Genomic DNA, 144179 nt, shown 5'->3' with positions numbered 1-144179 from the left:
TTCTCCAGTTGTCTCTCTTTCTCTCTCACTTGCTGGGTCATTTCATCCAGTTGAGTGTCTTTCTCATGAAAATGTTTGATGTTCTCATTCAGTTGTTTGGTTGTTTTCTCCAGTCTGCTCTCAGTGTTCTTCAGTCCATTACTCATCTCCTCCAGAGTTAAATCTTTCTCTTTTATCTTCTCTTCAAATTCCTTCAACGTCTGCTTCATCTCTTCTAGTTCTATTTCTTTTCTCAACTTCAACTCTGAGAAGAAAAATGATTGGTTTTATTCATACAAATTAGAAATGCTCCTTAAAAAATTAGTTGTTGGTTCAATTTCTTATTCATTCATTTCATGATTAATTAGTTTTTCATTGTATGACGAGAAATTCTACCAATGTTTATTTTATTTGATAATTCCTTGCTATTGATAAACTGATTCACTACCAGTAAATCATTCCATGAATTATTGCTTCATGATATTTCTCATTTACTCTGTGATTGATTGTTTTCTTCATTAATGTGAACTTAAACATTCGGCCTGGCAAAAGTATTCAGATCACTTACTAAATCTCTAAATGACAAGTGGTATATTGACTGAATGTCTCATATTTCTGTTTGAAATTTCATTTAAATACAGTGGGGAGAACAAGTATTTGATAACCTGCAAAATCGGCAGTGTTTCCCACTTTTTTGTATTTTTGTGAGATGTGAGATACTCTTCAACTGATATTCTAGTAAAGAAAAGTAGAACTTAATATTTGGTACAGAAACCTTGGTTTGCAATTACAGAGATCATACGTTTCCTGTAGTTCTTGACCAGGTTTGCACACACTGCAGCAGGGATTTTGGCCAACTCCCCCATACAGACCTTCCCCAGATCCTTCTGGTTTCGGGGCTGTCGCTGGGCAATACGGACTTTCAGCTCCCTCCAAATATTTTCTATTGGGTTCAGGTCTGGACACTGGCTAGGCCACTCCAGAACCTTGAGATGCTTCTTACGGAGCCACTCCTTAGTTTGACCTGGCTGTGTGTTTCGGGTCGTTGTCATGCTGGAAGACCCAGCCACGACCCATCTTCAATGCTCTTACTGAGGGAAGGAGGTTGTTGGCCAAGATCTCACGATACATGGCCCCATCCATCCTCCCCTCAATACGGTGCAGTCGTCCTGTCCCCTTTGCAGAAAAGCATCCCCAAAGAATGTTTCCACCTCCATGCTTCACGGTTGGGATGGTGTTCTTGGGGTTGTACTCATCCTTCTTCTTCCTCCAAACACGGCGAGTGGAGTTTAGACCAAAAAGCTCTATTTTTGTCTCATCAGACGACATGACCTTCTCCCATTCCTCCTCTGGATCATCTGCAAACTTCAGACGGGCCTGGACACCCGCTAGCTTGAGCAGGGGAACCTTGCGTGCGCTGCAGGATTTTTAATCTTTTATACAGGTAACGAGTTCAAACAGGTGCAATTAATACAGGTAATGAGTGGAGAACAGGAGGGCTTCTTTAAGAAAACAAACAGGTCTGTGAAAGCCAGAATTCTTACTGGTTGGTAGGTGATCAAATACTTATGTCATGCCATAAATGCAAATTAATTTTTTAAAAATCATACAATGTGATTTTCTGGATATTTGTCTCTCACAGTTGAAGTGTATCTATGATAAAAATGACAGACCTCAACATGCTTTGTAAGTAGGAAAACCTGCAAAATCGGCAGTGTATCAAATACTTGTTCTCCCCACTGTATGTGTACAAATTAATTTAAACAATTTGAACTGTATTGATTAACTGATTATTACTCCTCTATTCCAACACTACCTCTTCCTCTAATCCAAAACTCTCCTTCTCCTCCCTCTCTCTTCTATTCTAACGAATGAAGACAACATATCATTCATGAAGTCTTAGGGAGTTTTTCCACACTACTGTTGTTTGCTATTTTGGGTTTAAGGTCGGGTGTCTCTGTAAAGCCCTTTGTGACAACTGCTGTTGTAAAAAGGGCTTTATAAATAAATGTGTTTGATTGATTGTCAGAGGGAGGTTTAGATGAGGACCTGAATCTTCAGAAGTTAATGGCTGTCCTACAACTTTCTTCAGACAAAGCATCAGGGATTGATTCATTTTCAGCAGAATGTTATACACATCTCTGGGATTTGTTTGGGAAAAATCTAATGGAGGTGTTCAAAACATCTTTCCAGGATCATGTTTTGCCTGTTACCTGTCAAATTGGGAATGAGGCTCTTGTTATGAATTGACCAGGAAATATTGATCATCCTTTTCTCTCATCCCTCTCTCCTTGTTTCCTCCTCTCATCTCCCTCTGTCTTCCATCTCTCATCCCTCTCTCCTCCTTCCCTCCTCTCTCCTCTATTCTCCGTCTTCTCTTTATCTCTATTTCCTCTCCTCCTCTGCTCTTCACCTCCTCACTCTCACTCCTCTCCTATATTTTGCCTCTCTTTTCCTTCACAAATGTTTCCTCTTCTCTCTCGCTCCTTTCTCTTTCTTCTGGACTTTCTCATCCTCCCCTCTCATCATTTGCCAGCTGCTGTAAAGTTATAAACAGGCTTTTGACAGAAGAATAGGGGAGGTGTACAGGGAGAGTAGACAGCAAATAGACACACCTGATGACAACACCCCGTTCCCAAGAGGAGGTGGGGTTGGGTGAGGTAACTGGGAAGGTGGGATGTGTTGTATAGGGGATGTGTTGAGGAGGTGGGGTTGGGTGAGGTAACTGGGAAGGTGGGATGTGTTGTATTGGGGATGTGTTGAGGAGGTGGGGTTGGGTAGGTGACTGGGAAGGTGGGATGTGTTGTATTGGGGATGTGTTGAGGAGGTGGGGTTGGGTGAGGTGATTGGGAAGGTGTTGTATAGGGGATGTGTTGAGGAGGTGGGGTTGGGTGAGGTGATTGGGAAGGTGTTGTATAGGGGATGTTTTGAGGAGGTGGGGTTGGGTGAGGTGATTGGGAAGGTGTTGTATAGGGGATGTGTTGAGGAGGTGGGGTTGGGTGAAGTGACTGGGAAGATGGGATGTGTTGTATAGGGGATGTGTTGAATAGGGGATGTGTTGTGGCTTTAAATAAAGAGAAGTTGTAGAATAGAAAGGACACCCCTTCAAGGGCAAATTCAGTGTTTGTGATAAAATAAAGCCAGAATTAATTTGGATATTGAATACTTCTCTGCTTTGAAGGACGGTTCCATATTTGAGGAGAAGTGGGGTTACAGAGCAGGATGTATTGTAGAGGATGTGTCTGTTGTGTAGAGGAGGTGTCTGTTGTGTTGTAGAGGAGGTGTCTGTTAACATGTTTTCATTATTTCATTTGATTCATTTTGTGGAAATAGAAGGACATAATGTATTAGTTATTATCATTATCAATATTAACTCACCAAAAAAGGATCCTGATCAATAATCCAACATGGAAACTATGAAAAATCATAATATGATGTCCATCCCCATAACCCCTGAACCAGCCCTACTCCCTGTCTGTCCATCCCCATACCCCTGAACCAGCCCTACTCCCTGTCTGTCCATCCCCATACCCCTGAACCAGTCCTACTCCCTGTCTGTCCATCCCCATACCCCTGAACCAGCCCTACTCCCTGTCTGTCCATCCCCATACCCCTGAACCAGCCCTACTCCCTGTCTGTCCAGTTAAAGTAAATTATGTGAAGTAATAGTCACCTTCTGGTCATTAAGATCCAGGAAGTTTTCTTGAATTTCTTCTAATAAATTAATTTGTTTATTTTCCCTTATGGGACAAAACTGAGAAATTATGGGAAATACATTTATTATTATATCCGTATTTATTCTTCTGTTAAGTCTTTGTACTCTGTATGTTTGAAACATTACGTATATTAAAATACTTGTTTTTCCTTGTAAGCAACTCATGAGGTCTTATTGTCATGATACCAGTCTGTGTTGGTCTTTGTACTTGTACTCTTATTGTCATGACACCAGTCTGTGTTGGTCTTTGTAATTGTACTCTTATTGTCATGACACCAGTCTGTGTTGGTCTTTGTACTTGTACTCTTATTGTCATGACACCAGTCTGTGTTGGTCTTTGTACTTGTACTCTTATTGTCATGACACCAGTCTGTGTTGGTCTTTGTACTTGTACTCTTATTGTCATGACACCAGTCTGTGTTGGTCTTTGTACTTGTACTCTTATTGTCATGACACCAGTCTGTGTTGGTCTTTGTACTTGTACTCTTATTGTCATGACACCAGTCTGTGTTGGTCTTTGTACTTGTACTCTTATTGTCATGACACCAGTCTGTGTTGGTCTTTGTACTTGTACTCTTATTGTCATGACACCAGTCTGTGTTGGTCTTTGTACTTGTATTCTTATTGTCATGACACTTGTTCCCGTATTTACAATTAAACCTGGAATAATGAACTGTTATTCTAATGACTGAAGAGTTTTTACTTGATTAATTGTCAACACATTATCCATCTTCCACACCGTCTCTCTCCTCCTCTCCTCTACTCCCCATCTCCTCTATCTCTCTGTCCTCCTCAGTTCTCCTCCTCTACTACCTCTTCCTCCTCTTCCTTCCTCCACTCTTATTACTCCTTTCTTCCTTCTCTTCTCCCCCTTTTTCTCCTTCTCTCCTCTATTTCATTTTCTCCTCCATTTCCCTCTCTCCTCCTCCAATCCACTAACCTCCTCCTCCACTCCTTCCTCCTCCTCCTTCACTCCTATTTGTCCTCACCTACTCCCATTTTCTCTGCTCTATTTTTCTCCTCTTCTCCTCTACTCTACATCCCTTCTCTTTCTCTCCTCTCTTTACTGATCTCCTCCAACACTCCTCTATTCCTCCTCTCTCCTCCAGTCCTCTTTACCTCCACTCCTATAATCCCTCTCTCTCTTCTTCTCTGTTCTTCATCCTTCTGTCTTTTATTCATTGTCTTCATATTCTCTTAACTTCCACTCTTATTTGATCTGTAGTAGATTTTATATATTTAAATAATCAATGTGTATTATTGTGTATTATAATGCAGTATTGCTGAATCCTTGGTGCTGATTGGCTAGATTTCTTTATAGAACTAATGTAATGATGCCTGGGTTGCGTCTATAGCAACCAGAACATGATTAAATATGAAGTAAGACAGGTAATTTCTATATAGTAAATATGTGTTCATGTTGTTATTTGTGTTCTGTGGTGTAAACTAGGAAACACTGTGTCTTTTACTAGTAATATAAATGGTCTCTATCACTTATCTAACAAAATACTAAAAACTATAATTTATAATACTAAACATTCTTCTGTGTTTATTAATTTACACAAAATGATTTATTATATCAGGCTGAATGACATCAGTCATGTTTCCTAAACCAATCATCTCCTCCAGACTCTCTCATACTTACCAAGTTCACCTGCTGATGTCTCCCTCTTCAGGTTGTCCTCCAGGGTCTTATGTTGTAAATAGAATAGTTCTGGCCCTGTGGTGTAAAACTGAGAGGTGAGTTCTGAGTGGTTGACTACATCACAGGACAAACAGGACCAATCAGATTCCTCCATTTCCTAAATCCTCTGTCATGTGGATAGTGTGTGAACCAATAGGATGTGGTTAGTATCATTAATAGGATGATTGACTGTCTGTCTGCATGTGGTGATGTAATAGCTCTGTTATTGATGATTTATTCTGTTTGTTCTCCTGGGAAATTGACATCCTGATCCCCCATTAAGTATAATGTTTTGACCAATATACACCAATCAGCCATAATATTATGACCACTGACAGGTGAAGTGAATAACACTGATAATCTCGTTATCATGGCACCTGTTAGTGGGTGGGATATATTAGGCAGCATGTGAACATTCTTTCCTCAAAGTTGATTTGTTAGAAGCAGGAAAAATGGGCAAGCGTAAGGATCTGAGACTTTGACAAGGGCCATTTGTGATGACTAGATGACTGAGTCAGAGCATCTCTGAAATTGGAGTCCTTGTGGGGTGTTCCTGGTCTGCAGTGGTCAGGACTTATCAAAAATGGTCCAAGGGAGGAAAAGAGTTGAACTGGTGACAGGGTCATGGGTAGTGTTGGACCAATACAAATTATTTAGGCCGATATTTTGGAATTAAAATGGTCGATAACCAATTTAAATGCCGATATTCACCATTCTTTAAATTTGAAGAAAATGTACGTCAGAAGAATTCCACAAACAACACAGACACAAAACTTACATTAAATTAATCTGCAAATGAATCTGCAGAGATCTGCTTCAGTCTATTTTGGTTGAAAAGCAGTAACCTTTAGTATTCAACTAAACTAAGTATCTAAGATTTTTCAAATAATTTTCCCTTCCCTGAGAATTTTTTTTTTGTTTTGTTCAATTGAAATAAGGAAACACAAGTAGATTTAACAAGAAACATTTTCAAATAAGGAACCTCTTTAAATAAAACAGGTCTTAATAATAACATAAAATGAATGTGCACGTGGCACATTCAAGGATCACACAGCAGCATATTTCTTTTGATGACAGATGAGGCCTTTCTGTTAGTGGTGGCTGGCAGCAGTTTTTAGATCTGAACACCAGCGGCGCATTTTGATCAACTACATGACAGGGATTATCGGTTTGGCTGATTTCAATGGGCCGATAACAACTAAATAATTAAAAGGCAAAAAATAAATTGGCATCAATATTCAGTCAGGACGATAATCGGTCTAAAACTAGTCATGTGCGGTCAAGGCTCATTGATGCACGTGGGGAGTGAAGGCTGGCCTGTGTGGTACGATACATTAGATGAGATGCTGTGACTCAAATTGCTGACAAAGTTGATGCTGGTACTGATAGAAAAGGTGTCAGAACACAGTGCATCACAGTTTGTTGCATATGGGGCTGCATAGTGGCAGACCAGTCAGGGTGCCCATGCTGACCCCTGTCCACTACCGAAAGGATCTACAATGGGCACGTGAGCATCAGAACTGGACCACGGAGCAATGGAAGAAGGTGGCCTGGTCTGATGAATCACATTTTCTTTTACATCACTGTGTGTCACTTACATGGAGAACACATGGCACCAGGATGCATTATGGGTAGAAGGCTAGCCAACAGAAGCAGTGTGATGCTTTGGCCAGTGTTCTGCTGGGAAAACTTGGGTCCTACCATTCATGTGGATGTTACTTTGACACGTACCATCTACCCAAGCTTTGTTGGAGACCATGTCACCCTTTCATGACAACGGTATTCCCTAATGGCACTGGCCTCTTTCAGCAGGATAATGCACCCTGCCACAAAGCAAAAATGGTTCAGGAATGGTTTGAAGAACACAACAACCAGTTCAAGGTGTTGACTTGGCCTCAAATTCCCCAGATCTCAATCCAATCAAGCATCTGTGGGATGTGCTGGACCAACAGGTCCGATCCATTGAGGCTCCACCTAGCAACTTACAGGACTTAAAGGACCTGCTGCTAACGTCTTGGTGCCAGGTACCACAGCAAACCTTCAGAGGTCTAGTGGAGTCCAGGCCTCGACAGGTCAGGGCTGTTTTGGTGGCAAAAGGGGGACCTACACAATATTAGGCAGGTGGTAATAATGTTATGTCTGATCAGTGTACATATTGGGTTCTATGTGTTTATGTCAGATATACAGTATTGTGAGAAGAGGTGGAGCTATGTAAACCCAGGAGGATGTAAATAAACAACAAGACAAAAAACTATTAACTCACCCCGTAACATACTTCCTGATACCCCATGGACAGCCAATATGAAAAAGAATGTATAGGTTAAAATCACTACCTTCAAAGCATCAACTTACAATTCAAAACTACAGTATTAGTATTACTAACTAAAACAAGAGTATTTTTATTATGACATATTGGGTTCTATGTGTTTATGTCAGATATACAGTATTGTGAGAAGAGGTGGAGCTATGTAAACCCAGGAGGATGTAAATAAAAACAGACAGACAAATTAATTTAAACTCACTCGATGAAGAAATTTCTGATCCCCTCCAGGCTGGCAACCCAATATGAAACAGAATGTTAAAATCACTACCTTCAAACCATCATCTTACAATTCAAAACTACAGTATTAGTATTACTAACTAAAACAAGAGTATTTTTATTATGACATATTGGGTTCTATGTTTTTATGTCAGATATACAGTATTGTGAGAAGAGGTGGAGCTATGTAAACCCAGGAGGATGTAAATAAAAACAGACAGACAAATTAATTTAAACTCACCAACTAACATATCTCCTGATTCCCCAAGGATGGCAACCCAATATGAAACAGAATTCATAGGTTAAAATCATAATCTTCAAACCATCATCTTACAATTCAAAACTACAGTATTAGTATTACTAACTAAAACAAGAGTATTTTTATTATGACATATTGGGTTCTATGTGTTTATGTCAGATATACAGTATTGTGATAAGAGGTGGATCTATGTAAACCCAGGAGGATGTAAATAAACAACAACAGACAAATAAATATTAAATCACCCAAAAACTTATGTTCTGATCCTCCATTACCAAGGATGGAAACACAATATGAAACAGAATGTTAAAATCATTATCTTACAATTCAAATCTACAGTATTGGTATTACTAATACTAACTAAAACTACAGTATTGGTATTACTAATACTAACTAAAACTACAGTATTGGTATTACTAATACTAACTAAAACTACAGTATTGGTATTACTAATACTAACTAAAACTACAGTATTTTTATTATGACATAGTATTGTGAGAAGAGGTGGAGCTATCTGATCCCAGGAGGATGTCAATAAACAAACCCAGACAATTAAATATTAACTCATGTAAACAATTATATAATCTTTATCAAGGATGGACAGACGATATGAAACAGAATGTATTAGTTATTATCATTGACCAGTAATGTTGGAATGGTTATAATGATTAATGACATCTAGATCAAAGATCAGAGTGGTTGTAATATGTATTATAACTAGTTCATATTCAGTATTAATATGGTCTATTAATGTATAACTCCTACTATGTCCTCCTACCTACATGATAAAGTATATGTGTGTTGTAGAGGGAAAGACACTGGTTGGTGTTGTTGTTTAGGTGTTTATAATCATGGACTGGAGTTACAGACCACTTACCTCTTCTGACCCTTAAACCCACTACAGCCTCCTCCTTCTGTTCTCCATGGATGACCTGACAGATGTAGTCTTCAGAATCTGACTCCTTGATGTTTTTCATCCTCAGAGACACATTTCCTCTCTCCATCTCCTGGGTGATCAGACTCAGTCTGCCCTCATAGCCTCTCCTCTCTGTCACCTGACCATTCTTATACAGGTAAATACACTCTGTCTCCTTAAACCACCTGATTGTCATGGTAACAGCACTGGTCTCAGGGGAGAGGTGACAGGGGAGGGTGACATCATCACCAACAACACCCACAATGTTTCTCTCAGTGGTGATGAGTTTAAACTGATCTGTTCAGAGAGGAAACACAAACTCAGTTACAACTCCTCATCAAACACATTTCATCCAGAAACACAGTTACACATCAAGACATACTGAACCACAAACTCATTTCACTTTCAGTAGTTGAGTTTTAATTTTTTATTTGTCCAGATATGTGATAGAAAAGTTAATAATGGATTCTAACATGGTGACTTACTATGATCTCTGGACTCTGCCATTTTCCCTGTAAAATAAAAACATCCATATTTACATTATTACACATATTCACTTCTTTAATGAGACTGTGTTTCTTTCTGAACCACATGGATATAATAACTCTTTCAAAAATACAACAATGTTTCCAAAAAAGTTGGGACGCTGTGTAAAATGGAAAGAAAAACAGAATGCCACACAAACACACACACGCACACACGCACACACTCTCCATAACACACACACACACACACACACACACACACACACACACACACACCCACACACACACACACCTATGGCAGGTGAAAAGGGACTTTATTAAGCTATTGAAACGACCTAATGTGCATACCACCGCGTATGCGACCGTGTATACTATGGCAGGTGAAAAGGGACTTTATTAAGCTATTGAAACGACCTAATGTGCATACCACCGCGTATGCGACCGTGTATACGTCTATACGCGTATGCGACCGTGTATACGTGTATGCACCCATGTATACGCGTTTCTATACCCGTATACACGACGCGTCAGTATACGCGCTCAGACGACTGCTTCAGTCGACTGACAAAAACGACTGAACGCACGTGTGTACGCGTGTAGATATTATCCTGTACAGTAGAGGGCGCAGAAACCCGGGGATCACTAGTCTGTACGAACAGGAAGTTGTGAAACACCTCCGACGAAGAGAAGAGGAACGGGTTAGTTTTTCGGCTAAATACAGGTGAGTTAAGATATTATTTTCATCTAGCTAAAACCACCAGGCATGTGGAGGTGCTTGGTTATGCAATACAGCTAGTTACCAGTGAGTTTTGTTGCCTCGGTTTGCGAGCTACATTGTAATAATTGTTTTCACTCTCGAACATTTCATCAATGTAAAATGTGTCGGCCATTGGCTTTAGCCTATACGTCCTCCCTTCCCAAATCGAAGTTCATGTCCATTGCTCAATCAAACCATTGTAGCCCTATAACTGCAACATCTTTTTTAGGCTTATAATTTTTATTTGACCATGTTTATTACTGTCTTAGCTATGCTGCTTTCGCTGTATGAGTTTTAATAAGCGAGACTGGGTGGCTAGTTAAAACCACGGACAACGAATTCAAATCGCAGACATTAACATGTTTTTCATTAGTATATTTACAATTTTGCATCTCTCCTACAGGTTTCCCATGAAGAATCTATTTTATTGGACCCCTTTCTGTAAACAGGACTTCTTTCTCTTATATTTTTCTTCACAGAAAACTGATAGGCTTACCTATAATGTGTAGCCTATATCATTTATTTTTCAGTATTGTAGATATCATTTAAATGTGCATTGTAAATATGGAAATAATTGCTTTAACGACATCTGGTAATTATTCAATAAATGTACTATATACATATTCAAATGTTTCAGTTTTGTCTTTTGAATTTTCATGGGATTCCTAACATGTGAATTGCAGATTTACATTGTGATTACACAGTGCAGATCGGGAGTGTCATATTTCTCTAGAGAGTAGTATAAAGACAATGTACTCCCTACCTTATTTTCATTTTTCTTATTTTGGCCATTTTCAGTTATAAAATCAATAGCTTTATTTAAATAATAACAGCCAGCCATGGACGGGTAGTCTTATAACACCCGCCATATAATAAGGTTGTTAGGTACTAAAAAAGGTACTAAAAAAACATTATATTAAGAAATTGTATTTCAACAGAGTATTACATAGCACATTTTATTTCAGTTATACTGTGCTTTGTAGGGAGTGTATACGCTGACTTCAAATTATATTTTCCCATTCGTAACCAAAGTGAATGCATATTTAACCGTTAAAAGTAAAGGCAATATAAAAGCATAGGGAGGGTGTTTATAGTTGGATTATTTTTTGTGGAGTCGTGACTATTCTATCACAAATGTAGGCTATAATTTGGAACAGAGACCACTGCAAGCCTAATGTTTGACAGTATTCTATCGTGCTAGTACTAAATCGATGTAATATAGGCCTAGCTGTAAACACAATTAAACAACGTGACATTCGTTAAAGAACGTAATAAAAACAAAGCTAATAGCTTGCTGAGACTATTTAAATATGGGCCTAGTTGTAATATTCCTTTAGTTTGTCGTTGTGTGTCATGGTAATGCAACGAACTTATTTACCAGCACTTTCATACTGACAAGACAAAAGTTGGAGCCGCCAATTATTTTAAGCGTACAAGTTTGTAGACATTTTATAAAGCCGTTACCATCACAAATCGATAGGCTACCTTAATTATTGTTTATCAGGGAATGAAAGCATGACAACATACTATTTGATTTTAAACGACCACGAATACTGTGTTTTACATTGTATGTATAGGTATAGCCTACTTCGTAGCCGGTTTGCTATGACAAATAAATTAACATGAAATCATGTTTTTATGTAGCTGATATCACATGCCCGCTCCACCAAATTCAGCAACATATTTTACAGTCAGAATATATCTAAATTAATAGAACGGAAAACTATGTATCTACCAAATGGATCCACAGTTCTAGCAAAAGATCTTATTTGAAACGCCGACAATTTAATCAATTCTGAGCGATTTTTGACAAAGCGTAGACTCATGTTCTTATTTACCAGACACCACTTCCATACCATAATAATTCCCCGTTTATAAGCTGCACCGTGTATAAACCGCACCATTAATTGTATATCTTTGTATACAAACCCCAGTATTAACTGCATCTATAGCCTACATAAACCGCATTTGCCTGTAGAATTATGGCTAATACTTAATTCAGGGGTGTTATTTCAGCAAAAGCGGAGGCATGGCAATGTGACATGACATCTAGGACAGAGAGTGGAGGTCTAATAATCATTAGTCATTTGTTTAAACTTAACAGAAAATAAAGAAATGCATTGACTTACATGCCAACCTATTGTAGGTGTTCAAGACCTGCGTGAAGTTAGTCCCCAACCCAAAATAGGCTCAATCGTTTGTGCTGGTTTGTGCTGTTAACATTTTCGTTTGTGCTGCTTTCATTTTTTAGAATATTTAAGAATACTTTTTAGATCAAATTCACTCAAAATAGGCTAAATTGTTTGTGCTCCGTTAGTGCTGATAAAGGTTTGTTTTTGCGACTGCCTTTCTTAACGATAATGACAGATATTGTGGAAAGGGAGTAAAGCCAGTGCGCTATCCCAACCTGGCTATCCAATAGAAATCTAGCTTATCAAAAACTGTAGCAGCACAGACAAAAGCAGCTGAACAAAATGCCTGAATGAGTGCATATTATGGTTGTAATAATATACGCATAATATGACCATACAGTAAAAAACTTTCAATTTCAATAAGTGTTCCCCAAAGTCCAAGTTGACTCTCAAAAAGATCGATCCTTTCTATGGAGCACCCGCGGTCACACAGTTCACAGGTCCCAAAGCAGTAGTTTCATCTCTTGTTCATGCTCGTTAATTGCAAACTAGCCACCACTGATTTTTCTTTCCGCCTCTATTCATTTTGATAAGTTTAGCTATGTAGAACGTAACGTGGTCACAAACACACACATGCAAACACTCCAAACGTGCAACATGAATAGGCTATATACATTATATCATCATATTGCATGCACATGTGAGAAAACGATGAGCATGAGGAAACGATGAGCCCATCCATTTTTGCAAATCAATTTGAAGGCAATACAAGTTAAAAAAAAAAATATTTTTTATAAAAAACAGATTCAAAGTATGGCAGCTGCCCTACCTTGCCCAACCCAGTTGATACCTGGGCATGCACTGTACATTAATGTACTTCACTTTTCCTGTTACATTTTAATTGTATGCATAATTGCAGGCTATATAAGAGGCTTGCCAATTAATTGTACAACAAAGGAGATTCTCAATGACTATATCATGAAAACAGTACCTATATAGCCGTGTTTGTTTAGGAAGAAGGGTATGCATACGCGTATACACTACATACACGTATACATAGACGTATACATGTATACACGGTTGTATACGCGTATAGACGTATACGCGGTCGCATACGCGGTGGTATACACGTTCAGTCGTCCAACACAGTCGCACTGTTCAGTCACCTATACGCGTAGCGTCAGTATACGCGCTCAGACGACTGCTTCAGTCGACTGACATAAACGACTGAACGCACGTGTATACATGTATGTATTTATTCACTAATCCTGGCGAGGGCGCTGGTCTCTCGTGGATTTTTATTCTAAAGAAGGCTGAACCGTATACCGGAAGGTGCTTTTTGCAAGTTTAGTGCGTGTTTATACAGTATTTTATTCAGTGTAGCCAACAGTTAAGGAAAATCTGTGTTTTAAATCATTGAAATCGAATCCGTTTTTTTCTGTTTTAATATACTTCAAGTGAACAACCCTGTGTTGACAAGGGCAGAGAAATATATGCATGTGATGCCTGATGTCTTGTCAAAAATCGCTCAGCGATTCGCTTGCTACAAGAACTCTAGATCAAATAGCCACTTGATGGCTAAAAGTAGTTTCCCGTTCTAGACAAATTCTGACAGTAAAATATGTTGCTGAATTTGGTTGAGCAGGATATTTGATAGAAGCTAAACTAAAACATGATTTTATTTGAAGGAAATATATTTCAAACGTTTGTTGTATAGGCTAGCATATATTTCTTATTTCGTTTATTGTTCAAAACTTGTTTTCACCATACCAGAGTCAATGCACATTTAACAGTTAGAATTGAATGGAAAATGAAAGAATATGGAGGGTGTTAATAGGTACCAAATGGTTATGGAATTACTATTTGTGGAGCCGTGATTATTCTAGCACAAAGTTAGGCTAGATTTTGAAACCCAGACCTAAGCAATTCTGAGTAATGTTTGACATAGTATCCTATGTACTGTTAATCTATTAAATCGATTTGAGATAGCTCGGCCAGAAACCTATACTGACATGAAGGATGACTGGAGCCGCGATTCATTTTGACAGTAGGCCTATATCAGCACAATTTTGGGACTTATTTAATACAGCCAGTCACAATCCCCAATAAATAAATGAAATATCTTTATCCAGGCCATGAAAAAATTACAACTTGCTATATGTCTGATTTTACACGAACAACATGCTTTGCATTTTATTTATTAGCGCTTCTTGCCAAGTTTGCGCTATGGCATATTTATGATGTTTTTTTCAGTACCTTCTTAAACGTAGTAGCCTATACATGAGTAATTAGATTGACGCGGGTGTTGGTAAGACTACATGGTCATAGCTGAATAGAATTCTACTTTTGGTATTTAAATAAAGTTATTGATTTAATGAAACTGAAAATGGAAAATTGTACTACTCTCTAGGGAAATATGATACTCCCGATCTGTACTGTGTAATCACAATGTAAAACTGCAATGCACATGTTAGGGATTCCATGAAAAGACTCAAAAGACAAGAGAGAACTAAAATATTTGAACATGTATGTAGTACATTTATTGAATAATAATCAGAAGTCGTTAAAGCATTTATTTACATAATGAATATTACCTGGCAAGCCAATTAGCTCAATGAATACAATCGATCGCTATTTGTAAAGAATATCTTATTTTATTTTTGAATGTTTTAAAATATATTCTGTAATATGTGTGTTTCTTATGGTAGGACTGAGATTTGCCAAATACCGCCGTTTATAAACTGAGGCTTATACACAGATTTTGCATTTTCAATCACAGCAGTAAATACATGGCTTACCCTACACTTTTGAAACACTTTCCACCGGGGAACATTTTCACAGATGATTGCTTGTACGTAGAGGTCTCAGAAACTCATGTAGCAAATATGATACAATTGGGGTTACAGGGTTTTCAAAAACATATTTTATTCTTCCACAAATTAATCTTGGTAGCCCCTATGACAGATCTTTTAATATTGATGTACAATACATCCGTCAATTGGGTATGGCAAGGTAGTGCAGCTGCCATACTTTGAATCTGTTTTTTTTCTCAAATAAAAATGAGAAACGAATATAACTTCTATTGCCTTTAAATTGATTGCAAATATTGATGGGCTCATCGTTTCCTCATACTCATCGTTTTCTCACATGTGCATGCAGTACGATTATTTAATGTACATAGCTTATCAGTATTGCACGTTTGGAGTGTTTGAATGTGTGTGTTTGTGACCACGTTACTTTCTACATAGCTAAACATATCAAAATGTTTAGAGGTGAGAAGAAAAACCAGTGGTAGATAGTTTGCAATTAACGAGCATCGAACAAGAGATTAAACGACTGCTTTGGGACCAGTGAACAGTGTGATCGCTGGTGCTCCATAGAAAGGATAGATATTTTTGAGAGTCAACTTGGACTTTAGGGAGCTCTTATTTAAAAAAATAATAATTCTTACTGTATGGTATATATTATTACATGCATAATATGCACTCATTCTAGCCTATTTATCTTTGAACAAGAAAATAGACCGCTGATTCAAAAAAACTCGTCAGTGAAAATGAGTGTCAGTGAGTTAACTTATTCTTTCCTCCATGTTTGTCGACATGTAATTGTGTCATTGGTTATGGAAGCATTTTGCCCAGCTGCTTCTGTTTGTGCTGCAACAGTTTTTGGTATATAACCTACATTTATACTGGATAGCGCACTTGCTTTACTCACTTTCCACAATAGCTCTGTCATTATCGGTAAGAAAGGCAGTCGCAAAAACAAACTTTTATCGGCACAAACAGAGCACAAATTATTTAGACTATTTTAAGTGAATTTGACCTATAAAGTAATCTTAAATATTCTTTAAAAAAAAAAGAAAATTCTGAAGACACGGCAAAACTGAAAATATTAAAATATGCATAGAGTACATTTATTGAATAATAAGCAGTAGTCGTTAAAGCATTTATTTCCATATTTAGAATGTACATTTAAATTATATCTACAATACTGAAAAAGAAAGTATATAGGCTACAAATTACAAGGCAGGCCGGTCAGTTTTCTGTAAAAAAAATGTAAGAGAAATAAGTCCCGTTTACAGACATGGGTGAAATAAAATAGATTATTCATGGGAAACCTGTAAGAGAGATGCAAAATCGTAAATATACTAATAAAAAACATGTTAATGTTTGCGATTTCAACTCGTTGTCTGTGGTTTTAACTAGCCACCCAGTATCGCTTGTGTTAAAACTAATACAGAGAAAACAGCATAGACATAGCTGAGACAATAAAAAAAAAAGGTCAACTAAAAATGTAGCCTAAAAAAGATGTTGCGGTTATATAGATTGAGCAAAGGACATGAACTTCGGTTTGGGAAGGAAGGAGGTACAGGCTATAGCCGATGGTTTACGGCCACATTGATGAAATGTTCGAGAGTGAAAAATTATTTACAATGTCGCTAGCAAACAGAGGCAACAAAACTCACTCTAACTAGCTATATTGCATAACCAAGCAATATATTGCATATATTGCATAACTCAACATGCCTGGTGGTTATATTGCATAACCAAGCAATATATTGCATATATTGCATAACTCAACATGCCTGGTGGTTTTCGCTAGATGAATGACTACCGTGACTCACCTGTAGAAAAACGAACCTATGCCTCTCTTCGTCGGAGGTGTTTACCCGGGTGATCCCCGGGTTTCTGCGCCCTCTACTGTACGGGATAAAATCTACACGCGTACACACGTGCGTTCAGTCGTTTTTGTCAGTCGACTGTGCGCGTATACTGACGCGTCGTGTATACGGGTATAGGAACGCGTATACATGGGTGCATACACGTATACACGTATACACGGTTGCATACGCGTATAGACGTATACACGGTCGCATACGCGGTGGTATGCACATTAGGTCGTTTCAATAGCTTAATAAAGTCCCTTTTCACCTGCCATAGTGTGTGTGTGTGTGTGTGTGTGTGTGTACACGCACGTGTTTGTGTGCATCCCTGCAGAGCACAAACAAAATAAATAATTTATGTTAAATCAGATTTATGTTCCCATATTGTAGGTAACAATGATGATCTTATTATTACTGGGTTTGTATGTAGGATGTTCCACCACTATAAATGTGAATAACTTGTGTAAACTAATGCCCATGTGCTTTTCATTAGAAATGCCCCAGCCTACAGACCCTGTCTACAGACCCTGTCTACAGACCCTGTCTACAGACCCTGCCTACAGACCCTGCCTACAGACCCTGTCTACAGACCCTGCCTACAGACCCTGTCTACAGACCCTGTCTACAGACCCTGCCTACAGACCCTGCCTACAGACCCTGTCTACAGACCCTGTCTACAGACCCTGCTGACTGGCCTTCTCCTCTGACAAAATTGCAAACAAGTTCAGGCAGGTAAAAGTCCACATGGAAGTAGACTGAGAATCATCAAGGTGGGCAATAAGGGTCTAAACACAGGTAAGTCTATACAGGAAGTAGTCACATGCTTGATAGTGTTGAAAAACCAACAACACCTCACAATGGAGAAAAGCAAACATAGAACTAATATAGAGGGGAGCAAATGAGACACAGGTCTAAACAATAATGACAAAAGGATAGGCTACGTTCAAAAACAAAGGAAGAAAACCAAACAAGTTACATTCAAGAACAAACGCATAACCAAAACCGACAAAAACAGAACCTCACACCAAATTCATCATCATTATTTCCCAGCATACTCTTTTGCAGGTACATCTTATTTTATTGTTTATTTTACAGATGTTTTGGTTTGTACTTAATATTGATTGATAAATTAACCTAATGCCACAAGCTGTTTAAGTCAATGGAGTTCCCACCCATTACTGTATGTGTTACCGACATACCTGGTTGTTGCATTTGTGCTTAGAATAGTATTCCTATACTACTGACATTGATGCCCACAGTAATCCTTTTAATAGCAGAAAATTATCTAGATGTCAGCCTGCACTGACAAACAGAAAATCATATATCTATGTTTTCTATTCCATTTTGTTAATGTGCTATCGTTTTTATTATTCTCCCCTATTGGTCGAAGGCTCCCTAGTTGTCGGGGGCACTAAGAGACCGCTTATGTCGCTTATGCCTGGAGCTGCCCTGAGGTAGGTTATACATGTTCAGTATTCTACTCCCTGTATGTAGGTTATACATGTTCAGTATTCTACTCCCTGTATGTAGGTTATACATGTTCAGTATTCTACTCCCTGTATGTAGGTTATACATGTTCATTATTCTACTCCCTGTATGTAGGTTATACATGTTCATTATTCTACTCCCTGTATGTAGGTTATACATGGTCAGTATTCTACTCCCTGTATGTAGGTTATACATGTTCAGTATTCTACTCCCTGTATGTAGGTTATACATGTTCAGTATTCTACTCCCTGTATGTAGGTTATACATGTTCAGTATTCTACTCCCTGTATCTATGATATGTCAACAGTAAGTGTCATGTTAATTACACCTGCCTAAGAGCTTGCTAGCAGTGACACACAAGAAGCCAGTCAACCAAGTAGTGAAGTATTGTATTGTATCATATTTATGTAAACATAAATATATAAACTCAATAATTTTATGTTCATCTTCTCATCTTCATGAAAAGTTTATATTGATATTTACTTGTTGGGAAAAAAACGTTAATGTGAATAGTTATAATACTCACCACCTTCACTGGTCTTCACGTCCTCTACTTCAATTTAAAAGTTATGGATGAATATCCAAAATAAGGTCCCACTAATAATAAAAAAAAAACGTTATGTTACCCATGAAGATACTTCTAAACAATGTTAAACCAAACACTACGCAACTTCAGTCTGTACAGGAAGTTTCACTTTCATTTACACTTGAGTTGGAGGCCGAGATGGTTCAGGTTCATCATCCATGAACTTTAAAAACTGGACAGACAACCCGGAATTACTTAACACTTTTCAGGAACTCAGCCTTGCAATCACATGACTTTTACGGTATGTTGTTTCTATGAGCGAAGAACAGTTTTTCTAACTCGTAGGAGGAGACCAAGATGGCGTCGTGAGAAGACGGTTTTGCTGTAGTTCTTAAAAACTTTTGCTCAAATCCCGGTTTTACTTTTAATCTGGTCATGTTCAGGAATAATTTCGAATATCCGCATTTTAATAATCTTTTTTTCTTTGTAAATGTTTTATTAAGTTCTGCAGACGCACTTTTCCCCCTCAAGTTATGGTTCGTTATCAACGTGCTAGCATGTGCTTTTGCTTCAACTGATGCACTTGAAAATATGGAAGAAAAAGAAGAAACTCATCTTGCAATGCACAGTTATGCAAGGAGATCTCTAAGCACTGATATGGAGAGAGTTGATGGACATATTAAAAAGATAATGCTTTGTATTGGTTATTTGAAAACAGTAAATTAAATGTTATGGTTATTATTTTCTGAACTGAAATGTGAACACTTAAGTACCGGGTGGGTATTATTTTTTTTTGTGTGGTTGTTTGCACTTTGAGGAGAGTGAGTTGAACGAGTGGTTCATTTAACTACGTATCTTGATTTATTTTCTCTTTCATATTGTTCGTTGTTTATATCATTGTCATTAGTATCGTTTAACGCCAGAGGGCTCAGGGATAGTGTCAAAAGGAAAGCTCTGTTTTTGTTTGCTAAAAAACACAAGTCCGTTTTTTGTTTTCTTCAGGAGTGTCATTCTACTAAAGATGATCACAAATGGTAGAAATCTTAGTGGGGTAATGATATTTGGAGTTCACATGGCACTGAACATTCTGCTGGAGTAAGCATTTTGAGAAACACGTTTAATGGGGATATATTGGGTTCAGATTCAGATAGTTTGGGCCGCTTTCATTTATTAGTGATTTCACTTAACCAACAAACATTCTGGGAAATATATATAGGTACAATACTTCTCAGGATAATAAATGTTTCTATGAAAAGTTAGATGAGAAACTCACACATTGGTAGAATAAATTCCCTAGTGCTTTTTTAGGAGGAGACTTTAATGTATCATTAAATAATTATTTGGATAGATATCCGCCAAAGGGGACTGCGTGTCTTAGCCCTGCATTGTAAGGGTTAATAAATACATTTGAATTGGTGGACATTTGGAGAGAAAGACCCTAACAATTTGGAATTTACCTGGGCCAACAAAAGTGGGTCTAGTCAATCTCAAATTGATTATTGGCTCATTTCAAAATTCATGTCCAATTTTGATTTAAATGTTGGCATTCATTAAACCCCTTTGACTGACCGTAAAACTATCTTTATTAATACCCCTTTAGCAGCAGATTATGCACCAGGCCATAGTAAAGCCTCTTTGTGGAAACTTAACAGTTCACTTTTAGAGTTACCAGATGTAAATGATAAAATAAAAAGATGAATTGCTCAATTTTGGAAAGTAGCCACAATTCAAAATTCTTTTTGTACCAATTGGGAGCTTCTAAAATTTGAAATTGGAGTTTATTTAAGGATAGTTGGGGCAATCTTGGCCAAAAAGAGAAGAGTTCTTGAGGACAGCCTGGTCATGAAATGATCTCAAACCTGTAACTTTAGTTGTTTATCTTTGGAGGAGAAATCTGAACTTGCTGCTTTGCAAACTGAATTAGATAATTTATATTTATCGAAGGCTAGGGGTGCTTATATTAGATCCAGGGAAAGATGGCTCGAAGAAGGTGAACTCAATTCTGCTTATTTCTTATAGTTTGAAAAACAAAATTTTACCCTTTCAACAATTGAGAAATTATGTGTTGATGGCAAAATGATACAAGATCCAAAGGGTATAGCCAATTTCAGTGCCAATTTCTATAAAAATCTTTATAGTTCAAAATGTACAGAGCAGATATCGAATTTGTTTCTGGATTCAGTTAATAATGTTAAATCTATTTCTGACAGTGATAGGATGTGTTTTGATGGAACTGTAACTCATGAGGAAGTACAAAGCGCAATCAAGAGCTTGAAAAACAATAAATCCCCAGGAGGTGATGGACTCACAGCTGAGCTGTACAAATTATTTGCCAATTAACTTTCTCCTTTTTTAACAAATGTTTTTAAAGAGAGTATTGATAAAGAAGCTTTACCTCCTATGTTAACCCAGGGTATCATCACTCTAATTCCTAAACCAAAGAAAGATCTTACCAGTTTGGACAATTGGTGGCCCATCACACTCCTTAACAACGATAATAACATTTTTGCCATAATATTTGCTAAAAGGCTTAAAGATTGTTTGGATAGCGTTATAGATGAAACTCAGTCTGGCTTTATGAGAGACCGACACATAATGAATAACATTAGATTCGTTTTAGATTTATTTGATTATAGCAACCTAGTGGAGCATAATAGTTTTATTTTCCTGGATTTTTATAAAGCTTTTGACTCAGTAGAGCATCATTTTATTTTTAAATCGGTGCAAAAGTTTGGTTTTGATGAGTATTTCTGTAAGGCTGTAAGAACTCTTTATTACAATTGTAATAGTACGATCAAATTAAAATACGGTACTTCTCCTAGGTTTTACTTGTCATGCGGTATTAGAAAAGGTTGTCCAATATCCCCTTTTTTTCCAAGTTTCCCAGATATTTGCATCTTATGTTTCTAATTGTGGTCTTCGTGGTATCTCTATTGCCAACAAACAGATACTCATCAGTCAGTTGGCTGATGATACCACTCTTTTTGCATGATGCTAATCAAGTTCCGTCATCACTAGAATATATCCAACAATTTTCAGGCTTAGTTTTGAACCTTTCAAAATGTGAACTGATGTCCATCAAAGAATGTAATTTGTCACAAATTTGTAATATTCAAATTAGAGATCAGGTATCATATTTGGGTATTATTATAACAAAAAATGAACTAGAAAGATGCTCTGTTAATTTTAATCCACTAATTGAGAGTACACAGAAAAAACGTTATATGTGGCTGCAGCGAGATCTGTCATTAAAGGGAAGAATTTTACTAGCCAAAGCTGAGGGCATGTCAAGGCTTACATACGCTGCTCTTTCTTTGAGTGTTGACATCGCCATTCTTAAAAAAATTGACACCATGCTCCTCAACTTTGTCTGGTAGAATAAAACTCATTTTGTCAGAAAATCGGTACTTATGAACACCATTGAGAAGGGGGGGTTAAACTTTCTTGATTTTACTACTTTAAACCACACCTTTAAAATTAATTGGATAAAAAACTTTATCAATAAGCCTGCATCTATCTGGAATTTGATCCCTAATGTTATTTTTTCCAAACTAGGGGGTTTAAAATTCTTATTAGCCTGTAATTATAGCATAATAAAAATCCCAGTTAAATTATCCCTTTTTCATAGGCAAATGTTATTAGCTTGGTCCCTCATATTTAAACACAATTTTACTCCTCACTCTAATGTAATTTGGAATAATAAGGACCTACTGTATAAACATAAATCTCTTTTCTTTGATAATTGGGTTAGTAATGGAATTGTTTTTGTATCTCAACTTTTCAATCAAAATGGTTCAATTTGTGTTTTTGGTAAAGCATGGAATTCCTGTTACTGATAATTTGCCATCGTGGCTGATGCAGTGCCACATGGAGTTATCATGCTTTGTAAAGGATTTTCTTTTTCATCTGTTTGTCACTCAGTAGATCTGTGTCAGACATTTGTAGGTAAACAATGCCTTCATCTAAATCCAAAAACAATAAGAAAATTCGAGTCTTGTTTCAGGAGGAGTCTGTTTCTGTGCCATATGTAATTTCTTATTGGAATGGTTTTGTAAGTGATATTCCGTGGAAAAAGGTTTGGACATTACCTCACAAATACCTGATAACTAACGAGAGAAATCACCTTTAAACTAATTCATAGGTTGTACCCAGATAAGTGCTTCCTCAAAAGACTTAAGAATGACATTGATACCCTCTGTTCTTTCTGTTCAGAGAAACCTGAGACCACTTTACATTTATTTTGGACCTGCTCTTTCACAGTTACATTTTGGTGTGACATTTGTGATATTATCAATTTTTATGTAAATCCTAATTTTGATTTTACATATAGAAATGTAATTTTTGATTTTGATATTTATTTCATATACCTTATTTTTCTGTTAGCAAAATTTCACATTCACAAATCTAAATTTTCTAAATGCACTCCTCTTTTTTTGAGATTTAAACGTGAATTGAAAATGTACTTTTAGTCTATTGAGTTCTCTAAAAATGTAAAAGCTATAAGAACAGTGGCTGTGTTTAAGGACTTGGCACTTATTCTGGATTGAAAGACTGAAGGAACTTAGTCTGGACTGAGGGAATCTGGAGGTTGTAATGATAATGACAATGGTTGTTGTTAATGTTTTTTTGTTCTGTTTGTTTTTTTGTTATCATCTACAAGCATTTAATAAAAAAAAAAAAAAAATATATATATATATAACTTTCATTTACACTTTATTCATTGGGGTGGGACTTCCGGTTTGGCGGGTGGGACTTCCTGTGTAACATATGCTGTGGGTTCGACAACTAGTGTGACGTATGCTGGGGTTGGTGCTTCCTGTGTGTTGTATGTTATGGGGCAAAAGTGTGTAACTTCCGGAAATTCCCCAGACATTCAATTATTTATTTTTTTTCAAAGTTGTACACATATATACACTTTCCTCAGTCTTTAAATATTCTTAAAGATAAAGTTACATGGAAGCTTAAATTCTAATGACAAATAATTTGAGACATCTTCACATAGAGAGTAGATATTATCACTGGAATCTTTCAGAAGTTTCAAAGAAGCAAAGTATTCCCTCAGTTCAATTTTAAACACCACTAGGGAAGGATTTTTGTTTTGCCATTTACATTTAAGGTTTTTACCTATAATTGTTATGATATTGTAAATTCTAGAGAGTTCTTTCGGAAGATTTTCATTACCAAAAAGAATTTGTTCTAACTTTAATTGTGTGATTCTCTCCATTTTTGTTCCCAGCCAATTCATGACACCTGGCCAGAATATTTTTATCACTGGACAAGAGAAAAACAAATGTTCAATAGTTTCATCTTCCTTGGAACAGAACACACATGGCTCCACTTCAAAACCAAACCTCTTTTTAAGCATTGCTGCTGCTGGGTAATATCCATTTAAAATTCTGAATTGCATTTCTTTGATTTTAGGAGGTATAGGTCATTTCATGAATTTGATGTACTTTTTTGTTATTTTGCTATCATAATGCCTTATTTTTATATTTTGGTCAAAATCATGAAATAGTTTACCTTTGAAAATTCTGCTAATACAATTATTGTTGCATGTTTTGCTATTTAGGGGAATTTGGTTTAAGTGTAGTTTAGGCACATTTATTTGACTTTTGGAAAAATGTAAATAGTTTTGTATCATATTCAATAGGGCTATTGGTATTTTTCTTTACATACCTTGTTATTTTCCCTTATAGAACTTTGTATATTACACTTTGTTTTAAAATCCGTAAACCTAAGAAAATCACCTTGATCATCATATATATCTGTGATGAAAATGATTCCCTTATCAAACCAATTTCTGAAAAAAAGTGTTTTTCTACTTATTGTTACCACTCTGTTGTTCCACAAGGTGGAGCCATGTGGTGTAAATTGTGAGTAAATACCATCTTCCAGTACTGAAGATCTTGTTTATGGTATTCAGACAGTCAAAATCACACTTTAAAAGAAATTCTAAGCCTCCCACTTTATCAAAAATATTTTTGGGAATATGATACCATAAAGAAGCAGGTTTATCTAAAAAGGCTTTTACCCAGTTAACTCTAAAAACTCCAACCATAGATTCAAAATGAATTGTTCTTAACCCCCCTTTATTATAATCCTTTACAAGTTGTGATTTTTTAACATAGTGAGTTTTATTACGCCAGATGAATTGGTAAATTATAGTATTAGCTTTTCTTATGTTATGTGGACTAATATAAAGAGAATAGCTTGGGTAAACTAATTTTGAAATCCCTTCTGATTTTGACAATACGTTACGTCCTAAAATAGTTAAGTCTCTTGCTAACCAATGATTTAAGTTTCTCTTTATTTCTTCAAATTTCTCTGTGATATTTCTGGATTCTCTTATTGCCACATTTTTTGATAGATGAATGCCTAAGTATTTTACATCATTTTTAACTGGAATCATCTCCAAGTTAGTCTCAATGCAATTATACAAAGGTAGTATTTCACATTTTTTAAGATTAAGGCAAAGGCCTGATGCCCTGAAAAAAAACAGAAATCACATTTAAAGCCTTCTGAATAATTGATTTGTTCTTTAGAAATATCACTGTATCATCAGCAAATTGGCTTATTTTCAATTCGGTGTCACAAACTTTTTATCCCTTTAAGGTCTTTATTATTTGCTACAAAATAGGCCAAAAGCTGCGTACAGATAATAAATAATTTTGGTGAAATAGGGCACCCTTGTCTTATTCCACAAAAGACTTTGATTCTTGGAGTGATGTCTGATTGAAGTGAAATATAACTATCTATTTGGTAATAAAACATTCTTATAACCTTACAAAAGTTATTCCCAAACCCAAAAAGTTGAAGCGATTTTCAGTAAAAAATCATGTTCGATGGAATCAAATGCCTTGAAAAAATCAATAAACAATATTAGGCTTTCTGTATTAATAAGGCTCTGGTAATCCAACATGTCCATAATTAGTCTCACATTGTTATGAATATGTCTTCCTTTAATAAAGGCTGACTGAAAATCATCTATTAACTTGTTCAAGAAATATTTTTACTCTGTTAGCATATACCAAAGCTAGTAATTTATAATCATTGCGAAGTAGAGTAATAGGTCTCCAATTATCTAACAATAATAAGTCTTTATTGGGTTTGGGCAACAAAGTTATCAGACCAGTTTTCATCGTTGGGGATAACTGACCATTTTTTATGCAATCGAGATACGCGTTAAATAATAAAATATTAATATCAGAAGGTTTCTTCCTGCTGTATAGGAGGAGGTTTCTTTTGCATGTTAATTGTTGGGTTTTAATCCTATCTCTCTAAATAAGACAGGTGAAAAGTCAGAGTGAGTGTGAGTGAATGTAGGACAGAAGGCTGTCTTGACCTATTCTTCAGAGAGACAAGGTGTGGGAATTACAACAGCATGGAGTTTTAAACCTTGATGGTTATTGTATTCAATCATATTGTCCTAACCTGACTGCAGCATACAATTTCATAAAACAAAAACATAGAAATACATTGTTATTAAATCAGCATTATTTAAACTTTATTTATCTCAACAGTTATATGGCAAAACCTTAAAAAAATAAGCCAGACATTTGAGTTTATTTTGCATGAACAATGCTGATTCGGTGACAGCATAAGATATTTCAGGTAAACAAAATGTTTGAAAGTACATTTTCTCAAAATGTACAACGAGCATTAACGCAAAATTGCTTTCTACACATTAGTTGAGCAGGCAACAGTGTTTAAAAACTGTAGTATTTGTGAGTTGGTAAATACCTGTTTGTGTGTGTGTATCTGCGCATGCGTGAGTGTACATGGATGAGAGACCTCCGGGTAAGATTTGTTATAATCTTCTAATGATTTGAAGCATGTCGTGAATTTCGATTTTTGGATGCTGTATTGCGGACCTATATTATATGTGTTAAATGTTGTTTTGAAGGGTTGGCTTGCAATCAGATAAATGTTGACTAGTGTAGGTAAGCAGATGAGTTTGTCATTAATAGATGAACTGAAATGGTGTGATTTTGCAGTAAAGATGCAATAACTAACGAGAACGGCATTTCTACCGGACTGAGAGTATCATTCAGTGTATTTGGTTGTATAACATAAACAAATCCCAGAACTAACTAGCTTAGCTTTACTCAAACACAACTTTAATTCATGTAAACAGTGTAGTTCTAACGTGATGAACCAAATGACTTTTGGAGGCATTACGCTTGTGTTGTCTTTATTAAGCCCATGGAGGCCACTGCCTCCTTTTTGGACCTACAGAGTTTGGCAAGTAGTCTTTTAACATTAGTAATCATCAGCTTTAAATACCTGTATGCACTAGGTCTTCTGTTAACCCAACATGTATTTATTTCAGACCAAGTAATCAGCATCAGTGTCAGTTGGACTGCACGTTTGAGATTTTACGCAACATCCTGAACATACACTTTTCGTGTAAGTCTGAACATTTACAGACATTTTCAGCGTTGTACTAAAATGTTATTAACATTATGACAATCCACATACAGCTGAGCCTTTGTACTGTATATATCAACCAACAGGGAGGAGAGGGGGGGTGTTGGAGACGACTACAACACAATAACGGCTTCAAACCCCCCCACTTTGTTGCTGTACAGCGTCAGGGTTTTTTGTTTCATTGTTGCCCCATATACAATTCTTGAAAGCTGAAGGTAATACATATTTTGCAGTCAACTCATTAAAACTGTGATGTATGTAAATGTATTTTTGAGTTAGAATATTATTGTAAGTGGATCATAATTTACATGTTAAACTAGAGAAATGGTGAGAGAGTGCTAACAACAGACACTGAACAACCATCACTACACATGTCCAACAGACAATAACACAAGTGCACACTGTGATAACCCCATAGATAATACACACAATACAATGAAAAGACCCCACATGTCATCACCAGGGTCACCCCATCAAGATAAACATCAGGAACAAAACCCAGAATCTGTTAATAATCAAATTACACATGAGCAAGTCAATACATTGTTGCACAGCAATACAGGCATCATATGCTCGCATTATGGAAGGTTTGGATACTTTGATAGTTAGAGCTTTAGACTTTGTACAAGAAGCATCCAATCGTCTCCAGGTGGAGTCGTTTGGTAAATATCTGATCTCCTCGGTACATGCCACCATGAGAGCTGATGAAGATAATGAACACGTTTGGGGGGTCACATGAAAGTATTATGCTGAGTAATGAAGTGCTTTTGGTTGATGAATCACTAGAGGTAATGGTACAAATGTTCACCCCCCGTGAGGATGGAGGAACACCACGTTAGGCTCAAACACTCTTGATAGATCAGATTATCACATAAAAAGTCATCCATATGTGGAGGTGAGTAATAAGTGTAGGTGCTTTTCAGTTTGTATGATGGGTATTTTGAACTCACAGTACTCATGCTGAGGCTGTGGCTACTGGTTGTGAGCAACGTACAGGTGCTGGTTTAGCGTCAGATGATTGTGTGACATTCACAGATACTGTCTGGTTTGAACAACTGACAAGGTGTAAAAGAGTTGTCTTTCAACGAACATGGGATGGGCGTTTTACTAACTTTCAAAACAGTGAGAACCAACATCATGGAACTGTCTTTATGTATTTGTTTGACAACCATTTCTATGGCATCATGAACCTGAAAGGTTTTCTAGAGGTTTCATATGTCTGTGAGTGGTGTTATACAGGTTTTAACATCCATGGTGATCATTGTTGTAATGACAGCTGTAGTGTTTGTCTTCATACAGCCTGTCATAACCAGCCTCCGAACACCAGCCGTCTTCTGGTCAGTCCACAGATGATCTAGAGGACTGAGGTCTGGGCTCTGACTGGACCATACCAGGACCAGATACCAGGACCTTTATTTAATTGAAAAATATTGAATAGAATGTGGGGTGGGGGACTTGATCCTAGATCTTAGCTCTGAGACTGTCCTGTCTTGTCCTGTCTGTGAGTTGACGTCCTGTTTTTACCACAATAGGAATCACATTGCCTAAATTATGTTTTTAATCAAACACACCCACCTACACACGCACTTCTTCACACACGCACACACCCACTCCCTCACACACACACACACTCCAATCTCATTTGTAACTGAATGAGTGGGAATTGGATTTGAAGACTTCTTAATATCTATTCTCTTCTACTTTCTGTCAGCTGATGTAAAGTGTGTCTGTGCTGACAAGTTTGTCCTTGTGAGGAATTATTCTGTAAATTGCTTATAATCACACGTGTTATGAATATATCATTATGCATGTTTAATTAATCACTTTATGAAATATTATTAATGTGAACTCCAGACACACCGGCAGCGACTTCCCACATTATATATTCTACCCACACACTCGGCTGGACAGTGAGCTCTCAACCATGATATGTACATCTTGACCCAGGGGTCACCATGAGTGGCCTCCCTAATATAGTATCCTCCTGTACACAGACAGTTACGACCCTAAAAGGTATGACTATGTTGAGTTCATTGGAAGGATGACCCAAAAGTGAACCATAAGGTTGACATGAGTAAGCGAGTCTTAATTAAGAACACTCATGAAGAAACAGAGAACATGGGAGAGGGCCCCACCTCAGGGGACTCTCTAAAGATGGTCAGATGGCGTTCTGGGTAAAAGTTTTTGTATAAAAGCCATGGTCCCGGACTTAGAATTGGGGGTGTATCTGCAGAAGGACCTGGCTTTAATGTCTGTCATTCTTGCTTTTTGTTTTAGTCATTGTGGACTTGGGATTTCCACGACATCCTCAGTCTTTGGTCCATTAATGAGTCTGGGGCATCAGCACTGCCTTGGTCAATAGAACTGTGATAACAAATAGTTATTATCTTGCATGACTGCAAATATGACTTGTCTGTCACAGTGGAAGTTGACAGAAACCACATTCTGGTGCCCCCTGGTGGTGGACTGGTGTAAATCACTTCCTTGCAGTACTGCTGCATCCATCTGACCCGGTTCTGACCCGGTATTTGGGTCCAGCAGAGGGGGCAGCAACAGTGTCTCAGATCAACCTGGGTACCAGTTCTGGACCAGACCTATGCATCTTAAGATCCTCTATAGTTCGGGCTCAATTGTAGTTTGCTGTGAAGAACAGGTCATAATTTTAGCTGGTGAAACAGTGGGGAGAACAAGTATTTGATACACTGCCGATTTTGCAGGTTTTCCCACTTACAAAGCATGTAGATCATAGGATTATCATAGGTACTCTTTAACTGTGAGTGATGGAATCTAAAACAAAAATCCAGAAAATCGCCACTCCAGGACCTTGAGATGCTTCTTACGGAGCCACTCCTTAGTTGCCCTGGATGTGTGTTTCGGGTTGTTGTCATGCTGGAAGACCCAGCCATGACCCATCTTCAATGCTCTTACTGAAGGAAGGAGGTTGCAGTCGTCCTGTCCCCTTTGCAGAAAAGCATCCCCAAAGAATGTGTTTTCCACCTCCATGCTTCACGGTTGGGATGGAGTTCTTGGGGTTGTATTCATCCTTCTTCTTCCTCCAAACACGGCGAGTGGAGTTTAGACCAAAAAGCTCTATTTTTGTCTCAACAGACCACATGACCTTCTCCCATTCCTCTTCTGGATCTTCCAGATGGTCACTGGCAAACTTCAGATGGGCCCGGACATGCACTGGCTTGAGCAGGGGGACCTTGCGTGCGCTGTAGAATTTTAATCCATGATGGCGTAGTGTGTTACTAATGGTTTTCTTTGAGACTGTGGTCCCAGCTCTCTTCAGGTCATTGACCAGGTCCTGCCGTGTAGTTCTGGGCTGATCCCTCACCTTCCTCATGATCATTGATGCCCCACGAGGTGAAATCTTGCATGGAGCCCCAGACTGAGGGAGATTTACCGTCATCTTGAACTTCTTCCATTTTCTAATAACTGCGCCAACAGTTGTTGCCTTCTCACCAAGCTCCTTGCCTATTGTCCTGTAGCCTATACCAGCCTTGTGCAGGTCTACAATTTTATCCCTAATGTCCTTACACAGTTCTCTAGTCTTGGCCATTGTGGAGAGGTTGGAGTCTGTTTGATTGAGTGTGTGGACAGGTGTCTTTTATACAGGTAACGAATTCAAACAGGTGCAGTTAATACAGGTAATGAGTGGAGAACAGGAGGGCTTCTTAAAGAAAAACTAACAGGTCTTTGAGAGCCAGAATTGTTACTGGTTGGTAGGTGATCAAATACTTATGTCATGCCATAAAATGCAAATTAATTATTTAAAAATCATACAATGTGATTTTATGGATTTTTGTTTTAGATTCCGTCTCTCAAAGTTGAAGTGTACCTATGATAAAAATTTTCAAAACGCTTCATAAATGGAGACGGAGGCAGGTGCAGAATTTCGAGGCGTTTCCTTTTTAATAAGCAAACAAAAGCCAAGAACACAAAACGGAGAGATGAAATACTCAAAGTTTCAGGAGTTAAGGTATACATAAAACATGACAAGCAGACAAGCACAATGACCAACAGCGACTGGGAGAAAATGGACAAACTAAATACACAGACAAACGAGGAGAACAGAAACAGGTGGGGGCTAAACACAGGTGAAATGAATTTACCAATTAACTGAAACAAGAACAGGAAAGACCATACAAGGACAAGACAAGGACAAACAGAAAACACGAAGTGGAACGGTCCCCTCAGGCAGGGACCGTTACAAAATTACAGACCTCTGCATGCTTTGCAAATAGGAAAACCTGCAAAATCGGCAGTGAATCATATACTTGTTCTCCCCACTGTATTTACAGTTTCTCCATTCAATATTTTTAGAGGATGATTTTTGGGGAGCAGAGTTTCTCAGTTTTACATTCATTGAGTTACATAACTTTCATTCATCACAACAACCAGGAGACAGAGAATATATAAACCCTTCTGGCAGACTGAATCCCCAGTTGGCTAATGCTCTTTGAAGTGAATCAGTGCTCTTTTTTATTGAGTTTTAAGAGTTTTTTAAAATGGATTAACATTCCACACCAACATTAAAAACTATACAGAAAGTATTAAAATAGTTTAAATAAGTAAGTACAAATTATAAGAATAGTCAGATTAACCAACACCAGTCACAGACATTGTGGGGCAGTAAGAACATCTGAATACATGAACTAGTAGTTTTGACTCCAAATCCCAGGTGAAAACATATATATGTTAACATTCACACCCTAAACTTGTTACCTAGGAAGAAGATACAACAATTATGTGGACAAAATCTGAAGTCTACATGTCAGTGTCTCACATAGAGTTGTTCGTCTCTTAATCCTTTATGCTTCTCCTTCAGCAATCTCTCCCCTAACCTCCTTCATCCATCTGCTGAACAACTCACTGCCCATTTGAATCTTACATTGTAGAGTCTCTATTTTTCTGTCTTTCGCCTCTGTGTTGTTCTTCATCTGTCTGCTGAACTGTCTCTGCATTGTTGTCTTTGAGGTTGTAATGTTCTTGTGTAACTCAGGTAGAATGATCTTCATTCTCAACTGGATGACATGATCCAACAAGTGAGAGAGAGACGAAGAGGAAATTGGAGAACTCTGTCAAAGAGTTGGAGAAGACTAAGAGACAACTGGAGAACTCTGTCAAAGAGGTGGAGAAGACTAAGAGACAACTGGAGAACTCTGTCAAAGAGGAGGAAAAGACTAAGAGACAACTGGAGAACTCTGTCAAAGAGGTGGAGAAGACAAAGAGACAACTGGAGAACTCTGTCAAAGAGGAGGAAAAGACTAAGAGACAACTGGAGAACTCTGTCAAAGAGGTGGAGAAGACTAAGAGACAACTGGAGAACACTGTCAAAGAGGTGAAGACTAAGAGACAACTGGAGAACTCTGTCAAAGAGGAGGAAAAGACTAAGAGACAACTGGAGAACTCTGTCAAAGAGGTGGAGAAGACTAAGAGACAACTGGAGAACTCTGTCAAAGAGGTGGAGAAGACTAAGAGACAACTGGAGAACTCTGTCAAAGAGGTGGAGAAGACTAAGAGACAACTGGAGAACTCTGTCAAAGAGGTGGAGAAGACTAAGAGACAACTGGAGAACACTGTCAATGAGGAGGGGAATACTAAGAGACAACTGAAGACACTGGAAAAAGCAGAACAAGAACATTCAAGTAGAGAACGTCAGAGTCCTACTGCAGGAAAAAGACCTTCAACTAGAGGACAGGAACCACAGACTGGGAGAGAAGGACAAACTACTGGAAGACAGAGAAGGAGAACTAAAGGAGTGGAGGCAGGAACAAGAAGAGAAAGAAACTACTAGAGAAGAGAGAGAAACAATTAAAGGAAAAAGAAGAACAAGTAGAAATTGTCAACAATGAAAATGATAAACTGGGTGAGATTATTAAAACCTTTAATACATTTACTGAACTTTCCTCAAAGGTAAGATAATTATTCAGACTAGCCAGGATAGACAGTACACTACAATACCGAAAATCACTCACATCTGCTTGATCCGCTTATTTCTCCAACCTGATTGAGGGGAACTAAAACAATCCAAAATGTAACTTCGATACAGTTGCAAAGTTAACAAAAAAGCAAAGCTCAACAAGTGAAGTGTTGTGGAAATTTCTTATACAATGTATTCTGATTGTATAAAGGAGTGAGTCCCACGGTTTAGATAGGTACAGGAATGTGTGGGACCTGGTATTTGCATAGGGGGCATCTATTGTCTGTCCAGATGCAGATCAATGGGTTTTAGGACAGGATAGGAGAAGATACAGCAAGGGGGCAGTAAGGTCAGTTGGCCCCTTTGGGTAAACACTACAGTAAACATGGCAGGAAGGATAAAGTGGGGGAAGATAGCATTTGACGTGTGTGATAGAACAAAGGGAAAGGTGTTTGATTGACATGAAACAGATGGCAGCATCTTACCACACCCCTTCTTCCTATGTAATAAATACTGTCGAAATGATGTTTTTATTTAGAAACTATCCACCGTTACTTTGTAACCTGTATACTTTCTCCTTGCAAGCAAGATTAAAACCGTTTATTGCGCAATTGATTTCTCCTGTCTTACCTACCATTTTCATAGAACTTTGGAATTTTAGAAATTGCCATCACAGAAGTTAGTCTTCACTTTAACTGTAAAGAATACATGAACTACTTTGATGAAAAGATCATCAGCATTAGAAAACAAATAACTGACTCCTCCTTAAATAGTTATGGTCCTCAAAATCTCAGTTGTCCTGAAAATGTCCTGAACCTCCCTGACCAGGTGTCAATAGGGACACTTTAATTTTTTGATAACATATCGCTCGACACATTCACTAAATTTATAATGAGTTTTAAACCCACAAACTGTCAGCTAGACCCAATTCTAACAAAATTACTTAAGGAGCTATTTCCTGTGCTAGGTCTGCCAATGTTGAACATAATACATTGCTCCCTTTCCTCCAGATGTGTACCAAACTCACAAAAAATTGCGGAAAATAAGCCTCTTAAAAAAATTGCATCTGGATCCCAACATATTAAACAATTATAGGCCAATATCGAACCTCCCGTTCCTCTCAAAAGCCTTAGAAAAATGTGTTTCCTAACAACTGAATGCCTTCCTGAAGACAAATAACATTTATGAAATGCTCCAGTCCGGTTTCAGACCCCATCATAGTACTGAAACTGCACTTGTGAAGGTAACAAATTACCTTCTAATGGCCTCAGACAAAGGTTCCACATTCTTCCTGTTGCTTCTTGATCTTTGTGCTGCTTTTGACACTATTGATCACTTCCTTCTCATAGAGAGACTGGAAACCCATATTGGGCTCAGTGGACATGTTCTAGCCTGGTTTAAATCTTATTTATCTAAGATATATTTTTTAGTGTGGATGGCATATCCTCTGACAAGTCAAAGGTATGCTTTGGTGTTCCTCAAGGCTCGGTTCTGGGCCCATTATTGTTCTCGCTATATATGCTGCCTCTGGGCGATGTAATTCGAAATCACAATGTAGATGTTCACTGTTGCTGATGCTGATGACACAGTTATATATTTCAATGAAGCATGGAGAAGCCCCAAAATTAGCTACTTTGGAAGCATGCGTTTCAGATATTAGGAAGTGGATGACAGTGAACTTCTTGCTCTTAAACTCAAGAAAAACAGAAATGCTCGTTTTAGGACCCAAGAAACAAAGAGCGTTGTTAGCAGATCTCACTGTGAACCTCGACGGCCGCATGGTCGTATCCCAAAAAACTGTAAAAAACCTTGGCGTTATCAGAAACTTTCTATCAAAAACTGATGCAGAAAAATGTATCCATGCTTTTGTTACTTCTAGACTAGATTACTGCAATGCTCTTCTTTCCGGTTACCCTGACAAATCAATAAATAAACTTCAATTAGTGCTGCACACGGCTGCTACAATCCTAACTAGAACAAAAACATTTTAACACATTATTCCTGTCCTAGCGTCCTTACACTGGCTGCCTGTTAGGGTTAGGGCTGATTTTAAGGTTTTACTCTTAACCTATAAATCAATATATGGACTTGCTCCTACTTACCTTGCTGAAATTATACAGTCATACATACCTACACGTAACCTATGATCGCAAGATGCAGGCCCTTTAATTGTACCTAGAATTTCTAAATAAGCAGCTGGCGCCAGGGCCTTTTCTCATAGAGCTCCACTACTGTGGAATGATCTGCCAATTAAGGTTAGAAATGCTAACACAGTGCAAACATTCAAGTGTCTACTAAAAACTCATCTCTACAGCACGGTTTATAATTAGGTGTAGCCTGGCCCGGGGGCGTGAAGGTGACCAGTAGGCTTGATACTGTCCACCCTTGCTGTCTTGCCAGGTGGGCTCTCGTCGCCACTGGGATGCCCTCCCTCCAATGCCTTTCGGGGGAAGAGTCACTGGCTTGTTGTTGTCTCTCTGTTGCACACTTGTGCAATTGCGCTGTACTCTGCTGGCAATACTCTTCCCTCATTCAGGGTGGTTGCGGTTGGTGGGTTTCCCTTTGGTTGATGCTTGGCAATGTGGGTGGATTGATTTCCTGCCTATTGGGCCCTGTCCGGGGCCTCCCTCGGGTAGGGCCACAGTGTCACTGGACCCCCCCTCTCAGTTCCAAGGTGTTGCGCTACTATACTATTGTGCTGGGGGATTGGGTCAGTTCTCCTTCCCCACTAAGTTCTCCTTCACTATAAATTGTTGTTGATATGAGGAATACATTTTCTGAATTTTCCCAGTCTCCTCCTGTTTGAAACTTTAGGAGGACATGAGGTCCTGGTCCACACCTGCGGAGTACCTGGTTTGGGGGCCCATTGCTGTCCCTGTCCTTGTCCACTTGGTCATACTTCTGACTAGGGGTGTAACGATTCATTTTAACAACGATTCGATTCGTATCACGATTCGTGGTTGTCGATACGATTCAAGGCCGATATTGGTTCATTTAGAACGATACGATCCGAAACGATTCAGTGACTTGAAATCGATTCAGTAACTTTTTAGCCAAAAATTCAACCAGTGTGACTGAAATAAATACCTGGATACTGGACAGTGCAGGTGAAGTTTCCTAGATTCCTGTTGTTCCTTGTAAGGTAATCAGGTATCAATTAATTATGGATATAAACAAACAAGTAAACAACAACTAATGGCAAATGCATTCACATTTTATTTGAATAAAGTGCAACCAACACGGTCAGTGTTGTTTGAAATCCCATGGCGCCTTAGTAGGTGGTTGGAGAGATTTGTCGTGATTTGTACTTTACTTGACCGTTACATATCCTACAAACAGCGAGCGACTTATTTAGAACATCCCAGTCTTTGCAAAAGCCAAAATGTTTCCACACACTGGACCGCACTGGTGGCTTGATAATTTCTCGCTCGTCGGCTTCTCCTCTGCCATCTGCCATGCTATGTTTTGTTGTCTTTGCGCTGCTGCTGGCGCGGGTTTGATGACGTCATGGATAGGCAGACTGTATCGAGTAACATTTATCGCCTTAATCATTAAAAGTGCTGAGAAAAAACATTCATATAAAGTCTGACGTGGTTATTTCCTAGTATCGATACAATCGATTGATTACATTTTAAAACAATGTTAGATTGATATATGTCGTCCGGAAGGCCAACTTGCTGAGCACAGATCAATGTAGTTGGATCATAGGAATATAAATCGATACATCGATGTAGTAGATGGATCGTTATGCCCCTACTTCTGACCTAGTCTACATTTAAATAGTCTCTGGATTTAGCCCACCTGCATTTATTAATTATTCCAATTGGACTCTTAATATCTTCACGAGGTGCAAACCATTCATAAGCCTCAAGAATAGAAAGTTACAGTTACAAGTTACCTGTCCACAGTTGTAATCAGTAATGTAATTTTAAGATTACTCAAATGGTACCGTAATGTAATTACTTTGAATTACTTTCATATTAAGAGGCATTAGAAAAAAATAGGGATATCGCATAACCAGTTGAACACCCTTTGCGGGGATCAATCAATGTTAGAGTTTCCATAGCTGGCCAAAAATTGAATTATCATTTTAACTTATGGGTTTTGTACAGTGCCTTTGGAAAGTGTTTCTAAACCATTACTACTTCAATATGATTGACCTACATCTCTACATAACACGCTAAAGGTCTGTCAGATATTCAGTCATTCCAATTAATCCAATAACCTTTGATCTTCCAGAATACGGCTGTTTATCTTAACATAACCTAAAATCGAAGGATGTGTTAACCTTTTCTGTTATTTGTTTTATTTATGTTTTATTGCTTCAAAACCTTGTTGAAAAATAAATGGCAATTTCTCAAAAAGGGTATTGACATTATTACTGTATATAAAAATCAAGATATCCGCAGCTTTTCGTGCGTACACTAAATTTATAGTAGTCTTATGTTTTGCTCCAGAACCACCAACATTGTCAAAATGTTGCAGAAACCCCAGGCACGCGAACGCACACAAATACATTTTACCTGCACGAACTTAAAAGGAATATTAGGACCACCAGCAATTGATTTTCAAATTGCAAATGTTAGAAATAAACTGTGATTATACACCTGCACTCTTACCTTAACGTCAGCAGCCAATGAAAACCAATGGATGCAATATTCTGAGAAACAAGCAGAGTCACACGTCCTACCTGTATGGACCGAGTTGAGGTGGTTGAGTCAAATGCATGTCATCATCCTTCAGCAGAGTGCTTCCCAACTGTTACGGTGCGGTGAGGATCATGTACACCTCCAGTTCCCATCACTCCACAAACACATCCCGGACTTGTCTTCGTGTCACATGTCTTCAACTATTCACACCAGGTCCCAATCACCTCGTTAGTGTTTAAATGTTTCCCCTCTGCTACCCACGTTTGTCCATCATTGGTGGTACTCTCTGTAACCGGTGAGTGTTTCCGGTTTGCTTGTTAAGGATTCAGCCCCTTTGTTTTCTTTGAGTTTGTCTTTGTGTATGCTCGTGTTTGGTTTTCATTAAAATCCCTACACCGAGTGTATTCGCCTGCGCCTGGTTCCTCCACTACCTCCACCGCTACACCAACACAACATACAACACTTTAAGTCATATGTAACACGCGGCCTGTCGCCTATCATTGTTCTGAGAAAGATGTGTCGAGTAGATAACTGTTTTTACCAATTAAACTAGCGCTTTATCAGTCACTAAACTGTAGGGATGCGCAGTTCGCGAACGATTCATTCGTCTTGCTTCATACCCGGTCATCCAGCTCAGTTCTCCGATCAACTTGAGTGATTCGACAAGAAAAATAGATCAAGTGTAGGCATTACTGTCTCAAATAAACGAAATGACTTGAAATAATCAACGTTTTTTAATGAACGACTCGACAAGATCTGAGTCAGTATAAAAAGTCGAACTTCCCATAACCACTAAACTGGTCATGCGCGTCCACCTTCGTGTGCATGATGATCACACACAAATTGAAGAGCTCAATTGTTAATTTAGTTCAAATAACGATATTTTTAAACATGACATAAAAAAATCTAGTGTGCAACGTGCCGTAATTATTTCACGTACCTATACTTTTTCAAATGAAGTAATACAAAAAAATAACTATTTTTTTCAAAAGTATCTGTAATACAATTACAATATTTTAGTTGGTAACGTAACTGATTACAGTTACTGTTTTTTGTAATCCTACATGTAATTACATGAATTCTTGTAATCCCTTACTCTCCAACTCTGGTGATGTATATGCATTCCAGACTTCTAGCTGTCATTGTCTGGAAAGGATATTTTAACAAGTATTAAAAATAAACATTTTCTTCATGAATATGTTAATTCGTTCAATTACATTTGAGCCCCTGTAATAAGGAGACTGTGTATGAAAATGGTTGCAATTCCTAAACGTTTCATATACAATATTTTAGTTCAACCCCTTGAATTAAAGTTGAAAATCTGCACTTCAATTTCATCTAGTTTGTTTCATTTCAAAACCATTGGGATGGTGTACAGAGAGAAAATCATGAAAATGTTGTCAGTGTCCAAATATTTCCAGACCTAACTGTAGAGGGGAAGTAGATAGTAAAAATGTTACACATAGTCAGTAGACAATCTGTAGAACATCTTCAGGCACACTTTTGGGACTCTTAAAAATAAAGGGTTAATAATGTTCTCAGGTGGTGCTTATCATTGTTTTATATTTTTACTTCAGCAAAAGTGTTTGTTGTCATTGACAGTCCCATTAGAGTCACTGTGGGAGTCATCCAGATAAACAACAATAGTTTTCTTAGGGGGTTGTTGTTATTGACAGTCCCATCAGAGTCACTGTGGGAGTCATCCAGATAAACAACAATAGTTTTCTTAGGGGGTTGTTGTTATTGACAGTCCCATCAGAGTCACTGTGGGAGTCATCCAGATAAAAAACAATAGTTTTTTTAGGGGGTTTGTTGTTATTGACAATCCCATCAGAGTCACTGTGGGAGTCATCCAGATAAACAACAATAGTTTTCTTAGGGGGTTTGTTGTTATTGACAATCCCATCACAGTCACTGTGGGAATCATCCAGATAAACAACAATAGTTTTCTTCGGGGGTTGTTGTTATTGACAGTCCCATTAGAGTCACTGTGGGAGTCATCCAGATAAACAACAATAGTTTTCTTAAGGGGTTTGTTGTTATTGACAGTCCCATCAGAGTCACTGTGGGAGTCATCCAGGCAATCAACACACACTGGGAAGTACAACCTTTATTCAACTCATTCATTACACACACACACACACATACATACACATATATATATGACCAATAAAACCTGTATTAAAACGTACATAAGTACATTTCAGACCAGTCTTTCACATACATTTTTTACAGTTTCAACATGAATCATAACTTTACAACCTTACATCAGCATATCTGATAACATATTTAAGAGATACAGTGTGAATAATTTAACCACTCTGGTCTCTAACTCCTCTGTGAAGGAGTCGTCTCATTCTCTCTATCGCTTCTTTCACCTGTGTGAAGTTGCCCCCCCACCAACGCACAACGTCCTCAAACTATGCTCGTTCGTTTGTGCTCCGTTTGTGCTGGTTTGTGCTGTAAAAAGTTTTGTTTGTGCTGCTTCGGTTTTTTAGATATTAAAATAATATTTCCTGGTCAATCTGAGGTCACTCAGCCCCCCCACATGCTCCAAATTCACCCAAAATTGTCTTGTTCGTTTGTGCATCGTTTGTGCTGGTTTGTGCCATTACAATTTTTGTTTTTTTCTGCGTTGGTTTTTAAAATATCAGAAATTAAATCAAATTAATTTTAATATTTATTAGACCTATAGGCTACAAATAAGGCTGACTAAATAAAATAGATAAATCAATGGTCACAAGATCAAAAATAGTTATAGACAGCTCTGTATTTTTGTGTGAAGTTAATCAGTAGCCTATAGCCTATGAGCATTTTATTTCGGTTTTGTCTATTCAATCTCTAAAATGTTAGATGCTAATAAAGATGATTTAATAGTGTCACGCTGTTAGGTATGGAGACGGAGGCAAATGCAGAAGTCCATAGGGTTTCCCCTTTTTATTAAACAAACGAATGAATAACGTAAACTGAGTGCCGGGCACTACAAAAAGTCCAATGGCGCAGGCACAACAGGCACAACAGGCACAACAGGCACAACAGGCACAACAGGCACAACAGGCACAACAGGCACAACAGGCACAACAGGCACAACAGGCACAACAGGCACAACAGGCACAACAGGCACAACAGGCACAACAGGCACAACAGGCACAACAGGCACAACAGGCACAACAGGCACAACAGGCACAACAGGCACAACAGGCACACAAGGACAAGGAGAAAAGGGCTGAACTAAATACACTGAGAAAACGAGGAAAACAGAAACAGGTGGGGGCTAAAACACAGGTGAACTGAATACAACGTTGAACAGAAACAAGAACAGGAAAGACCATACAAGGACAAGACAAGGAAACACAGAAAACACGAAGCGGAATGGCCCCTTCAGGAAGGGACCATTACACATACAAGGACAAGACAAGGAAACACAGAAGACACGAAGCGGAATAGCCCCTTAAGGAAGGGACCATCACAAATAGAATCTAATAGATTTAATAGAATCATGCAACTTCTTATCAGTGTTTTTTGTATTCCTGTAGTGTTTAATAAAAACGTCATGTTGTTTGGATATTAGGCCTATGTCACTTTTTTTTCTGCCACTCTCTCTGAGCAAAATGGATTTATGCGCATGTGCCAACAATTTGTAGTTTAAATGTAACTTCAGCATTTTGGGCAAGAAAACAGCTAAACTATCCTCGAGGCAAGTACACTTTTAAAGTAGAATTGACCAAGACGTTCTGTCATCACATTATTTGTTGACTAAACAATTATCTTCACTTCAGTGTCTCCTGATTGTATTTTATTTTAATTTCTTAAATTTTTTTTGTTGAACATTTTGTATGTCATAAACTCTTGTTTTCCTACTCCTGTTAGGAGAAGTAGTGTGCTATTTTATGGAAGTTTGCACTCAAGTCTATTATTTTGTGTGGTATCTTTTGAAGACAGTTTGTAACTTGTCAGTATTAAGTGTTTTTAAGTTTTTAAAGGTATTTTTTTTTGTGGTTAATGAAATGTTCGATAGTACATAATTAAATTTGAAAAGTTTAATCATTTTGACTTAATTGAGTCATGAGTTTCCACATACATAATAATAATAATAATAATAGTAGTAGTAGTATTTCAATTATATATACACACAGAAACATAAATACACATACAGTAGCCTACCAGTGAAAAGTTTTAAAAAGTGTTTCTCAAAGTTTTATGTTCTCTTATGCTCACTAAGGCTATATTTATTTTATCAAAAATACAGTAATCTTGTGAAATATTATTCCAATAATACTGCAGTTTTATATGTGAATATATAGTGAAGTGTAATTTATTCCTGTAATCAAAGCTGATTTTTAACATCATTAGTTCAGTGTCACATGATCCTTCAGAAAACATTCTAAAATAGCTAGCCTACTGATGTTATCAATTTGATGCTCAAGAAACATTATACATTTTGAAAAGAGTTGTTATTTTCTTCTTCTGAAAACCAATATATACAACAATTCAAAGATTTTGGTTAAGTAATGTAGCCTATATAAAAAAAATATATATATTATTTAGCAAGGACGTAATAAATTAATAAAAGGTTGATCAAGATTGATCAAAATTAAGAACCTTTCTTACCTGAGCACCAATAATAATTGAGCAAACAATCAACATTTTACTATGATTTCTAATGAATCATGTGAAATTGAAAACTGGAGTAGGTCTAATGAATAAATGACATTGTATTTATACATATAATATAATATATAACCAAAAATAGCTACAAAATAGCAAATAGCTTGTGATAATATTTCACAATATCAGTATGTTCAATAAAAAATAAAAAGCCTAGTGAGCTTAAGAGACATATAGGCAATGGCCTTTACAATACACACGTGTATAAACACAGCAAACCGATTATGGTGCGTGTATTTGTGACCATTTTTAAATAATTAACAAAACACAGCATACAGTAAGTAAAAACACTTACCTTGAAGTTTATGTTGCATCCACACATCCTGTGATCCGCATCAGTTCGTTAAAAGTTGAAAACGCACAGGATAACAGTAACCTATAAGTGAATATTGTGATTTGGTTTGCCGATTCTTTAGGTCTTACCTTGTTACTTCAACTCGCCTACTGTTAAAAAAAAGTGGGCTGGTGCACCGTCTATAGTTCTCTCTCATTCAGTGTCTTTCCCATTCAGTTAGTTGTGCACAAACGGAGCACAAACGAACGAGAATTTCGAGCGTGTGGGGGCTGGTGACGTCATCGTCTATGATTCAATGTCTAATATTTTAAAACCCAACGCAGCACAAACAAAACTTTTACCGGCACAAACCAGCACAAACGTAGCACAAACGATCGAGACTATTTTGGGTGAATTTGGAGAATGTGGGGGGGCTGGTTGACCTCAGATTGACCTACAAATATTATTTTAATATCTAAAATACAGAAGCAGCACAAACGAAACTTTTTACAACACAAACCAGCACAAATGTAGCACAAATGAACGAGACTATTTTGGGTGAATTTGGAGCATGTGGAGGGGCTGGTGACGTCATCGTCTATAATTCAATGTCGAATATTATAAAACCCAACGCAGCACAAATGAAACCTTTACCGGCACAAACCAGCCCAAACGAAGCACAAACGATCGAGACTATTTTGGGTGAATTTGGAGAATGTGGGGGGGCTGGTTGACCTCAGATTGACCTACAAATATTATTTTAATATCTAAAATACAGAAGCAGCACAAACAAAACTTTTTACAACACAAACCCGCACAAACGTAGCACGAATGAACGAGACTATTTTGGGTGAATTTGGAGCATGTGGGGGGGCTGGTTGACCTCAGATTGACCTTAAAATATTATGTTAATATCTAAAAAACCGAAGCAGCACAAACAAAACTTTTTACAGCACAAACCAGCACAAACGGAGCACAAACAAACGAGCATAGTTTGAGGATGTTTTGCGTTGGTGGGGGGGCCAAATTCACGCAGGTGCTTCTTTCTAGTCCTCCCTCTTTCCGTCTCTGTACTCCTCATCAAACTAAAGTAGACCTCTAAAACATTGAATCTTTTAGTTTGTCCGTCTCTGCTTTCATCTGTCTATCCTTCTATATTTGTCTACTTGTCTCCTCCATCTTTCTGTTCTTATCATTCATCTGTCTGCTGAACTGAGGGGTGTGATAAGCTCTGTCCTAACATTCAGACCTCCATCACATCTCCCTTTATTTTTCTTCTGTCTATTTCCCCATCTTTCTGGTCTTTATCCACTCCAACTTCCTGTATCTGTGAGCTGCTCTTCAGACTACATACAAAGACCTCATCTAAACATTTTCCACTGAGTTCTTTCAGTTTTTCTACCAGTCTCTCTATCTCACCATCCTTCTCCTTCATCTGTCTGTTCTTCTCCTTCATCCCTCTATCTTTCTCCTCCATCTGTCTGCTGAACTCTGCCTTCATCTTTGTCTGTGAGATCATGATGTTCCTCTGTAACTCAGGTAGGATTATCTTCATCAGGTTTCTCTCTGCTTCAACTCTGGCCTCTTCTTCATGTTTATCCTTGATCTCCTCAATCTCCTGCTTGTGTTTCTCCTCCATCTCTTTCTTCTCATTTTCTCTCATCTCTTTTACTCTCTCCAACTTTCTCTCCATCTCTTTCCTTCTATCAGATTCTCTCGTTAACTCTCTCTCCATCTCTCTCTTCTTCTCCTCATCCTTCTCTTCTTTCACTTGTCTCTCTAATTCAGTGGTTCTATCATTGAGTGTTCTGATATCTCCCTGATGTTCCTGGATCACTCCCTCTATCTTCTTTAGAGACTCCTGTAACTCCTTATCAAGTCTCTCTTTAATCTCTGTCTCCACCCTCTGTTTCCTCTCCTCCATCTCCTTCTGGATCTTTTTCTCCATCTCTCTGATCTGGGCCACTGCCTCCTGGTAGGTCTGACTGCAGTAGAAGCTCTCTTTGTTTCCTGACACCATCTCCTCTATCTTCTCCAGTAGCTCTGGGACCTGATTGTCATGGGTCCTGTCCTTAATGTTGAGGACATGGTATCTGCTCCCACACTTCTCTACAAGCTGCTGGAGGTCCTGACTACCTGCTTGGAGAAACCCCTCAATGCTCTGCTCTTCCAAGCTGTCATCATGGGTGAATAGAATCACAGTGTGTCCCCAACACCCCTCCCCAAACATCTCCTCCATTCTCTCCAGCACCCCTCTCTCCTCCTCCTTGGAGGGCTCCACTGGTATGACCAGGAGGAAGGCGTGGGGTCCCGGGGCAGACAGACGGACACAGAGCCCCACATCCTGTCTGATCTCCTCCAGAGAGAGTCCAGGACAGAACCAGTCTGGAGTGTCCACCAGCACCAGGTGTCTCCCACACACCTCCCCATCTCTCCTCACACTCCTCTGGGTCACTGCAGAGGGGCTGGCCTGGACCCCAAACTCCTCTCTGCCCAGGATGGTGTTTCCTGCTGCCCTCCTCCCAGCACCAGTCCTCCCCAGCAGCACCAGTCTCAGCTCAGACCCACTGGGAGACACTGGGGAGTCTGGACTGCTGCTCTCTCCTCCCACTGTAACACAACACACATCACTGGTCAACACACTGACTCTCTGGAGGATGGACCACTTTAACACACAGAAAACTACATCCACAACTCACTAGTAGGAGGTATTTGTTCCATAATGTTTGTCCTCCTCAGTGTAACTCTGGTGTCTGTATCTGAGGTCTCTCCTCCCACTGTAACACAACACAGGACTCAGTTCAACATACATTTTTCAGAGACACATTCTGAGAAATCATGTTTGATGTTGTTTGTTGATAATTTATGTAACAGTTTTAGTTAATGTTGATGTGTTGTTATAAAATATTAGAGAAAGACACTGTGGAATAACTGAATACGGTTTATATATGAGCCCACAAGTCAAATTACACATTCACATTCACATTTGGAGTAATCATACTTGATGCTATTTCACTTCAGACAACCAATTACAGTACAACATATACATTCACATTTGGAAATAAATACAGTGAGCAAAAACAATATTGACTGTCTGGTTGGGAGGCCTCTAGGTATCTCTATGTTGCCTGGTGGTGATGGTCAGGGCCTCTTGGCATCTCTGCCATGTGGATTTTGGTTAGTCATGGCCATTCGAGGCATTTCTTTTTCAAAATAAAAGCCATCATTGAAATATATAAGGTAATATAGTTAACAATCTAGTATGTACATTTTATGTTTAATGTCTGTTCCAATGTTATTCTTGTCTGTTCTTTTCCACAGACTGGATTGTTAACTATATTGATGTGATGTGGAGTACCATTCATTCACATTAATAATTGCATGACAATTTGTAATATTCGTCTTATTATTTTATGATATTTATTATTAATGACGTTTATTGTTATTTAGAAGAAGAATGTTGTTATTATTATTATTTCTATTATTATTATTATTATTATTATTATTTAAAAGAAGAAGAATGTGATTTTGGTGGAGAGTGCCTGCCTCAAGTGGAGGAGTTTAAGTATCTAGGGGTCTTGTTCACGACTGAGGGAAGGATGGAACGGGAGATTGACAGACGGATCGGTGCAGCTTCTGCAGTAATGCAGCCGATGTATCGGTCTGTCGTGGTGAAGATTTACCAGTCAATCTACGTTCCTACTCTCACCTATGGTCATGAGCTTTGGGTCATGACCGAAAGGACAAGATCCCGGATACAGGCGGCCGAAATGAGCTTTCTCCGCAGGGTGGCCGGGCGATCCCTTAGAGATAGGGTGAGAAGCTCGGTCACCCGGGAGGAGCTCAGAGTAGAGCCGCTGCTCCTCCACATCGAGAGGGGTCAGCTGAGGTGGCTTGGGCATCTGTTTCGGATGCCTCCGGAACGCTTTCCTGGGAAGGTGTTCTGGTCCCGTCCCACCGGGAGGAGACCCCGGGGAAGACCTAGGACTCGCTGGAGGGACTATGTCTCCCGGCTGGCCTGGGAACGCCTCGGTGTCCCCCCGGAAGAGCTAGAGGAAGTGTCTGGGGAGAGGGAAGTCTGGGCATCCCTGCTTAGACTGCTGCCCCCGCGACCCGGCCCGGATAAGCGAAAGATGATGGATGGATGGAAGAATGTGATTTTTATTATTTTGTCAGTCTGAATTATATTTTGGTCATTAAAAGCCTTTTATTACTGAACCCAGTCCGTGCGCCACTGCCGGGCCTAACCCTGAAACGTCATGTAAAGGGCACAGGCTCGCATCTGAAGGAATACATATAAATCAAATGCTTTGGTAAAGTCACACAAATTAAACATTGAAGTCCATGTTGCACAAAAATAAACACTGAAGTTTGTAATTATTATGTTGTTGTTTTTTTTACAGTGGGTCATAATATATCATATCTTTTAGTTTGTCAGTGCGTTAGGATTTTTTTCTGCACATTTTCAAAACGTGCATACACCACCTCCTGAGCTGGCATAGGATTTGAGAGTGCTGTACGCCAACGTCCATATTGATAAATCTCAAAGTCTCCGTGGTTTTGGGTGTACGCCAGGTGTACGCTGGAAATTTGTTGTACGCACTTTTGATAAAAGCAGTACATATTTCTGTGGGGTTCGCGGCCACCAGCCCTTTCCTCAGATGTTATCAGTGCATTCGAAGTAATGGTAAGAATGAATTAATAACAAAGACCATTGAAAATGCTAAGTTCAATAAAACAGGAATTTGTTGACGAAGAAACGCTGACATTTTGTATTGAAGAAAATCATATTACCCACAACAGGAAGAATTTGGTCTTTGGTCATTTCTGCACTGGGGGTATTGCATTCTGGTTTGAAAATAACTTGGTCAAATGAAGGTTCAGAGGTCATGATCACATGATTATGTCCCTTTGAAGCTGTAAAGTGTCAACATCTTCATTCACCCCTAACTTCCTTCCTTCATGTTTCCTGTCTATTACCGGTATTCATACCCTCTGTAGTGTGTGTGTGTGTGTGTGTGAAAATGTCCAAATTGGGCCCAATTAGCCATTTTTCCTCCCCGATGTCATGTGACCCGTTAGTGTTACAAGGTCTCAGGTGTGAATGGGGAGCAGGTGTGTTTAATTTTGCTTTATCGCTCTCACACTCCCTCATACTGGTCACTGGAAGTTCATCATGGCACAGTCAAGCATGATGGTGGGAGTGTCATGGTCTGGGGCTGCATGAGTGCTGCCGGCACTGGGGGGCTACAGTTCATTGAGGGAACCTTGAATGCCAACATGTACCATGATCAATCAATCAATCAAATGTATTTACAAAGCCCAACAGCAGTTGTCACAAAGTGCTTTAAAGAGACACCCGGCCTTAAACCCCAAGGAGCATAAACAGTAGTGTTGGATGACATGGCAGTATCCCAACATGATAAAGACCCCAAACACACCTCTAAGATGACCACTGCCTTGCCATAGAAGCTGAGGGTATAGAAGCATGTCTCCAGACGCAAACCCTATTGAGCATCTGTGGGGCATCCTCAAATGAAAGGTGGAGGAGTGCAAGGTCTCTAACATCCACTAGCTCTGTGATGTCGTCATGGAGGAGTGGAAGAGGACTCCAATGGCAACCTGTGAAGCTCTGGTGAACTCCATGCCCAAAAGGGTTAAGGCAGTGCTGGAAAATAATGGTGCCACACAAAATATTGACACTTTGTGCCCAATTTGGAAATTTTCACATAGGGGTCTACTCACTTTTGTTGCCAGTGGTTTAGACTTTAATTGTTGTGTTATTTTGAGGGGACAGAACATTTACACTGTTATACAAGCTGTACACTGACTACTTTACATTGTAGCAAAGTGTCATTTCTTCAGTGTTGTCACATGAAAAGATATAATGAAATATTTACAGAAATGTGAGGGGTGTACTAACTTTTGTGAGATACTGTAGTGTTGAAGCTTGTTTCACCATGGACAAGTCACATGAACACTCATGGACAAGCCATTATGACATGGACAAGTCACAAAGTGTTGGTCATGTCATAATGGTCCAATCCCAAAGTCCCCCCTAAACCCTAAACCCTCACAGACTTAACTGACACCTGGTAAGTGATTGACTACAAGAGGCTGCAAGGGCTCTAAATGCTATGAATAGTAAAGGGACATACCATTGGGACTTCATCATGTTACCTTGACAACGCTGAGACATGTTGAACACTATTGTGGGTTTGGAACTTTTTATTTTACGTTTTTACTTTCTTTGCGGTAACTTAAGACCGACTGCCTGATTTATATGTCTTGCAGGCTCTTGCCCCACAGAGTGGACAAGAGGTAATTGTCAATAACAATCTATATTTGTCAATAATCATTTTACTGTTTTTGGTCAAAACAGCATTGTTAAGCAAAACCTAAAATACATAGTTGAATAAACTAGGTGTGTTATAAAGTGATTACATTACCCTGATTTCATGTATTCTATGTGCCATCTTATATCCTTGTCTATGTAGTGTAGTTTACAGTTCTTCTCTTATAAAGCGGGTTTGCCGGGATTTTCTTCTTGCAGCCAAGTTTCCCCTCTTAACCCCCGAGTTTCCTGTCACAACGCTATGAACTGTGGGCAATTCCCTCAGGCAAAGTCAGCAGAAATGCAGACTAACGAAAAGGGTGAATAAAGGGCACAAAATGTCTGTGAAAGAGCCCTTGCGCACTTGACGATTTGACAGTTGGACAGCCCTAAGGTCTCACAGACAGTGGGACAGCCCTAAGCCCTGACAGACAGTGGGACAGCCCTAAGCCCTGACAGACAGTGGGACAGCCCTAAGTCCTGACAGACAGTGGGACAGCCCTAAGTCCTCACAGACAGTGGGACAGCCCTAAGTCCTGACAGACAGTGGGACAGCCCTAAGTCCTGACAGACAGTGGGACAGCCCTAAGGTCTCACAGACAGTGGGACAGCCCTAAGTCCTCACAGACAGTGGGACAGCCCTAAGTCCTGACAGACAGTGGGACAGCCCCAAGTCCTGACAGACAGTGGGACAGCCCTAAGCCCTCACAGACAGTGGGACAGCCCTAAGCCCTGACAGACAGTGGGACAGCCCTAAACCCTCACAGACAGTGGGACAGCCCTAAACCCTCACAGACAGTGGGACAGCCCTAAGTCCTCACAGACAGTCGGACAGCCCTAAGTCCTGACAGACAGTGGGACAGCCCTAAACCCTCACAGACAGTGGGACAGCCCTAAGTCTGTGGGTCTGTGAGTGTGGACATTGGGATTGGGCCACTGTTTCGATCAGGTTTGGATCACCTGATGAATAACCTTTGCCAGTCCCTGATATGAAAGCCAGTGAAATGGCCAGATTCCAAGAGTTGTTTGATGTTGGAGAGAAAGAATGACATTATTATCAGAAATATTCAATTGATTTGGAGAAATGTTATTTGTTTATAATACGTAATGTGATTATGCATAGGGACAACTTTGGAGTTATTTGGAGACTGGCGCTTGTATCTGTTATTGCTTTTGGAGGATTTCTGGATCTAGGTATGTTTGTATTATGTTGTCATGGGCTTTCGTTGTATTATGCTGATGAGCTAAATATGTTATAGGCTATCAGTTACAGACGTTGTATCAGATGTGATGTGCCATTTAACAATGCCACTGTTTTTGCCTAGAAAATTAGTTTTTATAGAAATTTAACACCAATCACTTTATTTTCCAAGCCTGATCTGTTACAGCAGATTGAGTTTGGTCCTATTGGGTCTCCTTTCATATTTTAACTATTATTGTTTCTTGAATAAAGACTTTTGTATTTTATGAGAACTCCACCTCTTTTCTGAGGTAGGGTAGCCTACCATTTAAGCCCAAAATATGTCCACTGTTTTATCTAAGTTTCTGTTCAAATGGTTGGCAGTGTTGTTGCATGTCGTCTGTTTTGTCGTTAAATGTGCATTTGGTTTTGCATTTCCTGTAAGTTTATGTCTGAGTAAAACACTCTTGTTGCTTCAATCTAATTCATTCAGTACAGACACTATAGACTGTATTTGTGTATTTGATAATACAATTTGGTGAGTGTGTCTGTGTGTGTGTGTGTGTGTGTGGGGGGGGGGGGCTCCCTGACTGTCCCGTATTTCACCCTGTTGAATCTGGTCACCCCAAACCCTAAAATGTATTATATTTATTAACAAGACATTACACTGTCCATTTTCAGTAGCTGAATGTGTATAAACGAAGTATATATATAACAAGATGCCTAACCAGAGATTCAAACCTGTAACCTCTATATGCCAAAATATTTTTCAGATGCTATTGTCAGCCATTTTGGATCTAAGCCACCAAGCCACTGAAGCTTAAAGAACATATAGAGATATTCACATTTTGATGTTCCTGCGTAGACCTTTTTAGGCATAACAGGTTGCAGAGGGCCTGGACACAGACCTTAGCCATTGTAGTTTGGCAATGTGTATAATGAATATATAAATAACATTAAAAAACAATACAATTCCAGCCAATGAGTCCACAACTCCTGTTCTCACATAGACTTTTCAAACATAATGTGGCCTTCAGTTACAAATATACACACATTCACACACACATTCCCCATTATATACACACATTCACACACATTCCCCATTATATACACACATTCACACACACATTCCCCATTATATACACACATTCACACACACATTCCCCATTATATACACACATTCACACACACATTCCCCATTATATATACACATTCACACACACATTACCCATTATATACACACATTCACACACACATTCCCCATTATATACACACATTCACACACACATTCCCCATTATATACACACATTCACACACACATTCCCCATTATATACACACATTCACACACACATTACCCATTATATACACACATTCACACACACATTCCCCATTGTTCTCTATTACACTATACTAATACCCTTTCCAGTAAGAAGAAACAGTTTATGCTAAGAAACCATTTTAATAATTAATTTGTCTTCTTCTCAAATTACCTAATCTTCTGTATGACTCTCAAAAAAACATCTAACCAACACTAAATTATTCTCCTGTATAACTCTCAAATGACTGTTCTATGACTACTATCAAATAACAAGCTCTATTTATAACTCTCAAATGACTGTTCTATGACTACTATCAAATAACAAGCTCTATTTATGACTCTCAAATGACTGTTCTATGACTACTATCAAATAACAAGCTCTATTTATAACTCTCAAATGACTGTTCTATGACTACAATCAAATAACAAGCTCTATTTTATGACTCTCTTCCCTAACTTGCTCTTTCACACATGTTAATTTCCATTCGCATGCGTGTCTCAAACTCGTACTTACAGCTCTAGAAGTGACCGGATTTCATTAATCATTAACACAGTTTCAAAACAGCCATTCCCGAAAACGTAACAGGTTGGAACTCAAAGGTAATTTGAAACAGGTATCTAAAATGTGGTACACAATAGCATTCAGCTAGACAAAACTGACATTCTTATGTAGTAAACAGGGGAACAATACTGACATTTTTTCAACTTGGAAAGTGTCTGACCACCAACCAAATGCTCTCCTGCCTTTGTTGCTGCTTTGAACGAGTAATTCAAATGGTAATTAATGTGTGTATCATTCTTTTGCAAGAATGCCTTTTTGAAAAAGGATTGTTAGGCTTTGATTGCAGAGTTTCATTTTGACAGAAAAGTGAGACTATTATCTCTAAGTGTCTAATTTGGCTTGTGTGTGGAGTTGTGTCTTATTGTGTATAGAGTTGTGTCTTATTGTGTGTAGAGTTGTGTCTTATTGTGTATAGAGTTGTGTCTTATTGTGTGTAGAGTTGTGTCTTATTGTGTGTAGAGTTGTGTCTTATTGTGTGTAGAGTTGTGTCTTATTGTCTGTAGAGTTTTGACACAGAGCCAAATCCTGATCAGGAAAACTGTATATAACAAACATTTCCAGTGTTGACTGCCATGGTTTAAAAGCATCTAAACATTTTGACCAGTAAAGCTCACATGATGACAAAAACCTTTCATTTTGGGGGCACTGGTCAATTTCCTGACACAATAACTAGGGTTTGAAGCATGAATTAAATGTTTTGGGTGAGTTACTATATTTTGCAGACAAGCCTCAGTTGTGATGTTCAATGAAACAGTTGTGACGATTGTACTTACAGTTTAGAGAATGTTAAAACTGTAAAAAAAAATAAGCCAAAGCAATAGAGAAAAACGAATATTGATAACTCACTCATTGGAGGATCATCCATGCTGCGTCTCCTCCTGACTGGGATTCTGGATCCTGTATCTGAAGTGTCTCCATGTTCTACATCACAACAAATACAGTTACATCCATTTATAATGGAAACATACATGATCACATATAGACACTTTAGGAACAGTTCTGGGTTGAATTGAAGGTCTCTTCTATTGTATCAAAGTCTATCAAGTTAATAACTCCCCATCTAACTCACCAGTCATCTGAGGTCTCTCTTCTGTTGTATCATATATAAATTACTGTATCTAACTCACCAGTCATCTGAGGTCTCTCTTCTGTTGTATCATATATAAGTTACTGTATCTAACTCACCAATCATCTGAGGTCTCTCTTCTGTTGTATCATATATAAGTTACTGTATCTAACTCACCAGTCATCTGAGGTCTCTCTTCTGTTGTATCATATATAAGTTACTGTATCTAACTCACCAGTCATCTGAGGTCTCTCTTCTGTTGTATCATATATAAGTTACTGTATCTAACTCACCAGTCATCTGGGTTGAGGTCTCTCTTAGTCTCTCCATCTCAGTCTTCACTTCACATATCTGTTGAGCTGAAATGAGGAAACACTCGATTTGCATTCTGTTTTAAAGACTTAAGCCAGAGATGTGATGCAATTGGACAAAATAAGTGATGTAAAACCAGAACCCAGTAGTGACTATAACAACCTAGAATTGTTCAAAGTACGTTAAATGTATTAATGGTGTTAATAATCTCACCCAGTTTAGCATTTTCATTGTTGACATCCTCCACTTGTTTGTCTCTTTCTTTTAACTGTTTTTCTCTCTTCTCCAGTAGTTTATCTTTCTCTTCTAGTTCCTGCCTCCTCTCATTTAGTTCACCTTCTCTCTCTTCCAGTTGTTTGTCCTTCTCTCCCAGTCTGTGGTTCCTGTCCTCTAGTTGAAGGTCTTTTTCCTGCAGTAGGACTCTGAAGTTCTCTACTTGGATGTTCTTGTCCTGCATGTCCTTTCCCTGTGTCTCCAGTTGTCTCTTAGTCTTCTCCACCTCTTTGACAGAGTTCTCCAGTTGTCTCTTAGTCTTCTCCAGCTCTCTGAATGTATTCTCTAGTTGTCTCTCTTTGTCTTCAAGTTTCAATTTTACAGACTTCAACTCTGAGGAGAACAATTATTAGTTTTACTGATATACATTTTTGATGCTCATTCATCCATGATTTGTTGATTCAATCTGTCATTCATTCATTCATTTAATTATTCATTTATTTTATCATGGTTTGGGGACCTCCCCTCCTCCATTATCTGACTTTCTATTCTCTCCATCATCGCTTTCTTTTCCTCCTCTCATCACTTTCTCACCCACTCCATCACTCCTTTTTTCTATTCTCCCTTCTGTTCTCTCCTAATAGCTTCACTCCTAAATCTCTCATCCTTCATTCTCCTCTGTAACTCTATGATTGGCCCTAAATAGTCAGCTGTTCCTGCAGGATTTCCTGGAATGGTTCTTGGTTGGGAATGTCAGATATACTGTAACTAGAAGAAGACAGTGTCAATTTATTTTTCAGTTAAATATTGTGGGTCAAAATGTCAGACCTGAATTGTCTTGATTTCAGCCTTTACATGAAAAAGCAGTGTGTTCAAATATTAGAGATGTTGCTGATTTTGGGGAAATGGAAAGGAGAAAAAGATGAATTTACAAGTCTGAAGCAACTGAGTCAGGTGGGGTAGACTCATATTCAGGAGATTCATCATCAGTATTCAGGATACACAACAACCAGTTATGTCCACTGTATCTTAATTGGAGCAGCAGTTTGGTGACATTGAGTCCACCCTTATTAACCAACATGACCCTGGACTACAAGCCTAAACTACATTATGGTGGCAACTATTCCTTGTATGTACATTCAGCAAGAATTAGTGGCATCATCCATAGATTTGAGATGGAATATGAACTCAAACCATAGAAATGTAAAATCAGAACGACTGTCATGATACCAGTGTGTGTTGGTCTTTGTACTTATACTCTTATTGTAATGACACCAGTCTGTGTTGGTCTTTGTACTTGTACTCTTATTGTCATGACACCAGTCTGTGGTGGTCTTTGTACTTGTACTCTTATTGTCATGACACCAGTCTGTGTTGGTCTTTGTACTTGTACTCTTATTGTCATGACACCAGTCTGTGTTGGTCTTTGTACTTGTACTCTTATTGTCATGATACCAGTCTGTGTTGGTCTTTGTACTTGTACTCTTATTGTCATGACACCAGTCTGTGTTGGTCTTTGTACTTGTACTCTTATTGTCATGACACCAGTCTGTGTTGGTCTTTGTACTTGTACTCTTATTGTCATGACACCAGTCTGTGTTGGTCTTTGTACTTGTACTCTTATTGTCATGACACCAGTCTGTGTTGGTCTTTGTACTTGTACTCTTGTTGTCATGATACTTGTTCCTGTATTTACAATTAAACCTGAAATAATGAACTGTTATTCTAATGACTGAAGAGTTTTTACTTGATTAATTGTGAACACATTATCCATCTTCCACACCGTCTCTCTCCTCCTCTCCTCTACTCCCCATCTCCTCTATCTCTCTCTCCTCCTCAATTCTCCTCCTCTACTGCCTCTTCCTCCTTCCTCCACTCTTATTACTCCTTTCTTCCTTCTCTTCTCCCCCTTTTTTCTCCCCCTTTTCTCCTCCATTTCCATCTCTCCTCTTCCTTCACTCCTATTTGCTCTATTTTTCTCCTCTTCTCCTCTATTCTGCTTCCCTTCTCTTTCTCTCCTCTCTTTACTGATCTCCTCCAACACTCCTCTATTCCTCCTCCAGTCCTCTTTACTTCCACTCCTATAATCCACCTCTCTCTTCTTCTCTGTTCTTCATCCTTCTGTCTTTTATTCATTGTTTTCATATTCTCTTAACTTCCACTCTTATTTGATCTGTAGTGGATTTTATATATTTAAATAATCTATGTGTATTATTGTGTATTATAATGCATTATTGCTGAATCCTTGGTGCTGATTGGCTAGATTTCTTTATAGAACTAATGTTTTGATGACTGGTTTGTGTCTATAGCAACCAGAACATGATTAAATATGAAGTAAAACAGGTCATTTCTACTAGTAAATATGTGTTCATGTTGTTATTTGTGTTCTGTGGTGTAAACTAGGATACACTGTGTCTTTCACCAGTAATATAAATGGTCTTTATCACTTATCTATCAAAATACTAAAAAACATTTATAATACTAAACATTCATCTCTGTTTATTAATTTACACAAAACTATTTATTATATCAGGCTGAATGACATCAGTCATGTTTCCTAAACCAATCATCTCCTCCAGACTCTCTCATACTTACCAAGTTCACCTGCTGATGTCTCCCTCTTCAGCTTGTCCTCCTGGGTCTCATGTTTTAAATAGTATAGATCTGACCCTGTGGTGTAAAACTGAGAGGTGAGTTCTGAGTGGTTGACTACATCACATGACTACAGGACATACAGGACCAATCAGATTCCTCAATTTCCTCAATCCTCTGTCATGTGGAGAGTGTGTGAACCAATAGGATGTGGTTAGTGTCATTAATAGGATGATTGACTTTCTGTCTGCATGTTGTGATGTAATAGCTCTGTTATTGATGATTTCTTCTGTTTGTTCTCCTGGGAAATTGACATCCTGATCCCCCATTAAGTACAATGTTTTGACCAAGATACACCGATCAGCCATAACATTGTGACCACTGACAGGTGAAGTGAATAACACTGATACACCGATCAGCCATAACATTATGACCACTGACAGGTGAAGTGAATAACACTGATACACCGATCAGCCATAACATTGTGACCACTGACAGGTGAAGTGAATAACACTGATACACCCATCAGCCATAACATTATGACCACTGACAGGTGAAGTGAATAACACTGATACACCCATCAGCCATAACATTATGACCACTGACAGGTGAAGTGAATAACACTGATACACCGATCAGCCATAACATTGTGACCACTGACAGGTGAAGTGAATAACACTGATACACCCATCAGCCATAACATTGTGATCACTGACAGGTGAAGTGAATAACACTGATAATCTCATTATCATGGCACCTGTTAGTGGGTGGGATATGTTAGGCAGTAAGTGAACATTCTGTCATCAAGGTTGATGTGTTAGAAGCAAGAAAAATGGGCAAACATAAGGATCTGAGACTTTGACAAGGGCCATTTGTGATGACTAGGCGACTGAGTCAGAGCATCTCTGAAACTGGAGCCGTTGTGGGATGTTCCCGGTCCGCAGTGGTCAGAACTTATCAAAAGTGGTCCAAGGGAGGAATAATAACATAAAATGAATGTGCTCGTGGCACATTGTTGTCAGAGCTGGTGAATGAAGTCTTTGTTTTTGTTTAATTTACAGCTGTAGTTTGATTTGCGTCACAGTTTAATATCCAAAGACTCAAATAGGAAAATACTTCACCTTGCTTGATTGTTCTTAGGACTACTGAAAAATTCAAGGATCACACAGCAGCATATTCCTTTTGATGACAGATGAGGCCTTTCTGTTAGCGATGGCTGGCAGCAGTTTTTAGATCTGCGCACCAGCGGGGCCTTTTGAACAACTACATGAAAAAGATTATCTGTTTGGCTGATATCAATGGGGCCATAACAGCTAAATGAGTGAAAGATTTCAGCCAGGCCCGATAATCGGTCTGAAACTAGTCATTGGCAATCAAGACTCATAGATGCACGTGGGGAGTGAAGGCTGGCCTGTGTTGTCCAATCCAACAGATGATATACTGTAGCTCAAATTGCTGACAAAGTTGATGCTGGTACTGATAGAAAGGTGTCAGAACGCAGTCCATCCCAGTTTGTTGTGAATGGGGCTGCATAGCGGCAGACCAGTCAGGGTGCCCATGCTGACCCCTGTCCACTGATGAAAGTGCCAACAATAGGCACATGAGCATCAGAACTGGACCACGGAGCAAAGGAAGAAGGTGGTCTGGTCTGATGAATCATGTTTTGTTTTACATTCTGGAGAACACATGGCACCAGGATGCACTGTGGGTAAAAGGCAAGCTGGCAGAGGCAGTGTGATGCTTTGGGCAATGTTCTGCTGGGAACCCTTGGATCCTGCCATTCTGTGGATGTTAATTTGATACGTATCACCTACCCAAGCATTGTTGCAGACCATGTGCACCCTTTCATGACAACGGTATTCCCTGATGGCATTGGCCTCTTTCAGCAGGATAATGCATCCTGCCACAAAGCAAAAATGGTTCAGGAATGGTTTGAGGAACACAACAACGAGTTCAAGGTGTTGACTTAGCCTCCAAATCCCCCAGATCTCAATCCAATCAAGCATTTGTGGGATGTGCTGGACAAACAGGTCCGATCCATGGAGGCTCCACCACGCAACTTACAGGACTTAAAGGATCTGCTTCTAACATCTTGGTACCAGATACCACAGCATACTTTGAGAGGTCTAGTGGAGTCCATGCCTAGACAGGTCAGAGCTGTTTTGGCGGCAAAAGGGGGACCTACACAATATTAGGCAGGTGGTCATAATGTTATAGCTGATCAGTGTACATATTGGGTTCTATGTTTTTATGTCAGATATACAGTATTGTGAGAAGAGGTGGAGCTATGTTAACACAGGAGGATGTAAATAAACAACAACAGGCAAATGAATTTAAACTCACCCAAAACCATATATTCTGATCCCCCCAAGGCTGGACACCCAATATGAAACAGAATTCATAGGTTAAAATAATTTTCTTCAAATCATCATCTTACAATTCAAAACTACAGTATTCGTATTACAAACTAAAATAGTATTTTTCATATGACATATTGGGTTGTATGTTTTATGTCAGATATACAGTATTGTTAGAAGAGGTGGAGCTATGTAGACACAGGAGGATGTAAATAAACAAGAACTGACAAATAAATATTAAATCACCCAAAAACGTATGTTCTGATCCCCCATTGCCAAGGATGGACACACAATATGAAACAGAATGTTAAAATCATTATCTTCAAACCATCATCTTACAATTCAAATCTACAGTCTTGGTATTACTAATACTAACTAAAACTACAGTATTGGTATTACTAATACTAACTAAATCTACAGTATTTTATTACGACACATATAGTATTGTGAGAAGAGGTGGAGCTATCTGAACCCAGGAGGATGTCAATAAACAACCACAGACAATTAAATATTAACTCACGTAAACAATTATGTAATCTTTATGAAGGATGGACAGACGATATGAAACAGAATGTATTAGTTATTATAATAATCAATATTAATTCACCATACAATTATCCTGATCCATAATCCAACATGGAATCCATGAATAATCATAATATGAAACAGAATATATTAGTTATTATTATTACCTTCAAATTACCAACTGTCACAATATCCAATCAAATACCACAGTGATGTGTTGTCATCAGAGAGGTATTAGTGTTTATCACATTTATCACTAATGACAATCAAGAGACCTGACCAGTAATGTTGGAATGGTTATAATGATTTATGACATCTAGATCAAAGATCAGAGTGGTTGTAATATGTATTATAACTAGTTCATATTCAGTATTAATACGGTCTATTAATGTGTAACTCCTACTATGTCCTCCTACCTACATGATAAAGTATATGTGTGTTGTAGAGGGAAAGACACTGGTTGGGGTTGTTGTTTAGGTGTTTATAATCATGGACTGGAGTTATAGACCACTTACCTTCTCTGACCCCTAAACCCACTACAGCCTCCTCCTCCTGTTCTCCATGGATGACCTGACAGATGTAGGTTCCTCTATCTGTCTCCTTGATGTTCTTCATCCTCAGAGACACATTTCCTCTCAAAATCTCCCGGGTGATCAGACTCAGTCTGCCCTCATAGCCTCTCCTCTCTGTCACCTGACCATTCTTATACAGGTAAATACACTCTGTCTCCTTAAACCACCTGATTGTCATGGTAACAGCACTGGTTTTAGGGGAGAGGTGACAGGGGAGGATGACATCTTCACCAACAACACCCTGATTGATTCTCATAGGGTTTATAAGTTTAAACTGATCTGTTCAGAAAGGAAACACAAAGTTAGATACAACTCCTCATCAAACACATTTCATCCAAAACACAGTTCCACATCAAGACATACTGAACCACAAACTCATTTCACTTTCAGTAGTGGTTTTCATGTTGTTGGTTTAATTTGTCCAGATATGTGATAGAAATGTTATTAATGGATTCTAACATGGTGACTTACTATGATCTCTGGACTCGGCCATTTTCCCTGTAAAATAAAAACATCCATATTTACATCATTACACATATTCACTTCTTTAATGAGGTTGTGTTTCTTTCTGAACCACATGGATATAATAACTCTTTTAAAAATACAACACTGTTTCCCAAAAAGTTGGGACACTGTGTAAAATGTAAAGAATAACAGAATGCCATGATGTGCTATTTATTTAAACCCTATATTTAATAGAACATAGTACAAAGACAACATATCAGATGTTGAAATTTAGAAATGTTATTGTTTCTTGAAAAATACATGCTCACTTTGAATTTGATGCCCACTTTGAATTTGATGCCCACTTTGAAATCGATGACAGCAACACGTTTCAAGAAAGCTGGGACAGGGGCAACAAAAGACCAATTACAGACCTCTACATGCTTTGTAAATAGGAAAACCTCCAAAATCGGCAGTGTATCAAATACTTGTTCTCCCCACTGTATATATATATAGTTAAGTATTTTACTCAATCATCTCTTAAAAACAAACAAGAAACACAGTATGCACTGCAGGACATTATTGTCCAACAAAAATAGCCAAACAACTAAATAAATGACATGAAATAACAGTGTCACAGTGAGGATCAGTGTCACGGTGAGGATCAGTGTCACGGTGAGGATCAGTGTCATGGTGAGGATCAGTGTCACGGTGAGGATCAGTGTCACGGTGAGGATCAGTGTCACGGTGAGGATCAGTGTCACGGTGCGGTGAGGATCAGTGTCACGGTGAGGATCAGTGTCACGGTGAGGATCAGTGTCACGGTGCGGTGAGGATCAGTGTCACGGTGAGGATCAGTGTCACGGTGAGGATCAGTGTCACGGTGCGGTGAGGATCAGTGTCACGGTGAGGATCAGTGTCACGGTGAGGATCAGTGTCACGGTGAGGATCAGTGTCACGGTGAGGATCAGTGTCACGGTGTGGATCAGCACGGTGTGGATCAGTGTCACGGTGCGGTGAGGATCAGTGTCACGGTGAGGATCAGTGTCACGGTGAGGATCAGTGTCACGGTGAGGATCAGTGTCACGGTGCGGTGAGGATCAGTGTCACGGTGAGGATCAGTGTCATGTTGCAGTGAGGATCAGTGTCATGTTGCGGTGAGGATCAGTGTCACGGTGAGGATCAGTGTCATGTTGCAGTGAGGATCAGTGTCATGTTGCGGTGAGGATCAGTGTCACGGTGAGGATCAGTGTCACGGTGAGGATCAGTGTCACGGTGAGGATCAGTGTCATTTTTTTAATCTTTTAAAAAATATATTTAATAGGTCTGACATTTAAGTTCTTGGTTCTAATGCTGTAGCATTTGTTTCTGTGTTTGTATCTAGTTAACTATTGGTTAGTTAAAAGAGTGTGGAATCGGTTTAGAGTTGTAGTATTTGCTGAGACTTTACCCAGCAACTACCTTGGTGTTTTGTAATTTGTAGAATTGGTGTTAATCAATTAAACATTAAACTGTCTCTAGCCCAACCCTATCACTGAGGCTTCAGTCTCCTATAATCCATGATCACCTCCCTGATAATATTAATGGAGGGGATGCAAGGACCTCCACCTATATAATTTCTCTTCAATGTTGGAGGTCAACTCCTGTCCCAACTCATACAATATTGGAGCCTGGAAGTCAAAGTGATTCAGAAGTAAATGACTCTATTAAACTGGATTATCATGTGGAGGAGAAAATGAAGAGAACAGAAGTAATTTAAACATGAAGATATTGGTGGGGGAAATTCTATTTACAACAAAGTTTGAAGGCCTCTGAAATGTCAACACTATACAACATATTCGATGTTAAAATGTTTAAAATATTCATTTTCTCTTTTATCTGCATGTTCAATTATAAAAAATGTAAATTTACCACAATTAGAACTCTTACCTTTAATGGTTTTCACGTCCTCCAAAAAATCTTCAAATCCATAACCATGTCCCACCAACCATTAGAATAATTTGGTTCCCAAGTTATTAAACATTGTATCTGAGGTCTGTTTAGTATATTTAGATAATCTACACAACTTCCTTGACTTATGTACAAACTTACAGGTAAACAGCTCTTTTCCTCCTCCTGTGTCTGTAACTCTACTTACCTTAGTTATTACTCATAAACATTCATTAACAGGTTAAACAGGTTAACTCCTCCTTTTCTGCTTTATTTCTCCTCATGTGTCGGTGCAGTGATTCAACATGTCTTCATACTTTCTCATAAACATTTTGAAACAGGATAAACAGGTTTATCTACAGAACTGAAGTCTGGGCTCTGACAGGGGCATTCCTGTCAGTTCCTGTCTGGGGGCATCTAGACATCTCTATGCAACTGGGGACCACAGTCAGGACCTGATCCAGAGGGGCCTCTATGCATCTCTATGTTAGTTTTCTGTTCTCCCCTATTAGAGACAGCTTTGTCTTGTTGTCTCTAATTGGAGACCCTATTTAAGTTGTTCTGTTTACCTTTCAGTTTGTTGGTTATTGTTTTGAGTTAGCTGACTGTGTTGCTGCTCTTCAGTGGCAGTTTTGTACATCTCCTTTGTTTGTTTTTTGAAAGAAGAACAACAAAAAGATGTACTTGAGCTCGGTGCCTCGTGTTCTACCTCAGAACCGTGACAGAATGATCGACCACTACAGGACCACGTGGAGCTGGACAATGGAGGAACTCCTCAGAGGCAAGGAGCTGGTCTCTGAGGAGGAGTACCTCTGTGGTCTAGCCCAGGATCCAGGGTGGCGGCAATGCCAGTGTTCCAACCAACATGCCCAGAAGACCCCCATATGTTTTTCAGGGGGGGCTATGGATGCCGGAGGGGCGAGAAGTGGAGCCTCTCCCCTCCCTCTGCAGCCCTGTGGGCAGGAGCACCTGGGGGAGGATGACAAGGTGTTCCTGTCTCCCAACCCGTGGGGGCTCTTTGAGGAGCCCCTGCAGAACAAGGACCAGGGTAAGGAGGAGGAAGGAGGCACACTTCGGCCTCCAACCCCAGAGGATCAGCGGCCACGAGAGGGCTTCTTTGCTTGACCTCTGGAGGAGCAGGCCAGGTGGTGGAGGTTGTGGCTGGAGGTTGTGGCTGGAGGTCGTGGCTGGAGGGCGTGGCTGGAGGGCGTGGCTGGCACTGAGGCCTCCCAACCAGGGAGTCACTACAGCCATGGAGGAGGACGAAGTGGCCTTCGAGCGCAGTAAACAGATGTGGAGGGCACGTCTGAGGCCCTGATTTAGGGACCCTTCGGAGACCAATGAGGAAATATCCAGCCAGGCTTCCTGTCTTTGTGTCCTTCCCCATACCCCTGAACCAGCCCTACTCCCTGTCTGTCCATCCCCATCCCTCTGAACCAGCCCTACTCCATGTCTGTCCATCCCCATACCCTTGAACCAGCCCTACTCCCTGTCTGTCTATCCCCATACCCCTGAACCAGCCCTACTCCCTGTCTGTCCATCCCCATACCCCTGAACCAGCCCTACTCCCAGTCTGTCCATCCCCATACCCCTGGACCAGTCCTACTCCCTGTCTGTCCATCCCCATACCCCTGAACCAGCCCTACTCCCTGTCTGTCCATCCCCATACCCCTGAACCAGTCCTACTCCATCTCTACCCAGTTAAAGTAAATTATGTGAAGTAATATTCACCTTCTGATCATTAAGATCCAGGAAGTTTTCTTGAATTACTTCTAATAAATTAATTTGTTCATTGTCACTTATTGGACAAAACTGAGAAATTGTGGGAAATACATTTATTATTATATCCTTATTTATTATTCTGTTAAGTCTTTGTACTCTGTTTACTTGAAACATTAGATATACTAAAAGACTTGTTTTTCCTTGTAAGCAACTCATGATGTCGCTATCTGTGATCATGGCAGTAATGAATGGAATGTCGGCTGAGTAATGCTAATAATAATAATGCTCCTAGTCTCCATCTATGTGTGGAAGACATGGCCTTGAGTCTAACAGAAACCACTAGAAGTCTCCATCTATGTGTGGAAGACAGGGCCTTGAGTCTAACAGAAACCACTAGAAGTCTCCATCTATGTGTGGAAGACAGGGCCTTGAGTCTAACAGAAACCACTAGAAGTCTCCATCTATGTGTGGAAGACAGGGCCTTGAGTCTAACAGAAACCACTAGAAGTCTCCATCTATGTGTGGAAGACAGGGCCTTGAGTCTAACAGAAACCACTAGAAGTCTCCATCTATGTGTGGAAGACAGGGCCTTGAGTCTAACAGAAACCACTAGAAGTCTCCATCTATGTGTGGAAGACAGGACCTTGACTGTATTAGACTGGTGTACCAGTTCCCTCTGGTATATAGGGGCTCCCGTGGGAGGCCTACCAAGTATTAGACTGGTGTACCAGTTTTTCTGACACTTCAGTGTCTCTCCTGGATCCTTGTCAATGTTCATCCTTGCATTCCCTTGGTTACATCATAGTGGCAACTATTCCTTGTATGTACATCCAGCAAGAATAAGTGATGTCATCTGTACAGTTGTAACAGAAACCGTAGAAATGTAAAAATCAGAACAACTGTCATGACACCAGTCTGTGTTGGTCTCTGTACTTGTACTCTTATTGTCATGACACCAGTCTGTGTTGGTCTTTGTACTTGTACTCTTATTGTAATGACACCAGTCTGTGTTGGTCTTTGTACTTGTACTCTTATTGTCATGACACCAGTCTGTGTTGGTCTTTGTACTTGTACTCTTATTGTCATGACACCAGTCTGTGTTGGTCTTTGTACTTGTACTCTTATTGTCATGACACCAGTCTGTGTTGGTCTTTGTACTTGTACTCTTATTGTCATGACACCAGTCTGTGTTGGTCTTTGTACTTGTACTCTTATTGTCATGACACCAGTCTGTGTTGGTCTTTGTACTTGTACTCTTATTGTCATGACACCAGTCTGTGTTGGTCTTTGTACTTGTACTCTTATTGTCATGACACCAGTCTGTGTTGGTCTTTGTACTTGTACTCTTATTGTCATGACACCAGTCTGTGTTGGTCTTTGTACTTGTACTCTTATTGTCATGACACCAGTCTGTGTTGGTCTTTGTACTTGTACTCTTATTGTCATGACACCAGTCTGTGTTGGTCTTTGTACTTGTACTCTTGTTGTCATGATACCAGTCTGTGTTGGTCTTTGTACTTGTACTCTTATTGTCATGATACCAGTCTGTGTTGGTCTTTGTACTTGTACTCTTATTGTCATGACACCAGTCTGTGTTGGTCTTTGTACATTGTCCTTATTCATTGCCTTCATATTCTCTTAACTTCCACTCTTATTTGATCTGTAGTAGATTTTATATATTAAAATAATCTATGTGTATTATTGTGTATTATAATGCAGTATTGCTGTATCCTTGGTGCTGATTGGCTAGATTTCTTTATAGAACTAATGTAATGATGACTGGGTTTGTGTCTACAGCAACCAGAACATGATTAAATATGAAGTAAAACAGGTCATTTCTACTAGTAAATATGTGTTCATGTTGTTATTTGTGTTCTGTGGTGTAAACTAGAATACACTGTGTCTTTATTTCACCAGTAATATAAATGGTCATTATCACTTATCTAACAAAATGCTAAAAACCATTTATAATACTAAACATTCATCTGAGTTTATTAATTTACACAAAACTATTTATTATATCAGGCTGAATGACATCAGTCATGTTTCCTAAACCAATCCTCTCCTACTTACCAAATTCACCAGCAGATGTCTCCCTCTTCATCTTGACCAACCGGGTGTCATGTTGTAAATAGTCTTCATCTGGCCCTGTGGTGTAAAACTGAGAGGTGAGTTCTGAGTGGTTGACTACATCACATGACTACAGGACATACAGGACCAATCAGATTCCTCCATTTCCTCAATCCTCTGTCATGTGGAGAGTGTGTGAACCAATAGGATGTGGTTAGTGTCATAAATAGGATGACTGACTCTCTGTCTGCATGTGGTGATGTAATAGCTCTGTTATTGAGGATTTCTTCTGTTTGATCTCCTGGGAAATTGACATCCTGATCCCCCATTAAGTACAATGTTTTGACCAATATACACCGATCAGCCATAACATTATGACCACTGACAGGTGAAGTGAATAACACTGATAATCTCATTATCATGGCATCTGTCAGTGGGTGGGATATATTAGGCAGCAAGTGAACATTCTGTCCTCAAAGTTGATGTGTTAGAAGCAAGAAAAATGGGCAAGCGTAAGGATCTGAGACTTTGAAAAGGGCCATTTGTGATGACTAGACGACTGAGTCAGAGCATCTCCGAAACTGCAGCCCTTGTGGGGTGTTCCTGGTCTGTAGTGGTCAGGACTTATCAAAAGTGGTCCAAGGGAGGAAAAGAGTTGAACTGGTGACAGGGTCATGGGTAGTGTTGGACCAATACAATTTATTTAAGGCCGATATTTTGGAATTAAAATGGTCGATAACCAATTTAAATGCCGATATTCACCATCTTTAAATTTGAATAAAATGTAAGTCAGAAAAATTCCACAAACAACACAGACACAAAACTGACTTTAAATGAATCTTCAACTGGATCTGCAGAGATCTGCTTCAGTCTATGTTGGTTGAAAAGCAGTAACCTTTAATATTCCACTAAACTAAGTATCAAAACCACAATGAAATTTAAAATAATTTTCCCTTCCCTGAGCAGTTTCTTTTTGTTTTGTTCAATTGAAATAAGGAAACACAAGTAGATTTAACAAGTAACATTTTCAAATAAGGAACCTCTTTAAATAAAACAGGTTGTCTTTAATAATAACATAAAATGAATGTGTACGTGGCACATTCAAGGATCACACAGCAGCATATTTATTTTGATGACAGATGAGGCCTTTCTGTTAGCGGTGGCTGGCAGCAGTTTTTAGATCTGAACACCAGCGGGGCATTTTGATCAACTACATGACAGGGATTATCGGTTTGGCTGATATCAATGGGCCGATAACAACAAAATTAGTAAAAGGCAAAAATTCAATTGGCATCAATATTCAGCCATGCCGATATTTTTATCATGACATATTGGGTTCTATGTTTTTATGTCAGATATACAGTATTGTGAGAAGAGGTGGAGCTATGTAAACCCAGGAGGATGTAAATAAACAACAACAGACAAATAAATATTAAATCATCCAAAAACTTATGTTCTGATCCTCCATTACCAAGGATGGAAAAACAATATGAAACAGAATGTTAAAATCATTATCTTCAAACCATCATCTTACAATTCAAATCTACAGTATTAGTATTACTAATACTAACTAAAACTACAGTATTGGTAATCTAATACTAACTAAATCTAAAGTATTGGTATTACTAATACTAACTAAAACTACAGTATTGGTATTACTAATACTAACTAAAACTACAGTATTGGTAATCTAATACTAACTAAATCCACAGTATTGGTATTACTAATACGAACTAAAACTACAGTATTGGTATTACTAATACTAACTAAAACTACAGTATTGGTATTACTAATACTAACTAAAACGACAGTATTGGTAATCTAATACTAACTAAATCTACAATATTGGTATTACTAATACTAACTAAGCATAGCATAGCATCTTCTTCCGCTTATCCGGGGCCGGGTCGCGGGGGCAGCAGTCTAAGCAGGGATGCCCAGACTTCCCTCTCCCCAGACACTTCCTCTAGCTCTTCCGGGGGGACACCGAGGCGTTCCCAGGCCAGCCGGGAGACATAGTCCCTCCAGCGTGTCCTAGGTCTTCCCCGGGGTCTCCTCCCGGTGGGACGGGACCGGAACACCTTCCCAGGAAGGCGTTCCGGAGGCATCCGAAAAAGATGCCCAAGCCACCTCAGCTGACCCCTCTCGATGTGGAGGAGCAGCGGCTCTACTCTGAGCTCCTCCCGGGTGACCGAGCTTCTCACCCTATCTCTAAGGGATCGCCCGGCCACCCTGCGGAGAAAGCTCATTTCGGCCGCCTGTATCCGCTTCACACTCGGCTGCAAACCGTCCCAGCGCATGCTGAAGGTCCTGGTTAGAAGGGGCCAACACGACAACATCATCTGCAAAAAGCAGAGACGAAATTGTGTGGTCCCCAAACCTGACACCCTCCGGCCCCTGGCTGCGCCTTGAAATTCTGTCCATAAAAATTACGAACAGAACCGGTGACAAAGGGCAGCCCTGCCGGAGTCCAACATGCACTGGGAACAAGTCTGACTTACTGCCGGCAATGCGGACCAAGCTCCTGCTTCGGTTGTACAGGGACCTGACAGCCCTTAGCAAAGGACCCAGGACCCCATATTCCCCAAGCACCCTCCACAAGATGCTGCGAGGGACACAGTCGAATGCCTTCTCCAAATCCACAAAACACATGTGGATTGGTTGGGCAAACTCCCATGAACCCTCCAACACCCCGTAGAGGGTATAGAGCTGGTCCAGTGTTCCACGGCCCGGACGAAAACCACACTGTTCCTCCTGAATCCGAGGTTCTACTATCGGCCGTATTCTCCTCTCCAGAACCCTGGCATAGACTTTCCCGGGGAGGCTGAGAAGTGTGATCCCCCTATAGTTGGAACACACCCTCCGGTCCCCCTTCTTTTTTTTTTTTTTTAATACTAACTAAAACTACAGTATTGGTATTACTAATACTAACTAAAACTACAGTATTGGTATTACTAATACTAACTAAAACTACAGTATTAGTAATCTAATACTAACTAAATCTACAATATTGGTATTACTAATACTAACTAAAACTACAGTATTGGTATTACTAATACTAACTAAAACTACAGTATTTTTATTATGACACATATAGTATTGTGAGAAGAGGTGGAGCTATCTGAACCCAGGAGGATGTCAATAAACAACCACAGACAATTGAATATTAACTCATGTAAACAATTATGTAATCTTTATCAAGGATGGACAGACGATATGAAACAAAATGTATTAGTTATTATCATTATCAATATTAACTCACCATGCCAGGATTCTGATCCATAATCCAACATGGATTCCATGAATAATCATAATATGAAACAGAATATATTAGTTATTATTATTACCTTCAAATCATCATCTGTCACATTATCCAATCAAATACCACAGTGATGTGATGTATTCAGAGAGGTATTAGTTTCATCACAGTCATCACTAATGACAATCAAGAGAAATGACCAGTAATGTTGGAATGGTTATAATGATTTATGACATCTAGATCAAAGATCAGAGTGGTTGTAATATGTATTATAACTATTTCATATTCAGTATAAATATGGTCTATTAATGTATAACTCCTGCTATGACCTCCTACCTACATGATAAAGTATATGTGTGTTGTACAGAGAAAGACACTGGTTGGTGTTGTTGTTTAGGTGTTTACAATCATGGACTGTAATTATAGACAACTTACCTAAACTGACCCTTAAACCCACTAAAGCCTCTTCCTTCTGTTCTCCATGGATGACCTGACAGATATACCTTCCTCCATCTGTCTCCTTTATGTTTTTCATCCTCAGAAACACGTTTCCTCTCTCCATCTCCTGTGTGATCAGACTCAGTCTGCCCTCATAGCCTCTCCTCTCTGTCACCTGACCATTCTTATACAGGTAAATACACTCTGTCTCCTTAAACCACATGATTATCATGGTAACAGCACTGGTCTCAGGGGAGAGGTGACAGGAGAGGGTGACATCTTCACCAACATCACCCTGATTGATTCTCTCAGGGGTGATGAGTTTAAACTGATCTGTTCAGAGAGGAAACACAAACTCATTTACAACTCCTCATCACACACATTTCATCCAGAAACACAGTTACACATCAAGACATACTGAACCACAAACTCATTTCACTTTCAGTAATTGAGTTTTTATTTTTTATTTGTCCAGATATGTGATAGAAAAGTTAATAATGGATTCTAACATGGTGACTTACTATGATCTCTGGACTCTGCCATTTTCCCTGTAAAATAAAAACATCCATATTTACATCATTACACATATTCACTTCTTTAATGAGACTGTGTTTCTTTCTGAACCACATGGATATAATAACTCTTTCAAAAATACAACTCTGTTTCCAAAAAAGTTGGGACGCTGTGTAAAATGGAAAGAAAAACAGAATGCCATGATGTGTGTCTTGTCTGGTATCCTTCTCTTTCTCCCTCTTCTGGCCACACTCACACTTATGCACACACACACAAACACACACACACACACACTCTCCATTACACACACACACAACCACACGCACCTTCACTCGCCCTCAGCTGTTCCTAGTTGCAACCAGCGATCGCGCTAATTCTCCCACACCTGTTCTTTCTTCCCCCTGATTGTGTTTGCTACTTCTGTCTTCCCCTTTTCCCTGCTTCTTTGCCAGAGTATTCCGTGAGTTATCCGTGCAAGAGGCTCTCTCTCCTACCTGATGTTCCCGTCTTGTCTGAGTCCTGTCTGGATCTGGTCTGTACATGTACTACGCTGTTTGTGCTGAATTACTGCTTACTCTACACTCTGCCTAGTTTGCCTGCTGCTGATGACCTGCCTGAGCGATCTCTCCTCTGTATACCGTATCCTCTCTGGGAGACCCGAGACTTGACACCACCAGACCTGGTCTTTCCTCTCTGTTTCTTGAAGATCGTTTTAGTTTGTCTAACGCCCGTATGGATGGCAGTTTCATTAATAATTTTCAAGAAAAGGATTTCTGTTCATCTGGACTATTTCTCTTTCATTATTAAAGACATTGCATTATTGCATTTGACTGTTGGGTCCTTTCTCACCTTCTATAACAGATGTGCAAATTATTTATACCCTATATTCAATAGAATATATTACAAAGACAACATATCACATGTTGAAATTTAGAAATGTTATTGTTTCTTGAAAAATACATGCCCACTTTGTATTTGACGCCAGCAATACGTTTCAAGAAAGCTGGGACAGGGGCAACAAAAGACCAAGGCTCATTGATGCACGTGGGGAGCGACGGCTGTGGTCCGATCCAACAGACGAGTTACTGTGGCTCAAAATGCTGAAAAAATTCATGCTGGTAATGATAAAAAGGTGTCAGAACACACTTTGCATCGCAGTTTGGGCACGTGAGCATCAGAACTGGACCACGGAACAATGGAAGAAGGTGGCCTGGTCTGATGAATAATATTTTCTTTAACATCACGTTGATGGCTGTGTGTCACTTATCTGGAGAACACATGGCACCAGGATGCACTATGCGTAGAAGGCAAGCTGGCAGAGGCAGTGTGATGCTTTGGACAATATTCTGCTGGGAAACCTTGGGTCCTGCCATGCATTTGGATGTTACTTTGACACGTACCACCTACCCAAGCATTGTTGCAGACCATGTGTAACATTTTATGACAACGGTATTCCCTGATGGCATTGGCCTATTTCAGCAGGATAATGCACCCTGCCACAAAGCAACAATTGTTCAGGAATGGTTTGAAGAACACAACAACGAGTTCAAGGTGTTGACTTGGCCTCCAAATTCCCCAGATCTCAAACCAATCTCGACAGGTCAGGGCTGTTTTGGGGGCAAAAGGGGGACCTACACAGTATTAGGCAGGTGGTCATAATGTTATGCCTGATCGGTGTATGTAAACAAGATACATAAACAAGATCCAGAAACACTGCCACCTTCTATGGGCCTGAGTTCATTTAAGATGGACTGAGGTGAAGTGGAAAGCTGTCATCTGATCTGACCAATCAAAATGTCAAATTGTTTTTGGGAATCATTGATGCCGCGTCCTCAGTGAAAACACTTATCGCGTTATGAAACGAAAAATATGACAAAGGAGACCCTGAACTGTGGAACAGCTGAAATCCTAAATCAAGCTAGAATGGGAAAACATTTCACTTTCAAAACTACAGCAACTGTTTTTTCCTATAATTTCCTATACATTTGTTCCCAGTTCAGACCTAAACAACCAGGTGAAGGTAAAAACTAACCAAATACTGACCTAATTAATCCATCAAGTACAAGGTTAGAGCAAAAACCTGCAGACACTCGGCCCTCTGTGGAACCAGTTTGACCCCTCTGGCTTACAGAGTGTTGTTAAAAGAAGAGGTGATGCAATTTGTATTTCGAAGACACTGAAACATTCATGGATGAAATAGACAAAAGAGCACATAGTGATAATTTTGAGCTTCTCTGTTAATTATTTTTGTTGATGAGGATACCTATTAGCTGTCTTTAAACCATCAGCTAATGCTGGTTTCCACAAAAAAAAAAAAACAAGATCCAGAAAACACAATGTAGTTTGATGAGACAAAGAGACAAGAAACATCAGTTGTTTAGCAAGAGTAAACTGGACAGTGTTTTGGAAGTGTTCACCTGGCCATAAAACATGATAGGATGAAACCAATGCCTACAGAATCTGGGCAAATCTGAATACACAGTACATAAAGAAACTGTTTAGTTTTGTCAGTGTTGGAATGTAATGTTTTGAATATTTGATGGGGTGATTAAATGTTAAATTGTCTAAGTGGCATATCAATAAAAAAAATGGACTACATTAATTGACTTTCAGTAATGTCTGTTGTATTCTTTTGGACCTCTTCTACTTGTAATTTATGTTATTTAATCAACTTTTAGGATAAGAGTTCAATTAGACTTCAGACAATCAATTCCATGTAACACTTATATTCCTCCCAACAATGTTTTAAGTCCATAACCACGTCATTACTCTAGAATTAAACATAACCACATCATTACTCTAGAATTAAACATAACCACGTCATTACTCTAGAATTAAACATAACCACGTCATAACTCTAGAATTATACATAACCACGTCATTACTCTAGAATTAAACATAACCACGTCATTACTCTAGAATTAAACATAACCACGCCATTACTCTAGAATTAAACATAACCACGCCATTACTCTAGAATTAAACATAACCACGTCATTACTCTAGAATTAAACATAACCACGTCATTACTCTAGAATTAAACATGTGCTTGTTCCAGGCACACTCAGAAAAATTTAATTAATCGCAATTAAAGTATTATAATACACACACACATATTTATATATATTTATACACACCTCTCCACCTCTCCTTCTCCCTCCCCTCCACCTCTCCTTCTCTCCCTCCCCTCCTTCTCTCCTTCTCCCTCCCCTCCACCTCTCCTTCTCTCCTTCTCCCTCCCCTCCACCTCTCCTTCTCTCCTTCTCCCTCTCCTTCTCTCCTTCTCCCTCTCCTTCTCTCCTTCTCCCTCCCCTCCACCTCTCCTTCTCCCTCCCCTCCCCCTCTCCTTCTCTCCTTCTCCCTCTCCTCCTCCTCTCATTCTTTCTCTCCCATAATCTCTAGGTTGTGAGTCTGATCCTCACATGGGACCTGGTTTTTACTGCATTTCATTGTTCTTGTTCTTGTTCAATGACTATAAAGTTAAACAATTCTAAAGTAGATAGCTACGTGCCTCAATGGTTTCAGGTGCCACAGGAAGATTAAATTAAAAGAGGTAGGCTACAATAAACACAAAATATAACCTTTTCAACAACTTTGTGTTTCTTGCTGTTTGTATAATTAAACTAAAATGATCCAATGTGCAAACTTCTATGGTTAGCTATGCCCAGCTAATTTAGCAAATGTTAGACGTTAACCAAGTAAGGACACATGTGATTAATAACTCAGATATACATGTTTTGTGCTAGCCACCCAAGGCCACAGTGTGAGTAAAGTGCTTGTGTGCATCATGCAAAAATGACTCACAACAGGTAGAACTAATACTAGGTATTCTGGGTGTTTTTGTATTAGTGACATGCATACCCAGGCTGTAGTAATAAACCTGAAACCTACATATGAATGAAGTCATTACCTCATCAAATCATGAAAGGTTTTTCACATGTGATAGTCAAAGTAAAAGTAGATCGATGCAAATAGTATTGGGGTGGGATTAGTTTGATTTGCACTCGGGTAGTTGCATGATCAGAAAAATACTGGACCTCTAATTCAAAAGGATTGCTGTGAAACAGATGAATGGAATCACTGAATGTCAAGTCAACCCCTTTCCCTGACCTGGAGAATCAGTATCCTATTAAAATGGTTATGATATGGATTTATTTAATCACTGGAGTTATATGCAGTTAAGAGTTACTGGCACATGTATTTTTGAATCAGTGAGGGGCAAGGAAAACAACAGTGTATAATGTTCAAGCAATTTTTGGTATGGTATGGATTGTAGAACGACTCTTCACTGCAACTTAAACGATGTGAGGCCCAAAAGGCATGGCACCTCGTCCCCTCCCTCAGGGAATGATAGTGATGAGCAATAGAGGCTTTCTGAAACCTTTCAGACTTGCTTTGAAAAACTGTTATTTACTCAAATGTTTAAACCCAGGGCACAATAGTGACACCTACTGGTCTGAAATAAATATAACATTTTTAAATGTTAATATTGTTATTTTTTTCCATCGTGTTGGATAAGACTATCTGGCGGAAATGGTTATGAAAGCTCATTGATAAGGGGATTTATAATGCAGAATTCATATACCTGATTCCTCTTGCACATCTATCCCACAATTGGGACAAAACACAGTGCCAAAGGAGAGGCAGAATACTAAGAGCCTAAGCAACATGCCCCAAAAAGAGGAACCAGAGGGAAAAACAAGTCCCGATGGGCAAGGCTACCAGGCCACCCATCTCCCAAGAAAAAAGGACCAAAGGCACCAGGCCACAAGAAGTGACATGAAGTCGTCAGACTGATGTTTGACCGGGTAACAACATGGACCAGTGACCTTAGATCATGAAGCTCTACCAGGTGTCGGAACAGGCCCCTGGACCAGTCATTTTAGATCATGAGGCTCTACCAGGTGTCGGAACAGGCCCATGGACCAGTTACTATCCCCCACTGTTACCTGTCAGCAGGTATAGACAACACTGTAGTACACCCTGACCTGTTACTATCCCCCACTGTTACCTGTCAGCAGGTATAGACAACACTGTAGTACACCCTGACCTGTAACTATCCCCCACTGTTACCTGTCTGCAGGTATAGACAACACTGTAATACACCCTGACCTGTTACTATCCCCCACTGTCACCTGTCAGCAGGTATAGACAACACTGTAGTACACCCTGACCTGTTACTATCCCCCCTGTTACCTGTCAGCAGGTATAGTCAACACTATAGTACACCCTGACCTGTTACTATCCCCCCTGTTACCTGTCAGCAAGTATAAACAACACTGTAATACACCCTGACCTGTTACTATCCCCCACTGTTACCTGTCAGCAGGTATAAACAACACTATAGTACACCCTGACCTGTTACTATCCCCCACTGTTACCTGTCAGCAGGTATAAACAACACTGTAATACACCCTGACCTGTTACTATCCCCCAATGTTACCTATCAGCAGGTATAGACAACACTGTAATACACCCTGACCTGTTACTATCCCCCACAGTTACCTGTCAGCAGGTATAAACAACACTATAGTACACCCTGACCTGTTACTATCCCCCCTGTTACCTGTCAGCAGGTATAGACAACACTGTAATACACCCTGACCTGTAACTATCCCCCACTGTTACCTGTCAGCAGGTATAAACAACACTGTAATACACCCTGACCTGTTACTATCCCCCACTGTTACCTGTAAGCAGGTATAGACAACACTGTAATACACCCTGACCTGTTACTATCCCCCACTGTTACCTGTCAGCAGGTATAAACAACACTGTAATACACCCTGACCTGTTACTATCCCCCACTGTTACCTCTCAGCAGGTATAGACAACACTGTATTACACCCTGACCTGTTACTATCCCCCACTGTTACCTGTCAGCAGGTATAGACAACACTGTAATACACCCTGACCTGTTACTATCCCCCACTGTTACCTGTAAGCAGGTATAGACAACACTGTAATACACCCTGACCTGTTACTATCCCCCACTGTTACCTGTCAGCAGGTATAAACAACACTGTAATACACCCTGACCTGTTACTATCCCCCACTGTTACCTGTCAGCAGGTATAGACAACACTGTAATACACCCTGACCTGTTACTATCCCCCACTGTTACCTGTCAGCAGGTATAGACAACACTGTAATACACCCTGACCTGTTACTATCCCCCACTGTTACCTGTCAGCAGGTATAAACAACACTGTAATACACCCTGACTTGTTACTATCCCCCACTGTTACCTGTCGGCAGGTATAGACAACACTGTAGTACACCCTGACCTGTTACTATCCCCCACTGTTACCTGTCGGCAGGTATAGACAACACTGTAGTAACCCTGACCTGTTACTATCACCCACTGTTACCTGTCAGCAGGTATAGACAACACTGTAATACACCCTGACCTGTTACTATCCCCCACTGTTACCTGTCAGCAGGTATAGACAACACTGTAGTACACCCTGAACTGTTACTATCCCCCACTGTTACCTGTCAGCAGGTATAGACAACACTGTAGTACACCCTGACCTGTTTGCTTTGTTCAAGAAATGCTGGGTTCAATAGAAAATATTTGCTCACAGTTCTGATTCCTTTATGTGCCATGATCCATATTACTACGTTTCCCACTAGCGACACAGTAACCATGACATTATATGTGGAAGCAATGAAAAAGTGGAAAAGTGGGTACAAGACCATTAAAATGGGTTAAGGTTAGGGTATGTCTACAGGTAAGACCATTAAAATGGGTTAAGGTTAGGGTTAGGGTATGTCTAAAGGTAAGACCATTAAAATGGGTTAAGGTTAGGGTTAGGGTAAGTCTACAGGTAAGACCATTAAAATGGGTTAAGGTTAGGGTTAGGGTAAGTCTACAGGTAAGACCATTAAAATGGGTTAAGGTTAGGGTTAGGGTATGTCTACAGGTAAGACCATTAAAATGGGTTAAGGTTAGGGTTAGGGTTAGTCTACAAGTAAGACCAATAAAATGGGTTAAGGTTAGGGTAAGTCTACAGGTAAGACCATTAAAATGGGTTAAGGTTAGGGTTAGGGTAAGTCTACAGGTAAGACCATTAAAATGGGTTAAGGTTAGGGTTAGGGTAAGTCTACAGGTAAGACCATTAAAATGGGTTAAGGTTAGGGTTAGGGTAAGTCTACAGGTAAGACCATTAAAATGGGTTAAGGTTAGGGTTAGGGTAAGTCTACAGGTAAGACCATTAAAATGGGTTAAGGTTAGGGTTAGGGTAAGCCTACAGGTAAGACCATTAAAATGGGTTAAGGTTAGGGTTAGGGTAAGTCTACAGGTTCAAGTTCAAGTTCAAGGAGTCTTTATTATCCCCGAGGGGCAATTCGTTTTGCAGCAAAATAAAGTGCAACATAAACGACACATAAGCCATACATACAACAGACACTATCGAAGGAGAACACAAGTAAATACATACTACACAAAGGTCCACATCTCACATTGAATTATTAACAAAACCTATAGCAGCAGGAACAAAATAGTTTTTGTGTCTGTTTGTCCTGCATTTAGGTAGACAGAATCTGCGGCCAGACGGCAACAACATGAAGCAGCTGTTCAGAGGGTGGCTTATATCAGCCAGGACTGACTGGGCCTTCTTCAGGGTCCTTGTCTCGTATAGAGATTTTAAGTCAGTCAGAGAGTTCAGGGACATTTTTCCACACACTTTAGTAATGTATTGCAGCCTGTTTTTGTTTTTAAGAGTGAGGGACCCAAACCAGCTCACAAAGGCAAAGGAAAGAATAGTTTCAATAAAACAACAATAAAACATCCTCATAAAAGTCTTATCGACATTAAAATTGTGAAGTTTACGATAAAAAAACATACGCTGGTGTGCTTTTTTACAGACAGCGTCAACCTGAGGTTCGAAGGTGAGTTTGTCGTCTATTATAATACCGAGGTATTTGTATTTCTTCACCACTTCGATAGCTTGATCATTAATAAGGGTCGGAGAGAGGGTGGGGGGATTCTTCCTAAAATCGATGTTCATAAAAGACGACTTGCACCACGCTGTAAAATCATTTAAAGTAGCACCATACTCGGGGTCGTTATGAGTCAGCAGTGACACTATTACCGAGTCATCGGCAAACTTAACGATGTGACGCTGGCGTGCTGGCTTTGGCATGCATTTGTATATAAAATAAATAAGATAGCGGAGAGGACGCAGCCCTGGGGGGAACCAGTGGAGGAAAAGAGAACATCGGATAAGATGCTATTCACTCTCACGCGTTGTGACCTGTCAGTTAAAAAGTCCATCAGCCAACAAATAAGACTAAGATCAATATTAAAAGTATTCTTTAAGATCCCTGCCAAAATATGTGGTTGAATGCAGTTAAAAGCTGAAGAAAAATCTATAAAAAGCAGCCGCACAAAGCTCTTTGCACCCTCAAGATGGGTATATATCAAGTTAAAAAGAGTACATGCTGCATCTTCCACTCCCCAAGCGGGTCTAGTAGATCCTGTACAGAGTTCAATAGTTCATCTTTCACGATCTTCTCTAACGTCTTCATAACGAGGGACGTGAGTGCCACAGGCCTAAAGTCATTAAAAGACTCTGGAGTCTTATTTTTTGGCACCGGAACAATAATTGAGTCTTTCCAAAGATTAGGAACGGTGTGGAGATGTAAGGACATTTTAAAAATAAAACACAAAAATGTCTGCCAGCTGTTCAGCACAGTTCTTCAGTATACGGCCTCCAATGCCGTCAGGGCCAGGACTTTTCCTGTCCTTAAGACCTCTGAAGAGTGTCAGGACCTTATTTCTGTCAACCTGGACATTACTCTGCCCAGGGGCAACCTTATGAAAGACTGACAACTCCTCAGTAAAGTCATAAATATTAAAACGAGTATAGAAAGTGTTCAATTCATTTGAGAGGGCAAGGTCTGACATGCCATTGAGGGAAATCAGACCTTTCTTAGACTGCATCCCCATCATAGCTTTCACACCCTCCCATGCAGGATGTGAGTTGCTTGTACTCAACATTTCCTCAACTTTGTCCTTATAGTTAAGTTTTGCAAGCTTAAGTTCCTTTTTAGCTTGTTTTTGAAATACTCTATATTGAGTCATGTTACCTTGGTTGTAGCTAATATTTCGTTGATTAACTATGCTTTTAACAGATTTGGAGACCCAAGGTTTGTTATTTGGATATATGGAAATGAGTTTTCTGGGAATGACTAACTCCTCACAGAATGTAATGTATGCAGAAACAGTCTCTGTAAGCTCATCAATGTCCTTACATTCGTTTTTAAATAGATCCCAATCAGTACAGCAGTAGCATTCCTGTAGACACTGGATTGAGTCCTCTGACCAAACAGGAATCAACTTTCGTTCCGGCTTGTTTCTCTTCAGTACCGCTTTGTAGTACGGAACCAAATAAACAGAGTTGTGATCGGACATGCCAAGTGGAGCTCTGCTGTACGATTTATAAGCACCTTTGACGGATCCATAACAGAGGTCCAGCTTTTTGGTCCGTCGTGTTGCACAGGTGACATATTGTTAAAAATTACATAGGGACTTCCCTGGTTTACAGTTATTAAAATCGCCCATGACGAAGTTTGGTGCTTCAGGTGAAATCCCCTGAAGCCGCTGCACACACTTCACCATCGCCCGAGTCGCTAGGTCAGCATTAGCCTTCGGGTGAATATAAACAAGTGTTAAAAATATTTGTGGGAATTCCCTGGGCAGATAAAAGGGGCGTAGAGAAACAGATAAAAGTTCGATATCAGGAGTACACAGTTTTTCTCTGACAATCACCGTATTGCACCATTTCTTGTTTATATAAAGACATAAGCCTCCACCAAGTGATTTTCCCGTCACTGTGGAGTCTCTGTCAAGACGAACAGGTTCCCCAAAACAATCCAACTCAAAATCAGAGAGTGGATCCTGATCTTTGAGCCACGTCTCTGTCAAGGCGAGGAGAGGCGGATCTGTATTCTGGGAGGAACTTTACTTTTGCCTGAAGCTCATCCACTTTATTTCGAAGGGACGGTTAGGGTTAGGGTGAGTCTACAGGTAAGACCATTAAAGTGGGTTAGGGTTAGGGTTAGGGTTAGTCTACAGGTAAGACCATTAAAATGGGTTAAGGTTAGGGTTAGGGTAAGTCTACAGGTAAGACCAATAAAATGGGTTAAGGTTAGGGTTAGGGTAAGTCTACAGGTAAGACCATTAAAATGGGTTAAGGTTAGGGTTAAGGTAAGTCTACAGGTAAGACCATTAAAATGAGAGCCTTTAAACTGTGATGATTTCGTCAATACTAAATTAGTTAAATACTAAATTAACCATGCGAATGGATGATAACAGCCTTCTGAGCCTACCAGTAGGCAAGCAAGCCCCTTCTGACCCATATCTATGAGGCTGATAACCACTAATAACACCCACTCAATCCAATGAAAACATTCGAACCGCCTGTTTGCTTCCAGTTCTCCCCAGCAGGATTCTTCAGGTGTGTGTGTGTGTGTGTGTGTGTGTGTGTGTGTGTGTGTGTGTGTGTGTGTGTGTGTGTGTGTGTGTGTACACACACGTGTTTATGTGTGCATCCCTGCATAGCACAAACAAAATAAATAATTTATGTTAAATCAGATTTATGTTTCCGTATTGTATTTAACAATGATGATCTTATTATTACTGGGTTTGTATGTGGGATGTTCCACCACTTTAAATGCTGTGAATAACATGTAAACTAATGCCCATGTGCTCTCCATTTGAAATGCCTATGGCAGCATCCCAACCAAACCATCTCTACAGACACTGCCTACAGACCCCTGCCTACAGACCCTGTCTACAGACCCTGTATACAGACCCTGCCTACAGACCCCTGCCTACAGACCCTGTCTACAGACCCTGCCTACAGACCCTGTCTACAGACCCTGCCTACAGACCCTGTCTACAGACCCTGTCTACAGACCCTGCTGACTGGCCTTCTCCTCTGACAAAATTGCAAACAAGTTCAGGCAGGTAAAAGTCCACATGGAAGTAGACTGAGAATCATCAAGGTGGGCAATAAGGGTCTAAACACAGAAAAGTCTATACAGGAAGTAGTCACATGCTTGATAGTGTTAAAAAACCAACAACACCTCACAATAGAGAAAAGCAAACATAGAACTAATATAGAGGGGAGCAAATGAGACACAGGTGTAAACAATAATGACAAAAGGATAGGCAACGTTCAAAAACAAAAGGAAGAAAACCAAACAAGTTACATTCAAGAACAAACGCATAACCAAAACCGACAAAAACAGAACCTCACACCAAATTCATCATCATTATTCCCAGCATACTCTTTTGCATGTATATATTTTTTAATTGTTTATTTTACAGATGTTTGTGTTTGTACTTAATATTGATTGATAAATTAACCTAATGCCACAAGCAGTTTAAGTAAATGGAGTTCCCACCCATTACTGTATGTGTTACTGACATACCTGGTTGTTGCATTTGTGCTTAGAATATAATTCCTATACTATTGAAATTGATGCCCACAGTAATCCTTTTAATAGCAGAAAATTATCTAGATGTCAGGCTGCACTGACAAACGGAAAATCTAATATCTATGTTTTCTATTCCATTTTGTTAATGTGCTATCGTTTATAATGTTCTCACCTATTGGTCGAAGGCTCCTTAGTTGTCGAGGTCACTAAGAGACCGCTTATGTCGCTTATGCCTGGAGCTGCCCTGAGATAGGTTATACATGTTCAGTATTCTACTCCCTGTATGTAGGTTATACATGTTCATTATTCTACTCCCTGTATGTAGGTTATACATGTTCATTATTCTACTCCCTGTATGTAGGTTATACATGTTCAGTATTCTACTCCCTGTATGTAGGTTATACATGTTCAGTATTCTACTCCCTGTATGTAGGTTATACATGTTCATTATTCTACTCCCTGTATGTAGGTTATACATGTTCAGTATTCTACTCCCTGTATGTAGGTTATACATGTTCAGTATTCTACTCCCTGTATGTAGGTTATACATGTTCAGTGTTCTACTCCCTGTATGTAGGTTATACATGTTCATTATTCTACTCCCTGTATGTAGGTTATACATGTTCAGTATTCTACTCCCTGTATGTAGGTTATACATGTTCAGTATACTACTCCCTGTATGTAGGTTATACATGTTCATTATTCTACTCCCTGTATGTAGGTTATACATGTTCATTATTCTACTCCCTGTATGTAGGTTATACATGTTCATTATTCTACTCCCTGTATGTAGGTTATACATGTTCAGTATTCTACTCCCTGTATGTAGGTTATACATGTTCAGTATTCTACTCCCTGTATGTAGGTTATACATGTTCATTATTCTACTCCCTGTATGTAGGTTATACATGTTCATTATTCTACTCCCTGTATGTAGGTTATACATGTTCAGTATTCTACTCCCTGTATGTAGGTTATACATGTTCATTATTCTACTCCCTGTATGTAGGTTATACATGTTCAGTATTCTACTCCCTGTATGTAGGTTATACATGTTCAGTATTCTACTCCCTGTATGTAGGTTATACATGTTCATTATTCAACTCCCTGTATGTAGGTTATACATGTTCAGTATTCTACTCCCTGTATGTAGGTTATACATGTTCAGTATTCTACTCCCTGTATGTAGGTTATACATGTTCAATATTCTACTCCCTGTATGTAGGATGTCGACAGTAAGTGTCATGTTAATTACACCTGCCTAAGAGCTTGCTAGCAGTGAAACACAAGAAGCCCGTCAACCAAGTAGTGAAGTATTGTATTGTATCATATTTATGTAAACATACATATATGAACTACATTTTATGTTCATGCTTTTATGTCACATCAAATAATCAAGTTTCTTCATGAAAAGTTGATATTGATATTTACTTGTTGGCAAAAAAAAGTGAATGTGAATAATTATAATACTCACCACCTTCACTGGTCTTCACGTCCTCTACTTCAATTTAAAAGTTATGGATGAATATCAAAATAAGGTCCCACTATTAATTAAAAAACTTAATGTTACCCATGAAGATACTTCTAAACAATGTTAAACCAAACACTACGCAACTTCAGTCTGTACAGGAAGTTTCACTTCCACTTTGTTCATTAACTTTACAACCAATTATCATGTGTGTCAGATCCAAAGTCCCATGCCGGGTCCAGTTAATATATAACTAGTCCGTGATATAAACGTCAGTGGGTCGAGTTAATATACACTGTTAAAACATTTTTTATGGAACATGTTTTAATCATCACAGTATAACACTAAGACAATTAAACTTCAGGGATATCAATCTGTCCACTTAAGAAGCATAAGATTGTAATGAGTGCATAAAAGTGAGAGTAGTTAATTTAGGGTTAATTCTGTCACTTTTGTTGACTGATTGACATGTGGGTGAGACTTCCGAATTGGGGGTGGGACTTCCTATGTAACCTATGGTGTGGGTGGGACATCTGGTGTGAGGTATGCTGGGGGTGGTGCTTCCTGTGTGATGTATGTTATGGGGGCAACAGGGTGTAACTTCCGGTAATGCATGTACTGGGGATTACAATTTGTATGGGGGGGTGTATGTTAGTAATTTATGGTCGCTTTGATTCTTAACAATAGGGCGCCAGAGGTCAGGAATGTTCAATTCCCCAGACATTCAATGTTACGATAAGTAACGATAAAATCTGCCAATTGTATTGGTCTATAAAATAAACAATGTTAGTCCTTAGTACAACCATAGTATATTTTGGTTGATATGTACCGTGTTTTATTGTGGTGGTGATGTTGGTGTTCTGAAGTAACAAACTAAACAAGGGTCGACCAGACATTATGGCTAGGTTGAATATATCCTGGTTGGAGTCAAAGCGTTGTTAAAAATAAACATGAATTGGCTATTTCAGGTAAACAAAACGTTTGAAAGTTCATCTTCTCAAAATGTACAACGAGCATTAACGCAAAATTGCTTTCTACACATTAGTTGAACAGGCAACGGTGATTAAAACTGTAGTATTTGTGAGTTCGTAAATATTTGTTTGCGTGTGTGTATCTGCGCATGCGTGAGTGCATGGATGCTTGACTTCTGGGTAAGATTTGTTATAATCTTCTAATGATTTGAAGCATGTCGTAAATTTTGGATGCTGTATTGCGGACCTATATTATGTGTGTTAATGGCTTGCAATAAGATAAATGTTGACTAGTGTAGGTAAGCAGATGAGTTTGTCATTATTAGAAGAACTGAAATGATGTGATGTTGCAGTAAAGATGCAATAACTAATGAGAACAGCATTTCTTCCGGACTGATAGTATCATTCAGTGTATTTGGTTGTCAAACATCCCCGAACTAACTAGCTTAGCTTTACTCAATCACAACTTTCATTCATGTAAACAGTGTAGTTCAAACATGATGAACCAATGACAAAGTTAAGAGGTGTAAACCTTTGGAGGCATTACACTTGTGTTGTCTATATTAAGTCCATGGAGGCCACTGCCTTGTCTGGAAAACACCTTTTTGGACCTACAGAGTTTGGCAAGTAGTCTTTTAACATTAATAATCATCAGCTTTTAAATACTAGATCTTCTGTTAACCCAACATGTATTTATTTCAGACCAAGTAATCAGCATCAGTGTCAGTTGGACTTGATAGATATTGGGCATGAAAAGTAGCTGAATTACACAATGTATGAGAGTATTAATGATCTCTGTACGAAGGATACTAGGTAGGAAATGTGATGACCCATTTCTGATGGTTTCCACACATCCTGTCCATACCTCCTGATAGGAGTTTTCCATCTGACTGTCATAGACCCTATGAATAGACCCATGGACCGTAGGTTGGCACATACCATTGTGAGGAAACCTGTCTGTACCTGATGATATGCATGTATTTTAGTTCTATTCTCTTGTTAGAGCAGTGGTTCGTTATCTTGTGCTATATGAGGTACCGTATCACGAGCAGTTGGTATCTACTACTGAGGGGCCCCACACAACCTGATAAGCTGTGGAGCCAAGAAACTTAAGAGGGGACATTATTAGGCCAAGTGAGGTTCGGATATAGAATACACGTATGTGATTGGAAGACAGCCAGATATTGGAGGGGATGTGCTGGGGCATAAATACTGTGTCCACTTTGTAATCATTGGAGAGAGATAGAAATGAGAAATGGAAGGTCAACATCGTAGCCTCATGCTGACTTCCGGTTGCATTAATTCTGTTCATGGATCACAAATGGACAGAATCTAACAGACTGCACGCTTGAGATTTTACGCAATATCCTGAACAGATACTTTTTGTGTAAGTCTGAACATTTACAGACATTTTCAGCGTTGTACTAAAAAGTTATTAACATTACGACAATCCACATACAGCTGAACCTTTATACTGTATATATCAACCAACAGTGAGGAGCGGGGGGGTGTTGGAGATGACTACAACACAATAACGGCTTCAGACCCCCCCACTTTGTTGCTGTACAGCGTCAGGGTTTGTTGTTTCATTGTTGCCCCAGATACAATGCTTGAAAGCTGAAGGTAGTACATATTTTGCAGTCAACTCATCAAAACTGTGATGTATGTAAATGTATGTTTGAGTTAGAATATTATTGTAAGTGGATCATAATTAACATGTTAAACTAGAGAAATGGTGAGAGAGTGCTAACAACAGACACTGAACAACCATCAACCACTACACATGTCCAACAGACAATAACACAGGTGCACACTGTGATACCCCATAGATAATACACACAATACAGTGAAAAGACACCACATGTCATCACCAGGGTCACCCCATCATGATAAACATCAGGAACAAAACCCAGAATCTGTTAATCATCAAATTACACATGAGCAAGTCAATACATTGTTGCACAGCAATACAGACATCTATGCTGGCATTATGGAAGGTTTGGATACTTTGATAGTTAGAGCTTTAGACTTTGTACAAGGAGCTGAAGAGCTTTTGGTTGCTGAATCACTAGAGGTAATGGTACAAATGTTCACCACGTTAGGCTCAAACACTCTTGATAGATCAGATTATCACATAAAAAGTCATCCATATGTGGAGTTGAATAATAATTGTAGCTGCTTTTCAGTTTGTTTGATGGGTATTTTGAACCCACAGTACTCATGCTGAGGCTGTGGCTACTGGTCATGAGAAACATACAGGTGCTGGTTTAGCGTCAGATGATTGTGTGACATCACAGATACTGTCCGGTTTGAACAACTGACAAGGTGTAAAACAGTTGTCTTTCATCGAACACGGGATGGGCATTTTACTAAGTTTCAAAACAACGAGAACCAACATCATAGAACTGTTTTTATGTATTTGCATGACAACCATTTCTATGGCATCATGAACCTGAGAGGTTTTCTAGGGGTTTCATATGTCTGTGAGTGATGTTATTCAAGTTTTAACATCCATGGTGATCATAGTTGTATAGACAGCTGTTTGTCTTCATACAGCCTGTCATAACCAGCCTCGGAACACAAATGTTAAATGGATGACATGTTCTACATTGTTGTTTTAACCTTTTATTGGGTATAAATATGATATCACCTGATTTCAGTACATAGAAATGATTTTCAGTACATACTTTGGTTATATTATTAATGCTCAATTTTTCAAACATTCGTTTGCTTTGGAACAGTGTACAGACACACACACACCCACCCAACAACACACCCACACACCAAAACACACACATGCGCACACACACACTCACAGCACATACACACACACACACAGTCCAATCTTGTTTGTAATAGAATGAATGGGAATTGCATTTGAAGACTTCTTCATATTTAATCTCAGCTGATGCAAAGTGTGTCAGTCTTTGGTCCGGTAATGAGTCTGGGGCATCAGCACTGCTGTGGTCAATAGAACTGTTATAACACATTGATATTGTCTTGTATGAATGCAAATATGACTTGAATGTCACAGTGGAAGTTGACAAAAACCACTCTGGTGCCCCCTGGTGGTGGAGTGCTGTAAGTCACTTCCTTGCAGTACTGCTGCATCCACCTGACCCAGATCTGACCCGGTATTTGGGTCCAGCAGAGGGGGCAGCAACAGTGTCTCAGATCAACCTGGGTACCAGTTCTGGACCAGACCTATGCATCTTAAGATCCTCTATAGTTTTGTCACAATGTATGTTGCTGTGAAGAACATGTCATCATTTTAACCAGTGATATTTATCGTTCCTCCATAAAACATTTTTAGGGGATGATTTTGGGGAGCACAATTTCTCAGTTTCAGACATTTTTGAAGTTATACAACTTTTATTCACCATAACAACCTGGGAACAGAGAATATACTTTTTGGTAGGAGGACTGCCCAGTCAATGTCCTGGCTCTCCAGGAAGTTCAAACATGCATCTGTTGGCAACAGTGTGATAAGAGTTTATCCTTGGGGTTTTCTGCAGATTTGTTTGGTGATCGACCTGAAATGTTTTACCGTTCTGATTTAAACTGTTTTCTATGGTAGACTATGAAGAAATGTTTATCTGAAAACACGATAAGTAAGGTTTTTACTGGTCACTTGTTGAATCATGTTTCGTGGATGAAATAAAGCACATTGAAGTAAATCTCAGCGGAGTTGTAGCCTTTCAGCTTGATGAATTAACTTAAACTTTAATGAGGTTCCTTATGTCAACCACGCTGGACATTCTGTGATTTATGACAAAGTTGAACATGGAAAAGACCTTGGTAAAAGTGTATTTATCGCCAGTCACAGATGAAGAGCCCTGATTGGCTGTTGAACAGAAAGGCGTGGTGTGCAATAATGATTTTTTGAGAAATGTTTCTTTGTCACGATCACTCAACGTCCAGACAAACTGATACACTCCAATGTTTTGGCAACTTTCTCATTAAATGTGTTTGAAACATTAATATCAATTATTCTGAGTCCATGGTGACCATGCGATGTGTGGTAGGATGTTAATGGAATATTCTCCTAACCCAAAGAAATGCTGTTTTCATAAAAACATGGGATGCTGCAACAATGTTCATGTAACATCACATCAAACATATCTGAAACATTAATATTTTGAGCCCAGTCACCACGATCTGGTTTAGTGCTGTTTAATATTAAGGTAATGTTCTCCAAACTCTGATCCTAAAATATACTATATAGGTTTGGGAAATATTTATACTATATAGATACTCTGCTGCCCAAACTAACAGAAAGTTGGACACTCAGAGGTCAGAAAAACAGTTCAAGTAAGATATGAAAAACATTCTCACACCCTGAAATTATTCCCTGGTGTAGGAGCTTAATTGAGCTTTGAATTAATTTCATGTTTCTTTCTGGTGAATAGTAGTGTATGTGTGTGTGTGTTCTGGATGAATGTGTGAGTGTTTATATATATATGGCAACAGGTCTGTCTACTGCCACCTAAAGGACGGTTGGGAGGCTGAATGTGGAGCCCAAGGGGAATGGCCTTAAAGACAGGAAGTATCGGAGGGGGCTGAGAGGGCAAACAGTCTTTTGACCGTGTGGTGGTGTGCTCTATGGTGTCATGACGTGACAAGCCGTTTGCTACCATATGAGAATAGACTACTTTAATTTAATTGTTTATGTTATTTACTTCAAGATTATTTAACATTCTTCATCATTAACAATAAATGGTCATTGGACCGACTGAATCAACTTTCTTCTACCCATCTTTACAACCAACTGCACGCGTCAAGCTATATCCAGCTCCACCAACATTAGTAGCAATTGGGAATAAAGGTCTGATTGAAAAAGGCTATTACACCTGGAAAAAAGATACAACAATAATGTGGACAAGATCAGGACAAAGGCTACATGTTAGTATCAGGTGTAAACAGGGCATTAGTCTCCACATCTCTTCATCCTCCTCTATCATTCTGCTTCAACCATCTGTCTGATAAATTCCTCCATCAATCTGTTGAACTGTGTTGAACTGTAAGCGAGCTTCACTGCCCTTTTGAAATGCCGCTTTTAGTCTGTCTGTCTTTCTCTTTTATCTGTCTATCCTTCTCTATCTGTGTATCCGTCTTCTTTATCTGTTTTCTGAACTCTGTCTTCATCTTTGTGCTAAACATCATGAGGTTCCTCTGTAACTCAGGCAGGAGTATCTTCATCAGGTTTCTCTCTGCTTCAACTCTGGCTTCTCCTTCATATTTCTCCATGATCTCCTCAATCTCTTGCTTGTGTTTCTCCTCCATCTCCTTCTTCTCATTTTCTTTCTCCTCTTTAAATACATCCAGGTCTCTCATTATCTGCTCTCTTCTTTCAAGCTCTATATTTAAGAATGCCAAGAGTGTGCAAAGCAGTAATAGAGAAACTAGAATATAAGACGTGTTCAGTTATTTCACACTTTTTTGTTAAGTACATAATTCCACATGTGTTCATTCATAGTTTCGATGCCTTCAGTGAGAATCTACAATGTAAATACTCATGAAAATAAAGGAAACGCATTGAATGAGAAGGTGTGTCCAAACCTTTGGCCTGTACTGTATGTGTAAAGATTATATTATAATGTCATGAATAGGAAATTACAGAGCCCTTGGCTGCTAAACACAGGACCTTATCAGGCGTGACTGACACCTGCATGTTCCATTGTGGCACCCCAGTCTTATCTCTGGGTGGGACGGCTAAGGGCTGCCTGAGGAGAAGACTGTTAATACTTATTATCCTGACAACACAGTCTGTCATGTGTTACAGTTTTTTTCAAATGCATACACACTATTCTCTGAATAATCCCCAAATGTCCCTAAATGTAACCTGTTAACACAAATCCCATTATAAAAAGTCTCCATAATATTACATAATAATGAAATTCTGGCCTAAAAACTACACACACCACCCTCAAAATCAAATAATCGGGTCAGATTATACGCACACAGACATCGTATCTGTTGCTCACACTGAGCATGAAGAAAACACTGTGTAGCAACATTTTATTATTTCATTAAAATGGAAGACTCATGTAGGAAAACAAAAAGAATCCACCAACACAGCTAGCAAAGAACTTGATTTTACATTTGACCCTGGCCAGCCAAAAATATAAAAATATATTTATACATAGCATATATACATTTTATATCATCAAGCAACAAAAAGGTACAGAATTGTACAGTACACATGAATGGAGTGAAAAGAAAACCTCAGGCCCTGTCCTGCCTGTCCTGTTGAGTTGGCCACATGTTTTATACCACATCACAACTGACGTGTTCTCTGGACAAGCAGCGGGGGAAAAGCGCCTATGATGGGGGCTCCATTCTTGGCATGCCTCTGCATGCCTCTGTGTTATCACCACAGACCTCCTCCATTACCTGGAGAAGACGCACTTACTGATGAGGGTTCCCATCAAATACCTTCCATCGCCAAGCTGAGAAAAAATCCTCAGTCGGATTGAGGGTGAATGTGGTGGAAGGAGAATAATTTGGCTCTGGGGGTGGTTGGTGAGCCACGGGCCCTATGTTGTCTTTCCAAGGGTGGGAAAAAAGGTCATACACAGCATCAAGGAACACCAGAAGGACTGCAGTTAGTGTCTGTGTATAAATAGTCAATGAGATTGTTAGCTCTCACGTGGATGCACTGAGCAGGCTAGATACTGAGCCATGGGGAGCAGAAAAGACCTGTCAAAAGACCTGCATAACAAAGTAACAGAACTTTATAAAGATGGAAAAGGATCTAAAAAGATATCCAAAGCCTTGCAAATACCAGTCAGTACTGTTCAATCACTTATTAAGAAGTGTAAAATTTGGGGATCTCTAGATACCAAGCCAAGGTCAGGTAGACCAAGAAAGATTTCAGCCAAAACTGCCAGAAGAATTGTTTGGGATACAAAGAAAAACCCACAGGTAACCTCAGGAGAAAAAGACGGTGTGGTCATTTCAAGGAGCACAATCCAACGATACGTGAACAAAAATGAGCTGCATGGTCGAGTTGCCAGAAAGAAGTCTTTACTGGACCAATGCCACAAAAAAGCCTGGTTACATATGCCCGACAACCCCTTGACACGCCTCACAGCTTCTGTCACACTGTAATTTGGAGTGATGAGACCAAAAGAGAGCATTATGGTCAGAACCATAAGAGCTATGTTTGGAGAGGGGTCAACAAGGCCTATAGTGAACAGAATACCACCCCCACTGTGAAGCATGATGGGGGCTCACTGATGTTTTGGGGGTGTGTGAGCTCTAAAGGCACGAGGGAACTAGTGAATATTGATGGCAAGATGAATGCTGCATGTTATCAGCAAATACTGGCAGACAATTTGCATTCTTCTGGACAAAAACTGCGCAAGGGACACTCATGGGACTTTCCAGCATGACAATACAAATGTTCGCCAGTGGTCTCATCCTACTTAAAAAAATGACCAATGATACTGAACAGCAAAGAATAAAGACAATAAGATAAAGACTAAGAACCAAATCATTGCATAATTCTTTATCTGTTCATCCTTCTCCTCTATCTGTCTATCCTTCTCCTCTATCTGTCTATCCTTCTCTTCTATCTCTCTATCCTTCTCCTCTATATGTCTATCCTTCTTCTCCAGTACTGAATGAGCTTCACTGACCTCTTTTAAGTTCTGTCTCAGTCTCTCTATTTCTACATCCCTCCCCTTCATCTGTCTCTCCTTCTCCTTCATCTCTCTATCCTTCTCCCCCATCTGTCTACTGAACTCTGTCTTCATCTTTGTCTGTGAGATCATGATGTTCCTCTGTAACTCAGGTAGGATTATCTTCATCAGGTTTCTCTCTGCTTCAACTCTGGCCTCTTCTTCATGTTTCTCCTTGATCTCCTCAATCTCCTGCTTGTGTTTCTCCTCCATCTCTTTCTTCTCATTTTCTCTCTTCTCTTTTACTCTCTCCAACTTTCTCTCCATCTCTTTCCTCCTATCAGATTCTCTCGTTAACTCTCTCTCCATCTCTCTCTTCTTCTCCTCATCCTTCTCTTCTTTCACTTGTCTCTCTAATTCAGTGGTTCTATCATTGAGTGTTCTGATATCTCCCTCATGTTCCTTGATCACTCCCTCGATCTTCTTTAGAGACTCCTGTAACTCCTTATCAAGTCTCTCTTTCATCTCTGTTTCCACCCTCTGTTTCCTCTCCTCCATCTCCTTCTGGATCTTTCTTTCCATCTCTCTGAGCTGGGCCTCTGCCTCCTGGTATGTCTGACTGCAGTAGAAACTCTCTCTGATTCCTGACACCATCTCCTCTATCTTCTCCAGTAGCTCTGGGACCTGAGTGTCATGGGTCCTGTCCTTAATGTTGAGGACATGGTATCTGCTCCCACACTTCTCTACAAGCTGCTGGAGGTCCTGATTCCCTGCTTGGAGAAACTCCTCAATGCTCTGCTCTTTCAGGCTGTCATCATGGGTGAATAGAACCACAGTGTGTCCCCAACACCCCTCCCCAAACATCTCCTCCATTCTCTCCAGCACCCCTCTCTCCTCCTCCTTGGAGGGCTCCACTGGTATGACCAGGAGGAAGGCGTGGGGTCCCGGGGAAGACAGACGGACACAGAGACCCACATCCTGTCTGATCACCTCCAGAGAGAGTCCAGGACAGGACCAGTCTGGAGTGTCCACCAGCACCAGGTGTCTCCCACACACCTCCCCCTGTCTCCTCACACTCCTCTGGGTCACTGCAGAGGGGCTGGCCTGGGCCCCAAACTCCTCTCTGCCCAGGATGGTGTTTCCTGCTGCCCTCCTCCCAGCATCAGTCCTCCCCAGCAGCACCAGTCTCAGCTCAGACCCACTGGGAGACACTGGGGAGTCTGGATTGCTGCTCTCTCCTCCAACTGTAACACAACACACATCACTGGTCAACACACTGACTCTCTGGAGGATGGACCACTTTAACCAAGAGAAAACTACATCCACAACTCACTGTTAGGAGATATTATTTCCATGCTGTTTCTCCTCCTGTGTGTAACTCTGGTGTCTGTATCTGAGGTCTCTCCTCCCACTGTAATACAACACAGGACACAGTTCAACACATTAACTCATCAGAGACACATTTGGAGAAATCAAGTTTGAGGTTGATTACAATTAATGTTACAGTTTGAGTTAATGTTAATGCATTGTTATAACATTTTAAAGAAAGACAACTGGGAAAACTGAATGTTTAAATAAATGTTTAGGTTTGAGCCTACAAGTCAAATTAAAACACTGAGTGATCAGTTTCACATCTGGACCGTTTCATATTTGATCGTATTTTACTTCAGACAACCAGATAGAGTACATCTTACACATTCATAATAGGAAGTTAAGTGAGCAAAAACAATGTTCACTGTAAGTTATTAGATACACATTTGTAATGCATATTTAATAACAGTAAAACCTGCAAAGTATACAATAAAGTAAGTCACTATCAGTAGTTAGTTCTTATATTGATATGATCAACTCACTGAATGGAGGATCTTCCATGCTGCGTCTCTTCCTGACTGGAAATCTGGATCCTGTATCTGAAATGTCTCCATGTTCTACATCACATCAAATACAGTTACATCCATTTATAATGGAAACATACAGGATCACATTACAGTTTTTTACAATCGCTATGACAGTTTTTTCAATACATTTAACAAGTTTCCTAAACTCTTAACACGGCTAGCACAACATCCATCTTTGTAGGCTATACAATTAACACATTTCTTGTTGCTTTGACACAAAATGCATACATTGCATTGCATTGCATTGCATCATCTTCCGCTTATCCGGGGCCGGGTCGCGGGGGCAGCAGTCTAAGCAGGGATGCCCAGACTTCCCTCTCCCCAGACACTTCCTCCAGCTCTTCCGGGGGGACACCGAGGCGTTCCCAGGCCAGCCGGGAGACATAGTCCCTCCAGCGTGTCCTAGGTCTTCCCCGGGGTCTCTTCCCAGGAAGGCGTTCCGGAGGCACCCGAAACAGATGCCCAAGCCACCTCAGCTGACCCCTCTCGATGTGGAGGAGCAGCGGCTCTACTCTGAGCTCCTCCCGGGTGACCGAGCTTCTCACCCTATCTCTAAGGGATCGCCCAGCCACCCTGCGGAGAAAGCTCATTTTGGCCGCCTGTATCCGGGATCTTGTCCTTTCGGTCATGACCCAAAGCTCATGACCATAGGTGAGAGTAGGAACGTAGATTGACCGGTAAATCGAGAGCTTCGCCTTGCGGCTCAGCTCTTTCTTCACCACGACAGACCGATACATCGACCGCATTACTGCAGAAGCTGCACCGATCCGTCTGTCAATCTCCCGTTCCATCCTTCCCTCACTCGTGAACAGGACCCCTAGATACTTAAACTCCTCCACTTGAGGCAGGCACTCTCCACCAACCTGAAGTGGGCAAGCCACCCTTTTCCGACTGAGGACCATGGCCTCGGATTTGGAGGTACTGATTTTCATCCCCACCGCTTCACACTCGGCTGCAAACCGTCCAAGTGCATCCTGAAGGTCCTGGCTTGAAGGGGCCAACACGACAACATCATCCGCAAAGAGCAGAGACGAAATCGTGTGGTCCCCAAACCTGACACCCTCCGGCCCCTGGCTGCGCCTAGAAATTCTGTCCATAAAAATTACGAACAGAACCGGTGACAAAGGGCAGCCCTGCCGGAGTCCAACATGCACAGGGAACAAGTCTGACTTACTGCCGGCAATGCGGACCAAGCTCCTGCTTCGGTCGTACAGGGACCTGACAGCCCTTAGCAAAGGACCCAGGACCCCATATTCCCGAAGCACTCTCCACAGGATGCCGCGAGGGACACAGTCGAATGCCTTCTCCAAATCCACAAAACACATGTGGACTGGTTGGGCAAACTCCCATGAACCCTCCATCACCCTGTAGAGGGTATAGAGCTGGTCCAGTGTTCCACGGCCTGGACGAAAACCACACTGTTCCTCCTGAATCCGAGGTTCTACTATCGGCCGTATTCTCCTCTCCAGAACCCTGGCATAGACTTTCCCGGGGAGGCTGAGAAGTGTGATCCCCCTATAGTTGGAACACACCCTCCGGTCCCCCTTCTTATAAAGAGGGACCACCACCCCGGTCTGCCATCCCAGAGGCACTGTCCCCGACTGCCACGCGATGTTGCATAGGCGTGTCAGCCAAGACAGCCCCACAACATCCAGAGACTTGAGGTACTCAGGGCGGATCTCATCCACCCCCGGTGCCTTGCCACCGAGGAGTTTCTTAACCACCTCGGTGACTTCAGCCCGGGTGATGGACGAGTCCACCTCTGAGCCCTCATCCTCTGCTTCCTCAATGGAAGACGTGACGGCGGGATTGAGGAGATCCTCGAAGTACTCCTTCCACCGCCCGACGACATCCCCAGTTGAGGTCAACAGCTGCCCACCTCTACTGTAAACAGCGTTGGTAGGGCACTGTTTCCCTCTCCTGAGGCGCCGGATGGTTTGCCAGAATCTCTTCGAGGCCAGCCGATAGTCCTTCTCCATGGCCTCACCGAACTCCTCCCAGGCCCGAGTTTTTGCCTCCACAACCACCCGGGCTGCAGTCCGCTTGGCCTGTCGGTACCCGTCAGCTGCCTCTGGAGTCCTACAAGCCAACCAGGCCTGATAGGACTCCTTCTTCAGCTTGACAGCATCCCTTACTTCCGGTGTCCACCACCGGGTTCGGGGATTGCCGCCTCGACAGGCACCGGAGACCTTACGGCCACAGCTCCGAGCGGCCGCTTCAACAATGGCGGTGGAGAACATGGTCCACTCGGACTCAATATCTCCAACCTCCCTCGGGATCCAGTCAAAGCTCTGCCGGAGGTGGGAGTTAAAGATCTCTCTGACAGGAGACTCGGCCAGATGTTCCCAGCAGACCCTTACAGTACGCTTGGGCCTGCCGAGTCTGTCCAGCTTCCTCCCCCGCCATCGGATCCAACTCACAACCAGGTGGTGATCAGTTGACAGCTCCGCCCCTCTCTTCACCCGAGTGTCCAAGACATATGGCCGCAGGTCAGATGAAACGACAACAAAGTCGATCATCGACCTGCGGCCTAGGGTGTCCTGGTGCCACGTGCACTGATGGACACCCTTATGCTTGAACATGGTGTTCGTTATGGACAAACTGTGACTAGCACAGAAGTCCAATAACTGAACACCGCTCGGGTTCAGATCAGGGGGGCCGTTCCTCCCAATCACGCCCCTCCAGGTGTCACTGTCGTTGCCCACGTGGGCGTTGAAGTCCCCCAGTAGAACGATAGAGTCCCCAGTCGGAGCACTTTCCAGCACCCCTCCCAGAGACTCCAAGAAGGTCGGGTACTCTGCACTGCCGTTCGGCCCGTAGGCACAAACAACAGTGAGAGACCTATCCCCGACCCGTAGGCGCAGGGAAACGACCCTCTCGTTCACCGGGGTAAACTCCAACACATGGCGGCAGAGCTGGGGAGCTATAAGCAAACCCACACCAGCCCGCCGCCTCTCACCATAGGCAACTCCAGAGTGGTGAAGAGTCCATCCTCTCTCAAGGAGTGTGGTTCCAGAGCCCAAGCCGTGCGTAGAGGTGATCCCGACTACCTCTAGTCGGAACCTCTCAACCTCACGCACCATCTCAGGCTCCTTCCCCGCCAGCGAGGTGACATTCCACGTCCCTAGAGCTAGTTTCCGTGTCCGGGGATCGGGTTGTCTAGGCCCCCGCCTTCGACTGCCGCCCGATCCTCTATGCACCGGCCCCTTATGGTCCCTCCTGTGGGTGGTGAGCCCACGGGAGGGCGGCCCCATGTCGCTCGTTCGGGCTTGGCCCGGCCGGGCCCCATGGGGAAAGGCCCGGCCACCAGGCGCTCGCGAACGAGCCCCAACCCCGGGCCTGGCTCCAGGGTGGGGCCCCGGCTGCGCCATGCCGGGCAACGTCACAGGACACACAATTTTCTTCTTCAAAAATGCATACAGTTAACACAAATTTAAAATGCTTGAACTTCTTTTACACACAAGCTCAACCAAGACCAAAACAATGTAATTTTACAGTCAAATTTACAAATGCTTTCACACTGTATGTCAGAACAGATAACACCATGTTCTAAACCTAACCTTACAGGCTAAAGTCAAGGTAAACAGCTGATTATATTGTGAATTGAAACACAAATATATTCCCTGTATCTTATTCCATTGCTAATGAGAAACAGCTTATTGAAGTTATGCAAATATATAAATCACAGCTGATTCCCATCCAGGAAGCACACTCAGGTGTTGAGGTTCTTTCAATCGCATGATCATATGTTCTAAAAGAGTACTCTTTGGGCTTATATTGTGTGGAAAAGGAACAATATGGAGCAACACAAAGAAAGAAAGAAAGAAAGAAAGAAAGAAATGCCTGCACGAGGGAGAGGAAGACGAGTACCAGGACAAGGGAGAGGACTGGGACAAGGACAAGGGAGAGGAGTGGGACAAGGACAAGGGAGAGGATAGGGGCAAGGACAAGGGAGAGGAGTGGGGCAAGGACAAGGGAGAGGAGTGGGGCAAGGTAGAGGGAGAGGAGTTAGAATGCGTGGTGGCGCTCAAAGAAGGACCAGAGCTAGGGTAACTGATCAAGTAAGAGCTACTATCATTGACCATGTCATAAACCACGGGCTATCATACAGAGAGGCTGGTGAACGAGTACAGCCAAATCTCAGCCGGGACACGTGGCATCCATTGTCCGTATTTTCAGAGAAACCAACAGGTAGGATATTGCTTTTCCTACAGCAAAGTGTAAATACAGTAATTTTACCATTTACAGTATTAGAGTGACTGTATGCCTCCGGTCTCTAAAATGTAACTGTATTTTGTCCCTCTAAGGATTCAACGTCTACCTCCCTAAACCCAACAAAACAAAAATGTAGAGAGGCATCAAAAGAAACTGCAGTGCAAAACACAATCTATGATCAATACAATATACTGTCTATTGTATAAGGGCAGACCTGATACATAAAATAATGCAGTTTCTGTAATTTTAGCTAATGATAGTGTTTTTTTTGTCATTGTGTTATGATTGACTAAATGTTCCTGTTGGAAGAGAACATGTGTTAGTGTTTTGAATAATTATTTGATTTTGAAACATGTTTGCAGTGTTTTGTTAGACATAGTGTATTGTGTTAGTGTATTATTGTATTTTGTAAATAAGTTTTGGAGTTTAGTTTACAATGTGTGATGTTGAGCATGAAATTAACTGTTTTGCCAATTGTGTGTTTTAGGTGTGTTGGTGCGTTAAGAGTTTAGGAAACTTGTTAAATGTATTGAAAAAACTGTCATAGCGATTGTAAAAAACTGTAAGAGACTTAAGTGTCTCTCTTCTGTTGTATCATATATAAGTTACTGTATCTAACACACCAGTCATCTGAAGTCTCTCTTCTGTTGTATCATATATAAGTTGCTGTATCTAACTTAATAGTCATCTGAGATCTCTCTTCTGTTGTATCATATATAAGTTACTGTATCTAACTCACCAGTCATCTGAGGTCTCTCTTCTGTTGTATCATATATAAGTTACTGTATCTAACTCACCAGTCATCTGGGTTGAGGTCTCTCTTCTTAGTCTCTCCATCTCAGTCTTCACATCACAGACCTGTTGAGCTGAAATGAGGAGAGACAAGATCTGAATTCTGTGTCAATGTCTCTAGTCAGAAATATGATGCAGTTAGATCTTATATACAATTTGATTAAAACATAACTCATTAGAATCTACAATAATCTTACCATTGAGGAAAGTTCAGTAAATGTATTAATGGTTTTAATAATCTCACCCAGTTTATCATTTTCCTTGTTGACATCCTCCACTTGTTTGTCTTTTTCCTTTAACTGTTTCTCTCTCTTCTCTAATAGTTTATCTTTCTCTTCTAGTTCCTGCCTCTTCTCCTTTAGTTCACATTCTCTCTCCTCCAGTTGTTTGTCTTCCACCTCTTTGACAGAGTTCTCCAGTTGTCTCTTGGTCTTCTCCAGCTCTCTGACAGTATTCTCCAGTTGTCTCTTAGTCCTTTCCTCCTCTCTGACAGTGTTCTCCAGTTGTCTTTTAGTCTTCTCCACCTCTTTGACAGAGTTCTCCAGTTGTCTCTTAGTCTCTTCCACCTCTTTGACAGAGTTCTCCAGTTGTCTCTTAGTCTTCTCCTCCTCTTTGACAGTGTTCTCCAGTTGTCTCTTAGTCTTCTCCTCCTCTTTGACAGAGTTCTCCAGTTGTCTCTTAGTCTTCTCCTCCTCTTTGACAGAGTTCTCCAGTTGTCTCTTAGTCTTCTCCTCCTCTTTGATAGAGTTCTCCAGTTGTCTCTTAGTCTTCTCCTCCTCTTTGACAGAGTTCTCCAGTTGTCTCTCTTTCTCTCTCACTTGCTGGGTCATTTCATCCAGTTGAGTGTCTTTCTCCAGAAGATGTTTGATGTTCTCATTCAGTTGTTTTGTTGTTTTCTCCAGTCTGCTCTCTGTGTCCTTCAGTTCTTTACTCATCTCCTCCAGAGTTGAATCCTTCTCTTTTATCTTCTCTTCAAATTCCTTCATCGTCTGCTTCATCTCTTCTAGTTCTCTTTCTTCTAGTAGTCTGTCTTCTATTTGTTTTCTCAACTTCAACTCTGAGAAGAACAATGATTGGTTTTATTCATACAAATTAGAAATGCTCCTTCAAAAATTATTTGTTTGTTCAATCTCTTATTCATTAATTTCATGATTAATTTGTTTTTCATTGTCTGATGATAAAGTCAACCAATGTTTATTTTATTTGATAATTCATTCATTTCCTTGCTATTGATAAACTGATTCACTACCAGTAATTAATTCCATGATTTATTGCTTTATTGCATGATATTTCTCATTTACTCTGTGTTTGATTGTGTTCTTCATTAATGTGAACTAAAATATTCGGCCTGGCAAAAGTATTCAGATCACAGACTAAATCTCTAAATTACAAGTTGTATATTGACTGAATGTCTCATATTTCTGTTTTTGAAATTTCATCTAAATACAGTAGGGAGAACAAGTATTTGATACACCGCCAATTTTGCAGGTGGTTTTATAATTGGTTTTATATTTGAGTGTGAAGTTTGCTTGATAATAGTGCTCCCAAAAACGAGAGTGTAATCACTGCCTTGTTCCTGTTCTTTGAGTAGCCATTGCTTGTATATCGAGTGGGGAGAACAAGTATTTAATACACTGCCGATTTTGCAGGTTTTCCCACTTACAAAACATGTAGAATATCTGTAATTTTTTCATTGGTACTCTTCAACTGTGAGTGACAGAATTCCAGAAAAAAATCCAGAAAATCACATTGTATGATTTTTAAGTAATTCATTTGCATTTTATTACATGACTTAAGTATTTGATACATCAGAAAAGCATAACTTAATATTTGGTACAGAAACCTTTGTTTGCAATTACAGAGATCATACGTTTCCTGTAGTTCTTGACCAGGTTTGCACACACTGCAGCAGGGATTTTGGCCTTCTCCAGACCTTCTCCAGATCCTTCAAGTTTTGGGGCTGTCGCTGGGCAATACAGACTTTCAGCTCCCTCCAAAGATTTTCTAATGGGTTCCGGTCTGGAGACTGGCTAGGCCACTCCAGAACCTTGAGATGCTTCTTATGGAGCCACTCCTTAGTTGCCCTGGCTGTGTATTTTGGGTTGTTGTCATGCTGGAAAACCCAGCCACGACCCATTTTCAATGCTCTTACTGAGGGAAGGAGGATGTTGGCCAAGATCTCACGATACATGGCCCCATCCATCCTCCCCTCAATACGGTGCAGTCGTCCTGTCCCCTTTACAGAAAAGCATCCCCAAAGAATGATGTTTCCACCTCCATGCTTCACGGTTGGGATGGTGTTCTTGGGGTTGTACTCATCCTTCTCTTCCTCCAAACACGGCGAGTGGAGTTCAGACCAAAAAGCTCTATTTTTGTCTCATCAGACAACATGACCTTCTCCCATTCCTCCTCTGGATCATCCAGATGGTCATTGGCAAACTTCAGACGGGCCTGGACATGTGCTGGCTTGAGCAGGGGGACCTTGCATGCGCTGCAGAATTTTATTCCATGACGGCGTAGTGTGTTACTAATGGTTTTCTTTGAGACTGTCCCAGCTCTCTTCAGGTCATTAACAAAGTCCTGCCTTGTAGTTCTTGGCTGATCCCTCACCTTTCTCATGATCATTGATGCCCCACGAGGTGAGATCTTGCATGGAGCCCCAGACCGAGGGAGATTGACCGTCACCTAGAACTTCTTCCATTTTCTAATTATTGTGCCAACAGTTGTTGCCTTCTCACAAAGCTGCTTACCTATTGTCCTGTAGCCAATCCCAGCCTTGTGCAGGTCAACAATTTTATCCCTGATGTCCTTACACAGCTCTTTGGTCTTGGCCATTGTGGAGAGGTTGGCGTCTGTTTGATTGAGTGTGTGGACAGGTGTCTTTTATACAGTTAACGAGTTCAAACAGGTGAAGTTAATACAGGTAATGAGTGGAGAACAGGAGGGCTTCTTAAAGAAAAACTAGCAGGTCTGTGAGAGCCGGAATTGTTACTGGCTGGTAGGTGATCAAATACTTATGTCATGCAATAAAATGCTAATTAATTCCTTAAAAATCATACAATGCGATTTTCTGGATTTTGGTTTTAGATTCCGTCCCTCACAGTTGAAGTGTACCTATAATAGAAATTACAGACCTCTACATGCTTTGTAAATAGGAAACCCTGCAAAATCGGCAGTGTATCAAATACTTGTTCTCCCCACTGTATGTGTAGATGATAACTTAGATTTCCCTGATTGGTTTTACTCAGTGTGTATGTTTATTAACAGAGTATGTATAAATGACAACCTAGTCTTCCCTCATTGGTAGGGCCGTGACGATTATGACATTTTAGCTGACAATTAATTGTCACATAAATAATTGCAATTAACAATTTAATTGTCTATATTGTAAATTTTCTGCCACGATCACAATGTAAGCCTAATAATATTGAAAAATACACTGATTCAAAGGGGCACACAAAATGGTTTGGTTCTGTCTCCAAACAGATGAACGCTACTTGAAAGCAGTGAATTGTGAGTGAGGAGTGTAATCAATGCAGGCAAACTTTTAGCAAGCTACTGATCCTAATTCAGTTGTCCATCCCCATACCCCTGAACCAGCCCTACTCCCTGTCTGTCCATCCCCATACCCCTGAACCAGCCCTACTCCCTGTCTGTCCATCCCCATACCCCTGAACCAGCCCTACTCCCTGTCTGTCCATCCCCATACCCCTGAACCAGTCCTACTCCCTGTCTGTCCATCCCCATACCGCTGAACCAGCCCTACTCCCTGTCTGTCCATCCCCATACCCCTGAACCAGCCCTACTCCCTGTCTGTCTGTCCCCATACCCCTGAACCAGCCCTACTCCCTGTCTGTCTGTCCCCATACCCCTGAACCAGTCCTACTCCCTGTCTGTCTGTCCCCATACCCCTGAACCAGCCCTACTCCCTGTCTGTCCATCCCCATACCCCTGAACCAGCCCTACTCCCTGTCTGTCTGTCCCCATACCCCTGAACCAGTCCTACTCCCTGTCTGTCTGTCCCCATACCCCTGAACCAGCCCTACTCCCTGTCTGTCCATCCCTATACCCCTGAACCAGCCCTAGTCCCTCCTCTTCCTTCCTCCACTCTTATTACTCCTTTCTTCCTTCTCTTCTCCCCCTTTTTCTTCTTTATTTCCTTTTCTCCTCCATTTCCTTCTCTCCTCCTCCAATCCACTAAACTCCCTCATCACTCCTTCCTCCTCCTCCTTCACTCCTATTTGTCCTCACCTACGCCCATTTTCTCTGCTCTATTTTACTCCTCTTCTCCTCTATTCTGCTTCCCTTCTCTTTCTCTCCTCTCTTTACTAATCTCCTCCAACACTCCTCTATTCCTCCTCTCTCCTCCTCCAGTCCTCTTTAATTCTACTCCTCTAATCCTCCTCTCTCTTCTTCTCTGTTCTTCATCCTTCTGTCTTTTATTCATTGTCTTCATATTCTCTTAACTTCCACTCTTATTTGATCTGTAGTTGATTTTATATATTTAAATAATCTATGTGTATTATTGTGTATTATAATGCGGTATTGCTGGGTCCTTGGTGCTGATTGGCTAGATTTGTATATAGAATTAATGTAATGATGACTGGGTCTATAGCAACCAGAACATGATTAAATATGAAGTAAAACAGGTCATTTCTACTAGTAAATATGTGTTCATGTTGTTATTTGTGTTCTGTGGTGTAAACTAGAATACACTGTGTCTTTAACCAGTAATATAAATGGTCTTTATCACTTATCTAACAAAATACTAAAAACCATTTATAATACTATTCATCTGTCTTTATTAATTTACACAAAACTATTTATTATATCAGGCTGAATTACATCAGTCATGTTTCCTAAACCAATCATCTCCTCCAGATTCTCTCATACTTACCAAGTTCACTTGCTGATGTCTCCCTCTTCAGCTTGTCCTCCTGGGTCTCATGTTGTAAATAGTCTGGAGGCCCTGTGGTGTAAAACTGAGAGGTGAGTTCTGAGTGGTTGACTACATCACATGACTACAGGACCAATCAGATTCCTCCATTTCCTCATTCCTCTGTCATGTGGATAGTGTGTGAACCAATAGGATGTGGTTAGTATCATTAATAGGATGATTGACTGTCTGTCTGCATGTGGTGATGTAATAGGTCTGTTATTGATGATTTCTTCTTTTTGTTCTCCTGGGAAATTGACATCCTGATCCCCCATTAAGTACAATGTTTTGACCAAGATACATATTGGGTTCTATGTTTTTATGTGAGATATACACTATTGTTAGAAGAGGTGGAGCTATGTAAAGCCAGGAGGATGTCAGTAATCAACAAGACAAATAAATATTAACTCACTTAAAAAACGCCGTCGTGATCCCCCACTATCTAGTATGGGCAGCCAATATGAAACAGAATGCGTTAGTTAAAATCACTATTTTCAAACAAACATCTTTCACATTATCCAATCAAATACCACAGTGATGTGATGTCATCAGAGAGGTATTAGTGTTCATCACATTCATCAATAATGACAATCAAGAGACATGACCAGTAATGTTGGAATGGTTATAATGATTTATGACAGTGGGTGGGATATATTAGGCAGCATGTGAACATTCTTTCCTCAAAGTTGATGTGTTAGAAGCAAGAAAAATGGGCAAGCGTAAGGATCTGAGACTTTGACAAGGGCCATTTGTGATGACAAGATGACTGAGTCAGAGCATCTCTGAAACTGGAGTCCTTGTGGGTTGTTCCTGGTCTGCAGTGGTCAGGACTTATCAAAAGGGGTCCAAGGAAGGAAAGAGCTGAACTGCTGACAGGGTCATGGGTAGTGTTGGACCAAGACAATTTTATTTAAGGCCGATATTTTGGAATTAAAATGGTCGATAACCAATTTAAATGCCGATATTCACCATCTTTAAATTTGAATAAAATGTAAGTCAGAAGAATTCCTCAAACAGCACAGACACAAAACTGACTTTAAATTAATCTGCAAATGAATCTGCAGTGATCTGCTTCAGTCTATTTTGGTTGAAAAGCAGTAACCTTTAGTATTCAACTAAACTAAGTATCAAAACCACAATGATATTTAAAATAATTGTCCCTTCCCTGAGCATTTTTTTTTTGTTTTGTTCAATTGAAATAAGGAAATACAAGTAGATTTAACAAGTAACATTTTCAAATAAGGAACCTCTTTAAATAAAACAGGTTGTCTTAATAATAACATAAAATGAAACTGCACGTGGCACATTCAAGGATCACACAGCAGCATATTTCTTTTGATGACAGATGAGGCCTTTCTGTTAGCGATGGCTGGCAGCAGTTTTTAGATCTGAACAACAGCGGGGCATTTTGATCAATTACATGACAGGGATTATCGATTTGGCTGATATCAATGGACCGATAACAACTAAATTAGTAAAAGGCAAAAATTAAATTGGCATCAATATTCAGCCAGGCCAATAATCGGTCTAAAATTAGTTATGGGCGGTCAAGGCTCATTGATGCACGTGGGGAGGGAAGGCTGGCATGTTTGGTCCGATCCAAAAGATGAGATACTGTAGCTCAAATTGCTGACAAAGTTGGTACTGATAGAAAGGTGTCAGAACACACAATGCATCACAGTTTGTTGGGTATGGAGCTGCATAGCCGCAGACCAGTCAGGGTGCCCATGCTGACTCCTGTCCACTGCCGAAAGGATCTACAATGGGCACGTGAGCATCAGAACTGGACCATGGAGCAATGGAAGAAGGTGGCCTGGTCTGATGAATAATGTTTCCATTTAAATCACGTGGATGGCTGGATCCGTGTGCGTTGCTTACCTAGAGAACACATGGCACCAGAATGCACTATGGGAAGAAGGCAAGATGGCGGAGGCAGTGTGATGCTTTGGGCAATGTTCTGCTGGGAAACCTTGGGTCCTGCCATTCATGTGGATGTTACTTTGACACGTACCACCTACCTGAGCATTGTTGGAGACCACGTGTAACATTTTATGACAACGGTATTCCCTGATGGCATTGGCCTCTTTCAGCAGGATAATGCACCCTGCCACAAAGCAAAAATGGTTCAGGAATGGTTTGAAGATTCACAACGAGTTCAAGGTGTTGACTTGGCCTCAAATTCCCCAGATGTCAATCCAATCAAGCATCTGTGGGATGTGCTGGACAAACAGGTCTGATCCATGGAGGCTCCACCATGCAACTTAAAAGACCTGCTGCTAACATCTTGGTACCAGATACCACAGCAAACCTTCAGAGGTCTAGTGGAGTCCAGGCCTCGACAGGTCATGGCTGTTTTGGCGGCAAAAGGGGGACCTACACAATATTAGGCAGGTGGTCATAATGTTATGGCTGATCAGTGTACATATTGGGTTCTATGTTTTATGTCAGATATACAGTATTGTGAGAAGAGGTGGAGCTATCTGAACCCAGGAGGATGTCAATAAAACAGACAGACAAATGAATTTAAACTCACCAAATAACATCATTCCTGATTCCCCAAGGATGGCAACCCAATATGAAACAGAATTCAAAGGTTAAAATAACTATCTTCAAAGCCTCATCTTACAATTAAAAACTACAGTATTAGTATTACTAACTAAAACAAGAGTATTTTTATTATGACATATTGGGTTCTATTTTTTTATGTCAGATATACAGTATTGTGAGAAGAGGTGGAGCTATCTGAACCCAGGAGGATGTCAATAAAAACAGATGGACAAATTAATTTAAACTCACCCAATAACAGGTATTCTGATCCCCCCCAGCCTGGCCACCCAATATGAAACAGAATTAATCAGTTAAAATCATTATCTTCAAACCATCATCTTACAATTCAAAACTACAATATTAGTATTACTAACTAAAACAAGAGTATTTTTATTATGACATTGGGTTCTATGTTTCTATGTCAGATATACAGTATTGTGAGAAGAGGTGGAGCTATCTGAACCCAGGAGGATGTCAATAAACAACCACAGACAAATAAATATTAAATCACCCAAAAACGTATGTTCTGATCCCCCATTACCAAGGATGGACACAAAATATGAAACAGAATGTTAAAATCATTATCTTCAAACCATCATCTTACAATTCAAATCTACAGTATTGGTATTACTAATACTAACTAAAACTGCAGTATTTTTATTATGACACATATAGTATTGTGAGAAGAGGTGGAGCTATCTGAACCCAGGAGGATGTCAATAAACAAACAGACAATTAAATATTAACTCACATAAACAATTATGTAATCTTTATCAAGGATAGACAGACGATATGAAACAGAATGTATTAGTTATTATCATTATCAATATTAATTCACCATACACGTATTCTGATCTATAATCCAACATGGAATCCTTGAATAATTCTAATATGAAACAGAATATATTAGTTATTATTATTACCTTCAAATCACCATCTGTCACATTATCCAATCAAATACCACAGTGATGTGATGTCATCAGAGAGATATTAGTGTTCATCACATTCATCACTAACAACAATCAAGAGACATGACCAGTAATGTTGGAATGGTTATAATGATTAATGACATCTAGATCAAAGATCAGAGTGATTGTAATATGTATTATAACTAGTTCATATTCAGTATTAATATGGTCTATTAATGTAGAACTCCTACTATGACCTCCTACCTTCATGATAAAGTATATGTGTGTTGTAGAGGGAAAGACACTGGTTGGTGTTGTTGTTTAGGTGATTATAATCATGGACTGGAGTTACAGACCACTTACCTTCACTGACCCCTAAACCCACTACAGCCTCCTCCTTCTGTTCTCCATGGATGACCTGACAGATGTAGTATCCTTCATCTGACTGCTTGAAGTTCTTCATCCTCAGAGACACATTTCCTCTCTCCATCTCCTGGGTGATCAGACTCAGACTGCCCTCATAGCCTCTCCTCTCTGCCACCTGACCATTCTTATACAGGTAAATACACTCTGTCTCCTTAAACCACCTGATTGTCATGGTAACAGCACTGGTCTCAGGAGAGAGGTGACAGGGGAGGATGACATCATCACCAACATCACCCTCCTCTACATCAGTGGCGATGAGTTTAAACTGATCTGTTCAGAGAGGAAACACAAACTCAGTTACAACTCCTCATCAAACACATTTTATCCAAAAACACAGTTACACATCAAGAAATACTGAACCACAAACTTATTTGACTTTCAGTAATTGAGTTTTTTATTTTTATTTGTCCAGATATGTGATAGAAAAGTTAATAATGGATTCTAACATGGTGACTTACTATGATCTCTGGACTCTGCCATTTTCCCTGTAAAATAAAAACATCCATATTTACATCATTACACATATTCACTTCTTTAATGAGACTGTGTTTCTTTCTGAACCACATGGATATAATAACTCTTTCAAAAATACAACACTGTTTCCAAAAAAGTTGGGACGCTGTGTAAAATGGAAAGAAAAACAGAATGCCATGATGTGTGTCTTGTCTGGTATCCTTCTCTTTCTCCCTCTTCTGGCCACACTCGCACTTATGCACACGCACACACACTCTCCATTACACACACACACACACACTCTCCATTACACACACACACACACACACTCTCCATTACACACACACACACAACCCCACGCACTTTCACTCACCCTCAGCTGTTCCTAGTTGCAACCAGCGATCGCACTAATTCTCCCACACCTGTTCTTTCTTCCCTCTGATTGTGTTTCCTACTTCTGTCTTCCCCTTTTCCCTGGTTCTTTGCCAGATTATTCCGTGAGTTATCCGTGCAAGAGGCTCTCTCTCCTACCTGATGTTCCCGTCTTGTCTGAGTCCTGTCTGGATCTGGTCTGTACATGTACTACGCTGTTTGTGCTGAATTGCTGCTTACTCTGCCCAGTTTGCCTGCTGCTGATAACCTGCCTGAGCAATCTCTCCTCTGTATACCGTATCCTCTCTGGGAGACCCGAGACTTGACGCCACAAGACCTGGTCTTTCCTCTCTGTTACTTGAAGATCGTTTTAGTTTGTCTAACGCCCATATTGATGACAGTTCCATTAATCATTTTCAGGAGAAGGATTTCTGTTCATCTGGACTATTTCTCTTTCATTATTATAGACATTGCATTATTGCATTTCACTGTTGGGTCCTTTCTCACCTTCTATAACAGATGTGCAAATTATTTAAACCCTATATTCAACAGAACATAGTACAAAGACCACATATCACATGTTGAAATTTAGAAATGTTATTGTTTCTTGAAAAATACATGCCCACTTTGTATTTGACGCCAGCAATACGTTTCAAGAAAGCTGGGACAGGGGCAACAAAAGACCAAGGCTCATTGATGCACGTGGGGAGTGAAGGCTGTGGTCCAATCCAACAGACGAGTTACTGTAGCTCAAATTGCTGAAAAAATTCATGCTGGTACTGATAGAAAGGTGTCAGAACACACTTTGCATCGCGGTTTGTTGCGTATGGGGCTGTGTAGCCGCAGACCAGTCAGGGTGCCCATGCTGACCCCTGTCCACTGATGAAAGGATCTACAATGAGCATCAGAACTGGACCACGGAGCAATGGAAGAAGGTCGTCTGGTCTGATTATTAATATTTTCTTTCACATCACGTTGATGACCGGATGCCTGTGTGTCACTTATATGGAGAACACATGGCACCAGGATGAAACGCTGCCGACTTCTATGGGCCTGAGTTCATTTAAGATGGACTGAGGTGAAGTGGAAAGCTGTCATGTGATCTAACAAATTATAATGTCAAATTGTTTTTGGGAATCATTGATGCCGCGTCCTCAGTGAAAACCCTTAGCGCATTATGAAAAATATGACAAAGGAGACCCTGAACTGTGGAACAGCTGACATCCTAAATCAAGCTAGAATGAGAAAATATTTCACTTTCAACTGGTTTTTCCTATAATTTCCAATAAATTTGTTCCCAGTTCAGACCTAAACAACCAGGTGAGGGTAAAAACTAACCAAGTACTGACCTAATTAATCAATCAAGTACAAGGTGAGAGCAAAAACCTGCAGACACTCAGCCCTCTATGGAACCAGTTTGACACCTCTGGCTTACAGAGTGTTTTTAAAAGAAGAGGTGATGCAATTTGTATTTTGAAGACACTGAAACATTCATGGATGAAATAGACAAAAGAGGACTTAGTGATAATTTGAAGATTCTATGTGAATTATGTTTGTTGATGAGGATACCTATTAGCTGTCTTTAAACCATCAGCTAATGCTGGTTTCCACACAACAACAATTACAAGATCCAGAAAACACAATATAGTTTGACGAGACAAAGAGACAAGAAACATCAGTTATTTAGCAAGAGTAAACTGGACAGTGTTTTGGAAGTGTTCATCTGGCCATACAACATGATAGGATGAAACCAAAGCCTACAGAATCTGGGCAAATCTGAATACACAGTACATAAAGAAACTGTTTAGATTTGTCATTGTTGGAATGTAATGTTTTGAACATTTGATGGGGTGATTAAATGTTTAATTGTCTAAGTGGCATATCAATTAATTTTATATTTTTTGGACTACATTAATTGACTTTCAGTAATGTCTGTTGTGTTCTTTTGGACCTGTTCTACTTGTAATTTATGTTATTTAATCAACTTTTAGGATAAGAGTTAAATTGGACATCAGACAATCAATTCCATGTAACACTTATATTCCTCCCAACAATGTTTTAAGTCCATAACCATATCATTTCTCTAGAATTAAACATAACCACATCATTACTCTAGAAATAAACATAACCACGTCATTACTCTAGAATTAAACATAACCACGTCATTACTCTAGAATTAAACATAACCACGTCATTACTCTAGAATTAAACATAACCACGTCATTACTCTAGAATTAAACATAACCACGTCATTACTCTAGAATTAAACATAACTACGTCATTACTCTAGAATTAAACATAACCACGTCATTACTCTAGAATTAAACATAACCACATCATTACTCTAGAAATAAACATAACCACGTCATTACTCTAGAATTAAACATAACCACGTTATTACTCTAGAATTAAACATAACCACGTCATTACTCTAGAATTAAACATAACCACGTCATTACTCTAGAATTAAACATAACCACGTTATTACTCTAGAATTAAACATAACCACGTCATTACTCTAGAATTAAACATAACCACGTCATTACTCTAGAATTAAACATAACCACGTCATTACTCTAGAATTAAACATAACCACGTCATTACTCTAGAATTAAACAAAAACACGTCATATACACACACATCTCTCTCCCCTGCACCTCTCCTTCTCCCTCCCCTCCACCTCTCCTTCTCTCCTTTTACCTCCCCTCCCCTTCTCCTTCTCTCCTTCTCCCTCCCCTCCACCTCTCCTTCTTCCTCTCCTCCCCGTCTCCTTCTCCCTCCCCTCCCCCTCTCCTTCTCTCCTTCTCCCTCCTCTCCTCCTCCTCTCATTCTTTCTCTCCCATAATCTCTAGGTTGTGAGTCTGATCCTCACATGGGACCTGGTTTTTACTGCATTTCATTGTTCTTGTACTTGTTCAATGACTATAAAGTTAAAATAATTCTAAAGTTAATAGCTACGTTCCTCAATGGTTTCAGGTGCCAAAGGAGGATTTAATTAAAAGATATAAGCTACATTACAGTTTTTTTTACGATTGCTTATACACTAAAATATTCCCACAATTAGCAAAACCTTACACTCAAGGAGCAAAACACAAGGCTAGATTTGCACAACTGTAAGCACATTGTCAGCTTCACACTATTTGCAAAACCAAACTTATCAAATGACATTCGTGAACCATTTTGTGAACCACGGATTGACGCTGAGGGAGGCTGGACTGAGAGTTCAGCCAAATCTTAGCAGATTTACAGTGGCATCTGTCATAAGGACTTTTCGACAGGAAAACAGGTAAAGAAGATCTGTCTACAGTTACAGTAATCAGTGGCTTATTGAATGCACCATATCAACACTTGTGATACCCCTTCCTGTGACATTGTACAGTAAGTTACATGTATTATTCTCTACATAGGTTGAGGGTCGGGAACGGCAAGGAGGAAGGGGGCCCATATTCACGCAAGAACAAGAGAGAGAGATAATAAATATGGTTTTGGCCAATAATGCTATCAGGCTCAGAGAACTACAAGCAAACATTATCGATGACCAGGCCATTTTCAATAATGTCCAACAGGTCTCTCAGTCCACACTGGCATCCTGAAAAGACATCAGGTTCAAATGAAACAACTTTATCGAGTGCCTTTTGAGCGGAATTCAGAGAGGGTCAAACGGCTGCGGCATGAGTATGTGGAGGTTTGTATTGTTCACTCTAGCACTGTGATGTTGCATACTGCACACAGGACTTTTTTACATTGACTGTATACTAGACCTATCCTGAACTACAGAATCTTGTCTTTCACTGTATTTCAGAGAGTTTTGCAGATGGATGCTGAGGAAATCCAGCATGAATTCATATATATTGATGAGGCAGGGTTCAACCTCACACAAGCAAGGAGAGGCAGAAATATCATTGGCCACAGGGCTATAATCAATGTCCCAGGGCAACGTGGGGGTAACATCACCCTTTGCGCTGCCATTTCACAGCATGGGGTTCTCCTCCGTCATGCCAAAATGGGCCCTTACAACACACCTCACAGTCTCGCATTTTTGGGCCGATTGCACCACATTGTCACAGCAGGTAATGAAATGCACCAGACACAATACACTGTCATCTGGGACAATGTGTCATTCCACCGCTCTGCTTTGGTCCAGAACTGGTTTCAACAGCATCCACAGTTGACAGTACTATACCTACCACCATACTCTCCATTTCTAAACCCTATCGAAGAGTTTTTCTCTGCATGGCGGTGGAAGGTTTACGATATCCAGCCCCGAGCTCAGGTACCCCTCATTCAGGCCATGGTTCATGCCTGTGACCAAGCCGACCCCGCAGCTGTGCAAGGATGGATTCGACATTCAAGACGGTTCTTCCCGCGTTGTTGTTATTTACTGTAATTGTAACCTGTACTGGATACAGTACTTTACTTTTGTCTGTTGTTTGCAGAGCTAACAGTGTTATGAACAGTACTGTAGTAGCATGACAACTGGGACATGTTTTGTTGTGATTCTCCATGTTGACTGATTTGAGTATATGGAGAGAAATAAATGATATTTTCGTCAGTCTGCAGCATTGGTCTTGTGTAGTGTTTGGTGAACTATTGTATAGTTGCACTTTCTGTGTACTTCATTTACAGTACTCTAATCACTGAGAATTAAACTTGCTAAAAGTGTTTTAGGTTAGCAACAGCAGTGTGTAACTGGTTCAAAAAGATTGAAGTCATATGAAATGTGTGTGTTTCGTATGTTAACAAAATATTGTTTTTATGAAGTTGTGTATAGTTTTGACAAAGTGTTACATTTTGCAAATGATCTGAAGTGTTGTGCTAATTGTGTGTAGTGTTTTGACAAACCGGACCCTGTTTTCCAAATTGTGCATAAGCAATTGAAAAAAACTGTAAACACAAAATATAACCTTTTCAACAACTTTGTGTTTCTTGCTGTTTGTATAATTAAACTAAAATGATCCACTGTGCAAACTTCTATGGTTAGCTATGCCCAGCTAAATTAGCAAATGTTAGACGTTAGCCAAGTAATGACACATGTGATTAATAATTCCAAGCCTCAGCACAGATATGTATGTTTTGTGCTAGCCACCCAAGGCCACAATGTGAGTATAGTGCTTGTGTGCATCATGCAAAAATGACTCACAACAGGTAGAACTAATACTAGGTATTCTGGGTGTTTTTGTATTAGTGACATGCATACCCAGGCTGTAGTAATAAACCTGAACCATACATATTAATGAATTCATTACCTCATCAAATCATAAGGTTTTTAACATGTAATAGTCAAAGTAAATGTAGATAGATGCAAATAGTATTGCGGTGGGATTAGTTTGATTTGCACTCGGGTAGTTGCATGATCAGAAAAATACTGGACCTCTAATTCAAAAGGATTGCTGTGAAACAGATTAATGGAATCACTGAATGTCAAGTCAACCCTTTACCTGACCTGGAGAATCAGTAGCCTATTAAAATGGTTATGATATGGATTTATTTCATCACTGGCGTTATACACTCACCTAAAGGATTATTAGGAACACCATACTAATATTGTGTTTGACCCCCTTTCGCCTTCAGAACTGCCTTAATTCTACGTGGCATTGATTCAACAAGGTGCTGAAAGCATTCTTTAGAAATGTTGGCCCATATTGATAGGATAGCATCCTGCAGTTGATGGAGATTTGTGGGATGCACATCCAGGGCACGAAGCTCCCGTTCCACCACATCCCAAAGATGCTCTATTGGGTTGAGATCTGGTGACTGTGGGGGCCATTTCAGTACAGTGAACTCATTGTCATGTTCAAGAAACCAATTTGAAATGATTCGAGCTTTGTGACATGGTGCATTATCCTGCTGGAAGTAGCCATCAGAGGATGGGTACAAGGTGGTCATAAAGGGATGGACATGGTCAGAAACAATGCTCAGGTAGGCCGTGGAATTTAAACAATGCCCAATTGGCACTAAGGGGCCTAAAGCCAAGAAAACATCCCCCACACCATTACACCACCACCACCAGCCTGCACAGTAGTAACAAGGCATGATGGATCCATGTTCTCATTCTGTTTACGCCAAATTCTGACTCTACCAGCTGAATTTCTCAACAGAAATCGAGACTCATCAGACCAGGCAACATTCTTCCAGTCTTCAACTGTCCAATTTTGGTGAGCTTGTGCAAATTGTATCCTCTTTTTCCTATTTGTAGTGGAGATGAGTGGTACCCGGTGGGGTCTTCTGCTGTTGTAGCCCATCCGCCTCAAGGTTGTGCATGTTGTGGCTTCACAAATGCTTTGCTGCATACCTTGGTTGTAACGAGTGGTTATTTCAGTCAAAGTTGCTCTTCTATCAGCTTGAATCAGTCGGCCCATTCTCCTCTGACCTCTAGCATCAACAAGGCATTTTCCCCCACAGGACTGCCGCATACTGGATGTTTTTCCCTTTTCACACCATTCTTTGTAAACCCTAGAAATGGTTGTGCGTGAAAATCCCAGTAACTGAGCAGATTGGGAAATTCTCAGACCGGCCCGTCTGGCACCAACAACCATGCCACGCTCAAAATCGCTTAAATCACCTTTCTTTCCCATTCTGACATTCAGTTTGGAGTTCAGGAGATTGTCTTGACCAGGACCACACCCCTAAATGCATTGAAGCAACTGCCATGTGATTGGTTGATTAGATAATTGCATTAATGAGAAATTGAACAGGTGTTCCTAATAATCCTTTAGGTGAGTGTAATTGTATGTAAATGTATTTTTGCATCACTGTGGGGCAAGGAACAGTTTATAATGTTAGTTCAAGCAATTTTCTCACTCATACATGGTCGTTAAAGTAAACAGAACATTTAAAAGGGCTGAATAACGTTAGATGAGTGGGGCAGAAATAAATTTTAACACAGGGACGATGAATAAACATTTAGAAAATACATTTTAAGTGACCACTACTAACATGAACCCGTTCCACGTGATAAACATCATGCTTGGTAAACAGGACTTAGGGAGTTGTCTTTCTGTCATCTTGACAAAGCGTTCCGGGATGCTTTCATTGCAGGTGTTCATTCATAGTAGTTGTACACTTTTGAAGATCATGGGTGAGGTCTTTTAGCTGCAGGTGGTTCTACACTTGCAGACATCTTACCAGTACAATGCCAAGTCAATGCACTTTTTGCAAATCAACATATTTACGTAATGGATTTTAGAACGACTCTTCACTGCAACTCGAACGATGTGAGGCCCAAAAGGCATGGCACCTCGTCCCCTCCCTCAGGGAATGATAGTGATGGGCAATAGAGGCTTTCTGAAACCTTTCAGACTTGCTTCCAAAAACTGTTAAATACTCAAATGTTTAAACACAGTGCACAGTAGTGACACCTACTGGTCTGAAATAAATGTAACATTTTTAAATGTTAATATTGTTCTCTTTTTCCATCGTGTTGGATAAGACTTTGTGGTGGAAATGGTTATGAATGCTCATTGATAAAGGGATTTATAATGCAGAATTCGTATACCTGATTCCTCTTGCACATCCATGCCACATTTGGGACAAAACACAGTGCCACAGGAGAGGCAGAATACTAAGGGCCAAAGCAATATGCCCCAAAAAGAGGAACCACAAGAAGTGACATGAAGTCGTCAGACTAATGTTTGACCGGGTAACAACATGGACCAGTGACCTTAGATCATGAGGCTCTACCAGGTGTCAGAACAGGCCCATGGACCAGTTACTATCCCCCACTGTTACCTGTCAGCAGGTATAGACAACACTGTAATACACCCTGACCTGTTACTATCCCCCACTGTTACCTGTCAGCAGGTATAGACAACACTGTAGTACACCCTGACCTGTTACAATCCCCCACTGTTACCTGTCAGCAGGTATAGACAACACTGTAATACACCCTGACCTGTTACTATCCCCCACTGTTACCTGTCAGCAGGTATAGACAACACTGTAGTACACCCTGACCTGTTACTATCCCCCACTGTTACCTGTCGGCAGGTATAGACAACACTGTAATACACCCTGACCTGTTACTAACCCCCACTGTTACCTGTCAGCAGGTATAGACAACACTGTAGTACACCCTGACCTGTAACTATCCCCCACTGTTACTTGTCAGCAGGTATAGACAACATTGTAATTCACCCTGACCTGTTACTATCCCCCACTGTTACCTGTCAGCAGGTATAGACAACACTGTAATACACCCTGACCTGTTACTATCTCCCACTGTTACCTGTCAGCAGGTATAGACAACACTGTAATACACCCTGACCTGTTACTATCCCCCACTGTTACCTGTCAGCAGGTATAGACAACACTGTAATACACCCTGACCTGTTACTATCCCCCACTGTTACCTGTCAGCAGGTATAGACAACACTGTAATACACCCTGACCTGTTACTATCCCCCACTGTTACCTGTCAGCAGGTATAGACAACACTGTAATACACCCTGACCTGTTACTATCCCCCACTGTTACCTGTCAGCAGGTATAGACAACACTGTAATACACCCTGACCTGTTACTATCCCCCACTGTTACCTGTCGGCAGGTATAGACAACACTGTAATACACCCTGACCTGTTTGCTTTGTTCAACAAACGCTGGGTTCAATAGAAAATATTTGCTCACAGTTCTGATTCCTTTATGTGCCATGATCCATATTACTTCGTTTCCCACTAGCGACACAGTAACCATGACATTATACGCGGAACAATGGTGTAGCGGTGCCTGGAAAAGTGGGTACAAGGTGTGTACCAGCATATACCCTCCACTACTACACACACCGCTTTACAAAACCCATCATTCAGCGTTACCAGTCCAATTATATCTTCTAAAGCAAGTGTGTAGTCCGGTCACAATAATGACAATTTACCCAGGAAAAGGTTTTGTTTGTTTCTCTAAGACTGATATCCACAGATTTCAGTGGGGTTTTATTTGATGATTTTGCTGCCATCTTCACTTATTTAGTTACTGTTGCACTGAAGGCCTTATTCTCGTGAGCGCCTGTATAAGCCCCTCCCAAGAAACGCATTTGACTGGATAAACGTGTTTTGAGGCATTAGCCCAAGCAATGAATTTGATGGGGTTAAAATGTTAATTTGATGGGGTGTATGAAAAGATCCTTGCATCTTTAAAATATGTCCATATTATACTGATATTTTGTATATTTTGTGATGTATTGAGTCTTTTGGCGTGTCTTATATCTAGAATTAGTGAAGATAAATTGTGCATAATGACATGTGTATTTAATTGTGCAACACATTTATTTAGGGTGTCAGACTCATATATTGTATTTCAATCCAAATTCAGGGGCACTTCTGAAATATTTTGGAGCACCTTCTGGCACTGGCCAGGATGAGTCATCCACCTCCTCAGCCACACAAGTGTCTTCACAAATGTTGTGAGAGCCAGAGGATCAAGACCCATTTGCTTCACCCGGTTCGAATGTTATCATTGGATTGAATGGGTGTTATCAGTGGTTATCAGCCTCATAGATATGGGTCAGAAGGGGCCTGCTAGCCTACTGGTAGGCTCAGAAGGCTGTTATCATCCATTCGCATGGTTAATCACGGATAAATACACGAGAAGACTCCAGATCGAATCCCAGACTAATTCAGGTCGCTGTTACAAGTAAGACCATTAAAATGGGTTAAGGTTAGGGTAAGTCTACAGGTAAGACCATTAAAATGGGTTAGGGTTAGGGTAAGTCTACAGGTAAGACCATTAAAATGGGTTAAGGTTAGGGTTAGGGTAAGTCTACAGGTAAGACCATTAAAATGGGTTAAGGTTAGGGTTAGGGTAAGTCTACAGGTAAGACCATTAAAATGGGTTAAGGTTAGGGTTAGGGTAAGTCTACAGGTAAGACCATTAAAATGGGTTAAGGTTAGGGTTAGGGTAAGTCTACAGGTAAGACCATTAAAATGGGTTAAGGTTAGGGTTAGGGTAAGTCTACAGATAAGACCATTAAAATGAGAGACAATTTAAACTGTGATGATTTTGTCAATAAATTATCTCAATACTAAATTAACCATGAGAATGGATGATAACAGCCTTCTGTGCCTACCAGTAGACAAGCAGGCCCCTTCTGACCCATATCTATGAGGCTGATAACCACTAATAACGTCCACTCAATCCAATGATAACATTCGAACCGCCTGTTTGCTTCCAGTTCTCCCCAGCAGGATTCTTCAGGTGTGTGTGTGTGTGTGTGTGTGTGTCGGTACACGCACGTGTTTATGTGCATCCCTGCATAGCACAAACTAAATAAATTATTTATGTTAAATCAGATATATGTTCCCATATTGTAGGTAACAATGATGATTTTATTATTACTGGGTTTGTATGTGGGATGTTCCACCACTATAAATGCTGTCAATAACATGTAAACTAATGCCCATGTGCTCTGCATTAGAAATGCCTATGGCATCATCCCCACCCAATCCTGCTGCTGAGGACAAACTGCTGCCTACAGACCCTGCCTACAGACCCTGTCTACAGACCCTGCCTACAGATCCTGCCTACAGACCCTGTCTACAGACCCTGCCTACAGACCCTGCCTACAGACCCTGCCTACAGACCCTGCTGACTGGCCTTCTCCTCTGACAAAATTGCAAACAAGATCAGGCAGGTAAAAGTCCACATGGAAGTAGACTGAGAATCATCAAGGTGGGCAATAAGGGTCTAAACACAGGTAAGTCTATACAGAAAGTAGTCACATGCTTGATAGGGTTAAAAAACCAACAACACCTCACAATGGAGAAAAGCAAACATAGAACTAATATAGAGGGGAGCAAATGAGACACAGGTGTAAACAATAATGACAAAAGGATAGGCTACGTTCAAGAACAAAAGAAAGAAAACCGAATTACATTCAAGATCATACGCATAACCAAAACCGACAAAAACAGAACCTCACACCAAATTCATCATCATTATTTCCCAGCAAACTCTTTTGCAGGTACATCTTTTTTTATTTTACAGATGTTTGTGTTTGTACTTAATATTGATTGATAAATTAACCTAATGCCACAAGCAGTTTAGGCCAATGGAGTTCCCACCCATTACTGTATGTGTTACTGACATACCTGGTTGTTGCATTTGTGCTTAGAATAGTATTCCTGAACTATTGAAATTGATGCACACAGTAATCCTTTTAATAGCAGAAAATTATCTAAATGTCAGGCTGCACTGACAAACGGAAAATCAAATATCTATGTTTTCGATTCCATTTTGTTAATGTACTATCGTTTTTAATATTCTCCCCAATTGGTCAAAGGCTCCCTAGTTGTCGGGGGCACTAAGAGACCGCTTATGTCGATAATGCCTGGAGCTGCCCTGAGATAGGTTATACATGTTCATTATTCTACTCCCTGTATGTAGGTTATACATGTTCAGTATTCTACTCCCTGTATGTAGGTTATACATGTTCAGTATTCTACTCCCTGTATGTAGGTTATACATGTTCAGTATTCTACTCCCTGTATGTAGGTTATACATGTTCAGTATTCTACTCCCTGTATGTAGGTTATACATGTTCATTATTCTACTCCCTGTATGTAGGATATACATTTTCAGTATTCTACTCCCTGTATGTTGGTTATACATGTTCAGTATTCTACTCCCTGTATGTAGGTTATACATGTTCAGTATTCTACTCCCTGTATGTAGGTTATACATGTTCAGTATTCTACCCCTGTATGTAGGTTATACATGTTCAGTATTCTACTCCCTGTATGTAGGTTATACATGTTCAGTATTCTACTCCCTGTATGTAGGTTATACATGTTCAGTATTCTACTCCATTGAATGTAGGTTATACATGTTCAGTATTCTACTCCCTGTATGTAGGTTATACATGTTCAGTAATCTACTCCATTGAATGTAGGTTATACATGTTCAGTATTCTACTCCCTGTATGTAGGTTATACATGTTCAGTATTCTACTCCCTGTATGTAGGTTATACATGTACAGTATTCTACTCCCTGTATGTAGGTTATACATGTTCAGTATTCTACTCCCTGTATGTAGGTTATACATGTTCAGTATTCTACTCCCTGTATGTAGGTTATACATGTTCAGTAATCTACTCCATTGAATGTAGGTTATACATGTTCAGTATTCTACTCCCTGTATGTAGGTTATACATGTTCAGTATTCTACTTCCTGTATGTAGGTTATACATGTTCAGTTTTCTACTCCCTGTATGTAGGTTATACATGTTCAGTATTCTACTCCTTGTATCTAGGATGTCAACTGTAAGTGTCATGTTAATTACACCTGCCTAAGAGCTTGCTAGTCAACCGAGTATTGTATTGTGCCATATTTTTTAACTCAATTATTTTATGTTCATTCTTTTATGTCACATCAAATAATCAAGTATCTTGATGAAAAGTTGATATTCATATTTACTTGTTGGCAAAAAAAAGTGAATGTGAATAGTTATAATACTCACCACCTTCACTGGTCTTCTCGTCCTCTACTTCAATATAAGGTCCCACTAATGATAAAAAAACGTAACGTTACCCATGAAGATACTTCTAAACTATGTTAAACCAAACACTACGCAACTTCTGTCTGTACAGAAAATTTCACTTTCATTTACACTTTATTCTTTAACTTTACAACCGATTATCAAGTGTGTCAGATCCAAAGTCCCATGCCGGGTCAAGTTAATATTTAACTAGTCTGTGATATAAACCTCAGTGGGTCGAGTTAATATACACTGTTCCAAAAAAAATTAAGGGATCATGTTTTAATCATCACAGTATAACAACAAGACAATAAATCTTCAGGGATATCAATCTGTCCACTTAGGAAGCATAAGCTGTGATGGTGTGAGTGTAATGAGTGCATAAAAGTGAGAGTAGTTAATTTAGGGTTCATTCTGTCACTTTTGACGATTGATTGACATGTGGGCGAGACTTCCGGTTTGGCGGGTGGGACTTCCTGTGTAACGTATGCTGTGGGTGGGACATCTGGTGGGACGTATGCTGGGGGTGTAGCTTCCTGTGTGATGTATGTTTAGGGGGCAACAGGGTGTAACTTCCGGTATGACGTATGCATGTACAGGGGATTAAATATGGTATGGGGGTGTGTATGTTAGTAATTTATGGTTGCTTTGATTCTTAACAATAGGGCACCAGAAGTCAGGAATGTTCAACTCCCCAGACATTTAATGTTCAATTCAATGTGTTCTGAAGTAACAAACTAAAACAAGGTTGATCAGACATTATGGCTAGGTTGAATATATCCTGGTTGGAGTCAAAGCGTTGTTAAAAATAAACGGATGACTTGGCTACATGTGTGTATGAGCAATTATGTTTTCTGGAATCAAAATAGGTGTTGTAAGTCTGCATTAACTTTTTCAGTTCTGTTATATGGCAAAACCTTACAAAATAAGCCAGAGATTTGAGTTTATTTTGCATGAACAATGCTGATTCGGTGACAGCATAGAATAGGCTATTTCAGGTAAACAAAACGTTTGAAAGTACATCTTCTCAAAATGTACAACGAGCATTAACGCAAAATTGCTTTCTACATATTGGTTGAGCAGGCAACAGTGATTAAAAACTGTAGGGTTTGTGAGTTGGTAAATACCTGTTTGTGTGTGTATCTGCGAATGTGTGAGTGTGCATTGATGAGAGACCTCCGGGTAAGATTTGTTATAATCTTCTAATGATTTGAAGCACGTTGTGAATTTCGATTTTTGGATGCTGTATTGCAGACCTATGTTATGTGTGTTTAATGTTGTTTTTAAGAGATGGCTTGCAATAAGATAAATATTCAATAGTGTAGGTAGGCAGATGAGTTTGTCATTAATAAATGAACTGAAATGACGTGATGTTGCAGCAAAGATGCAATAACTAACGAGAATGGCGTCTCTACCGGACTGAAATTATCATTCAGAGTATTTTGTTGTCATACATACATACATACATACATCTTCTTCCGCTTCATCCGGGGCCGGGTCGTGGGGGCAGCAGTCTAAGCAGAGATGCCCAGACTTCCCTCTCCCCAGACACTTCTTCCAGCTCTTCCGGGGGGACACCGAGGCGTTCCCAGGCCAGCCGGGAGACATAGTCCCTCCAGCGTGTCCTAGGTCTTCCCCGGGGTCTCCTCCCGGTGGGACGGGACCGGAACACCTTCCCAGGAAGGCGTTCCGGAGGCATCCGAAACAGATGCCCAAGCCACCTCAGCTGACCCCTCTCGATGTGGAGGAGCAGCGGCTCTACTCCGAGCTCCTCCCGGGTGACCGAGCTTCTCACCCTATCTCTAAGGGAACGCCCAGCCACCCTGCGGAGAAAGCTCATTTCGGCCGCCTGTATCCGGGATCTTGTCCTTTCGGTCATGACCCAAAGCTCATGACCATAGGTGAGAGTAGGAACGTAGATTGACCGGTAAATCGAGAGCTTCGCCTTGCGGCTCAGCTCTTTCTTCACCACGACAGACCGATACATCGACCGCATTACTGCAGAAGCTGCACCGATCCGTCTGTCAATCTCACGTTCCATCTTTCCCTCACTCGTGAACAAGACCCCTAGATACTTAAACTCCTCCACTTGAGGCAGGCACTCTCCACCAACCTGAAGTGGGCAAGCCACCCTTTTCTGACTGAGGACCATGGCCTCGGATTTGGAGGTACTGATTTTCATCCCCACCGCTTCACACTCGGCTGCAAACCGTCCCAGTGCATGCTGAAGGTCCTGGTTTGAAGAGGCCAACACGACAACATCATCTGCAAAAAGCAGAGACGAAATCGTGTGTTCCCCAAACCTGACACCCTCCGGCCCCTGGCTGCGCCTAGAAATTCTGTCCATAAAAATTATGAACAGAACCGGTGACAAAGGGCAGCCCTGCCGGAGTCCAACATGCACTGGGAACAAGTCTGACTTACTGCCGGCAATGCGGACCAAGCTCCTGCTTCGGTCGTACAGGGACCTGACAGCCCTTAGCAAAGGACCCAGGACCCCATATTCCCGAAGCACTCTCCACAGGATGCCGCGAGGGACACAGTCGAATGCCTTCTCCAAATCCACAAAACACATGTGGATTGGTTGGGCAAACTCCCATGAACCCTCCAACACCCTGTAGAGGGTATAGAGCTGGTCCAGTGTTCCTTGGCCCGGACGAAAACCACACTGTTCCTCCTGAATCCGAGGTTCTACTATCGGCCGTATTCTCCTCTCCAGAACCCTGGCATAGACTTTCCCGGGGAGGCTGAGAAGTGTGATCCCCCTGTAGTTGGAACACACCCTCCGGTCCCCCTTCTTAAAAAGAGGGACCACCACCCCGGTCTGCCATCCCAAAGGCACTGTCCCCAACCGCCACGCAATGTTGCACAGGCGTCAACCAAGACAGCCCCACAACATCCAGAGACTTGAGGTACTCAGGGCGGATTGCCACCGAGGAGTTTCTTGACCACCTCAGTGACTTCAGCCCGTGTGATGGACGAGTCCACCTCTGAGCCCTCATCCTCTGCTTCCTCAATGGAAGATGTGACGGCGGGATTGAGGAGATCCTCGAAGTACTCCTTCCACCACCCGACGACATCCCCAGTTGAGGTCAACAGCTGCCCACCTCTACTGTAAACCGCGTTGGTAGGGCACTGTTTCCCTCTCCTGAGGCGCCGGACGGTTTGCCAGAATCTCTTCGAGGCCAGCCGATAGTCCTTCTCCATGGCCTCACCGAACTCCTCCCAGGCCCGAGTTTTTGCCCCCACAACCACCCGGGCTGCAGTCCGCTTGGCCTGTCGGTACCCGTCAGCTGCCTCAGGAGTCCCACAAGCCAACCAGGCCTGATAGGACTCCTTCTTCAGCTTGACGGCATCCCTTACTTCCGGTGTCCACCACCGGGTTCGGGGATTGCCGCCTCGACAGGCACCGGAGACCTTACGTCCACAGCTCCGAACGGCCGCTTCGACAATGGCGGTGGAGAACATGGTCCACTCGGACTCAATATCTCCAACCTCCCTCGGGATCCAGTCGAAGCTCTGTCGGAGGTGGGAGTTAAAGATCTCTCTGACAGGAGACTCAGCCAGATGTTCCCAGCAGACCCTTACAGTACGCTTGGGCCTGCCGAGTCTGTCCAGCTTCCTCCCCCGCCATCGGATCCAACTCACCACCAGGTGGTGATCAGTTGACAGCTCCGCCCCTCTCTTCACCCGAGTGTCCAAGACATACGGCCGCAGGTCAGATGAAACGACAACAAAGTCGATCATCGACCTGCGGCCTAGGGTGTCCTGGTGCCATGTGCACTGATGGACACCCTTATGCTTGAACATGGTGTTCGTTATGGACAAACTGTGACTAGCACAGAAGTCCAATAACTGAACACCACTCGGGTTCAGATCAGGGGGGCCGTTCCTCCCAATCACACCCCTCCAGGTGTCACTGTCGTTGCCCACGTGGGCGTTGAAGTCCCCCAGTAGAACGATAGAGTCCCCAGTTGGAGCACTTTCCAGCACCCCTCCCAGAGACTCCAAGAAGGTCGGGTACTCTGCACTGCCGTTTGGCCCATAGGCACAAACAACAGTGAGTGACCTATGCCCGACCCGAAGGCGCAGGGAAACGACCCTCTCGTTCACCGGGGTAAACTCCAACACATGGCGGCAGAGCTGGGGAGCTATAAGCAAACCCACACCAGCCCGCTGCCTCTCACCATGGGCAACTCCAGAGTGGTGAAGAGTCCATCCTCTCTCAAGGAGTGTGGTTCCAGAGCCCAAGCCGTGCGTAGAGGTGATCCCGACTACCTCCAGTCGGAACCTCTCAACCTCACGCACTATCTCAGGCTCCTTCCCCGCCAGCGAGGTGACGTTCCACGTCCCTAGAGCTAGTTTCCGTGTCCAGGGATCGGGTTGCCTAGGCCCCTGCCTTCGACTGTCGCCCGATCCTCTATGCACCGATCTCTTATGGTCCCTCCTGTGGGTGGTGAGCCCACGGGAAGGCGGCCCCACGTCGCTCCTTCGGGCTATGCCCGGCCGGGCCCCATGGGGAAAGGCCCGGCCACCAGGCGCTCGCGTGCGAGCCCCAACCCCGGGCCGGGCTCCAGGGTGGGGCCCCGGCTGCGCCATACCGGGCGACGTCACGGAACTCAAATAATTTTTCATTATTAAGGGGTGTTTTGAACCGCTCTTAGTCTGACCCGTCGCCTAGGACCTGTTTGCCTTGGGAGACCCTACCTGGGGCATATAGCCCCAGACAACATAGCTCCTAGGGTCACTCGGGTACTCAAACCCCTCCACCACGTTAAGGTGGCAGTTCATGGAGGAGATTTTGTTGTCAAACATAAACAAATCCCAGAACTAACTAGCTTAGCTTTACTCAATCACAATTAATGTAAACGGTATAGTTCTAACGTGATGAGGCAATGACAAAGTTAAGAGGTGTAAACTTTTGGAGGCATTACACTTATATTGTTTTTATTAAGTCCATGGAGGCCACTGCCTTGTTTGGAAAACACCTTTTTGGACCTACAGAGTTTGACAAGTAGTCTTTTAACATTACTAATCATCAGCTTTAAATACCTGTATGCACTAGGTCTTCTGTTATATTATTAATTAAAAGATTTTCAAACATTTGTTTGCTTTGGAACAGTGTACAGAAACATAGTCATAAGTGAAGAGGGAGAAAAGGAGAAGGCTTAGCATACAGCCTTGTGGAACACCGGTGTTAAGGATCAGTGTGGAGGAGGCTCAGCACACAGCCTTGTGGAACACCAGTGTTCAGGATCATGGTGGAGGGGCTCAGCACACAGCCTTGTGGAACACCAGTGTTCAGGATCAGTGTGGAGGAGGTGAAGGTGTCTAACCTGACAGACTGGGGTCCAGAGTCAAAATCAGGAGGGGATCAAATACCTTTTTTCCTCACTGTACATCACAGATGCACCTTTTGCTTGGATTACAGCAGTAGGTCTGTCAGGACAGATCTCTATCAACCAATCACAACTGGAGTATCACAATTCATCCCACTCTTCTTTGCAGAAGTTCAAGCTCAGTCAAATTGAGATCTCCTGTGTCCAGGCGTCTTTAGGTCAGTCCATAGATGATATAGAGGACTGAGGTCTGGGCTCTGACTGGACCATACCAGGACCAGATAGCAGTAAATCAGTCATGAACTGTCACCACTAGCAACCAACAATTACCCTACACATACCATGACCAGGGATAAGGTCAATATCAGAGAATATTTCATGAAATAAACCAGTTTTGGTTGAATGAAACTTCAGTACTGGTTGAATTAAACATCAGGATTGTTTAAATGTTTTCCTGTGTCATTTTCCTTTTTTTAAAACATTGAAATGCTATGTCTTCTGACAACAATTGTAGGTGTCTGAGGGGACCAATACAATTGTATCCTTGGTGAGGAATCTGTTGTTAAAGACTTTCATGCAAGCTGAAGCAATCGTAATTGACCGGAATGGGTCAACACCACCACACTCCAGGAACTGGAGTCTGTAACACATGCAACCCTCTCTCAAGATGACCACATAATTCACTCAGTAAGCCTTTATTTCATCCTTCATGACAAAGGGGTCTGTGGAAACCGTTTTGTACCATTGCAAAAACCCATCTTTTCCTTTAGCCATCATGGTATTTGTTACGCATGCAGGTACCCTGTATGTGCGTTTGTGTTTTTCCCCTCCTGCCATTTCCCCAGGTGTCCTTTGTTCCTGATTGTGCTCATTGGTGTTTCCCACCTGGCAGTCATGAGTGCATCGCCTGAATGCTGAGGTGGACCAATCAGTGGACACCCGTCCTAATTGCACCACCTGTTCTTTTTTCCATTACCCAATCGCATCGTACATCCCTGGTTTTGTTTGGTGTTGTCTAGTCAATTGTTTGCTGTTTGCTGTTTAGTGCTTGTTCATCCTGTGTGTTTTGTTTGTCCCTGTGACCCTGGGATTTTTTTTTTTTTAGCAAGTCGCCCTTGGGCATACACCACCGGTAGGAAAACTGTTTAAATACACCAGTTATAACTGACCACCCACTGTATTTTTGTATTGGATAGTAGATAGCTAAGCGGTTCTTGAGGCTGGCAAGTCCAGTTTAGGGGTGTTTAGACTATTATTTAATTTCTTGGGTCCAGCTCAGCCCCTTTTCCCAAACCACTTTACTGTGTGTTTATAATAAAAGTTTTATGTTTGACGGTAGCTTTGGTTGTCTGTGTCGTTTCTTCTCACTGTTCATTTACACTACGCTACTTTGCATGAGTTTTATGTTACGGGTCTCTGTAGGAAGCAATGCCTATCAATGTATCTCATGACCTTGCTACCATTAGCAATAAGTGTTGCACCAATACCATTGTTAGCATGGTACTGCATCAAGATGTAACCATCAAAACCTGGTGTAGTCAGTATTTTTCAGTTGCCTGAACTTTTGGAGAACAGCAGTAACAAAACCATATCCGGCCGAACACTGCGTCTCGTTATCAAAGGTTATTGAACACACAAAATTTACTGTTCACTGGATTGGCAGTTGTCTCAATCGTAAAATATGTAGCACTCACTGGGGTCGTCAGGTTTAGAGGGTTTTATGAAACAATGATGATTAATTTCAACAGTCAGATCCACGTTACAATTGGGACACGTTAGCTGAGCTCTTGTGCGGTTTATAGTTGGTAATACTAACAGTATATTGATGGACACAATCGACACAGTATTTCTTGTGGTCACACCCACTAACCTAACGACCTGCAACTTTGTGGAACTTCAAGCCTTTATGATGGCCATAACAAAAGTAAGAATAACATATCTGCTTACAGTCCAGCTGAGCGAGTAGCTTTGGTATGTGTATCATAAACTTTATCAGGAAGATATGTACAAAGTTCCTTGACAAGGCAATAAACTCTGTTTAATGTACCAAGCACTCACAAGTCCAAATGAAGAGTCAATTAAATAATCAAATAATTTCATTAGGAAGTCAATAAATCAATCAAATGTATTTATAAAGCCCTTTTTACAACAGCAGTTGTCACAATGTGCTTTACAGAGACACCCGGCCTTAAACCCCAAGGAGCAAACAACAGTAGTGTTGAATTTCAGTGGCTAGGAAAAACTCCCTAAGAAGGTCGAATTTAAGAAGAAACCTAGAGAGGACCCAGGCTCAGAGGGGTGACCAGTCCTCTTCTGGCTGTGCCGGGTGAGATATTAAGAGTCCAATTGGAATAATAAATACATTTCTCTGGGCTAAATCCAGAGTCTATTTTAGATTTTTTAGACTAGGTCAGAAGTATGACCAGGTGGACAAGGACAGGGACAGCAACGGGCCCCCCAAACCAGGTAATCCGCAGGTGTGGACCAGGACCTCATCTCCTCCTAAAATTTAAAGCTGGAGGAGACTGAAAAAAAGTTAGTAATGCATTCCTCATATCCTCCAGCACAATAATATAGCAGCGTAACACCTTGGAACTGAGACGGGGGGGTCCGGTGACACTGTGGCCCTACCTGCGGAAGGCCCCGGACAGGGCCCAACAGGCAGGAAATCAATCCACCCACATTGCCAGGCATCAACCAAACGGACACCCACCAACCGCAACCCCCCTGAATGAGGGCCGAGTATTGCTAGCAGCGTACAGCCCAATTGCACAAGTGCGCAACATAGAGACAACAACAAGCCAGTGACTCTTCCCCCGAAAGGCATTGAAGGGAGGGCATACCAGTGGCGACGAGAGCCCACCTGGCAAGACAGCAAGGGGGGACAGTATCAAGCCTACTGGTCACCTTCACGCCCCCGGGCCAGGCTACACCTAATTATAAACCGTGCTGTAGAGATGAGTTTTTAGTAGACACTTGAAAGTTTGCACTGAGTTTGCATTTCTAACCTTAATTGGCAGATCATTCCACAGTAGTGGTGCTCTATGAGAAAAGGCCCTGCCGCCAGCTGTTTGTTTAGAAATTCTAGGTACAATTAAAAGGCCTGCAGTGGTAGTTGGTCCTGTTCTGCACCAATTTAACGATAAATTCTTGCATCGGTGTCAACGTCAGTAAAAGGCAGACGTTGGGGCTGAGCCCATAGAAAGGTGGACCAGAGAGAATCATGTTGAGAAGAGCCCATAGAGAGACTGATACAGAGGTGGACCAGGGAGAATCCTGTTGAGAAGAGCCCATAGAGTGACTGATAGAGAGGTGGACCAGGGAGAATCCTGTTGAGAAGAGCCCATAGAGAGACTGATAAGGAGGTGGACCAGGGAAAATCCTGTTGAGAAGAGCCCAGAGGCCCCAGGGGTCTGTTTGATTTCCTTTATTTTATGGAAAAAGATTGAATAGATTGTGGGGTGGGGGACTTGATCCTAGATCTTAGCTCTGAGATTGAATCGGTTGTGGGATGGGGGACTTGATCCTAGATCTTAGCTCTGAGATTGTCCTGTCTTGTCCTGTCTATGAATTGACGTCCTGTATTTAACACAATAGGAATCATGTTGCCTAAATTATGTTTTTAATCAAACACACACACACACACCCACCTACACACGCACACACACACACACGCACTTCTTCACACACACACACCTGCTCCCTCACACACACACACACGCACGCACATATGCACAAACCCACCCACAAACACACACACACTCCAATCTCATTTGTAACTGAATGAGTGGGAATTGGATTTGAAGACTTCTTAATATCTAATCTTTTCTACGTTCTGTCAGCTGATGTAAAGTCTGTCCTCATACTTCGGTCCAGTAATGAGTCTGGGGCATCAGCACTGCTGTGGTCAATAGAACAGTGATAACAAATAGTTATTATCTTGCATGACTGCAAATAAAAATACCACATTCTGGTGCCCCCTAGTGGTGGACCGGTGTAACTCACTTCCATGCAATTCTGCTGCATCCATCTGACCTGGTTCTGACCCGGTATTTGGGTCCAGCAGAGGGGGCAGCAACAGTGTCTCAGATCAACCTGGGTACCAGTTCTGGACAAGACCTATGCATCTTAAGATCCTCTATAGTTCAGGCTTAATTGTAGTTTGCTGTGAAGAACAGGTTATCATTTTAGCCAGTGATATTTACAGTTTCTCCATTCAACATTTTTAGAGGATGATTTTGGGGAGCTGATTTTCTCAGTTTTACATTCATGGAGTTACATAACTTTCAACAACCAGGAGACAAAGAATATATAAACCCTTCTGGCAGACTGAATCCCTAGTTGGCTAATGCACATTGAAGTGAATCAGTGCTCTTCTTTATTGAGTTTTAAGAGTTTTATAAAATTGATAAAAATTCCACACCAACATTCAAATATATACAGAAAGTATAAATAAGTAAATACAAATTATAAGAATAGTCAGATTAATCAACACCAGTCACAGACATTGTGGGGCAGTAAGAACATCTGAATACAAGAACTAGTATTTTGTGACTCCAAATCCCAGATGAGAACATGTTGAAATAATTATTTTATATGTGAAAATTCACACCCTGAACTTGTTACCTAGGAAGAAGATACAACAATTATGTGGACAAAATCTGGACAAAATCTGAAGTCTACATGTTAGTATCACACAGAGTTGTTCGTCTCTTAATCCTTTATGCTTCTCCTTCAGCAATCTCTCCCCTAACCTCCTTTATCCATCTGCTGAACAACTCACTGCCCATTTGAATCTTACGTTGTAGAGTCTCTATTTTTCTGTCTTTCTCCTGTGTGTTGTTCTTCATCTGTCTGCTGAACTGTCTCTGCATTGTTGTCTTTGAGGTTGTAATGTTGTTGTGTAACTCAGGGAGAATGATCTTCATGAGGACTCTCTTCATTCTCTTAGCTTCCACTGTGGCCTGTTCTTCATAGGTCAAAATGATCTCCTCAATCTCCTGCCTGTGTCTCTCCTCCATCTCCTTCCTCTCATTCTCTTTCTCCTCTTTGGATTTCTTCAATTTTCCCTCCATCTCCTCCCTCCTAACAGATTCTCTCTTTAACTCTCTCTCCAACTCTTTCTTCTTCTCCTCATCTCTCTCTTCTTCCAGTTGTCTCTGCAGATCAGTTATTTGTCTCTTCAGTATTGTAATTTCTCTATTGAGGTTCTGTATTTCTACATCTTTCTCCTTCAGAGATTCTTGCAGTTCCCTCTCAAACCTCTCTCTTGTCTCTTTTTTATGTCTCCTTTTCCTCTCCTCCATCTCCCTCTGGATCTTTCTCTCCATCTCTCTGACCTGGGCCTCTGTCTCCTGGTAGGTCTGACTGCAGTAGAAGCTCTCTCTGTTTCCTGACACCATCTCCTCTATCTTCTCCAGTAGCTCTGGGACCTGAGTGTCATTGGTCCTGTCCTTAATGTTGAGGACATGGTATCTGCTCCCACACTTCTCTACAAGCTGCTGGAGGTCCTGACTCCCTGCTTGGAGAAACTCCCCAATGCTCTGCTCTTTCAGGCTGTCATCATGGGTGAATAGAATCACAGTGTGTCCCCAACACCCCTCCCCAAACATCTCCTCCATTCTCTCCAGCACCCCTCTCTCCTCCTCCTTGGAGGGCTCCACTGGTATGACCAGGAGGAAGGCGTGGGGTCCCGGGGCAGACAGACGGACACAGAGCCCCACATCCTGTCTGATCTCCTCCAGAGAGAGTCCAGGACAGAACCAGTCTGGAGTGTCCACCAGCACCAGGTGTCTCCCACACACCTCCCCCTCTCTCCTCACACTCCTCTGGGTCACTGCAGAGGGGCTGGCCTGGGCCCCAAACTCCTCCCTTCCCAGGATGGTGCTTCCTGCTGCCCTCCTCCCAGCACCAGTCCTCCCCAGCAGCACCAGTCTCAGCTCAGACCCACTGGGAGACACTGGGGAGTCTGGACTGCTGCTCTCTCCTCCCACTGTAACACAACACACATCACTGGTCAACACACTGACTCCCTGGAGGATGGACCACTTTAACACACAGAAAACTACATCCACAACTCACTAGTAGGAGATATTAGTTCCATGCTGTCTGTCTTCCTCAGTGTATCTCTGGTGTCTGTATTTGAGGTCTCACCTCCAACTGTAATACAACACAGGACTCAGAGAAATCATGTTTGATGTTGTTTGTTGATAATTTAGGTAACAGTTTTAGTTAATGTTGATGTGTTGTTATAAAATATTAGAGAAAGACACTGTGGAAAAACTGAATAGGATTTAGATTTGAGCCCACAAGTCAAATTACACATTGAGTGATTAGTTTCACATCTGGACATAATCATACTATTTCACTTCAGACAACCAAATACAGTACAACATATACATTCACATTTGGAAATAAATACAGTGAGCAAAAACAATATTGACTGTCTGGTCGGGAGGCCTCTAGGTATCTCTATGTTGCCTGGTGGTGATGGTCAGGGCCTCTTGGCATCTCTGTCATGTGGATAAAAAAATAAAAGCCATAATTGAAATATATAAGGTAATATAGTTAACAATCTAGTATGTACATTTTATGTTTAATGTCTGTTCCAATGTTGTTCTTGTCTGTTCTTTTTCACAGACTAGATTGTTAACTATATTGCCTTATACATTTCAATGATGGCTTTTATTGTGATAACGAAAATCTAAGGGCTGCCAGCATAACATCCTGCTGCTAAAATAACTCCAATGAAGCCTTGAATGGCCATCACTTGTTTTGGTTGTCCCCAATTAGAGGCAGCTGCCCTGAGTAATCTCTAATTGAGGGGCACATTTAAGTTCCTGTTATCCCACACTCTTCATCTGCATGTTTCATTGTTTATGCGGCCTGCATACCAGGGGGGTGTACTTAGGGATGGCCTGCATACCAGGGGGGTGTACTTAGGGATGGCCTGCATACCAGGGGGGTGTACTTAGGGATGGCCTGCATACCAGGGGGGTGTACTTAGGGATGGCCTGCATACCAGGGGGGTGTACTTAGGGATGGCCTGCATACCAGGGGGGTGTACTTAGGGATGGCCTGCATACCAGGGGGGTGTACGTAGGGATGGCCTGCATACCAGGGGGGTGTACTTAGGGATGGCCTGCATACCAGGGGGGTGTACTTAGGGATGGCCTGCATACCAGGGGGGTGTACTTAGGGATGGCCTGCATACCAGGGGGGTGTACTTAGGGATGGCCTGCATACCAGGGGGGTGTACTTAGGGATGGCCTGCATACCAGGGGGGTGTACTTAGGGATGGCCTGCATACCAGGGGGGTGTACTTAGGGATGGCCTGCATACCAGGGGGGTGTACTTAGGGATGGCCTGCATACCAGGGGGGTGTACTTAGGGATGGCCTGCATACCAGGGGGGTGTACTTAGGGATGGCCTGCATACCAGGGGGGTGTACTTAGGGATGGCCTGCATACCAGGGGGGTGTACTTAGGGATGGCCTGCATACCAGGGGGGTGTACTTAGGGATGGCCTGCATACCAGGGGGGTGTACTTAGGGATGGCCTGCATACCAGGGGGGTGTACTTAGGGATGGCCTGCATACCAGGGGGGTGTACTTAGGGATGGCCTGCATACCAGGGGGGTGTACTTAGGGATGGCCTGCATACCAGGGGGGTGTACTTAGGGATGGCCTGCATACCAGGGGGGTGTACTTAGGGATGGCCTGCATACCAGGGGGGTGTACTTAGGGATGGCCTGCATACCAGGGGGGTGTACTTAGGGATGGCCTGCATACCAGGGGGGTGTACTTAGGGATGGCCTGCATACCAGGGGGGTGTACTTAGGGATGGCCTGCATACCAGGGGGGTGTACTTAGGGATGGCCTGCATACCAGGGGGGTGTACTTAGGGATGGCCTGCATACCAGGGGGGTGTACTTAGGGATGGCCTGCATACCAGGGGGGTGTACTTAGGGATGGGAAACCGGGGCTTTCTGAACCACTGAGGGTCGTTTTGAAAAAACTGTTAATTGCTTGAAGCTTTCCAACACAGTGCACAGCAGGGACATATGCTAGACAAAATATAATATGACATGTTTGATTTGGATGCATTTTATTTAACCTGGAGCAGCACATATTTCTGTGGGGTTTGCGGCCACCAGCCCTTGTAACCAGATGTTATCAGTGCATTCGAAGTAATGGTAAGAATGAATTAATAACAAAGACCATTGAAAATGCTAAGTTCAATAAAACAGGAATTTGTTGACGAAGAAAGGCTGACATTTTGTATTGAAGACAATCATATTACCCACAACAGGAAGAATCACGCTCATTAACTGGTGACCAGTAGTCTGGACTAGTATGGTTTCCCCTCAGTATAAGACATGTTGATATGTTATTTGGTCTGTGGTCATTTGTGCACTGGGGGTATTGCGTTCTGGTTTGAAAATAACTTGGTCAAATGAAGCTTTGGAGGTCATGATCACATGATTATTTCCCTTTGAATCTGTAAAATTCACCCCAAAATAACACAGCCATTAATGTCTAAACCGCTGGCAACAAAAGTGAGTACAGCCCTAAATGAAAATGTCCAAATGTGGCACTGTAGTGTTGAAGCTTGTTTTACTGTGGCCAAGTCACATGATCTAAGCAAACAAAGTGTTGGTTATGTCATAATGTCCCAATCCCATTGTCCCCCCTGAACCCTCACAGACTTAACTGACATCACCTGGTAAGTGATTGAGTGCAAGTGGCTGCAAGGGCTCTAAATGTTATGAATAGTAAAGGGACAGACCTTTGGGACTTTATTATGGTTACCTTGACAACGCTGAAATATGTTGCACACTATTGTGGGTTATATTTTTACCTTCTTCGCGGCCAAGGCACTTAATTAACTGACTGCCTGATTTATATGTTTTGCAGGCTCTTGCCCTACTGAGTGAACAAGAGGTAATTGTCAATAACAATCTATATTTGTCAATAATCATTGTACTATTTTTGGTCAAAACAGCATTGTTAAGCAAAAACTAAAATAAATAGTTGAATATACTGGGTGTGTAATAAAGTGATTAAATTCCTCTGATTTCATGTATTCTATGTGCATATATCCTTGTTAATGTAGTGTAGTTTACTGTTCTTCTCTTATAAAGTGGGTTTGCCAAGATTTTTTTCTCGCAGCCAAGTTTCCTCTTTTAACCCCAGAGTTTGCCGTCACAACGCTATGAACTGTGGGAATTCCCTCAGGCAAAGTCTGCAGTCCATGAGTCTGTGAGTGTGGACATTGGGATTGGGCCCTTGTATTTCACGTCGCAATGCAATGAACTCTGGGCAATTCCCTCAGGCAAAGGGCCTGTCCCAATATCCACAGGCAGAAATGCAGACTTACCAAAAGGGTGCATAAAGGGCACAAAATGTCTGTGAAAGAGCCCTTGCGCACTTGCCAATTTGACAATGGGGACAGCCCTAAGGCCTCACAGACGTACCGAGAACGCGTTTCGAAGTCCGTGAGTCTTCAAAGTCCATACAAATGTTTATATATTTGAAGAGTCAAGCATCTAAGGACATTATCCGTAACATTGTTGACATTGTCATATTGTTACATTGTCAGTTTTCGTTAACGTATATTTCCATATGTTACCGGTACGTGTGTTTATACCTGTCATTATGGTACTGGTAATATGCATAGGGACAACTTTTGAGTTTTTCAGACTGGCGCTTGTATGTGTTATTGCTTTTGGAGGATTTTGGTTTACTGGATCAAGGTATGTTTGTATTATGGACTCCCTGACTGTCCCGTATTTCACCCTGTTGAATCTGGTCACCCCAAACCCTAAAATGTATCATATTTATTAGCAAGACATTACACTGTCCGTTTTCAGTAGCTGAAGTTGTATAAATGAAGTGGACATAACTAACAATAGTGTGATATGCCACCTGGGCTGTCATGATTAGGACATTTTAGTTGACACTTAATTGTCATACATATAATTGCGATTAACAATTTAATTGTTTATATTGTAGGCCTAAATGTTATGCCACTGTTGTAGTGTGAGCCAGATTTGTGGTGTTTGTGCTTTTCAGCGCCACCGTTCTGGTGCAAATCCAGTTTTTCACCTCCTTGAAATGATTGGGCTCACCTCTTTCATTCAGCCTAAAACCAAAATGTGCCCAGGGCGGTGCTGTTGTGAAAGACTTTAGGGGTAGTTTCTCAGAGTCTTCCAGTTGCATTACATTTGTTATACCAGCAGATGTAACCAGGGTGTGGTATTTTGAGTGTTTCGAAACAATGAACCCTTTGTTGATGAAATTGATTCAGTTGGCTCGATGTTTCTAAAAGCGTATTTTCTCCCATCACAAGTATTATTACTGTTTCCTACCTAAGTTTTGGTTTTGTACTAGTTGTAAATCATAGTTTGGTCCTTCGAAAGCAGTTCATTAGAACTATGTATTGTTGTTATTATAAAAAGGTGACAGTTATTTAAAACACATTTTAATAACAAGATGCCTAACCAGAGATTCAAACCTGTAACCTCTATGCCAAAATATTTGTCGGATGCTATGGTCAGCCACCTTGGATCTAAGCCACTAAGCCACTGAAGCTTAAAGAACAAATAAAGATATTCACATTTGGATGTTCCTGCATAGACCTTTTTAGGCATGACAGGTTGCAGAGGACCTGGACACAGACCTTGGCCATTGTAGTTTGGCAATGTGTATAATGACTATTGTCAAGTTTTGTGTGTTTTATAGCTGACCACAGCTCTGCCCAAAATTGAAAACGGCTTTATCCTTGATGAACGCAAAGGACAACTCAAAACTGTTCACTTTATGATTTTTTATTTCCATAAGGATGGAACAGAATAGGTTGATAACCTTTAAAACACAAACAAAACCCCATGAATTAGTCACAAAATAAATCTCAATTTCACTTTCTCAAAATAAGCACAAATAAATGTTACTGAATCCTCAAATCAAACCAAACATTTAGTTATATAGGATTAACCTAGGATCTTTACCCCTAATTAAACTTATCTAATAACAAAAGTCATATTGAAGCATGAATTCAACACATTTCACCACATTCAACCACATTCTGTCCTACCAGTTGCGTCTTTGGATGATCAGGAGCTGTGGTCATTAGTATCTTTTTCCAGGAATGAGCTTTTACCAAGCATTTCACTGCCATGCACAAACACTGCCTGTGGGTGCACAGGTTAATATGGCCCCAGGAGCACTTCCTGGAAGTTCCAGCTCTGGTTGCCCCCTGCAGTTTGGGAGTGCTTTGAGCGAATAACAGGCTTGAATGCTCAATATAGCTTGTACCCAAGAACTGACACAACAACTATATAAATAACATTAAAAACAATTCAATTCCAGCCAATGAGTCCACAACTCCTGGTCTCACATAGACTTTTCAAACATAAAGTGGCCTTCAGTTACAAATATACACACATTCACACACACATTCCCCATTATATACACACATTCACACGCACATTCCCCATTATATACACACATTCACACACACATTCCCCATTATATACACACATTCACACACACATTCCCCATTATATACACACATTCACACACACATTCCCCATTGTTCTCTATTACACTGTACTAATACCCTTTCCAGTAACCAAGCTAAACAACAGTTTTAATAATTAACTTGTCTACTTCTCAAATAACCTAATCTTTTGTATGACTCTCCAATTGACTGTTTTATGACTACTATCAAATAACAAGCTCTATTTTATGACTCTCTTCACTAACTTGCTCTTTCACATCCGCTAATTTCTATTCGCATTCGTGTCTCAAACTCCTACTTACAGCTCTAGAAGTGACCGGATTACATTAATCATTAACACAGTTTCAAAACAGCCATTCCCGAAAACGTCACAGGTTGGAACTCAAAGGAGATTTTGTGACGTCCAAAGCTTTGAGTGTCATTGGTCACATGAGGTTACCATTTGAAACAATTTTCTGGTACACTTCATCGAAAGAGTAGAGCTTGGAAAACTGAACGGTGCTTTGGTTTAATTCGTCCTATCCCTAAATGTACTACGAAGCGAGGAAGCTGGCTTATCCAGGCAACTTCAGTTTTTATTTTAACAGAGCTACCAAAGGTTTTTTCATTGTGGTTGCATATTCTTTTTGTGGTGAATGGGAATTTTTGTACTACAGTATTGTACAGTTTTGTACAGTATTGACTTTTCCCAGTAAACCTTTACCTACTGTTGAAACTGGTATCTAAAAAGCTATGTAGTACACAATAGCATTAAGCTAGACAAAACTGACATTCTTGTGTAGTAAACAGTCAGGGTGAAAAAGTCGAACAATACTGACATTTTCAACTTGGCATTGGAAAGTGTCTGACCACCAACCACATGCTCTCCTGCCTTTGTTGCTGCTTTGAAAGAGTAATTCAAATGTAAACCCCTGACCTTGACTTATGACTCATGACGTCAGAGGACGTGAGAGGACGCTGGTGCTGCTTATTCGCCGCTTCTCCGTCTGCTACTCTCGTGTTCGCTGTACCCCTATCTCTGGACAGCTCATGAGCTGGTTTCCGAAGCCGCCTGTGCTCCTCGACCGGACCGTCGCCTCGTCGTTTAGCCGCTAGCTGGCTGCCCCCATTAACCAAAAGCATGGTGGCTAATCCTAGCTGCTACAGCGGCCCGATTGCTGACCTCCTTCTCACAGGCAACCTCCACCAGATGCGAGCCGTGACCGAGACTTTCAAATCCTCCTGTAATGTCGTGGATCATTCTGGCACTCACATCATTAATCCACCTCTGTGCCCCTAGCCCACGGCTAACCGCTACCACGGAGCTCTCAGTCCCTCCGCCCGGCATCATGTTCAAATATTCAACTCTGCAACTGGTCGAACTCGTCAACTACTCCATTCCATCCTACATCCCAGTAATCAAACAGCTCAGACTTCAACGTCGACCCCGTTACATCCATAGACATAATAAAGAGTAGACGCCGCATTGGCTGCTGGGCGTGAGAATACGGCCGCCATCTTTGACCGGTCATACTCCTATTTGCGTAGCAGCAGAAGCAACGATGCCAGAGCACTGTGGAGCATATTCCTGCTCATATCGGCGGACCATCGAAAGCAGGGCTCCGGGGATTACCTTTCACAAGTAAGATTTAACATTACCTTATTATTGGTTGTATTTTGTGACTAGAATATTACCAGAGAGTTGAGAAGGAGCAAGGGTCTTTGATATTACTGTACTGAAATCGTATCCAGCTAGCTAGGCTATGTTTACTGCACCAGCCGGCGAACTGAGACTTGATAAGTCATATTCCATAACACTGACTTAGATTACAACTGACTCAAGAATGCTATTGTAGAGAAAGCAAATATTACTGGTATAACATTGGCCAGCTAATTTTACACAAGTGGCACGGACTATCATATATATTTATATAAATAAAAGACGGTATTATCATGGTTGGGCAGTACTAGCTTAGCTAGTAACTTAGTATTTTGGTGGTAGCTTCACTATTTCCAGAATCAAGTAACTTTACAGTAGTAGTAACTCCTTTATTTACCAAGTAGCTTGGCCACACAAGCTACTTTTCTAGTCATGTGAAATTAGCACAACTTAAAGTAGCTTCCTATGTAATGAACTAGCCTACTGCTGTGTTTGTGTTACTTACCTTGCTACATTTGACTGGGTGGTAGCTTTTGTGTAGTGAAGCTTTATTCATGGCAGAGTAACTAATAGCTTAGCTCACTGCAATTTCCAAGTAACTTGCCCAACACTGCGTATTATTCACATGTAATTCACCCTAACGCGCCTGTCTCACGTCATCAGAATACTGCACCCACTGGATCACATAGGGCTGAACGCCCCGTCTGGCTGCACAGAAAACCCGGACTGGACGACAGTGCCTTCAGAACTTCACATACACTTAATCACACTCTCCAATCATCTGCAAATCCGCTCCACCGGGAAATGCAATACCCCCCACACCCCATCGACCACACGCACTGCTAACCAGGACAATTGCCATCACAACACTCCTGGCAACAACCCAATGACTTTTTCCTCAACCAAGCACCCCCCCTGGCTACAACTACATCTGCATCGTCGTGGAGGTGGCCTCGCTGTTATCTTCAATCAAAACTATCGGATCACAGAATTCACCCTCCCCTCAGTATCATCGTTTGAATATCTCACCTTCAAAGCTCTTTCCTCCATGACAGTCATCCTCATTTACCGGCCACCTAAACCAAATCCCTCCTTCCTCTCTGATGTTACTGAATTCCTCACACTAGCCTCATCTCTCTCTCCACGTCTGCTGCTACTCGGTGACTTAAACATCCACATGGACTCCCCCACCTGCAAGCTCTCATCAGAATTCACCATTTTACTGGATAACTTCTCTCACACCCAACATATCACATTCCCCACTCATGAAAAAGGACACATCCTCGACCTGGTCTGCTCCAGTAACCAACCGGTGCTCGACCTCCATCCATGCCTCTTTCCCCTCTCTGATCACAAACTGATTTCACCAGCCCTTCTCCAACCCCACGCCCCCGCCTCCTCAGAGAAATCACCTTCTGCAACCTTAAATCAATCGATCCCCACCATCTCTCTGACCTGCTCTCCACCACTCTCCACCTGGACTCAACCCTCACCTCACCTGATGATCTCACAAACCACCTCAACTCCACCTTGTCTACCTCCCTCAACACTCTCACTTTTAACACCTCGTCGCCCTGGTACACACCAGCACTCCGGAAAATGAAACAAACTGGCCGCCAACTTGAACGTCTGACAAAGAAATCCTCCCTCACAGTCCATCATGAAGCCTATAAACTCCATCTCACTGCCTACAAAGACGCCCTCATTGCTGCCAAATCTGCCTACCTTTCCACCATCTTCACCGACCCCTGCCAAAACCCCAGAACCCTCTTCTCCACAATGAACAACCTCATCAAGCCTTGGACCAACACCCTACCGACCTCTACCCTGGATCTCTGCAACTCATTCCTCCACTTTTTTGCTGACAAAATCCACATAATTTACCAATCTCTATCCCCTGTATCTCACCTCTCAGTATCTACTCCAGCACCCACCATGGACCCTCCACTCCCCATCTCTCCTGACCTTTCGACCCCTCCTCCTCACTGTCCCCTCTCCCAGTTTGACCCGGTCACTCCTCCTGAAATCTCCAAACTCATCAGCTCTTCCAAACCCACTACCTGCTCCCTTGACCCCCTCCCTACTCCACTCATGAAGTCCTGCCTCCCCGTCCTATGCCCCTACCTCACTAACCTCTTCAACTCCTCACTGTCCCTTGGAACTGTCCCCTTGGCCTTCAAAACTGCCGCTGTCACCCCAATCCTTAAAAAACCTGGTCTGGATCCCAACTCCCTCAACAACTATCGCCCAATATTCAACCTCCCATTTCTATCTAAAACCCTGGAACGCATAGTCACCACACAACTACAAACCCATCTTCATGCTAATAACCAATTAGATCCCCTCCAATCTGACTTTCACCCCCTCCACAGCACTGAAACCGCTCTCCTCAAAGTCCTAAATGATCTCCTCACCTCTGCTGACACCGGTTCCCTCAGCATCCTCATCCTCCTCGACCTGAGTGCAGCCTTCGATACCGTGAGCCATAACATCCTGCTCACCAGACTCAAAGACCTTGGTATCAAAGGTACTGCACTCAGCTGGCTCCACTCCTACTTATCCAACAGATCCCACTTCATCTCTCCCCATAACCACACCTCTGCCACAGCCACAGTCACTCAAGGTGTTCCCCAAGGCTCTGTACTCGGCCCACTCCTCTTCATCATCTACATCCTCCCACTTGGTCAGATACTCTGACACTTTAACCAGGACTTCCACTGCTATGCCGATGACACCCAAATCTACCTCTACCTACCAAATCCCCCCACAATCCTCCACACAAATCCACACTCAGCAAAACCAATAAGCCCACTCTCACCATCGATGGCACCATTGTCTCCCCATCTCCCCAGCCCCGCAACCTTGGCAGTAGTTAGTGTAGGGTATATTGTGTCAGAATGGTGATTTATGGCCCTGGGGGGCGGGACTTCCATATTGATGTGACAGGTGGGCGGGACATCCGGTTTGTGGGGTGGGACTTCCGGTATGACGTATGTTAGGGTGGGACTTCCGGTATGACGTATGTTAGGGTGGGACTTCAGGAGTGACGTATGCATGTCCGGTGACTTTGTGATTTATGATTACATTGATGTTTTACAACGCCTGATGAGCAAACCAGACTAGTGTTATAACAGGTGGGTTATGTTTGATGATGAACAAATGGGGCTTAGGGTTCCGGAATGTTAAATTCCCAGGCAGTAAATAAGTGTTGTGTCAGCGGTAAGGTGTTTGGTGTTAAACAAAAGGGGGCCAGGGTTCCAATGCCTTGTGGTACAGATGTAAACTTCCATGTTTTGCAATGTGGTTGTAACATGGTGTTTTTCCACAAACACAGAGTTACATGTGAGAGACGTGTTTTTCTGTAAGATAGGGATGGGACGGGACTTACGAGTTTGGATAGTTTTCAGCCCAACATTCATTTTAACAAGAGATGGGCTTCAAGGTTATATCTGCCCAGTAGTAATGGTCCCTAAATAACCACTAATACAAACTGTAGTATATGCAGGTTAGAAACCATCCCGTGTTTCATGGTTTGAAGTCCAACACAGCATTACAGCAAACTAACTTCGCATGAGCAATGCTATTATTTTGAAGGAGCTTCCATGGCCCCGGGCCAACCACACATATCGCAAAGGTGGATTGTGTCGTGGTTGGGGTTTTTTAAAATATTGTTATAAATAAAAACAAGTGTATGTTGAGTTTTGTAATAAAAATGGTTGTTTAAGTCAGCATTAACTTCTAAGTTGCATTATAAGGCAAAACATTACAAAGTTACCAGCAAGGTCGCGTATAAATTTGCATGAACAACGGGGAATCGTTGACAGGTAAGGATAGGTTATTTCAGGTAATTAAAACAATCGTTAAGGCGTCTTTTGAAATTGTACAACAGAGATCAACGCAAGATTGTTTTCTACACATTGGTAGAAATGTTTAATAATAGGCAACGTTGGTTAAAAAAAATACTATAGTATTTGTGTTAGTATGGGGTTATGCTGTCACTTCCGGGTGAAGATGTGCTGCATTCTCTTAATGAACAACTCGTGAAATCTGATTTTGTATTGCTGTATTATGGTCCTGTGTTTGTTAAATGTTGAACTGATTAATGGCGATATGGTGACAATAGCAAGCGTTTATATGTAAGCAGATGAGTTTATCGTTAATATATACAATTCTATGACGTGATGTCACAGCTGAGCCGCGAAAATTAACGAGAACGGCTGTTCTACCAGACATGATATAGCAATATATTTGGTTGTGTAGATGTATTGATTGTATAAGTTAGTGAACTGTTATAAGCTGTTGTAACCAATGAAGCAAAATATTAATTGTTTGTAATATGAGCTAAAATGGAAGGTGCAAGTAGGAGAATAGGACACCCTGTTCAAGCGGTTGCCGGGGAGAGAAAGATTTAGTATGTCTGTCTTGTGAGAAACAGGTCACAGGTCAGAGACACACACACATAGTCGGACAAACAACACAGACACCACAAGGGGGGCAAGGGGGTACTTGCAGTTATCCTATAAGGAATAGAACTGGGATTGGGCCAAGGACACACTTGCTTTGTAAGTTAACGCCTCTATCTTTTTGGGCGGAGTAGAAGTATAAAAATTATGTTTTGACTGTTGATCCTTAGACACTGTGCGGCGACACTTGTCTCCAGAAGCTT

General features: G+C 40.9%; 4 protein-coding genes across 4 annotated transcripts in view; all 4 read right to left on the bottom strand.

The window, feature by feature from the left end:
- LOC105009696 (golgin subfamily A member 4) overlaps positions 1–19374 on the bottom strand; it is a 22683-nt gene extending 3309 nt beyond the window's left edge. The window contains exons 1-5 of the mRNA XM_034291362.1: positions 19144–19374; positions 9578–9604; positions 9054–9389; positions 5349–5453; positions 1–244 (exon numbers count right to left, since the gene is read on the bottom strand). The exon at positions 1–244 is cut by the window's left edge and continues 341 nt beyond it. Of these exons, the coding sequence (XP_034147253.1) occupies positions 1–244; positions 5349–5453; positions 9054–9389; positions 9578–9599 (707 nt within the window). The 5' untranslated portion in view covers positions 9600–9604; positions 19144–19374. The remainder of the gene's footprint in view (positions 245–5348; positions 5454–9053; positions 9390–9577; positions 9605–19143) is intronic.
- Positions 19375–44780: 25406 nt separating this feature from the next.
- Positions 44781–99906, bottom strand: LOC117594246 (adventurous-gliding motility protein Z-like; the record flags this gene model as incomplete). Its single annotated transcript, XM_034291361.1, has 4 exons — positions 99153–99906; positions 98914–98982; positions 45787–45864; positions 44781–45697 (listed from the first exon to the last, which is right to left on the bottom strand). Coding segments are annotated over exons 1-4 (1818 nt in total), but the record flags the coding sequence as incomplete, so codon positions are not given.
- Positions 99907–103776: 3870 nt separating this feature from the next.
- On the bottom strand, positions 103777–108265 carry LOC105009493 (butyrophilin subfamily 1 member A1-like). Its single transcript, XM_034291360.1, has 3 exons — positions 108184–108265; positions 107663–107995; positions 103777–103877 (listed from the first exon to the last, which is right to left on the bottom strand). Exons 1-3 carry the CDS (start codon positions 108203–108205, stop codon positions 103777–103779), a joined length of 456 nt encoding a protein of 151 aa, XP_034147251.1. The 5' UTR covers positions 108206–108265.
- A 3856-nt stretch (positions 108266–112121) lies between these two features.
- Positions 112122–138996, bottom strand: LOC117594245 (GTPase IMAP family member 9-like). The gene is made up of 4 exons (XM_034291359.1): positions 138885–138996; positions 132437–132514; positions 131578–132347; positions 112122–112139 (listed from the first exon to the last, which is right to left on the bottom strand). The coding sequence occupies exons 1-4, from the start codon at positions 138994–138996 to the stop codon at positions 112122–112124; spliced, it is 978 nt and encodes a 325-aa protein (XP_034147250.1).
- Positions 138997–144179: the final 5183 nt, after the last annotated feature.

This window comes from Esox lucius, chromosome 3 (genome assembly GCF_011004845.1).
Source record: "Esox lucius isolate fEsoLuc1 chromosome 3, fEsoLuc1.pri, whole genome shotgun sequence".
NCBI classification, from domain to species: Eukaryota; Metazoa; Chordata; class Actinopteri; order Esociformes; family Esocidae; genus Esox; species Esox lucius.
The sequence above is the reverse complement of the archived record's forward strand: the minus strand, read 5'-3'. Positions and strand labels throughout refer to the sequence as shown.

What these genes read in the sequence shown, in the direction of transcription:
- LOC105009493 (XM_034291360.1), bottom strand. Translation starts at nt 108,205, where the DNA reads ATGGCAGAGTCCAGAGATCATA. An exon ending in GGCAGAGTCCAGAGATCATA is followed by an intron (nt 107,996 to 108,183) that starts GTAAGTCACCAT and finishes CTCTCTGAACAG; the next exon opens with ATCAGTTTAAACTCATCGCC. An exon ending in GGGTTTAGGGGTCAGTGAAG is followed by an intron (nt 103,878 to 107,662) that starts GTAAGTGGTCTG and finishes TTTACACCACAG; the next exon opens with GGCCTCCAGACTATTTACAA.
- LOC117594245 (XM_034291359.1), bottom strand. Translation starts at nt 138,996, where the DNA reads ATGCTTTTGGTTAATGGGGGCAGCCAGCTAGCGGCTAAACGACGAGGC. An exon ending in TGAGCTGTCCAGAGATAGGG is followed by an intron (nt 132,515 to 138,884) that starts GTACAGCGAACA and finishes GTTGTATTACAG; the next exon opens with TTGGAGGTGAGACCTCAAAT. An exon ending in GGAACTAATATCTCCTACTA is followed by an intron (nt 132,348 to 132,436) that starts GTGAGTTGTGGA and finishes GTTGTGTTACAG; the next exon opens with TGGGAGGAGAGAGCAGCAGT.